This window comes from Eurosta solidaginis, chromosome 5 (genome assembly GCF_040869045.1).
Source record: "Eurosta solidaginis isolate ZX-2024a chromosome 5, ASM4086904v1, whole genome shotgun sequence".
Classification (NCBI taxonomy): Eukaryota; Metazoa; Arthropoda; class Insecta; order Diptera; family Tephritidae; genus Eurosta; species Eurosta solidaginis.
This window is the reverse complement of record NC_090323.1, coordinates 175,488,945-175,633,123: the sequence shown is the minus strand read 5'-3', so window position 1 is coordinate 175,633,123 and position 144,179 is coordinate 175,488,945. Positions and strand designations below refer to the sequence as shown.

The 144,179-nt window shown below is 37.0% G+C and overlaps 3 protein-coding genes and 1 long non-coding RNA gene across 7 annotated transcripts in view; 3 read left to right on the top strand and 1 right to left on the bottom strand.

The window, feature by feature from the left end:
• Notum (palmitoleoyl-protein carboxylesterase notum) overlaps positions 1 to 33,204 on the top strand; it is a 48,091-nt gene extending 14,887 nt beyond the window's left edge. Inside the window, exons 2-4 of the mRNA XM_067791224.1 lie at positions 30,504 to 31,140; positions 31,210 to 31,713; positions 31,783 to 33,204. Of these exons, the coding sequence (XP_067647325.1) occupies positions 30,504 to 31,140; positions 31,210 to 31,713; positions 31,783 to 32,894 (2,253 nt within the window). The 3' untranslated portion in view covers positions 32,895 to 33,204. The remainder of the gene's footprint in view (positions 1 to 30,503; positions 31,141 to 31,209; positions 31,714 to 31,782) is intronic.
• Positions 33,205 to 43,367: 10,163 nt separating this feature from the next.
• LOC137253776 (PI-PLC X domain-containing protein 1) lies at positions 43,368 to 49,519 on the top strand. The gene is made up of 7 exons (XM_067791220.1): positions 43,368 to 43,528; positions 43,614 to 44,027; positions 44,089 to 44,227; positions 46,380 to 46,546; positions 46,617 to 46,817; positions 47,361 to 47,524; positions 49,167 to 49,519. The coding sequence occupies exons 1-7, from the start codon at positions 43,474 to 43,476 to the stop codon at positions 49,383 to 49,385; spliced, it is 1,359 nt and encodes a 452-aa protein (XP_067647321.1). The 5' UTR covers positions 43,368 to 43,473; the 3' UTR covers positions 49,386 to 49,519.
• Positions 49,520 to 61,478: 11,959 nt separating this feature from the next.
• Positions 61,479 to 114,188, bottom strand: Diap1 (Death-associated inhibitor of apoptosis 1). Of its 4 annotated transcripts, none has more exons than XM_067757497.1 (2): positions 113,948 to 114,188; positions 61,479 to 63,241 (listed from the first exon to the last, which is right to left on the bottom strand). In XM_067757497.1, exon 2 carries the CDS (start codon positions 63,124 to 63,126, stop codon positions 61,762 to 61,764), a length of 1,365 nt encoding a protein of 454 aa, XP_067613598.1. In that variant the 5' UTR covers positions 63,127 to 63,241; positions 113,948 to 114,188; the 3' UTR covers positions 61,479 to 61,761. The 4 variants fall into 4 exon arrangements, with proteins under 4 accessions (XP_067613598.1, XP_067613599.1, XP_067613601.1 ...); XM_067757498.1 differs by lacking the exon at positions 113,948 to 114,188 and adding an exon at positions 79,231 to 80,466; XM_067757500.1 differs by lacking the exon at positions 113,948 to 114,188 and adding an exon at positions 67,001 to 67,606.
• On the top strand, positions 76,588 to 79,783 carry LOC137233946 (uncharacterized). The gene is made up of 2 exons (XR_010947617.1): positions 76,588 to 76,955; positions 79,603 to 79,783. It is a non-coding gene; the product is annotated as an uncharacterized lncRNA (long non-coding RNA).
• Positions 114,189 to 144,179: the final 29,991 nt, after the last annotated feature.

Sequence of the window (144,179 nt, the reverse complement as noted above, 5' to 3'; positions counted from 1 at the left end):
AAACTTCAGATAAGCTACAAACTTCAAACTTGGAATATAGTTCGGAACCCGATGATAATGTAATAAAAAACAAGTAAGGAAGGCTAAGTTCGGGTGTAACCGAACATTACATACTCAGTTGAGAGCTATGGAGACAAAATAAGGGAAAATAACCATGTAGGAAAATGAACCGAGGGAAACCGTGGAATGTGTTTGTATGACATGTGTATCAAATGGAAGGTATTAAAGAGTATTTTAAGAGAGAGTAGGCCATAGTTCTATGGATGGACGCCATTTAGGGATATCGCCATAAAGGTGGACCAGGGGTGACTCTAGAATATGTTTGTACGATATCAAATGAAAGCTGTTAATGAGTATTTTGAAAAGGAGTGATCCTTAGTTCCATAGGTGGACGACGTTTCGAGATATCGCCATAAAGGTGGACCAGGGGTGTCTCTAGAATGTGTTTGTACGATATGGGAATCAAATAAAATATAAAAATAAATAAAAGGTGTTTTCGAGATATCGCCATAAAGGTGGACCAAGGGTGACTCTAGAATGTTTGTACGATATGGGTATCAAACGAAAGGTGTTACTGAGCATTTTAAGAGGGAGTGGGCATTAGGTCTATAGGTGGACGCCTTTTCGAGATATCGCCATTAGGGTGGGCCAGGGTGACTCTAGAATGTGTTTGTACGATATGGGTATCAAACGAAAAGTGTTACTGAGCATTTTAAGAGGGAGTGGGCATTAGGTCTATAGGTGGACGCCTTTTCGAGATATCGCCATTAGGGTGGGCCAGGGGTGACTCTAGAATGTTTGTACGATATGGGTATCAAACAAAAGGTGTTACTGATCATTTTAAGAGGGAGTGGGCATTAGCTCTATAGGTGGACGCCTTTTCGAGATATCGCCATTAGGGGGGGCCAGGGGTGACTCTAGAATGTGTTTGTACGATATGGATATCAAATTAAAGGTATTAATGAGGGTTACATCGTTCTCGCGATATCGACCAAAATATGGACCAGGTGATCCAGAAAATCATCTGTCGGGTACTGCTAATTTATTTATAGATGCAATACCACTAACAGTATTCCTGCCAAGATTCCAAGGGCTGTTGATTTGGCCTTGTAGAACTTTTTCATTTTCTTCTACTTAATATGGTAGGTGTCACACCCATTTTACAAAGTTTTTTCCAAAGTTTGTGTTGGTATAGAATTATGGCATTTTTTTCATTTTTCGTAATTTTCGATATCGATAAAGTGGGCGTGGTTATGGTCGAATTTCGGTCATTTTTTATACCAGGATAAAGTGGGTTCAGATAAGTACGTAAACTGAGTTTAGTAAAGATATATCGATTTTTGCTCAAGTTATCGTGTTAACGGCCATGCGGAAGGACAGACGGACGACTGTGTATAAAAACTGGGCGTGGCATCAACCGATTTCGCCCATTTTCACAGAAAACAGTTACCGTCATAGAATCTATGTCCCTACCAAATTTGAGAAGGATTGGTAAGTTTTTGTTCTACTTATGGCATTAAAAGTATTCTAGACAAACTTAATTAAAATGGGCGGAGCCACGCCCATTTTGAAATTTTCTTTTATTTTTGTATTTTGTTGCATCATATCATTACTGGAGTTGAATTTTGACTTAATTTACTTATATACAGTAAAGATATTAAATTTTTTGTTAAAATTTTATGAAAAAAAACATTTTTCTTTTAAGTGGGCGTGTTCGCCATCCGATTTTGCTAATTTTTATTTAGCACACTAATTGTAGCATGGGTAACGTTTCTGCCAAATTTCATCATGATATCTTCAACGACTGGCAAATTACAGCTTGCAAAACCTTTAAATTACCTTCTTGTAAAAGTGGGCGGTGCCCAAAATCTTACTAATTTTCTATTCTGCGTCATAACGTCAACCCATCTACCAAGTTTCATCGCATTTTTTCGGTTGGTTTTTCGAAATTTTCGATATCGAAAAAGTGAGCGTGGTTATAGTCCGATATCGTTCATTTTAAATAGCGATCTGAGATGAGTGCCCAGGAATCTACATACCAAATTTCATCAAGATACCTCAAAATTTGCTCAAGTTATCGTGTTAACGGACAGACGGACGGACGGACGGACATGGCTCAATCAAATTTTTTTTCGATACTGATTATTTTGATATATGGAAGTCTATATCTATATCGATTCCTTTATACCTGTACAACCAACCGTTATCCAATCAAAGTTAATATACTCTGTGAGCTCTGCTCAACTGAGTATAATAAAAAACCGCTAGGTGGCGCATGGATCGATATTTTTAAAAAAATCGTATTTGTGGTACGATTTGGTTCATATTTGGTACAAATATTGCATACAGTCCGGTAGAAGTGACATCAAAATGCTTTAGAGTTCGAAGAGAGACAAGCATACGTGGCGCTGAGTCGAGTAAAGTCTTTGGAAGGATTATGTATTAAGGAGTTAGATTGTAACAAATAGTCAGGAAAGAGTCCTTGTAATAATGACGCACTAAATGAAATAAATAGAATGATAAATAATAGGCAACTAAATAAAAACTAAAAACTTGAAAAAAAATAATAAAAAAAAAAAATAGTTAAACGGTTTTATTGAAAATAATCCTTACATAAGGTAACAATAATACTCAAAACTAGAAAATAATTAGGTAGGTCCTAAATACTAGTAATTAAACTAGTGAGTGAGGTTCTGGAAACTTCTACTTGAAAAGGGATGTGCGACCTCAGCCTTCGACAAAACCCACCTCATAACATTTTCTTGAAACTCAGGCAAGCCTTAGACTGGTAGCCATTAAATAAAAATTAATTCTTACGATGAGAATTTTCTTCCTCTGACTTCTTAAGAAAGTCTTCTGTTTTCTGAAAATTAACTATGCTTTTGTACTAGAGCTTACGATTTCTTCGAGACCCGTTAAATGGAGACCTCGTCTTCTCGCGAGATTCTCGTGTCTCGAAGTTCTCGTAAATCTCGCGAGCTTCTCGACATTCTTACTTAATCGCTGTATGGACAGTATTTATACACTTGGTTTTTTTTTTTTACTTGTGACTTTTTTGTTGATTATATTGCTTCAATGACATTTAACTCAAAACATATTTATTATACATATAATTTTGTTCGCAATATTTTATTTTTCAACGAGACATCAAGAACACGGCTTCTCGCAAGATTCTCGAATTACTCGTAAGGCTCGCGAGATTCTCGAATCTCGAATTACTCGTAATACTCGCGAGATTCTCGAATCTCGAATTACTCGTAATACTCGCGATCTTCTCGACTTTCAATTCAGTCGCTGCATTGGAAATATTCTATACATTTCGGGGGTTTTTACTTGTGGTTTTGCGGACATTTTGGCTTGTGCTCCAGAAGAAATCGTAAGCTCTATATATTCGAGAATCTCACGAGCCTTACGAGTAATTCGAGATTCGAGAATCTCGTGAGAAGGCGAGACTCGCGAAAAATCTCTTCTCGATCATGTTCGAGAAATCGTAAGCTCTATTTTGTACCGCAGTTGACAAAGCCGCCTTCACTTATTATTTTTGCATTAATATTTGTTGTTGCGTTATCAAAATTTACGGTCTGCTCTCAAAACATACGATCGGTATCTATGTACATGCACTCATAGACGATTTTACACAACTTACGACTCCGGTCAGCTCATTTTATTTAACATTCAACACTCCCATCTGCTTTCATACATTTTTAATAATTTGTATTATTGTTTTCCAACTCCTTTTTCTTTACTTTTTGCTTCACATACTTTAGTGCCAGCTTGTCTTATAGTCTGTCGATTGAGCATTAAATTGTCACCTCGGTTATTAATTGCCATTTTACACCTGTCCATCGGCATTAATGCCTTTATGACTCCATTTTTGGTATTAAACACCTTTTTTGTTGTGTGATAGTTTCATATGTTTGAATGATCGCCAAGTCGTTCAACAGCAACATCAACTGATACGCTTTCAATGCGGTGAAAATGTATTTTTAAGACTGTCATAAAACAGTTGCTTTAGGTTGAGCATAGCCAACTAAACATGCGGAGCGGGTGCGAGATGTGCGCGGAAATGATAGACGCGGCGGCATTGCTCTTTTAAGTGTTAATATTGAATTAATTGAGTTGGTTTTCACACACAAGCTGTATTAATATGCATGCACTATTTATTGACAGATTATAAAGTAGTACGATTGTTTAGAATTAAGTTGTTGATAGTAAGTATACTTCGAAGCAGCTTAGAAAAGATATATGCAGTAAGTAGGCTAAACTCAAAACATTATATTGTTTGTTTGTCAATTGTAGGTTACTGACTCTACCAGCCTTGCGACAGTTTTAAAAAGTAATACAAAATCTTTTTTGAGTGTTGCCAATAACACGACTCTACAAAAAAAATTTTGTTCTTTGTCTTAAAGTTTATTTTATGATTTTCTGTTTTATTATAAACAAAAATTAAAAGAAAATACATTATTTCGGTATAGATTTTGCTTTCGTAATAGTTATAGTAACAATGCTCATGGCGCTAGAGTGATAACTAAACAACGATCAGGTGTTTTGTACAAATCTAGAATAACCTAAAATGTCGTCGCGAAAGTGTAAATATGAAGCTGATGCTTTTTTTGTATATATGTGGGCAATTTATTAAAGTTCGGGATATAAAATATGAATTAAATATATCTCTCATCCTCTGTGAAGCCTTCGAACCATATTTTGACTGTCCTGTTTGGAATCAAGACAAGACATGGGCTCCATGTAACATGCTTGTAATTATTGTAAAAGATGTTTGGAAGGTAATCATATTTTATTTAAATATTTAATTAAATAAAGTAGACATATTGATTTCTTTCGATATTTTAGGTTGGTATCGTGGTGAGAAAGGTTTTTGAAATTTGCAACACCAAGAATCTGGCGAGAACCAAAACACCACGTTAAAGACTGCTACTTTTGCATTGTGAATCCGAGTAAAAGACGCAGAGGTAAAAATACGAAACCTCTCGAATATGCTGATCTTGAATCTTCTTCTGCCCCTGTCGCACACGATCGAACACGATCAGTACCAGAGCCACTGAAAAAATTATCGCAGAGAAGTGGCTCATTTTATAAAAGCAAAGCCGATTAGGAGGTTTTGCCGACACCAGAACAACCATAACATCATTTCATCACTACTGAATATTTTAATAATTTGATTAGAGATTTATATTTACCGAAAAGTAAAGCAGAGCTTTTAGGCTCTTCTTCAAACAATGTTATCAAGCCCAATATAATGAAAACATGATGGGTGGACTATATTTCCAGTTTATTCAGCGACAGTACCTATGAACATAAAAGAAAAAGTAAAAGTGTACACTTTAAAATCATTTTCCACTTTTTTGTAAGTTATTTTAATATTAAAACTTAATAAAAATATTTATTTGATTTGTTTCATTTTCAAGTAAAAATTAAAACCGCAGATTTTGAACAATTTCGTTCAAGCGGTTTTCTAAATAGGAAAGCAAACTTTTTCATGCCATATATTTTTTTTCGTCAAAGTATGACCTAAATAATTGAAATTTAATGCTTTGAAGTCAAAGTAAAATTTTGTGTTGACCCGTGTAATGCGTGTATATGTCTCATCTCGTTGCTCGTTAGCCAACAACCAGTGCCACTGCGATGATTTTACTCTTACCAACACAGCCACAGTTTCAATTTTGCTGACCACTGATATGGGCAAACGTCATTGTGATACCCCCACACTTCCTTCTCTCGCCTATCTATTGAGGTTATAGTGTAATGTCTCCCTCGCACCCGAATTTGATAGCGCAATATGGTGAACGCTGAAGAAATAATTTTATTATTTACGTAGTCAACTTGCGAATTTCTTAAATCAACAAAAATCTCATCGTTCATTAATCAAAGGTAGAAAAATAACCCAAAAAGCGTCTGCTAAAAATTTTCTTACTAATAGACAATAGAAGAGTAATAACTTCGGCGCATCGAACGCTAATTGGTTTAATATTGGCAGTAACTGACGTGGATGTCGGTGACGCCAACAAACACAACACCAACAATCAAAGATTTATTGACATTTGAGTTCAAGTGTTTGTGCATGTGAAGCAATTAACACGCATTAGCTACACTAAACGAATCAGAAAATTATGTAAATACGATTGGAAAAAATTACCAACTTTTTAGCTTTTTTTTTTGCCGACAGAAGCGCAAACTACCAAGGAACGTGAGGCATTATAGGAATTGAGCGAGCGTCATACGCCGTGTAGACTTACAAAGAGTATTTTTAGTATGAATTAAGACTTTAAGAGAGTGAAAGTGATGCGCACGAATACGAACTACATTTTGCACGTGAGAAAGAGAACGAGAGAGTAAATGAAAGAGTGCGCGCGCGTGAGAAAATGTCGCTCATCCGCATGCCGTCTTTGTGTATTAATTTGTAAACTTCTTTACACTTGTTTGATGAAACAGCAGCAGCAACAACAATACCAACAAACAGCTAACAACAATTAATAAAACAACAACAACAATAATCAACAAGTTACTTACGATCAGTTGTTGGTATGTATTTTTTTTTTTCAGTTTTGATTATCGAAAACATGTAAGTGGAATTTCGCTTGCGCTTCTAAAAACATGCCGCTACGCCATTATGATTACGGCGCGCCGTATCGTATGGCGGCAAACATCAAAGTGTTGTGAACGAGCAATGTTGAGTGGTGTCATGGCACCCCTCGACAATGACAACAACAACAGCGAAAACACTACGTGCACGTATACACTTAAATGATGTTAATGAATGGCGTATAAATCTTGTAAAGCAAAAAAAGGTTTGCACTGTTAGCTAATTGTTGTTACTGTGGCGCTTGAAGTTTATTTTTTTTTCTGTATTCATAACTTTTTAGATTTAAGCGACTCATAATTGCATTTATTTAGATGTATTTATTTAGAGTTTTCTCTGTGAGTTGAGAGAAAGCGTTCAAATTAAGTTCTTAGATCTTAGTTTTTTGATGAAGTATTTGGCATTTCCACTTGAATTCTTTTCAGCAGGGACAGGGATTATTTTTATATGAAACTCCAATTCCTTGAAGCAATGTGAAATGTAATTTTTTTCCATTCTAATAACGACACGCTATCCAATGCTGACAGAAATGACAATATTGTCTTTTATTATTTCTCAGATTTTATCTCAGTAAACAAATTTTTAATCAAATTTTTTAAAGTTGAATTTTATTTTTGCATAATATTATGTAAGCATAAAACTCTTAAAACATTACCAAATTATTTTGAAAAAAAATTTTTTAAATTTTACCTTAAATTTTTGAGTAAAAAAAAATATATAAAATATTGAAGATTTCGTTTTATTTTTTAGTCGAAAATATGAAAATATATGTAAAAACCAGAAAAAAATTACAACAAATGTCGAAAAAATTTAATAACATTTTTTTAATTTTATTTTATTTTTCGAAGTAAAAATATTCGAAATAAAATTCTTATATTTTTAAGTTTAAAAAAATATAAAAATTCAAATCAATGCTTAATTGAAATGAGAAATGACTTCAATTTTTTCAGCAGAACAAATTTGAATAAAAGCTTTCAAATTTAACTTTTCTTTGTAAATAAAGGAGTCAGAATAAAGTTCTTAAAACTTCACTTAAATTGTATGAAAAAATTAAATTTTTTGAACGAAAAACAATTTAAATAAAAATCTTTGAAATTGACTTCTGTTTTTAAGTAAAAAATAATAATAAATAACAAAAAATCAACAAATTAAACGGGGTTATACTGAAATGACAGCCCTTGGTCGGGAAGAAAAATCCCGAGTTGCTCCGGTACGAAGAACCGGCTGCCGTGGGAAGCGATTAATACAACAACAAAAAATCAAAACTAAAGTAGAAAAAATAAAATAGATTTCTTAAAATTCAATTAAAATTCTTCTAATTTCACTTTTTATAAATAAAATACTCAAAATATAATTCTTAAAACTTTACTTAAATTTTTTCAATGAAAGCATTAAAATTAAATTCTGTATAAATAATTATTTTTTGTTTTCAGTAAAAAATATTTAAGTTAAATTTCAAAACAAATTCAAATTAATTAAACTCTTATGTGACTTAAAAAATGTCAACTTAATATATTGAAAATTTGATTTCAATATTTTAAATCAAAAAACTCTATATAAAATATCTTAAAATTTGAATTTTATTTTTAAGTCGCGAAAATTCAAATAGAAATCAAAAAATATAATAGAATTCTTAAAACTTGATTTTGTTGAAATTTTACGTTTTTACTTCCTTTATATTAGGTCGGTTGAATGTTTGTCCGCTTTTCATACAAATCTTGTAATCGATTTTTAAGTAACTTCTCATTGAGTTACAAACGTGAAACTTTACACATAAGTTAGAACACCGTGACAATGCAACAAAAGGAAAAAAATCCGTTAGGTGACGCATGGATCGAAATAATTGGATTAGAATTTGAAAATTTTCAAACCAGCTTTTAAGTAACTTCTCGATGAGCTAGACACTTGAAATTTCAAACTTAATTCAAAGATCGATGATAGCCGATGACACGATACAAAAATATTCGCTAGGGGCGCACGGGATGATATATTTAGAAAAATCATACGAAACCGTGGGAATTTCGGGATTGATTTTTATGTAAGTTCTCATTGAGTTCAACTGTAAAATTTCACAGATAGGATAAGACGCCGAGGGAGTTTAAGAAAATGAGAAAAAATCCGCTAGGTGGCGCACGGATTGAAATATTTAGATAAGAATTTGGAAATTTGGTGTTTTGAGATCGATTTTAAAGTAACTTCTCTATGTGGCGCAGGGATCGAAAAAATTTGATAAATGGAAATTTGAAACCGGGTTTTAAGTGACTTCTCGATGAGCTAGAGTATTGAAATTTCAAACTTAATTCAGAGGTCAATGACAGCCGATGACACAATATAAAATGTTTCTCTAGGGGGGCGCACGGACTGAGATATTTAGAAAAATCAAACGGAACGGAAGGAATTTGGGATTGATTTTTCTGTAAGTTCTCATTGAGCTACAAGCGTAAAACTTAACAGATAGCTTAAGACACCGAGAAAATGTTAGAAAAGGAGAAAATGAAAATAAAATAAAAACATTTTAAGCACTTCCTTTATATAAATGGACAAAAATCGGCGAAAAATATCTCCTTATATAAAGACAGATTCTTGCTAAAATTCGATTTTTTTAATTTTGACATAGAAATTGCAAAAATATTTATGAGAATTAAAAATATAAAGGTGGAGCGCAATTGATTGACTAACAATATCTCCTTTCCTACCACCTTTCCAATCCAAGTAATGTGCGCTCCACTCTTATATTTTTACTTCTCATAAATATTTTTGCAATTTCTATGTCAAAATTTAAAAATCAAAGTTTAGCAAGAATCTGTATTTATATAAGGAGACATTTTTCGCTGATTTTTGCCCATTTATACAAATAAAGAAAATGCTTAAAATTTTTTTTTTTTTATTTTTTTTTTATTCAAATAGATTAAGTAAATTTTTCAAAGCTAAAATTTGATTCTTGTAATATAAGCCTTAGAATTTTTTTCTGTCTTTTAATTTGGTTTCTTTCTACTTAAGAAAATATGGAAATAAATAGGAAGGAAAAAAATGTTTTCTGAAGTAAAATAAAAAAGCAATCAGAAAAAGCAAAAAAAATCTGGAATTTTGTACTGAATTCAGTGACATAATAACGACAGCCAAGAATTTCCAGTGAAATAAATTTTTTTTTACAAAAAAAGGCTAAATGTGAGAAACAGACCTGAATTTAAGTCATTCTCATTGTTGTTGTTGTAGCAGTGCTTCGCCCCATCCAATAGGTGCGACCGATCGCAAATTGTCATCAATATCCTCTAACGAGAGTCCAAAGAAACTTGCTGTTTCAACAGGGGTGGACCATAATGAAAGGGGTGTTAGAGGCGTTGGTTCCACACTACAATTCAAGAGATGGTTGGTGTCATGTGCGTACACATTGCAAGTGGGGCATACATTTTGTATGTCGGGGTTGATTCTGGATAGGTAAGAGTTTAGCCTGTTACAGTATCCAGAACTAAGTTGAGCTAGAGTGACTCGCGTTTTCCTGGGGAGTATGCGTTCCTCTTCCGCAAGTTTTGGGTACTGTTCTTTGAGTACTGGATTCACCGGACAATTGCTGGCATAAAGGTCCGACGCCTGTTTGTGCAGTTCACTGGGGACCTGCTTGTGTTTTTTTTTGCGTCATACGGCTAAGTTCTCATGTGCCGTATTTCCTCATAATGCTTACGGAGATAACTTCTTAAGCCCCTAGGCGGTGTTGGCTCATCAATCAGATGTCTGTTGGGATGCCCAGGTTTCTGGGTATTCAACAGGAATTGTTTTGTTAGCATCTCATTTCTCTCCCTGATGGGGAGTATTCTCGCCTCATTATGTAGACTGTGTTCTGGGAACATAAGAAGACAGCCCGTGGCGGTTCTGAGGGCAGTATTTTGGCAGGCCTGTAGCTTATTCCATTCTCGTCACGATCCCTGTTGTTGCGCGACGCATTGCTTGCACGCATATACTTAGCCATCAAGTCTGCCTTAATTTTCTGTTTTTTTATTTTTTTTTTTTTTTTTTTTTGTAGGCAAATTTGTCTTCAATTATTCCTTTGATTTCGTAAATGGCCAAAGTGGAAACCTCTTTCAATTTTATGAAGAATTTGAAGTGCTCACAAATTCTACAAACAAACAATAGATTGCAAAACTATACAAATATTGTCCGAATATAAAATTTCGTACCCGCCCTGTAGGAAAATTATTTGGGGTAATGACAATTTCGTGTTATTTAGTCTTTTAACTTTGCCTTCGGCTAAGAAATTTTACGCACTATTTACTTGCTTTGTAGTTATCTCACGAACCAACGAGAGATAGCACGAGGGTCCAGACATAACGCGCTCAATTCTAGGTACTTCTTTTGTGTTAAGCTGGTATCTCGAATCATCTGATTAACTTTGTGTAGGAATTTTAAAGGAGACAAAATTTCAAAAGAAGAAATAAGAAATTTTAAATGATATGAACAAATTTTATGACTTTGAAAGACAAAAATTAAATATAGGTAGATGAATGTAAAAAAAATGCTGCCACCAAATTGAGATTACCCTTATTGTAAAGAAGTTGCTGCTATTCCAAGAGATCTTATTCTTTTAACAAATCCACTTGAGCCATGACAGCCCAAATCGAAATTTTTCGAAATGGCGCTAAAGATGGCACAACACCAAAAAAAGTTTGCCTTCAAACCAAATTTGTCGAGTTTTTGCTGATTCTTTTCGCTTTGGTAAATATCGCATTTTTATTTTTTACTGATCTCTCATCAGTAGTATTCACGTCACAACGCTACCACTCAGCTCGTTGTTATTGTTATTCTCCAACATTGACTAGTTCATTTAGTGGCACGGCGCATAAATAACCAAAGAAATCGTTTCAAATCTTCAATCGATTCCATACAAGCTTTGATCTTTTGCCGCCACTTGGCCAGTTGCTTAGCCTGCAATCAGACAGACAAGCGACAAGAGCCGGCAGTTTATAGGCCGCATGCGCCAAATTAATCTCATAAGCAAACACAAAAAATCAAATAATCAAAGCCGACGAGGAAAAAGGCCTAAATAAACCAGCAAAAGAAAAACAAAATCTACAACAAAGAAACAACAGCACTTTTAATATATATACTTACGATTATGTATCAAAAAATAAATTATAAATAAATAAAAAATCAAAACAACAGTAATAAAAAATTTAAATTAAATTAAGCGATTAAATTTAATGTGCGAGGAATCGAGGCGGCGGCAAAAAAGCAAAACAACAAACAGCCTACATTTATTTAAATATCTAATTAAACTCAAATCAAGTCCGACATATGTACATACATACATACATACATATTTCAATTATCAGCGCTTTCTGATTAAGTGATTATCGTAGACGACGACGACGACGGCAATACAAACAATTTACATAAATAAGATTTAGTCTTTACGGCGCCATAGTTGTGCATTCGATTTGAATATTAAAATTGCTACCGAGCTTGATTTGAATTGAGTTGGGTTTAATGAAGCTGTGGAGCTGTACTTGTCTTGCAGCTGCTGGGTAGCGGGGGGTAACTTCTTTGTAGAGCTTAGTGGTAGCAAGCTGTAAAACGTCATATGCAATGCTTTTGAAAGCTCCATGTTTCTCAGCCGGCTCCTGAGTGCTCCAAGATTGTAGGAAGCTGGAGAATAAGCACCGGCGTCGAATGGCTCTCCGAGCTGGCTGTGAGTATACGGGTATTTAACAAAGCGAAGCAGAAAGCAAAATAACACGAAACAGATCAGTAGCAAACAAACAGACAAGCGCCGCTCTATTGTGTGCATATGTGTAAATAGCTACTTAATAAAAAATCAATACGCATAAGTGAACTACGACCATGCTCTCTTCGTAATGCGTCTGATACTGATCTCACTACGAAATTAATTTTTTGCATGCGTGAAACCGCCAAACACTACTGTAGGGCTGTAGGGTTTACTTTGCACGTTATGGCATCTTTTGAAGGATGTGGCTATTCCTTTAACTTTTTCTTGTTGGTCTGATTTCACACTTGACGAAAACATAACTTTAGTTTCAACCTTGTATGACAATATAATTAGGACCAACTTACTAGACTAGCCGATAAACTGGCACGACCATAGGCCGTGGTAATAAGAGCAAGTTTCGGTACAATGAGGGAGGTATCAAGACGGATAGTAGGCGGTTACCGAATATTGGGGCGTGTTATGGTCATTAAGACATATGGAAGTATCGACACGTCCACAGCTGGGCGGCAGTAGTTGAATGCCAGTAGTGGTACTGGAGAAATGGAAGTATTGGAGATGGGACCGGAGCTTTGAAAATCTACCTTTAGCTGTGGATTCTTTCTTCAGTTGTATATGCTTCCTTGTTGATACGTTTCTCCAGTTGCTTTTGTACGTACAAACGTTTCATACATCCTCAAAAGTATTTTGATATGAGCACCGTTGAAGGCATGACGGAGAGTGGTATTAAGTCATGATAATGTGAGGATGAGCAGTGGCTGACTGAATCGCTGGTGGCTCCGGAGAATCGGAGACGGTGGTGAATACTAGACGGCTGATAACAAGGACGAAACTTGAATCGGTTTACAGATACCCAAGAAAGACCGATGAAACTGCGAATCGGAAGAGAGCTAGCTAGTCACCAATCGGTAGGATTTATGACGGTGGAGCAGGTGGATGATGACAGATTCACCGGGAGGCGAGTAGCGACGCCAGAGAGGATCGGTGGATCGAGTACAAATATCCGGCGGGTCGCCGTCAAATGAACAGATGAAGCGAAATTTCTTCTTCTCCTGACACACCAAAAATAGTTGGTAACTGAAGTTTCCGACCAAATGAAAAGTACAAACTTTTGAAAGATATTTCTTAAATAATGCTGGGTATTGGCGAAAATTTTATTACGCTGAAACAATGAAGCTAACGCCACTGCTGATACAAAGTGTTCCAGCACCATGAGCCAAAGCAAATTTCAAATTCTTCTTCTTATGCTTTGCTTGCAACAAAAGTTGCAGGTTGGCTACTTTTTCATGTCAGATGGCGCCAGTGTCTACCATTCTCCTTTAAAATACGTTCAATCTACTCGTAATGCATAAGATTGATTTAAACGCATCTATATGAAAAACTGCTTACGTGACGAGGCTTGAAATTATGGATGCATTTGGGTAACAAGTTAAGATTGACCGAATAGCTTATTTGTCGCCCGCATGCAATCTATTCGTCTCTCAACGCACAATGCTGCATCGAAAATCTTACGTGTTTGGGCCTTAATTTGGTGCCGGTAGCCGGTGTAAGCTCGCGTGGATATTTTCCAACTGAGCGTTGCAGTTTGAACTGGAGTTCTTGGTAATAATGATACCTTGTTTAAATCCGACTTAAAGCAAGTGTGCTTTTTTTACCCACTACCTACAAACATATAATGCAGAGGAGCAGCTCATAGTACGCTTGACACAAAACACGCTTGCGTTTCGATGAAAAAACGAAAGAGAAAAACAAAATAGGGACATATTTTTATATTTATTTTCAATGCACGCATTCAAGTAATCTACATGATGACCGCGCTGACAATAAAAGTCGAGCGCGCGCTTTATGTTAAATGAAAGAAAAAGAAACGAAACATAGAGTGGTCCATACAAAATACTCGCCTCCAAAAATATATCTGCGCGCATGCGTGCGCACAAATTAAACAGACAATGATAATGATAACAAGAATACGCCACAAGAGTGCAATCGCGTAAGAAAAAAATCGGCATGAAAATTTGTTTCCAAGGAAGCTCATACGTACAAATAGCGCGCCTGCCTGACATGTCAAATCAACTGAATATATTTGTGCACCCATGTGCATGTCGATCGATAAAAAAATTTACGTAGCGTTGAACGTGCACATATCGCGTGCATCATCGAACATGTAACAAGCAAAATCTGTGCGTGTGCGTTGGTGCATTCTCTGAGAAGACCAGCTTACTTACAAAAAAAAAACGTAAAATCACTGTGTTTGCCCTATCAATCAAACCGCGCGTGTGTGACGTGCGCTACAAATTACCTATAACAAGCGCTTTCGTAGCTTTAATCGTAAGCAAAAAAAAAAACATTAAAACAATGCTATCGACACTAACGCAACAACAGCATCACCAGCGCGCCAGCAACGAACACGTGCGTGTAAAAAAAATCTCAGCTGCAGCATCCAGCAGTTTACTGTCAGTCAATCAGTCAGTCCAACTGTCAGCTACTGGCAAAAATCATACATATTATCGCTCTATGAACCAATAACTGTCATTGCGCGCCTTCGCCAGTACCGTGTCATTGTGCGTTTGCTTAAAGTCGCGCTCTGGCATGCGTTTCGCACGCGCATCTCTTTTTTGTTTCGCGGAAGCAGCTGGCAATGTTCGGCTGCAGTACCCAACCTGTGTACGTGATAGAGCGTCTTCATTGGCGGCGTACAACCAGAATCAAAGTTAAATCTTTGCTTATTTTTCAAGCTACATTATCATGAGGCCATGATCAGGCGGGGCACCAACTATTTATCATGCAACAATGTAATGCATTCGATTATGCTCTCTACCTTTAGTTATGCTCCTTACAACTGCGCAGCTTGAACACATGCGAATGATTATGACAGCGCGCGCATGCCTTTGATCATAGCGATCATCAATAAATTACCGGATTCCTCAAAGTGTTTCGCCGGAATGACAGTTGAGTTGCCTTGCTGCCAGTCAGTTATATTTAAGTGGTAATAACAAAAAATAGAACGCTGCTCGGACAACCAGATAATCAGCGCATGCATACATGCGCATAACTTTACTGATATTGCATAAGTTGATGAGCGGTGCGCATGCGACGTATGTACGTTGGTCCAGTGTAAGCACGGTAGCGTATTCAACGGTACGCACGCAGTCATGATGTAATAATTGTCAGTCAGTCATTCACTGTCACTCCATCAAAATAATAGTTGGAATAGCCTGTGACTTTACAGCTGCTTGTAGTAATCGTCGTACAACTCATTCACGTTGAAAGCGCAGCGTATCCTGTAGGCGCTTGATGTTGCAATAGTGCTAGAGTTTGTCACTCTACAAGCAGCTGGTGGTCACTACAAACTGGCGCGCGTTTCAAAATGTAAGTCACTTTTTTTGTTTCACTGCACTCTACTTAGCGTCAGTTTTTAGCATAGTTTCGTTACACATTGCGCTGTATTTATTTCGATTTGTAAGTGGAGCAAAAATTCCATTTTATGCCTTTTTTTCGCTTGCACGCGGCATCGGCAAATTAAATGCACTATACATCATCGCTAAAAGCATTAAATGTTGACGGCTATTGACATTAGAATGCGGATGTTATTATTATTTTTCTTTATGTGGCGTTGGCGACATTTCTTTACAACTTTGTTATGCTGAGTCACGCCTTTGATACAACTCATACTGTTAAGGTCTGCGTGTATTAATTATTTATTGGTTATAGTTTTTGTGGATCTAATAAGAGGTAATTGTATTATTGTTTTGTAAGATCTAACATCGGCGAAGTTTTTAACAATACTCTTGTCATATTTTTCAGTGGCTTTTAGAATGACTTAGTATGTGAAGTTTGTGTGCTGTTTATCGAAATTTTAGAACAGACTATGAACAGCAAGCGCCGCGGCTACCTGCCGTGTCGCCGATCACCTGCTTATTCATAAAGGTTCGTGATCGTAAACGTGAGCATAGTAGTATATAACCTTAATAGCAAGTGTGTTACCGTGTCAGCGTCTTAGCGTACCAGCTTATTATCGTAAAACTGATTAAGCGTAAAAGCGCGATAGCTGTGGAAGCGTTGCAAATCCAATTCAATGAATATTGTTTATATAACTTTTTCTTAAAACATAACTATTTTATTTAAGAAAAGGCTGTCTCTATTAGCCCGAAATGTTCAGTACAAAAATGGCTCGAAGTTTTTTCTTTGTATTTTTTGGCTTTTATTTTTTATTTATAAATTTTTCAGCTGAATTCTTCATTATATTTCATTCTGATCGATAAAAAAATTGTCGGACGAAGAGTTACTATCTTAAAGAAAAAAATGGTGTGTACTTATGTGCGCGCGTTAAAAGTTATACTTCTTTAGCATCATTAAACTTAGTTGATCCGGAAGTAAACAGATCCTACAAGCCGCCAAATTACTCTAACCTTTTTCAGGAGAAAGTTGTAGCCATAACCAGTAGAAACACTGGAAAAAAATAACTTAAACTGCAGCCATGTCAACTTTAATATTGACAGCCAAGCAGCAATTAAGGCAATAAACTGGCATAGCACGGCATCTAAAAGCGTTTTAAGGTGTAAGGTATCCTTGGAAAGAGTCTGGACAGGAAGAAGCATACATATATACTGGGTCACAGGGCTCCTTATATGCATATTAGAGCTTACGGTTTCGTGAATTCGTTCAAGAAGAAATGAATCGCTGCGTTGGCAGTATTATATAGAGAATGCGATTCCTTCTTACACACAAGCAAAAATTTCGAGAAGTTGTAAGCTCTACATATAATTTAGGCAGCGACCAAATTAAATGGCGAGAAGCTCACGAGTATTTCGAGACTCGAGAATCTCGTGAAAAGCCGTGCTCTCGATTTCTCGACTTGCGAACCTCTCGCTTGTGTTCGAGAAGAAGTCGTACACTCTTATGCATATACTTTTGGGGTAAGTGAGTTTAGAGGGAAGCACCAAATAGACCGCTTATTTTTTATGTTAATAAAAAAAATGTTAATACTCAATAGTAGTTGCTAAAAATAAGTAGCTCCTGTCGTAGGACGGGTTATTAGCCTTGTATGGATTGTATTTCGGTTTATGTTTTTGACTGACGTAATTTTCAGATATGGAATATTCAAGACGGAAGACCTTCTGACGTAAAAATAAAATAAAAACCATTTAAACTTTCAAATTCTTAAGGAAAACATTCATATTTATTTAACTAAAAAGTAGAAAAGTGCTCAAACTCTCTTGAATATTGCAAAAGAGGGAACACAAATGTAAAAATTTTATTTGTTAAAAAATCCAAACTGCTGTATGATTAAACTAAAAGACAGCACCGAATGAATAAGGATATATTTGAGTATAGCTTTAAATATGTTATAGCATTATTTCAAATGGTATTTTTACCGGGGGAGTACTGTAATTACATTTCGATTGTTGTGATTGCTTTTACTGTGATAGTTATTGTTATGACAATGGTTGTTGTTGTTTTAGTTTTTGTTGGACTTCTTTCTGTTGATATTATTATTATTATTGTTACTGCTATTATTGTTATTGTTGTCTTTGTACGGAGTATCTCTCTTTGAGGAAGGGCGGTAAGTCCTCTTTGATCTTATCGCAGAGCTTCTTGTCCGCATTTTTGATCAAAGCCAGTTTTTCCGCCACCAGCGAAAGGGAAAAACATAGTACAACAAGAAACAATCAAATAAAAACGTGAAAAAAATCTGAAATAAAACGCACAAAAATATACCAAGCGCTTAAAGACAATACAATAACAAAAATACTGAAAAGACAATACATGCATATTTTGCTTAAGTAGTGAACCGAGGATGATAAAGATGGAAATGGGTTAAAAGTGCAAGTTCATTAACCCGAAAAGCAAATATCAAAGTAATAGGGAAAAAGCGACACCATTGTGTACAAAACCAGTGTATCCGTCAACTGCCTGACAGGATGTTCAAGATGGCTACTTTTTAGCGTTTTTGGCATCATTTTGACAGGATATTCAATATGGCGGATCATACAGCCGGCTATCGTCAGCGGGTGATAGAAATAGACACAGAATGAGACCTCAATAGTCACTAAAAAATCAGGTGCTCGGTTCTATTTGTAATTTTGAGGTCTATGCTAGAGGTTTACGCCGATTACTTTATCGGCGGCGGCGGCGTGGGCGGCGCGCCGTCGCACGTTGGTATTCTTACTTTAAAAAGCTTGATTTTTCTATTTAAAAAAAATAATATTTAGCAATGTATGTATTTAAGAAAATCAACGTTTTGACCATTTCGGAAATATCCGGGGGTTTGCCTCAAAATCTAGCAGATCGTTCAAAAATTTTCAGGAGCAGCTCCTTAAGGAGGGATTGTCCCTCGTTCACTTACTCCATAGAGGCTTGGAACCTAACCCCGGTCTTTGGAATTGGCACTGCTGCGTCTGCGGAAAAGAAATAAAGATACATATAATATTCACACTTTTGTCTGTATATCTCGTGCAAAGCTTAGTTTCACCTGGGGTTAATTCCTAATAATCCTCGCGAACACAATTTCTTTAAATCATTTGTGGCTCCTTGGCGGTCACGCACACAAGCGACTTACGGTTGCTATTAATGGTCTATTAATTCTCATGGCTCTCGTGGCACAGGGCGCATCCAGTTTTTTCGAGCTACAATCTCCTATGATTAAGAGCTACAATTCCCGAAGTGCGAACATAGCAATGCCGACGATCAGTCGCTACCACGCCTCCTGACCCTTCTTACACCATATGCCAGCACAGAAGCTATAGGACTGCGACTTCGAAATCATATTTACCTTCATCGACGTCAGTTTCCTAGAAGCTCTAGGTGTAGCTCCGAAAACTTTCTAACGGATGTTTTTGCCGCGCTATGCTGCCGAGCTACACCAGAGAAACACCTTGAAACGTTAGGGAGTGACTATTCGGCCAAGGATGCCGCCCTCGAAATCATAAGCAGTCTAAGTGGATGTAATTGCGTAACTCATGGGTGAAAATCGTACAATACTCGACGCATCTACATAATTAAAATTTTACATGGACCCTGGATAAAATTTTTAAAATGTAGACCAAAATTTGCAGACGTTTGTGTTCACAACATTGATTTCAATAGTCTTCCTTAAATGAAAACGATATTTTAGAATGAAGTCGACCGATTTTAAGTTGAAAGATGTTAACTGCTGTTTTCCGGCTTTATGATATAAGAGCTCATTATGGATGACCGCGTACCTTCAGTTTTCAGACTAGTTCGACTGTCCACTACGTTAGGGTAGTAGCACACACGGTCATTAGGTCGACTGTCTTGGGAAAGCTTTTGAGTGTTCTTGCGAAGGACAAAGCCTCACGTGGTAAATATATGTGCGTACGTATTCACATTTGTAAAAGGAGCCGTAACGTGTAGGTGATATTTAAACTTGGTTCATAGGCTATACTAAATGTGATTCACTCCAAGGGACTAGTTTTGGATAGGGCCGCCAACTTTATGTCCAACCGGGAGACTTGGGTGTTGAAGGATGAAGTGTGAAAATCAAAATAGCCATTTCAGACGCTTTGTATAGTTTCGCAAATAAACAACAGATTTTTGAATGTAAGCCGAAGTGATTTTTCAAACCCTTCTCATACGTACATATATCCTCAACTTAAGTATGAAGTAAGAATCATTTCAAAGGGGTGTTTATGCCCCTAGAACCTACTAAAGGATTTTGCATCACTGATTTCGATTATTCTTTCAGCCAATCGCAATATAAATTTTTTTTAAAATCGGCACCTTTTTTGGGTATTTTGCTTTTTTAACAACTTGAGGACAATTTGAAAACAAGTTCGCCGTGGGTCATTTTATTTGAATTCATTGTGTTGGATACATTAATTGAAAAAAGAACTCACTAGATTGACTTTAGTGCATTAACAATAAATAAAAACTCAACACGATTGAATTTTGCTGCTAATATCTTTTGTTTTGTTGAAAGTAGTGATGGTTAATAAGTAGTAGTGATGAATAATTGATATTAAGATTAATCGATAAATTTTAGGAGTAGGGTTAGTAAAGTACAAGGTGAGATAAGTACAATGTGGATAAAACGAAGTAAGTAAGTTGATGAAAACCAAACATTCTCCCCCACTAAGAACGACTGTTCTTGAATTGCTTAGGTGTTATCTTGTGGTTCAGGTTGTTCCTGGTCCTTGTTGGTAGACTTCATTATTGGTAGCAGACACACCTTGGATATCGGACGTTTCAGCAGTTTACCGTTGAGTAAAAGTGTAACCACCCTTACCAGTCCATCTGTCCCAGGATGGGTTTGATGTACTCTCGCTAAGGGCCAGTACCCTGGTGCACTTCGTTCGTGCTGCAGTAAAACAATGTCGCCAACTTCTAGGTTTCGATTAGTATGAGGCCATTTGGAACGTGTTTGTAGGGTGTGAATATAGTCACTGCTCCATCTCTTCCAAAAATGCTGTTTAAGTCGTTCAACTAAGCGGCTTCAAGAATTTTCCTCGTAAGCTAGTAGATCATATTCAGATACACAGATTGTTGGTTCACCAACAAGAAAATGTGCGGGAGTTAGCGCGTGGTTGTCGGCAAGTTGGCCGGATAAAGGACACAGTGGTCGTGAGTTCAAGCAGCTCTCAATTTGGGCTAAAAGCGTGGTTAATTCTTCAAATGTAAGTCTTTGATCACGCATACCACGTCGCAGATGATGCTTTACGATTTTACACCCGCTTCCCATAAACTACCGAAGTTAGGTGAGCTGGGCGGAATAAAATGCCAGGTGGTTCCTTCGTTAGCCAGTCCAGCTGCCAAATACTCGGGTAACTCTAATTTTTGAATTTCGAAGCAAATTTTAAGTTCTGTTTCGGCTCCAATGAACGTTGAGCCGCAATCAGAATACAAATCTGTGCAACGTCCTCTTCTTGAAATAAATCTTCGGTAAGCTGCCATGAAGGCCTCCGTAGTTAAGCTGGATACTACTTCAAGGTGAATAGCTTTCGTGCATATGCAGACGAAAATGCAGATATAAGCCTTAACAGCTGGCGCTTTACGTGATGTAGAATTTCTTATTAAAACGGGCACAGCATAGTCTAGTCCGCTGTGTTTGAATGGTCTGGTAGGTTGAAGTCTCACTGTTGGTAGATCACCCATCTTTTGTTCATGCATTTTGGCAACATATTTGAAACACACAAGGCAGTGTCGAAGTACTGATCTAGCCTGGCTTCGGGCAGATAAGATCCAAAATCGACGCATAACGTATGCCATCATTTGTTGCACTCCACGTGAAGTGTTTGATTGTGAGAATCTCTAAATATGAGTAACGATATTGGATTTTGCTTAGTTAGCACTATTGGATGTTTACTGTCGTAGGCAATGTTGGCCTTAGACAGTCGGCATCCGACTCGAAGTATATTGTTGTCGTCGAGAAATGGAGCAAGTTGTAGGAGGCGATTGTTTTTGCCTAACGTGTTCTTCTTTGATAAACAGTCGATTTCAATTGCAAAGTCGACACGTTGGACTACTTTAACGATTGTAATAAGTGCTCGCTTTAACTCGTACGATTTTAAAAAACCTGTTTCGTGGCTTACATTCTCTTGCATTGGCTGTTTGCGTTTGTTCGCAGCTGATTTAAGCGTATTATAAAACCGAAGAATGTACCCTGTAATGCGAAGAAGCTTCGAAAGAGTAGAGTATTTGGTAATTAAAGAAAAATCTTCATGCTTATCTGAGGTTACAGCAGTGTTGTGAAAGTTGGCCTTAGTCTTTCGTTCTTCAAGCTCAGTATGTAAATTCAAATTTTGTGTCGGCCAGCGAGATGGAGTTGCTATCCATGGTGGTCCATTTCACCACAGCACATGTGTGCGAAGTTTTGAAGGTGTTAGACCTCGTGTTAAACAGTCGGCGGGATTTTCGCTAGTTGAAACGTATTTCCATTGAGATGTGCTGGATTGCCGTTGAATCTCAGCAACCCTATTCGCGACATATACTGCTCACCAATTCGAATGACTTCGAATCCAACTTAGAACAGTGGTGCTGTCGGTCCAGTAATAAGTAGTTCTAAGATTTGACGTGAAGTAAGTTTTTACTGAGGCCATTAATTTTACCAGAAGTGTTGCTGCACATAATTCAAGTCGAGGAATGGATACGGCTTTAAGCGGCGCTACCTTTGTTTTCGATTGTATTAATGTTGATGAGAGAACGCAATCTGTACATACTACTGCATACACTACAGCCCCGTAAGCGGCTTGAGAGGCGTCGCAAAACCCGTGTAAATCAACTGTACTTGTTTGTTTGCAGCCAATCCATCTTGAAATCTTGATTTGCTCTAGCTCTCTCAAAGAGTGACAATATCGAACCCATTCTGAATGAAGTTGAGGTGGAAGCGGATCTTGCCAATCCAGTCCTTCTAACCATAATTTTTGAAATATAATTTTTGCAATGATAATGGTAGGTGCTAGCCAACCAAGTGGATCAAAGAGCTTGGTCGCTTCAGAAAGAAGGCTGCTCTTAGTTACGGTGGCAGAAAATTCAAAGTTAATTTTGAAGTAGAAATTGTCATCTTTTGTTTCCCAATGAAGTCCAAGCGCTTTAACAAAATTTTCGGATGTTACCTCGAATGAGTGATGCTTATCAATGTGGTCTAGTGGAATAGAGTCCAGCAACTCTGCCGAGTTAGAGTTCCACTTCCTTAAATTGAAACCACCACTTTTGGTAAGCATCGTCAGCTGTTGGTATAATTCGGTTACCTCTTGAATAGAGTCTCCACCTGAAAGTATATCATCGACGTAGCTGTCAGTTAAGAGGATCTTACTTGCAAGAGGATATGAGCTCCGCTCATCATTTGCTAGCTGATGTAGCACACGTATGGCCAAGAAAGGCGCTGAAGTAGTACCGTAAGTAACTGTGCAGAGTTTGTATATTTTTATTGGTTTTGTAGGAGCGTCTCTCCAGAGTATACATTGGAACAGCTGGTGTTCTTCACAGATATTGATCTGTCGAAACATTTTTTTTACGTCGGCGGTAAAAGCTATGCGATGTATTCTCCATCGAGACAATATAAGCGGCAAACTATTTTGTAAAGCAGTTCCTGCAGCGAGTTCCAGGTTAAGGGAGTTTTGGTTTTGATGATGATTTCCGCCATCGAATACTACTCTTAACTGAGTAGTACTGCTGCTGTCTCTCAAGACACCGTGATGACATAGGAAATATGAGTTAGCTGGAAGATCTTGCGGATAGTTTCCGATTTCCTTCATTGACCTAAACGAACGTACTCCTCCATAAAGTCTCTATAAAGCCTCGAAAAGGCTGATCTGAATCGTTTTTCGAGCTGATTCAGTCTTCGAAGGGCGTTAAAATTGGTGTGACTGAACGTTGGTAACTCATTTTGCAAAACAAGACGTTTGAATGGCAAGTGGACTTGATATCGACCAGTGTCGTCACGAGAGTGAGTTTCCAAAAATGTTTCTCTACTGCAGCTTCCTCAGTAGAAATTAACGGAAGATCCACCATATCTTCTTGTTCCCAAAACAGACGCAGTTGGTTATCGATTGGCGATAAATTTGCAGAGAGATTGCACTCATTAAAATTGGTTTTTACAGGACCTGAAATCATCCACCCAAATTAGGTTTCTTGCAGTAGTAAACCATTTTCACATTTTATCATTCCCGAGAGCAAAATGTTACAATAAAGCTCAGCACCCAAAATAAAATCGATTTTGGATGGAGAATTGAATTCTGGATCTGCAAGGAATACGTTTGGTAAATCCTTCAAGTAATTGGGATCGATTGCAGTAGGAGAGTATGTTGTAACCCTTGGCAGTAAAAAAAATTGGCATCCTAGATTAAAGTGCTTGTTGTAAGCTGACCGCAAACTTATGTGGGCAGCCCTTCTTGTTGTAAAAAATTGAGAACCTCCAATACCCAAAATATTTGCAGTAACATTACGTGTATTTAATCTTAACAATTGAGCTGCATCCTCAGATATAAAAGACGCTTGAGCTCCTTGATCTACAAGAGCCTTGAAACAAAATTTCCTACTGGGCGTTTCGACTATTACGCGAACGGTAGCTAGGAGTACTTGTGTACTAATATTAGTGGACAAAGTGTGAACGTAGGTTGACTGCACGGTCGCAGCTTTAGAGGTGTTAGATACGCTAGATTGGTGAGAGTTGTAAGTTGAGTTTCCAATTGAGGAATCGCTGTGAAGTAATGTATGATGCATGCTTCCACAGACTTTGCATCGTGATGTTGTTGTACAGTTACTGTAGGTGTGACCCTTACCTAAACAGTTCATGCACAGTTTGTTTTGTTTAACGAACTCCTTTTTATCCACTGCTGGCAATGCAGCGAATTTAAAACATTTATAAAGAAAATTGTTTTGTTGACAGCAGGAACAGCTGTTATTGGCAGTGGCAGTTGTTGCTGTAAGTACTGATTTTGCGTAAGCACCACGCCGTAAATCTTTATGGGAATTGACAGAAGGTTTTGCCAGTTTCGCAATAGGAAGCCCTTCTTCAACAAACACTAATGCCTTGTAAGTGGAATCTAAAAATTCCAGAAATTCTTTCACTTGTGGGATGTCTGTGCTACCGTGAAGTGATTGCTCCCATTCCTTTCGAGTTTTCTTGTCAATTTTTTGGGTTAACAAAAACATAAGAATTGGATTCCAGTTCGAGGTGTCCACCTCTAATGTTCTTAAAAGCGCCAAGCAATTGCGTGTTATGTCTAGCAATTGTTGTATAGTACGAAGACGTGTCCGTCTGTGTTTTCAGCATTAACCAATTTTCTTAGAATTTGGTCAACGAGTTTGCGTTTGTTGTGATACCGATTCACGAGCGCAGCCCAAGCTGGTTCATAACTGGTATTTGTAGCTGGATACTCCTCTACCATTTTTTTGGGAGTTCCAGTACACGAACACTTTAAATAAAAATATGTTTGCACCTGCGTTAGGTTGGTATTGTTGTGTACGAGCGACAGAAACATGTCGCGGAACGGAATCCACTCCAAGTAGTCCCCTGAGAACGTAGGAATATCGATTTTAGGCAAGCGAGCGGCAGCTGAAATGGTATCTTTGCGTGAAGTAGTGGCGGCGAATGTACTGTTTGTACCAGGTGTCGTAGGAAAGCAAGTTCCAATTGTAAGTCTAACAGTTTTGATTTGAAATTGATAAAAAGATCATAGCAGTCGTAAAAGGTCTCATCTTTTAGGTAAGAAACGTCGGCATCAGCAATAGAGTTTGCTCGTACTTCCGCGCAGATGTAGTCGTGGCCTTGCTTAAAAGTACGGAACATCAATTCAATTTCTGTAAGAAGGCCTTGTATAAGACCCGCAGTTTTTGATGCAGCGGGTTTTTCGTCAAAGTTTTTTTGGAACCTTTGTAGTTGCTTGTATGTCTTTCGCTGGTCCTCGATCATCGAATCGACGGTGGCCATTTTAGAAATTTTTATAAAGTGTATAGATATAAAGAGGTTAGGTAATCCACGTGATTACTTTTCTTTACTTAGCTGGTAAGTTTGGCAATTGATGTGAGATGATTGTAGAATCAGTTATTCCCGGGTTTCGGCACCATTTAATGTTGGATACATTAATAGAAATAAAATTAAAGAAAAAAAAACTTTTTTAAAAATAAGCTTTTATTATTGGTTAATAAAATTAACTAAAAAGTAAACAATAAATTGACTCTAAAGAAATATAACACTTTATAAGTTCATTGTAAGCTTTAACGATAATTAGGCTTTTTCGTCTGCGACAAAAGGATTCTATATTGTACATAATTATATATTTTTAACATTAAAACTTTACACCTAAATTATTAAACCTTACAGTTTATATCACAGTTCTAATTGTTCTAATAAAAAACGTGTTGAATTTTGATGGTATAATTAAGAACATTTAGGATCTCCTTTTCTTGCTATCGCAATGTAACACGCTTTTATTAGAACAATTAGGACTGTGATATAAACTGTAAGGTTTAAAAATTTAGGTGTAAAGTTTTAATGTTAAAAATATATAATTATGTACAATATAGAATTCTTTTGTCGCAGACGAAAAAGCCTAAGTATCGTTAAAGCTTACAATGAACTTATAAAGTGTTATATTTCTTTAGAGTCAATTTATTGTTTACTTTTTAGTTAATTTTATTAGCCAATAATAAAAGCTTATTTTCTTATTCTTATATTCTTTCTTTAATTTTATTTTTTTCTTTAATTTTATTATATCATAATCCGAATATATTGGGGAATATTCATAATCGAAATAAAATGTGACTAAGTTAGTTGAAGCATTTTTGACAGAGAGCACATATAAAATTATGTCAAACAGTGTTAAATAACTTAACTTTGCCTATGCCGCGTTCAGTTTACAACTACTTATTGCAGATCTGTCATCTGTGGGTTAAATCTGTTTTAAAATAAAATTCTACTTTCGCTTAGCTAAAATTCCATCGCCAGAAATCTGTAAAACAAAATCAAGTGCGCAGAAAAGTATGCAACACTTACCGATAACAGCCTAACGGCGTTAGCGTACGTTGTATCACAGAATTTTTACACTTTGAAAATGGCGGCTGTTGTTTGCAAGGTTGCATTCCTTTGAGTCTTCGTTTTCACCATCTGGATTAACAAAGTCATGAGCCTGGACATTCGTGCAATTTTAGTGATGTAAATTGCATGGCGCCAGCGCCAATGCGGTGCCAGCTCAATCGTAGCTCATTGACGAAATGACTCCAATCGAATATTTGACGTTACTTAGTAGTGAGTGCGTAGTACATTTCACTTGCGCTATTGAGTGAAACGACTTTTGTGTGTCAGGCACGAGTTTGGTGTTATTGGCGCTACTGGCAATGATGACACTGAGCTGATGGCGGTAGCGCTGGTAGTTCAGCTTTTGAATCAGAGAAAGAATTGATGACCCGTGCAAATTATTATGGCTTTGGCCGTGTAAATTATTATGTTGTATTTGCACCAAATAAATGCTGCGGACATAACAACCGGAGTCATTTTTGAGTTGTATATTTTAAATTTAATGCACAATTAATATGGGTGTGTTTGAGCGGCCAAATAATAACAGTAGTATTGCTAAAGTGCTGCTAAGTTGATGTAATGTCGCTAATTTCTTAGCGATTATCAATAGATTGTCAATATTTCGTTCAACGGGCACACGTAATTGCCACATCTGCTCAAATTTTCCAAGTTTTTCCATTCTTGATTTAACTTAAGCTGTTATGCCAATATTTTTCTGCCAGTTTTTTTCAAATAGGTAATTTTTCCAAAAGCAAAATAAATTACAGAAAAGATTACAGAGTTAAACAGTCTTAAAAATTCAGCTATGTTGGTTATACACAGAAATACAACAGAGGGTTGTGTCTCCGCTTTTCGCAAGCGTTGAGATTCACCACGCGTGACACGCGTGATTCACCACGTCCAAATATCACAATCCACGGATAGGTACCGGCGGGTTTGTATGGGACTTAGGCTGTTATGCCAAAGTAAATACAAATCTTTACCGATAACTGTGTTATCGATTAATTTATCGAATTCTAACAAAGTGATATTGCATTGTCATCGGAGTTATACATGTGTGCAAAATTTCAGCTCAATCGGACACCGGGAAGTGTATCAAATTTAACTTGCAAGATTCCATTACAGACAACAAAAGTGAAACTAAAGAAAAGCTTATAAAAAGAACTCACTACATTGACTTTAGTGCATTAACAATAAATAAAAACTCAACACGATTGAATTTTGCTGCTAATATCTTTTGTTTTGTTCAAAGTAGTGATGGTTAACAAGTAGTAGTGATGAATAATTGATATTAAGATTAATCGATAAATTTTAGGAGTAGGGTTAGTAAAGTACAAGGTGAGATAAGTATAATGTGGATAAAACGAAGTAAGTAAGTTGATGAAAACCAAACACATTGTTCATTATAAATTTTTTGAAAAAAAAAACAAATATGCAAAGTGAGCATATAAATTTATTATATAACTTTTCTTTTAGTGTTTTGTTTTAATAAGTTGGTGAATTGGGCGATGCAAAGTCCGTGTTAAGCTGACATCGAAAACGCCGTTTTTTTAAATAACTTATTAACAGTTAGAAAGAGTTAATTTTCGCAATTAGTTTCTTATAACTGGCAGTGATGCGCATCCGTTGATACCACTTTCGACCATATCCGACCAATTTTCGACATGAACAATAAATGGCATAAACTTAAGACTGTATTTTTGACATTCGGCGGCGGCGCGCGAAAAACGACCAAAATCGGCGGCGGCGTTTATCGGCGGCGTATATCTCTAGTCTATGCACAGGTTATCAAATTTGTCTTATCCACAATGTACGAGACCTTTTTCAGTTTAAATTAAGGAAATTGCAAACCATGTTCAGAAAATTATAATCCAAACACAGAAATTTGCAATTATGTTCAGACAATGGCAATTAAAACTTGGAAAGTTGTAATTCATTTTCAGAAAGGGGTAATACAAATTCAGAAAGAAATATGATCAGCAAATATTTAGTAAATCACAATTGAAATTTCGATTTAAATTGAGTGGTGTTCATGCAACTCAATTTAGCTTACACAATAGTAATTTGATAGCTGGTTGGCTTATCTCTACAGTAACAACATACCTTTGTGCAGACTGTCGAAATGTATAGGTATTAGACGAATGGAATGGAATGAAGACATAAAACTTGAAACTTTTATGTGTTGTAAGAAAATGTGTTCAATGTTTTGGTTTCATTTGGAGTTTGCCATCTGCTTTTCACAATTCCTACTCCAGTGAAATGAAAAAAATAAAATCAGTAGATGAGATGAGCAAACCATATAGTTGAGCCATGCGTAACTGACGTTTAAATCTACTCAATAAACACACTTTACCAGATTGCATTTCCAGTTTGAAACAATTTATTACTATTATTATTATTTTTTTATTATTATTATTTACTATTATTTTTTTTTTAAATTGGCAATTTATTATATGATAAGTTGCAAAATAAACTGCCGAAATGGTATAAATTGCCAATTTTGTGTGTTTGTATATAGTATTAGAGAATCATGTTCAGAAAGTTGCAATTTACATTCGGATAACTTTGCGATTTTTTTCTGAAAATTGCAATTTATTTACAAAGAGTAACAATTCAGATTCAGAAAGATGCAATTCAAATTCGGAAACTTACACATTAAGCCCGCTGATCCCTGGACCTTCAGGGAATCACACGCCCCAAGTATACCGAACACTCAGCCTGGCCACTTACCAAGTCGATCGTCATCCCCACAACTTTCTTAAATCACCCATTGCATTCACGCGACTGTTTGATTCACCTGAGGAGGCTGTTTGACTTAATACCCGCTGATATTTCATCGATCCTGATTAAGTTTTCTACTGACAGAGTAAATAATAAGAATATGATAAACTCACTAAAGGAACCCTGCACTTGTTTTTGAAAATTAGCTTCAAATTTACTCAAGTTCACAGTAAGTGTACTTTAGACTGTCAGAAAATCACACACCCTGAGGGTCACACACAATCAGCATGACAACTTATTAAGTCAGTCGCTATATCTACAATTACCTTATTTTCCTAGTGCTTCGACGACGCTCCCACTTCTTGGCTTACCTACTATAATTTAACTAGTACCAAAGATACTTATCTCACTGGTACTGGCATACCTAGTTTTAAACGGAATGAGAATAGTATACTGCAGAACAGAAGAAGTTTTTTTCAAGCGGTTCCTTTATTAAGGCATTACAGATTAGCTTCCAAGCCAGAGCAATCAAGTCTGCACAGCACTATGAGTACTTCATGCGCTCCTTCTAAAGAAGCGAATTGGCAAGATGTTAAGCAAACAGGATGGATGTGCTTGAAGTGAACTCGTTCCATAAACTATGCCTCCTGAAGCGAAAAAGCAAGATCGCAGGCGAAATTGCAAGGCCCTGCAATTTGGCTCAATTGATAAAAAATATTAACTTTACGAAAGAATCGAGATAGTGAGGCGCTTTAGCCACTTGAGAGAAGCTTCTATTTATACTTTTGCACTTACCTTATTTCTACTAGGAGGATATGAAGCATGCATGTGTGTGTTTTACCTTCAAATAATTTCATCCACAACAACATTTTAAATAATCACCTGTTATTTCTTTTATTTTTTACTATAAGCGAATTTTTTATCTAAAGTCTTTACTTTCAACCATAAACAGCACAAACAATAATAATTTAACTTCTAATCTATTGCAGCACAACAAAACACTCGGCATATTAGGTTCCAACTGTAAGCTTAGCAATGATATTCCACGTTCCACAACAAATCACAATTGTTTTTGTCAACAGCGTAGCATTGCATACTTTTTGGCGCATAGCAAACGCAGTCTAACACTGGCGGTGCATATTTCGTTAATATTAGTTTGTTTGGCCGCCATTACACCATGTACGCTCGCACGTTCACGTTCTCATGCTAGATCGGCGCAGCGATCAGCAGCTGCTGTCGCGCCAGCGGCAGTAGCATCTCCTGTTGCAGAATCATTACTAGGCAATGCCGCCTACTCATCTCTCTCATTAAATAATACAGCGTCGGCGTTATTAATGGCAGCGCATGAAAAGAATTCACTTGAATTGAGTGCCGCAGTCGCCGCAAAACCAGTACCTGCTGTGGAGAATCGGCGCGCGCTCAAACTTGCCTTTCTCAACAATGCTACAGTTGTTTGTAATGATGGTTCGCGCGCTGGTTTTTATCTACGTAAGAATCCCAACTCAAAGAAATGGATTGTATTTTTAGAGGGCGGTTGGCATTGTTATGATAGGCGCTCGTGTCGCGCGCGTTGGTTGCGTTTGCGCCATCTGATGACGTCAGCGCAGTGGCCTGATACCAGAGATGGTAAGTTATAAATTAAATATAGTTTTGAAAAATTAGCTATATAATACTCCTCTCCCTTACTCTTTGCAGTTGGTGGCATACTATCGCCGGTACCTGAAGAAAATCCCTACTGGCATAATGCAAATCATGTGCTCATACCTTATTGTAGCAGTGATTCGTGGTCAGGCACACGCTCTACTATTGACGAGAACGCTGAATGGCGCTTTATGGGCGCTATAATTATACGACAAGTTATTGCTGAACTAATACCACTAGGTTTGGGGCGTGTATCAGGCGCTGAACTCTTATTGGTTGGCTCATCTGCTGGTGGTCTGGGTGTTATGCTCAATTTGGATCGTATTACTAGGTATCTGCAAAACGAACGTAACTTATTCGTTACTGTGCGCGGTATTAGCGATTCGGGTTGGTTTTTAGATCGTCAACCGTACACGCCAGCAGCAGTGGGATCAGTTGAGTCGGTGCGTCAAGGTTGGAAATTGTGGCAAGGCTCGCTGCCTGAAGCTTGTATCAAGCAATATCAGGCCGAGCCATGGCGTTGCTATTTCGGTTATCGCTTGTATCCAACGTTAAAAGGTAAGTTAACGCTTCGGCGCGCTTGAGCTCTACAAATATTGATAAATATTTTTTTTTCACCCAATTCAGCTCCTCTCTTCGTCTTTCAATGGCTGTTCGATGAAGCACAAATGCGCGCAGATAATGTAGGCGCACCTGTCACACCCCAACAATGGAATTATATACACGAAATGGGTGGCGCTTTACGTAGCTCTTTGGATAATGTAACCGGGGTATTTGCACCGTCTTGTATAGGTCATGCTGTGCTTTCCAAGCGCGATTGGATTAATGTGAAGATTGATGATATTTCTTTACCTGCAGCGCTACGCTGTTGGGAACATTCGACAAGACCACGTCGTCGTAGACATAACGATAAGCAACAGCATCATGAGGCGGAGCATGAGCATCGGCGCCGCCATCGTCTGAATTATCAAAAGTCTCCAAAACAACGTAGACCTATGGAAAATAAGAAGAAGGAAAACAAGAAGAGCAATAATCTCGAACCGCAAAGTGTTGGTGTAAAACAGCGTTTGAGCAAAGGCGAACGTGAGGACCGACGTCGTATACGACATGAACGTCAACAAAGGCGTCGCCTACATAGACAACACCAACATAAAGCTAACAGTAATAAACATCAAAATCAGCACGAACGTAAGCGCAATGATTCTGAAAAGCGTAATAATAACTTGCCGCCAAGTGAAATAAGTGAGGCACCTCAACATAAAGTGCGACGTCCCAATAAACACAATGGCAATGCAAGTGCTGGCGAACGTAAGCATAAACCGTCTAATCAAAAAACACGTAAGGTACGTAAGGAACATGGGCGTCAACAACAACGGAATGCGCCTTACTTCCACAACAAAGATAATCAATTACAACAAGCAGAAACGTTGAACTCGTCTGCGCAATCAGAACTTCCAAAGCAGCACTTCAATGCACCTAACGCTCGAAATCGTGTACCGCGCGTGCCTGAGAAATGCGCGCTACGTCTACTCGAACGTTGTAGTTGGCCGCAGTGCAATCATTCCTGCCCGATGGTCACAAATCCGCAGACCGGTGAGGAAATGCGATTTCTTGAATTGCTCACCTCTTTTGGTCTGGATATTAAAGCAGTCGCTTCAGCTTTGGGTTTGGATATGCAAACTCTTAGTAATATGGATCGTACTGAGCTGGTTAATTTGCTGACGCAGCAAGCGAGCTGATCGATAGTGTAAATAAGTTTTGTTTCTTTCTTTTGATAAAAAGAGTTTCTTGTGATCAAAAATCATATAAATACGAGTATGTAAATAATATATTTGTAAATATTAGTTTTTTAAGCAGGAAAATAATACAAGTTCAAATTAGTACGTAAGCGTGTGTGTCTGTGGGTGTGTAGTAGGGATGTCATTCATACTCTTATACCCACATTTCACTTCCGAATTTAATTCCGATACCGATAAAGCAAATTTCTGATTTCGGTTAACTCACTGCCGTTACTTCCCTAGAGCTGATGTGTGTTCTGAGTTCTGTTTGTAAATAAAAAATAAATAAATAAATGAAAGGCGCAATAACCTCCGAAGAGATCTAAGGCCGAGCTTCTCTTCCAATTTGCGTCGTGCTCCTCTTGATTTTCCCTACAAATTGGCCGGACGGGACCTACATGTTTTATGCCGACTCCGAACGGCATCTGCAAGGCAGATGAGTTTTCACTGAGAGCTTTTCATGGCAGAAATACACCCGGAGCGCTTGCCAAACACTGCCGAGGGGCGATCCCGCTTAGAAAAATTTTCTTATAATTGAAAAACATTATTTCTAAAATTTTGATGTTGCTTTGCCCGGGAGTTGAACCCAGGGCATACGGTGTGATAGGCGGAGCACGCTACCATCACACCACGGTGGCCGACTTTTCACAAAGTAATTTGTAATTTTTTTAAGGCCTGTTTATGTTATTCCCAGATGTTAGACAAAACGAAATTATATTTTGTTGTTGTAAGTAATTTAATTTTAATTTAGCTAATCATATAAGTTTTAAGCCAAAATGTAATATGAACCAATTATCTGAGTTCGAGAGAGAGACTTTGTTAAAATCGTTCACTCCGAATGAGTGCCCATCAACCTAAAATTAAGCAAAGTGAGCGAACTTTAGAACAAGTTATCTCCGTGAAGAATTTGATCATTCATTTCGAAGCCTTTAAAACTTAGAAAAGGGCTCGGGAAAATCTTAATTCTTCTCAGAGTTTATTTCAAAATTCTCCAGGCAAATTAAATTTTTTTTTTTTCAAAATCAGGCTCATTCTGTAGCGCCCTCTGAAACTCCGAGATCGACTATAACTTAAAATGTTCAAGAAAATTTCACGTGTTTCTTAAGCGTTTAGCATAATGCATAACCACATTCCACACAGAGTAATATCCGAGTGGAGTCTCTGAAAGCACAAGTTCGACATAGGATGGCGGAGAATCCTTTTTGAAACAGGGGCCAATAATAATAGTTATTTTTTGTTGATCGAACTAAAAAAAAGGTTAATTAAAAAAGGGTACTGGGTATAAGCTTTGAGATCTCGAGATTTTTGACAAAGTTACCATTTTCGAAAACGAAAACCTAACTTTCACTTTCCCCTTTCGTGTTAGGATTGCTGGACAAATCACTTGACTGTTACGTCTGAAGTGCTTATTCTTGAGCACATTTGACTGATGCAATCTCTCTCTCACGTAAGCACTCACAATGCTGTCATACTAGTGTTGCCAACTTAATAACTTTTTCAAAATGCCAGTGAGCCCCTAATAACAGTAATAAAAAGAATTGTACCAGTGACTTCATCAAAAATTTTCCGATTTCAAATTAAATATGGTAATACTACAACTTGAGGATTTTGATGTTCACACTATTTTCATGCACATTCACTGAAAAAACTAAAAACAAAAAATAAAAAAAATATGCAAATAGGAGAATGAAATAGTTTATAAAAAAACATATAAGAAATATATATAACGAGCACATAACACAAAATGCAACAAGAAGACTGTTAAGTAATTAATACGAAAATATAATTTTGTTATATGTAGATAAAACATAAAAAAAACAAAAATAATTTGGGTACTCACGTCAACTCTTTATCAACCTTATCTGCTTAAAAATTATTTGTTTTCACTGTATTTTGTTTTTAGAAAATGTTTTAAAAATGTAAAATATAAGCAGATAAGCTGATAACCAAGGTCACGAGAATACCCTAAAAACTTAAAAAAAATCAAAATAATATCCGTCAATGTATATCAACAAATTAACAACTGTTATTATAAATATTTTTGTCGCCACCCCGAAAATATCTTCTAACTACATTTTACACTCAAAAAAACTTTCTTAGAACAAAGAAAATGGAAATGCTTCCTTGCTTTCGTAAAAATTTAATTTTTTTGCAGAAAAAAATAAATAAAATTGTTTAAATTAAATTATCAGACGCCCTGAAGAAGACGTGAAATCATCGAAACGCGTAGGCGGGAATAGAAAATTATCGGCCGAAAAGCTCAATTAAAGCAAAGTATAGATCAAAATCTTTCGCCCAATAATAAAATATCAAAAAAAAAAAATAATTTCAAAAAATTTCATAAACTTTAAGAATGAACATAAATTTAAAAATTTTAATAATTTTTTAAAAATATTATTTTTTCTTAAGATTTTTAAGAATTAATGAGCTTAACACCGGTAAACAATAATTGTTGCTCAACTATTATTTGGTTTTATTTTTGGGAAAAACTGAAAAGAATTATTATTTACAGGTGTTAAGTTCATTAATTCTTAAAAATCTTAAGTAAAAATTTAACACACCATTAAACACACAAACATATTATTTTTCTTTTTAATTTAAAATCAAAAACCTTTTGAGTTTTAAAAATGTTTAGAACGTGGATTTGTAAGGCTTCGAAATCGGATTTTTATTAGAAAAATACTAATATTATTCAATTCAATATATGAATCGTTAAACACGTTTATTCTGCGTGGGTAATATGTATATAAGAATTCAGTTAAAGTTGTTTAAATCTATAGCATATACGTAAAAAAAAAAAACAAAAAAAAAAAAAACAAACTACCTCAATGGCACTTTTAAACTAAGTAAAAATAGTAAAAATATTATAAATATGCTACTAAAAAACGAACAATTAAAAAACCGAAAATATTGTACTTCAAAATTATATTAAAGAAATAACCTACAAAAAAGCTTATTGTTAATATACTATACGTTACATGAAAATTCTCAAAAAAATTTTAAATCTTAACACTTCTAAAACTCTGTAAAAAAGTAGTAGAAAAGCGAATTAAAACGCAGCGGCTGCGCTGGCTATGCCATGTTATGCGAATGAATGATGATGCTCCGGCCAAGAAAGTGTTTCTATCAGAACCCGCTTATGGAAGCAGAGGTAGAGGGCGGCCCCCACATCGTTGGAAGGACCAGGTGGAAAACGATTTAAACTCCCTTGGTTTGACCAATTGGCGCCGGTTGGCGGAGCGAAGGAGCGACTGGCGCGCCTTGTTGGACGGCCATAACCGTTTAGACGGTTAAGCGCCAATTAAGTAAGTAAAAAAAAAAAATGTAAGGCGCGATAACCTCCGAAGAGATCTAAGGCCGAGCTTCTCTTCCAATTTGCGTCGTGCTCCTCTTGATTTTCCCTACAAATTGGCCGGACGGGACCTACATGTTTTATCCCGACTCCGAACGGCTTCTGCAAGGCAGATTAGTTTTCACTGAAAGCTTTTCATGGCAGAAATACACCCGGAGCGCTTGCCAAACACTGCCGAGGGGCGACCTCGCTTAGAAAAATTTTCTTCTAAATGAAAAACCTTTTTTCTAAAATTTTGATGTTGCTTTGCCCAGGGTGCGAACCCAGGGCATACGGTGTGATAGGCGGAGCACGCTACCATCACACCACGGTTTGGCAGCTACGTGAACTATTTCTTAAGTGCTTTCTGTGTGGAACTTTAGGTTTTTGTACAGATGCATCTAAGCTTTAGATAATATGCCGTCCATACAATAGAGTTGGCAAATATTTTTCTTTTGTCACATCGAACGAAAGTTCACAGTAAAGCGCAGCGACCACTTCGGAGAAATCGCGGTGATTGAATGGCTGTGATTCCACTTGCATTTCATTCGCAATCATGCTGACGAAAAATAACAAACACAAACCCAATCACAGCTTTGCTGCAATAATATAAACCAATAAATTAGTGATTTTTGCTGCGACTAAGTTTCAGTATAAAAAGCTGCATACGTGGAAACAACGTGATCAGTGACTGTGTCTGCTCATTGGTAGCGAATACGTGATTGTGACTGAACAGTCTCCTAGAAGAGCGATATGATCTAAATCGCAATTTACAATCGCGCTTTTGAAAAATCGCATTCAAAAATAAAATCACAACTCTCATCACAAGAATGATAAGCGACAACAGTATGAATCAATTTTGCATGATTTGTGTTGCTATTTGTTGCAGTAAACAACTTTATGAGCGGCTATAAAAATGTCCATGGGCGGAGGTAACAAGGATATCTGAAAATTGTGTTCGCTAGCCCGGCTGCATTGTATTTTATTACGATATCTAGTGCTACTTTGTTCATTTTAATACAGTTGAGATTATTGGTCAATTTGATTGCGAACAAGACACAGTCATCACAGTCATTCAGTCACAGTAAATTCTTCAAAGCTGTCGCTGCCATTTACTGTTATCTCACTGGTGACAAAATCACTGAATGTTACAATATTGATTCGCGATTGCCTGCCACTTGTTACACAATTTATTATAGTCGCAGAGCACAGAGGCGTATCACTGCGACTACTTTATAGTAGCTGAATAAAGGGCTGAATTTGCTGAATGCCTTTAAAACTAGATTTTTATGAAGTTTCATTGTACTTAAGCAGGTACATAAACATTTACATCCTTAGATCAAGATTCCATATAAACATTTAACTTAACTCATTGTCATAGATAGCATTTATAGTTAAATATATATAATTTACATTAGCATATTTATTTTGTACCTGTAATTCATCGGACAATTCTAACTTCGAAGCTCATTTAAACAAAATAAAAAAAAATATACATGTAAAAACTAAAGCATTCCCTCAAATATTTAACTCAAGTTCAGTTTTTAAAAATTTAATTTATTTAAACAGTTATATGTACCATTTTGCATTTATTTATTTATTTTTTTTTTTAATATTTATAGTTGTAAAAATTATACAAAATCTACTCGAATACATTTGTAAATATTTACTTTTTGTACATTAATATTTAACTGCATAATTTTTGTATATAAATCTTTGAGTTTTATTTACATTTTTTTACTAAATTTAGTATAAGCTGGTTAGTTTTTTTATGATCTAAGTTAAAATTTAGAGAATGGTTTGTTGACTTGAGTGAAAATAATTTATATATTAAAAATAAATGAATAATAAAAAAAAATATTTTTGTTTTAAATATAGAGATAAACAGTGCTCCCGTTATTTCTGCTTGTTGTTGTTGTTGTAGGAATAAAGACATTCCCATGAAATGCTGAACAAACAGTTTCTGCTGAGTTCCCAGAAATCTGGATATCCTTACAGGCATCCGATTTAAGAGGTCCTATCCCCCAGAATCTTAAGAAGTTACCTCCGCAAGCGTAATGAGGAAACACGACATCTGAGAACTCAACCGTATAAGGAAAAAGAGCACAAGAAGGTCTTCAGAGAAATCCACCAAAACGCGTTGGACCTCTATGACTGGAATCGCTCGGCCACCCCGTTGTAAAAGGCAAATAGCCCAAGTTCGCAGTAGAGGAAAGCAGCCTCCCCAAAGAGACGCGCATCAGCTGGTTACTGTAAAAGGATAAACGCTTACCTATGCAGGTTCAACTCCGACATACATAATGTGTGTATGTCCTGCTTGTAACGTGACACCAACCATCTTTTCAATTGCTACAACATCAACAACGGTCCTAATTGCATGATCAGTGACCCAACTACCGCCTCCATGTGTCCTGCCCAAACACTTCGATCGTTTGTACCGAATTAGCTTGTAATCGGGTGTACAATGACATGTTCTTACGGATAATGGCATCTGGTTGCGAGGCAACTCCATGTTCAGTTCCAGTACCATTCTATTCTAAGTATAAATAATTCGTGGCTTGGGACACCGACAGATACATTAAACAGTTCCACAATTTTAATATAAGTATAAAGGGATTGGCGGCCGCCGTGGTGTGATAGTAGCGTGATCCGCCTACCACACCGAAGATCCTGGGTTCACGCCCTGGGCAAAGCCACATCAAAATTTTAGAAACAAGTTTTTTCAATTAGAAGAAAATTTTTCTAAGCGGGGTCGCCCCTCGGTAGTGTTTGCCAAGCACTCCGAGTGTATTTCAGCCATGAAGAGCTGTCAGTGAAAACTCATCTGCCTTGCAGATACCGTTCGGAATCGGCATACAACAAATAGGTCCCGTCCGCTAATTTGTAGGAAAAATTAAAAGGAGCACGACGCAAATTGGAAGAGAAGTTCGGCCTAATATCTCTTCGGAGGTTATCGCACCTTACATTTATTTTGTTTTTTTTTATTAAGGGAACAATCTTTTCTGAGCACCAGGATTAAGGGATGTGATTACAACCTTCACTGTAGGATTAGCTCCTATCAAACCAATCCCAAAGCTACAGATCACATTTACTATATGTACGTTGCCAATCGTTCAGCATAGCCTAAAACAGTTTGAAAACGTTTCAAAGAAGTGAGCAAAAACACAATCTTTCAATTATCAATTGCTATCCACAAACGATAGGCAGCTGCTTAATCCATTTATCCAGCAAAGTTTCATCCAAATGACACACATCACTATTTAGGGTTTTAGAATATGTAAAAAGGCTTCTTGTGGGCGAACCAAGGTACAACTTTATTGCCAACTTTCCAACTACTCCGAAGAGAATGCTTTATTGTCTACTTTCAAAGCTGAAGAGACTGCATTACTCCGAAAACAGTGCTTTATTGTCAATTTTAAACGGAGAAGAGAATACATAGATTCGTTAAGTATTCGTTTTTGTCAGGTTCCCCAAAAGTGAACTCCCTCTCATGTAAGAAAAAATTCAACATGCGAGATGAAATCACAGTCCCTGCAAATATTCCACTAGGGGGCCGATTCCAAGGACAGGAGATGAGACCTGTATACATGTACCAAGCGATACATTATGTACAGGTCACAAATGGATTTTCCTGCTCCCCGTGTTATAGCTCTTATTGATCGTGATAGGGTCACGCAAGGGATGCATGTGGGCGCACTGCCCCCTTTCGAGTTAGCACTCCTCAGGATTGGATAGCCTATTGGTATTTTGCTCGCCTTTTACGAACGGTATACCTACCGTGGGTATATTCTAACCCCATACCGGCAGGGGAGGTACTTTGCCGGATAGAGATCGGGTATGTTCCGGTGGCAAGCACCATGAAGGTGTTAGCCCGACCAACTCGGGAACGATTTAATGTGGCCACATTCAATATCCTCTAACGGAAGTCCAAGAAAGCATGAAGTTTGAACAGGATTGGACCAAAAAGATATTGATGTTAGAGGCATTGAAAAGATGTAGGTGTTATGTGGGGACACATTACAAGCCAATTTGAATCGATAGGAAAACTTTCTAAAACAGATAGACTTTATCCATTTTGATACAGGGCCTGGCCAACGAAGCCATTGGACTATTATTAGTTGCGTGAAGCTCATAAACATCCTTAAACATATCGTTGTCCACAAAGTATCGCAGTTGTAGCGTGCCAGCAGTAATACCACAACCCCAACTAACCCTTTCGAGCATGACTTTTTATATCATATATGGCTAGCATATTCTAAAAGATCTTGGATCAACAGTTATATAACAAACATCACCGAAAATTCTGATTGAAAATATTCCATATTTATTTGACGTGTTGTAGAAATCTTATCAATGGCCGCTTCCCTGTCTACTAACTACGTTTCATTAGAATGAGTAACTTAAGCTTAATGCAGACATATGTCAAATTTTAAATTAGACTTGCGCAATATCTTGTAGTTAATTTTATTAATGGCGAAATGCATACTCAGGGTTTAATTGAGAATACAGGGTTATCGGTAAGATACAGTTTTTTTTTTGCGAAGGTTTATAAGGATCAATTTTCTAAGGCTGGACGTTAGGACGTCATATAGACTGAATGTGTCCACAGTGTTGACTAATGAGTTTTTGTTAAATTTTTTGATTACATATTTTTATATTTTATGAGTTCAAGACTAGAATTTTACTGTTTAGGAAGCAGTAGTACTTCATCAGAGAATTCCATACTCCCCTTTAACATAAGTCTCTTTGGGAGGTGTGGACATCTGTTATCAAGTTATAAAGCGGTCACCATTGTAGAGTGTATATAATGCTTTCTCAGTTCACCGTAGGATCCAGATACAAATCGGGAGGCAGATAACATCAAACTACTTTAGAAGCAATTCTGGAAATTTAGGTGTTGTTTTAGCGTTAAAGAAGTTCTCCGAAAGTTTTGGGGAGAATTGCCGATGATAATGAGTCTTTGTGGGATACTGATGCGATAAGTTTCGAAAATAAGCTCTATTAAGGTACTGGGTCTGGGTTCGGACCCCTGGTTCCACACCCCGGGCAAAGCAAATTCAACATTTTAGAAATTAGAAGACAATTTTTCTAGGCGGGTCGCCCATCGGCAATGTTTGGCAAGCACGCCGAGTGTATTTCTGCCATGAAAAGCTCTCAGTGAAAACTCATCTGCCTCGCAGATGCCGTTCGGAGTCGGCATTAAACAAGTAGGTCCCAACCCGCCAATTTGTAGGAAAAATTAAAAAAGGAGCACGACGCAAATTGGAATAGAAGCTCGGCCTAAAATATCTTCGGAGGTTATCGCGCCTTACATTTATTTATTTTTTTATTTAAGGTACTGGGTCTGTGGATTTCAGTAGCTACTTACATACATGTCCACTGCGCGAGTATTGTAAGCCCCCTAAAAGCTTGCGTAGTTCTTGCTAGTGGTTTTCAAGCCCTGTGTATGCATTTTTGCCTTGCAAAGCTTCTTTTCAGGGTTTCGGCAAAAAGGCGTGGTTTAAGCCTGGCTGAATGTGTTTGTCAACAGTTAAATCATCGCAGGAATGCGGGTTTGAATCCTTTGAGGAGATTTACAAAGTAAAGTAAACGATAAATGGCGGCCGCCGTGGTATGGTGGTAGTGTGCTCCGCATACCAAACCGAAGATTCTGGGTTTGAGCCCCGGGCAAAACAACATCACAAAAATTCCTATTAGAAAAAAGTTTTTCTAGGCGGTGTCGCCCGTGGGAGTGATTTGGCAAACACTCCGAGTGTATTTCTGCTGTGAAAAGCTTTTCAGTGCAAACCCATCTGCCTTGCAGATGCGGTACGTAATCTACGTAAAACATGTAGGTCTCGTCCCACCCATTTCTAGGAAAACATTTGAAGGAACAGGACATAAATTTGAAGAGAAGCTCGGCCTAAAATATCTTCGGAGGTTATCGCGCCTTGTGCTTAGGTAGAAACGGTTGGCCAGGGTTTAAGGCCACAGGGGAGTGGAAGGTAATGAGCGGGCACACGGCCTGAAGAGAGAGTCAGCGATAATACGGCTCATTGTGCCTGAGCCGCTGCTGCCAGTTGGCCCACAAGAAATTATGGTGAATATATTGCTGACGGGTAGAGTGAGAACACTCGTGCACTGCGCCAGGCTTGACACAATGTAAGCTACTGTTGGAAGGATTAAGTACAAATCGTTATAGGGCAATCATAGGCCTTTCAAAGGGTAAACTAAAAATTCCAACAGCTATTGCTGCAGCATATTGCAAACTCAAAAGTCACATGCATTCATTCGAGTGGCTCCAACCGGTTCTGTAATCAATCAGCCGAGATGGCGGAAAATTCCGACATTCAAACTCTCAAACTACGGGAACTACTAGGGTTTATTAGGGAAGTCGGCTTGGATGATATGATCTGCCCTTCCCTGTCCCTGTATTCCAAATATTCATTTGGACAAAGATAACGGTCGATCCCTTCGGACTAGTTCGTAAGATGCCACACTTCTCGATATACCTGCCTCTAAAGGTAACTATTATAAAAGATGTACACTTTACTGCCGTAGAATTTTCTGAATGATATCAAACTAGAATAAGCAGCTGCCGTTCTACTAAGTGATTATTGCGATCCGGAGTCGAGGCGGTAACACCCTTCAGAGTCTGACTCGTTCTCTTATCAACTCAATTTATTTGTGCGGGCTCGAAGACTACTTCCTAACCAAACTTACTGACTAAATGAACTAGTTTTAGACTGGTGCATTTATGTTCGAAATTTTAAAATTGGAATCCCGTGGGACGTCTCCATATTAAAAATACCAGCGGCTTGTATGGAAAAAAGACGGTTGGATTACAATTCGTACTAGTTGTGCGGTAGTTACCAATCAATGGGGTAACTCCACCTTCGAATGGAACTATTTAGAGGGTGAATGTATTAAATAAACTAGTCTAAGCTATTAGCTTTTAAGTCCTTAAGTCAAAGCTTACGAAACTAGCAGTACATACCTCGTTATTCAGCTAAACTCAATTCAATCCTGAACATAAAAACAATTCATGAGGATCCAGATCAAAGTTCCTGCAGCACCCTGTATGTACGTGTTTGGAAGAGCATCATTTGTCTAAATTCAGCTCGCTTAGTTGCAGCATAAGAGTTTCATAGTTTAGTCGCCCGCATTGAGCAACATTAAAATCAACTTGACATTAAGTTCAAGTTTAGCGTTACGAACCAAACACACGCCATGTTTTTATGCTGTCTGGTTTTTTTCTGCTGCAATCTGCCGTTACTAATATATGGTAAGTTATAATGAAGTAGAAATAATGCGTGCATTTTCCAAAAATCTCTTTTTCCTTTGATTAATGTTTGGCCCATCATCCTTAGCATGTCCCATATATTTGACCATTTCATTGGATGGCAAAACCCTACAAGATGCAAATCTCGAGGTTAATTGGGGTCCCGAATGTCATGAGCATCCTGAATGGATTGGTATTTTCAGTGAGGATCCAACTACCTCATATGTACAACCGGAGGCACGTATAACTGATATACGCAATTCCTCTGGCAAAGTAGTGAGCGATGTCAAAATTGGAAAATTACGTTTCCCACGTGGTTGGAATATTAATGATGTGAATGTGGTGCCCATTGAATATCCTAAAGGGAAATGTTTATCTTATTATGTAGCCAGTTTTAATGGTAGTGAACTGTTAACAGTGGAATGTTTAAAAATACAACCGAATTGGATGTCAAAGTTGGAGCATATAGCACAAATGCCCTTGAAGGATCTCTTTATACCAGGTAAGATAAGATGCTCGTGAGCTAAGTCGACTTGTTTTGAGATTGTTCATTACTCTATTAGGTACTCATGCCTCGGCAGCTTATGTAACCAATTTAACAAAAACCAAATCAGTGCTGGTTAAAGATTATGTGATTGCACAACGTATGGATGTTTGGTCACAGTTGGTCTTTGGTGTACGCTATTTGGATTTAAGTATTGGGTAAGTATCGCGGGAAAAATGGCCGCAACCCGGGTTGAAAAATGGCTTCTTGACGCGGAAATAAGCTTTTGAATTACAGTAACACCAGCATTCTGACCGATTTCGGTTTCAACCCTGATAGGATAGACTAATGCACGCCGGCTTCCGCTCCTGTTGTCACATTCGCCACATATGTTCCCTCAAGGGATGAATGTAGCGCGGAATTAATATGTAGTGGGAGTCTGGTCGACCTGATCACGAATGGATTCAGGCTGGATGAGAAGATTGAGGGTGTAGCATTTTGTCATAAGTTCGGTGTTAGCTGAAAATTGAGGCTGTCCGACCAACTATAACTGTTAGGGATTTAAACATTTAGATAAATAATCAGCAGCTATCAAAGAAGTTAGCTATGCCACCAAGGTCGAGAGTTGTGAGGGATTTCTTTGCCTCACTTGCGGTGGCATCTAACTACTTTTTGTTAAAAATTACATGGCTGTCAGGACATACAGATATCCCTGGCAAATGCCAGGCTGATCTCTTCGCCCAGGCAGGCATGCATGAATTGAACGTGTCTGTCAGTAGAGGATCTGAAATTCCTCTGCCCCTTGCTCTCTGCTTCTGAACAGGCGAGCCTCGAGTCAACTTAGCAAACTCTGGGCTGACACCTCTTGCCGTGTTTCGAGGTCTGTTGTTGACTCCAAACGCTCGGCGGAGCTATTAGGGTTTACAAAACTCATATATCCGTGGTTAACAGGGCGCTGCCCAATGGTAGGTCCATGCGGTGCGCCTTAATATACTTGTCCAGTGTGTATGGAGGAGTTAGCTGTATGGAGGACAATGAGAGAGAATCTGTCTGTTATGCTCAGCTGTCCAGTCTTTGCGAGAACGAGTCGTAAATAACTCGGACGGGGCGGGACGTATTCGTCTCTCCATAGGATCCTTCCAAGATTAATGTGCCTTAATCGTAGTTTTTGCCGTTGCCACGGACCAAAATAAAGAGCTATTCTTTAACCGGGCAAACCAGCAAACCTAATATAACCTAATATGGAACTTTCCCATCCCGTTAAGCTTATATATTTGAGAAACTTCCACTAATATGAGTTCTGAGATGCTCCTTAAAAAGGAGTTTCTAAGAAACATAATGTTTTGGGATACTGCGCTGGATAGTTGCACAGTAGGTGCTCATCCATGTCGCATGAGCCTAATTTTCCAGAGGCCAGTGAGTACCAGAACTAATCTGAATATAGCCCTTCAATTCACGTTAATAATGGCTGCAGATCGTTTTCCGTTGAATGATGTCCGCATGCCCTTGCGAACTCTACAGAACTGCAGTAGCTTCCACTTATTGGTAACCTCGCTAAATCAGTGCTGCGAGATGCAACGATTTCCAGGGCTTCAACTTTCTGTTGCTATTCTAATAGTGTTTCACCTTATCCGCCATCGAAATCCTCTAGCGGAAGTCATTCGCTCTTGCCCTGGTAATATTTGTATGCTGTAGTGCTTTAAATGCCCATGAGTAGCAAAAACTTCGGCTGAAACACATTCGCTGAGTCCGGGATATTATATATAAGGTGTAGGTAGCCGTCGGTATTCCAAAGACTCGCGCTGAAACTGCACGAGTTCTTTTGAATCCGTCCATAAAACTTGAGAATTCTATTATTTGGGTGAGAGTGGTAGTCAGTCGGAACTCAATGGATTAAGCCCCTCGTCATGATGACACTGTAGAGTTCATGCATCAGAAAGAGCGTATCTAATCGGTCGTGTGCACCTACGCTAACTTGAATCTTCGCCTGAATCTCCTCGGGGGTATAACGTGCCATAGAAGTATAACCGGGACGTAGAGCCGTCCAAGAATGTTTTAGATGGAAGTTACGATCGATTTTCAATCAAAGAGGATCTCAGTCGACCCATGGCCATTTTCGATAGAATTTTACGTCGAGCGATATAACTACGACGAATCTTCTAGGTAATCACACCCCCCAGCTTACTAAAATTAGGAACAGACGTATTCGTATATATTTTATATTGCACTTCACAAGCCATTACTAAAGAATAGAAGTCCCATGGACTAAAAAGACTTAGAATCGAAAGTTCGAGGGGTCAAAAACATATCATTCCATAATAAGGGAAGACGTTCGTGTTATAAAAGCCAGCTAACTTCTTTCTTTCACAGCTTCGACAGAGTTGCCAATACCTACGATACAAGTAATACCGATAATTTCTTTATCGTCAATGAGAATAAGTTTGTACAACCTTTGAGAGGAGTTCTACGAGAGGTTAAGCATTTCGTAAAAGTCTCTCATGAGATCGTTATACTGGACTTCAGCTCGTTTCCGATAGGTGATTACTTACCCGAGTCATGTTTTTAACTGTCTACTAATTTAAAGCTTTCCACGCTCTACTTCCACAGGTTTCTACAAGCATCCCGAACGTCATAGCAGTTTATGGCATCTTTTGCACGAAGAATTCGGCGATATTGTTTACATAAGGAACACAAGCACCAACGTCGAAGTTAAACAATGCTATGAACTGACCATTGATGAGATAAAGAAAAATAATAAATATATAATTATCTTATACCCGGTGCAGGAGTTACCGTATCCTGAAAGTGGTATGTATACACGATGACGGCCAACTAAAGGATTACTCCATAAAGGGAGATTGGTCGAAAACTATCTCGAATTTTCGTTGAAGATTATGCTAACTTAGAAATAGTAAACGCCTCTATCTCAGAATTCCTAGAACGGTCCATCCATGGCGGGACGATAGAAGGTGGCAGCACAGTACATACAAACATAAATAAAAATTCCATGTATTTGGTTTTTGTAAAAAGATGGACAAATGTCAAAATCGTACTACGCCGGAAGTTGAAGAGTGAAATCATAATAAAAAAGTACCAATCAGCTGACTACCGGCAATTACCTGTTCCTAGTTCCGTCATGGATCCATTTCAATAAGAACTCAAAACACTGGCGGCTGAAATAGATAACCTTTAAACCAAATTTTGACATAGGTCTGCTAATATGGATGGCCTTCAAAAGAGTGCTTAGATAGAACATTGTCGAACTATTTATTGAGATATAAGTTTTCGAATTTCCCCACTCGGTCGTCGATGTAATTAAGTTTCTACTACTTTTACCATTAACATTTTTAGAATCGAAGATCTTGTGCCCCAACTGGAAACGTTTCTCAACCGCCTTCATGAATACCTCCGAAGCCTTGGATTATATGCGTTTACTATTTAGCAAAAAGAATTCTTCGCCAGTGCAAAATGAAGGATGGGTATTCGAAGCTGTACGCAGTATGGAACAGTCATTGGTGAGTAATACAAAATTTACCAGTTCTTTTTAGATAAAACTGGCAAACCCACGCTTGCTGCACTTGGGGTTAGTTTGATAAAAATGCGGGGAAGTCTAGGTTCAAGTCATTCGGATTTTATTGAAATCATTTCAAGAGTTTTTGAATATACCAGGTTAGGTTGAAGTGGAATCCGCGGGGGCACACATAGTCTTGTGTCGGCATACTCATTGTGATACCACACAAACACACCTTTACCTCTCCTCTTTTAGCCATTTCGACGACGTGACTAATGCTACCAGGACCTTGATGTCGTACTCCACGACTTGGCGTAGATTACCCAGAAAGAGAGTTGCACAAGAAGTGATGCACCGTATTCTCTTCTTCGACATCTTAACAACCCCTACAGCATCGACGATAGGGCACTCCACGTCTTTCTGCATGCGTACCAACAGGGCGCAAACGTGACGGTATCTCTGGAGATCCCATTTTGGCTGGATTTGCTGGGATGTCCGACAGCGTGGGGGTTGTAGCCATATATCTTTGGCTTGACGGTAGATGTACTCTTTTAGCACTATCTTGTATGTGGCGGAGGGTATACCGAGGCCAGGAAGGGTCTAATTTGTCGTGCCCTGCCTGCAAGTTCGTTTGCAATACAGCATACCTCAATGCAATACAGTTTGCATCAACCCCCCTGTGGCCCGGGACCATTGTGAGATGTATACGGTTCTGTTGGACCATCTTCTGAAGAGATCGCCGATAGTTCAAAATTGATTGAGTAAGAGCCAATAGATTTAATAGCCACTTGGCTGTCGCTAAATATAAACATTTCTTTGCCGATAGTGTGTTTTCCTATCCAAGCCGCAGCTTCCATTATGGCTGATACTTCTGCCTGGAAGACACTGCAATGATCATTTCGTCTGAAAGAAAATTGGAGATCTCAGTTGAGTTATTTTTGGCATAATTCCAGTAGTATTTGGGATTAAAAATAAATAAATATAAGGCGTGATAACCTCCGAAGAGATTTAAGGCCGAGCTTCTCTTCCAATTTGCGTCGTGCTCCTATTTTTTTCTACAAATTGGCGGGATGGGACCTACTTGTTTTTAATGCCGACTCCGAACGGCATCTGTAAGGCAGATGAGTTTTCACTGAGAGCTTTTCATGGCAGAAATACCCTCGGAGTGCTTGCCAAACAATGCCGAGGGGCGACCCCGCTTAGAAAATTTTTCTTGTAATTGTAAAAACCCAGGATCTTCGGTGTGGTAGGCGGAGTACGCTACCATCACACCACGGCGACCGCCAAGCATTTGGGATTATGGATTTAAAATATGTTTGACTATTTTTGGCTCACTGTATCCTCTTACCAACTCATGCGCCCTTTGATAGATTAATTCACTCTGTGCCTTTTGATATTCGTTGAGAGTTCATTGTGTTCACCATAAACTCAAGCAATCCAGAACATGCCAATTTTAATGCAAGTGAATCCTTGATTAATGACTTCGCGATGTTCAACTGGCAAATATTATCTTCTTCCACTTGTTATCTTGAATTTGCGATCCAAGACCACCTAGCTTTTAGTTGGGTTACTGAAAAGAATATATTGGATTTTGTTTTTGTGATCAATTGCTTTTTTTCTCTGCTTAACAATTTTTCTAATTTCAGAATAATGATAAATTGGAAACAGCCAAAGAACGCGCTACCGTTTTAAATCCAAAAGTTACCAGCTGGCTTAAAGGTCCTTGGAGTCTAACTGCGAACGTGGTGGCGCTCGATTATTTTGGTAATACAAATCTTATTGATGTCTCCATTTATGCTAATATGCATAAAGCTTTCAATATGGCTAATAAAAATTTTATAAATTTCGAAATTGTTAGTACCTAACATTAACTACTGTTCCATGTATCGATACCAAGTTGATTATCAAATTAATAAAGCTTAGTATTGACGTCAAATAAAAGGTCGGGCCCGTAACGTGTTATACGATGCCTGATCGAAATCAATATTTTAGATCGCAATAGCTCTGAAATGATCATTAGATCCATTATTTGTTATATTTTCGAATAGTTTGACAGATTCATATTTAAAGTTTGAGTGAAATGGTTTTTCGATTGGTTAACGTAGAACATGAATCCGGCGGGTTAGGGGGTTAGAATATACCCGCGGTAGGTATGCCTGGCGGCGGAGGCGACTAAAATACCAAATAGATTCATGGGATTGTGTAGCCCAACCCTTTAAGGTTGCCAGCGCAATACTTATATAGCTTCTCCAAACCCAATTGTCGACCTCGCCTATCTATGGCGAATCCTGTTTCATTAACAGGCGAGGCTCTGGCGACCCCGACCTCCTCATGATTGTAGGGGATGGGAGGGCGAGATGGTCTAGAAGGTCCATGTGGTCATAACAAATCGTCCCCAGACTTGGTACCGGAACGTACCGGATCTGCATCCGGCAAGGGCCATCAACATCGATAACACTCCCCAAGACCTTCGCGGAGCGACCCTATCACTACAACAACAACGACAGCAAATCCAAACAAAGAAACACTTCAAAAATACTCAAGAAAACTTCCTTTATCAGGTTTTTTCTTGCAGTATGCAACTTTCAAAAGAATTAATGCGTATCCCACTATTTTTTTAGAGCAGCTCTTTCAGGGGCCTTCCTCTATATTACATTTTTTTTTTCAAAATGCCTTTCCTCAAAAGTCGCTTTGCATAAATGGTTTTAAAAATGCCTTATCTGTTGTTGTTGTTGCGATAAGGTTCCTCCCCGAAGGCTTTGGGGAGTGTTATCGATGTGATGGTCTTTGCCGGATACAGATCCGGTACGCTCCGGTAACACAGTACCATTAAGTTGCTAGCCCGACCTTCTCGGGAACGATTTATGTGGCCACAATAAACCTTACCTCCCTCCCTTATATGGCCACATTAAACCTTTCCTCCTCACCCACAATAGATGCGGTAAGGACATTTTTTAAATAAAATCTGAGCCGTTTCGAAAAAAAAATTCAGAAGTGGGACATTCCTCAAACAAATTCTAAGGCGTTTTCTAACCGTCAGCAGAGCTAGGGTGATGCTTCGATCCATTATAACGAGAATCTAATCAATTTACAGCAAAGATCCGTGGGCTGCTTTTCTTTATTCTTAAACCAATTGAAGCAATCATCGCCTCAGCTGCCAACTCCACTGGCAGAAGCGTATTCCGCTACATCAAAAAGGCAATAAACTCCTATAACAATGCCCTAAACGGAGAAAGATTCCAGTTGTAGCACACTTCTCTAGTTGAGATGAGGGATGGTATTACCATTTCTATAAGGTCATATTTGTGAACTACAAGAACTAACCAGAAAGTCACCCAGGATATTACTGAATTGTTGGACAATTAATTACATCTAACGCTTTGTCGTTTACAAATGACGCTTTCGTACATTCAATTAACGCTCTCGTTTCCATTTGACTGTTCTCATATCGAAGTAACGCTTTCACATTTAGAATTGACTATTCTCATTTACATATGACGCTTTCGCTTTCACAATTAACTAGTATTCTTTGCAAATGGCAATTGACAAATTTTGTTTCCAACAACACGTTTTCATTTACAAGTAGGTTAGGTTAGGTGGTAGCTGTCCTGATAAGGATAGCTCACTTGGACAACACAAAGGTCAGTTGTGATACCACATACACCAAAAATAACGGTGACTTAGATCTATCTACTTAGAGAATCGTTGGGTAGCAACGAAAAAGCTCCGAATGATACCGATCTCAACTTTGGATAAATCCTCGGGAGATCCAAGTGAGTCGCGACCCATGTTCTTTCGCCTAGTTCTGGCAAAAGCTGGACAATCAAGCATAAAGTGATTTGGTGATTCCACCTCATCATCCTCCATACAGCTGCATTTACAAGTAACTTTTTCTCATTTACAAATAACTGTTTCTATTAACTATTGATTTTTTTTACTTTAAAGTGAGGTTTTCTCAATTATTTTCTACAATTAAATAAAATTTTATTTCCAACTTTTCTCATTTGATCTTATTTACAATTGACAAATCTTAATTCCAACTGCCATTGCCTCATTTCGAAGGAATCAGTTTTATTAACAAATAATAATTTCTTATTTATTTTTGTGTTTAAGTGAGGCTTTTCTCCTTTAGAAATGACTTATTGTATTTGCAACTGTCAAATCTTATATCCAGCTGACACTTTCTCTTTTACAAATAGCTATGCTTATTGGCAAATTACCACTTCTCATTTTCGATTAACCATTTAATTTATAAGTGAGGCTTTCTCATTTAGAATTGACCGATCTTATTTACAGTTGACAAACCTTTTCGCCAACTGGCATTGCGAAGCAACCAGTTTCATTAATAAATATTAATTTCTTATTTACAATTGACTATATTCAAGTGAGGATTTTCTCATTTAGCATCGGCTTATCTCATTTTCAATTGACTAATTTTATTTTTATTTACAACTATAAACTATGTCATATTGCGTACTACGATTTAAGAATGCGATTGAACCTAATTTTTATATCAGAAAGCATTATGAGTTCAATACATTATATGAGTCGTTTATTTTGAAAGTGGTTAAGTCCATTTACAAAAAATGGATTTAATCATAACAATAATCACAATGCCATATAATATTTTTTTTATAAACAATTTAAATCTAGTATCATTAAAATCGCTATGATTTTGGGTGATTGAGAATTACTTAGTTAACAAAATCCAAATAAAAATTATTTTGAAACTGGTTTAAGTCCACCGAAATAAAACTTATTATTTAATATTTATTTAAAATTTATTATTATTAATTATCTGGAAGAAGCAATTCATAAAAGATTAAAAAACTCTAATGGCGAACCTGTAAATTGGCTAAGGATACGTTGGATGCGATTTATAAAAAATGCACCCTATAAAATGCTTTATAAAGAATTTATGGAAGTGGATAAAGAGTTCAAAATACTTGAATTATTACCTTGTCGGGGAAGACAAAGGAACTTCAAAAAATTAAAATTATACAAAAATGTACGTCCTATTTATTTTAAAGCTATTACATTTATCTACATCAAAGATAAAATATTTACAATTTCTATTATTTAATTTCTTAAAAATAAGTGGACTTATTCCTTTTCACAAACAAAAAAGTAATTTTATTAATTTTCGAAGTGGTTTAAGCCCATTTGAGGTTCTGAAACACAGCTTATTTTTATAGTACAGTTTACAAAACATATTACGTTATATATTCAAACATGTTTAAGGCCACAAAGCCATAAAAAAAATTAATGCTACTTAACAATATTTTTGAAACAAATCAAGCACAAACCATTAAATATCTTCATATAAAAAAAATCAACGACTCATATTATGAGTTACAATGTGACATAATCCCAATTAAAGCCAGTGGCCAAAATGCCATATCCATAGCCATATAAAACAGCGGATCCAACTAATATCATGGAAATCTTGTAACTGTTCAATGGTGCCATACCATATCGCCCTGGCCATAACCATACCATAGCCATCAAATTGGCATTTGGTTTTTCGCCATAATTATAACTTATAAATATTTCAGTTGGTGAAATTGCTAACTATTCGGATATTTAATTTTTTTGTTTTCGATAGTTTTTAACTAATAGACTTATTAATTTTGCAATTTGTTATTAATTTTTTGAATTTTCTTCTTTTTTATTAAATTCTCACATTTTTTAAGTTAAGGCACTAACAACCGATGCCAATATATTTCAGTAAAATATGGTTATGGCGAAGGCATTATGACTATGTCAACTCTACCGGGGTCTTAAGTTATGCGATACGTATGACGTGCATTTCTTTCGACTCGCCGACGATCTGTTATCGAATGTGACTATTCGGCCACTGTTCAAGTACTACTCTCCTATCAGCTCTGTTCCCAGATCATTAATTTCCCTGTAGGAGTAAGCACGAGGATGAGGTTTCGATTATTTCACTTGTTTCCTTTGAGTTGTTAAAAACTTCTTTGACGCTGGCAGTCGTGAGCCCAAAATATACATATATCATTCAAGTCACTTTTATTCCAGATATGTAATTCATGAATCACGGACCTTCTTATGTGATATAGAAGATACCTTCTCATATATCCGAATGCATTCGAAATGCTCGTAATTGATGGCCCTTCTTTATGTCTCACTCAAGCTGCTTGATTCTATTAATTTAATTACTTCATTAAGGCATTTTTGTAATAAATTTATTTCTGTATGCGACTCATATCATATGGAGTGGTTCTGGCTGGGTAAATTTATTCCATTCAAAATGTGAATTACGCTTCACTTGCTTTTTTGATGCGAATAAAGCTCAATCCATATGCAAATTCGCGTATGTGATTCATCACAATAATCAATGGTGATTCTAAATACGGGTTTGCAAGTATCTGCCATAAATGTTCACATTCCTGAAGTACATAAATATACATATAGTATGAATTTGTGATAAACAAATAAATAATAATTATTATACCTTTATTTCCATTAACCGAAACCGCTCCTTATACCACCTAAGAAAGATCGTATATGTTTTATGTGTGAAATTTTTAGGCTGTGAAATGTAAATAAAAACAGTACATTCTATTATATCTCAAATATAACTACGAGGTCGATTCCATAGGTCTAGAGTGCGATTTACATCATCTACTTTCAGCCCGTTCAAGTGACCAGAACCAGATAGGGTCTATTCTTGTCCGTTACAGCCGGGAATAAACCCACAGCCCCAGCGTTCTCTAGCATATATGTATAACGCATCTCTACTGCTCGGCTATATTTCAAACGTGTGGACAGAGGTTAAAGTAGTATCCATACCAAAGCCAGGGGGAGTCCCGTGCAACTGCCCCCGTTGTATGGGCCAGTTCCGTTCTCCTTAAGGATATATACAAAGTTTTGTTTGTTTTTTACATGGAGATCAGCCTAAACATACTCCCTCTGAGTGGGAATCTGTTTGCCTATCGGCCAGAAAAATACATAGAGACGGCTGATCACAGCCTCACGAAAAAAATTGAAAGACTTTAAACATAGTTCTTGGCGTTTTTTTTTTTTTTAAATCTCAGGCACTTTCGATATCGCCATATATCAAGTTATCGAGCAAGCTTTGATTGGCCAGGACATAAGCAAAATGATTATTCCATGAGTGCTATCCATGCTAAAATGAAGAAAATTTAGTCTGAAACTGGGGAGGGGCAACTGATTAAATCGCCACTAGGGGATGCCCTCAAAGGTGGGTGTACTATCTCGTGGACCCTTTACATAGATGACCTCCTTCATTAACTGAAAACCAATGGATTTGACACACAAGGGACTTTGTAGTCTGCATCTCCAATACGAACAAGGTGGTGTGATACCAAAGGATTGTCTATTAATCCTAAAAAAAGTAAGCAAGAAAAGCTTTCTTCGTCTGCACTCGACTTTATGGCAAAACATGGAGGTTATCTCCCAAAAGTTTAAGCCGTAATCATCACCATTAATTGGCGCTAAGTCGCCTAAGCACAGCAGTGGCGCGTTTGTTAAGACTGGTATACTGACCATTTAATACCGCTGTGAAGCCAATAGATACATCTATGCTTCCTGAGTATGAGGGCCGAAGACCACACAAAGAATAGATATAACAAAAACTAAACAAATTGCATCGACTCGTTTGTATTGGCATAACGGATGCGCTAAAAGCGTCCCTCCTGATGCACTTATTGTTCCAGAGAGAACACCTCCTTTCCCTATTTTAAAAAGGAAAGAGCAACACTTGCTGCACTAAGACTTCAAAATATTTCTGAGCTCAAGATCGGAAGCATGATAGGGGTTATGAAGCTTACAAGAAAATCTCATATTGCAACTACGTGAGGCAATAGTCCCTACGCTGAGAGCTTCACGGAACTTTGAGGTGTATATTGGACACATAATTCTTTGGTAAATAGGGTGCGGTTCACTGACGGATAGACATTTGACTACGGAAAAGCGGGTGCTGGTATCTACGGGCCGAACTTTAAGAAATCGATTACAATGGGATGTCACTCCAACTATTTTTCACGCAGAAATCCATGGAATAGATTTTGCAATAGAGGATGGCTATGGAGAGGCTTATCCTCGAGGAGTATCCTCATTATGTCAGCCTTGCATACTTTGCATGATTTTCTAAGAATGGGTTCAAACAAACGAAGGTAATGATCAGGCAGACTGCGTAACCAAAAACGGTGCTTAGCAGCAATCTGTGGTTCAGTGGCCTGCTGTGGACTCACAAAGGCAAACACTAGGGAAACCATAAGTAACTGGGAAAGAAAACAGTTCAGACAACTCTGGATTGAGTACCCAGGGCAAAGGCAGGCCATATTGCTTATGCTCCCACCAACGAGAGTATCAGCCAAACTCATTAATTCAAGCAAGGATGAACTTTCACTTTATGGGACACTATAGTTTATGTTTCTCCTAAATTGAATCTATCCGATACACAAATCTGTTCCGTTTGTGAGGTGGAGGATGAGAAGTCGGTTCACTTTCTCTGCAAATAATAACGTAATTAGTTGAAAGGTCAAGCACAATAGATCTAAATAAAGGTCGCAGTGCATCGATGCCTAGTAATAACAATAATTTGTATTTTGTTGTGAAGTCATCGCAAATAGCTGCATTATACTTCGAACAATTTATTGATTCTGAATAGTGTTTCAATTAGAGCTTACGACTTCTTCTCGAACACAAGCGAGATTTTCGAGACCCGAGAAATCGAGAACTCGACTTCTCGCGAGATTCTCGTGTCTCGAAGTACTCGTAAATCTCGCGAGCTTCTCGACTTTCAATTCTCGCGAGATTCTCGTATCTCGACATACTCGCTTGTGAATTTTTTGTTGATTATATTGCTTTCCAATGACATTTAACTCAAAACATATTTATTATACATATTATTTTGTTCACAATATTTTATTTTTTTAACGAGACATTGAGAACAAAGCTTCTCGGGAGATTCTCGAATCTCGAAATACTCCTAATACTCCCGAGCTTCTCGACTTTCAATTCTCGCGAGATTCTCGTATCTCGACATACTCGTAATACTCGCAAGCTTCTCGACTTTCAATTCAGTCGCTGCATTGGCAGTATTCTATACATTTCGGTGTTTTTAGTTGTAGCTTTGTGGAAATTTTCGCTTGTGCTCCAGAAATATCATAAGCTCTATGTAAAACAGCCGATGAATCGATTAAATTGAATGTCGAGAAGCTCGCGAGCCTTACGAGTCATTCGAGAGTCGAGAATCTGGCTAGAAGGCGAGACTCGCGAGAAATCTCTTCTCGAACAAGTTCGAGAAATCGTAAGCTCTAGTTTCAATAGTCAAATCAACAAAAAAAGAACATACATAATTAGAAAAACTTTTCTTTTTTGATTTTCTTTTTCCAGGCATTGAACCCAGGATTATAGGTGTGGTAAGCGTAGTACGCTAACATCACATCGAGCTGGCCGCCTAGCCCTGCTATGTTAAAATAACAGATCTACGTCAACACTGGAATAACAGTGGTTGTTGACATGACAGATTTATGGTGCACGATAGTCATAAGAACAAAAAATATTAAAATTAGCTGATGCTTTTGCATAATATTGACAGTTGTTTGCTGTTGAAATGACCAGTGAAATCAGTTCTTTTAACAGAAATATCAGATAGATTGATTAGGGATCTGTCATTTTTACAGAAAATTGTTAACTTGGCAGTTTTTCTTCTGTTGAAATAACTAAACAAATTTCTTTTGTGGACAAAAAACGGTTGAATTAACCATAATACATTTTAACATAACAATACATTTTAGTGAATGTCGATAAATTCAAGAACAACAAACCTGATTTGTGGATTTTATTAGCATCATTTCTTTTCGGTGTGATGCCTTGTCATGTTATACAAGTTGTGTTGGGTTATGTCATTTTGTTTAATAGCTGGTTGTTTTATGTTGTCTTACTTTATTGTATATTATTGTGGCGAATGTTAGCAATTTCGATGTGTCACTGTGTTGCTAGTAAATAAATGCACAACAGCAAAGTAAGCAACCACACATACATGCATGCAAACATTAAAGCAAGCAGCCACATAGGCATGCAAGCAGCGAAGTGATTATTTCACCTACACACATGTAGTCATCACCTAAGAGCAGAAGTTATCACTCACACATACACACCAGACATATAAATGAGAAATAAGCAGCTGTTCTAGAACGTTGTTCGTGAAAAGTCTAGACCGTAGGAGAAGAAATCAAACGAGACAACAGAGAGTATAAAAGGAGCGCAAGCTGAGGAAGAGTCCATCAGTTTGATTTTAACACGCTTTAGTGAAGTACGCGATAATTGTAATTGTGAAGTACTACCCCCAAAGTAGTCAAAATAAAGAACTTTTTGTTATACTGAATATTTGAGTTATATATTCGACAGTTCAGAGATTCTAACGTTAAGAGAAGCTGCGAAATAACCAGGAATTTCCCCAAAATTCGTTACATTATGTACGTCAACTGTTGTTAAAGTATGTCATGTTATACTGCCATGTTATTTTATGTTTTTATGTCATGTTTTTATATCATGTTGTGCTGCGTCAGTTATATTATTTGATCTAAGAAGTCATATAAGATTTTCTTATTATAAATCCATGTATGGTATGCCGTCGGTGTGTTGGGTAATTTCAATATTATTTCATGTTATTTGTTATGTGATATTGTGCCATTTCATGTTATATGTTATGTGATATTGCGCCATGTCAAGTTATGTTATGTGATGTTGGGGCATGCTATGTAATATTAAGCGTGTACATACCTGTTATGTTATGTTTTCAAGCTCTGTTGCTTGATGTTATTTACATTTTTAAATTTTTTCCATGCTTTATTTTATTTATATTTTTTTTCTTTACTACCCCATAGTACGTCTATGTGTCCCTCATATAGGGCGTTGGGTATCTGTAATAGAAATCTGCATATGGCAAAATAAATATATTCATAACTCATTTTTCTATGCTACCTTCTATGTAACCAGATACATTAAAATCTTAGCCGAATGTAAGCGCATTTAATTATTATTTACTGAAAACCACAAAATGACCCACACGCAAATTCATAATTGCACTTTTTTACGTATTGCGACCCGCTGCCTGCCAACCTGTCCTCGTACCTACCCCTCCAGTTGTAACTAGTAACTTTAATTATTATTTAATTTCATTTTTAAGCTGACACAGCCTTCATTGAGCTGTTTCCGTATATGGCGCAACAACAAAAACCAAAGTAACAAATATCAAACAAAGCTTTACTTAAATTTGTTTCTTAGTTCTTACATACTTTTATCGTAGTCTTTTTTTAGTTCTCTTCTGTTTTGTTTGCAGCAAGTCAATTATATATTTATTTATGAGACAATTTTTATCTGCTTCACCAGCATCCAAATAACAACAACACAGTCGAGTCAGAGTTTAAGCGTTGCTGACGCATCGCCTTCTTCAAAGGAAAACCCACACACACGCTGCGCTATCAAGTTTGCGCATAAACCTCGCTAGAGAATGGCTTTGGCTTTGACTTGGGTTGGCTTGGCTTGACTGGCAATCTGAGAATGCGATTGAATAGATTGAAAAACGTCAGCCGCGCTATGCAATTGCGATGCAATAGAGATTTTGGTTTTGTTTGAGTGTGGGCGGTCCATCCGTGCCAGCCACCGAGTACTTATGTACGTACTAGATGAATACACGAATGCCTTTTCTAAGTTAGCGGCTAAGTTGTATATTAAAACCTCGCGTTAGTGGATTGTCAAGAGTTTAACAAATTTTATTTTTAATTTGAGCAGTCTAGACGATTTTGACTGAGTCCAACTGGAAGTATGCCCTTGGTTTGTTTCAATCTGAAGCCATTATTGGTTGAAGCCATATTTCTGGCTGTCAAATTCTTCTGTATTTCTGGTATGGACCTTCGAATTGTCCATTATCTCTTTTTGTTGTGCTTTTAATTGCGGACAGATGAGTAAAATACCACGAAAGGGATATTAAAACTCCTCTCGTGCCAGGTAATCATTACGTAACACATCATCTTCTTCATGTTCTGAGATCCATCTGAGAAATACTTAATTTTTCGTACTCTGGAATTGAAAGACGTATTAGTAAGGGTGGTTTCTTTCTACCTAAAGGCGCTTTTAAGTTTTAGCCTCAATGCTAGCATAGATGCTCAATAAAGCTGTAAGTGGAACTGCGACTGTTTAAAGGTGTTTATGTTTAAAACTCGATTCTAACATACATACGTGTTTCTCACGGTAATCGAGTCTGGCATAACAGCTTTAACATATAAACTTTTTGTGGTTTCTCTTAAAAATTTTGGCAGCTTTACTCATTGCTAGCATCGTGGGTGCAACAAGGACGCACTCTAAGTGATCTAGGAAGCTTACCTCGACTAGCTCCTCGGTGTGATAGCAGTGGTGAGAGCTCACGATTTTCTCCTTTCTATAAGGTAAAATAACAAAGTGTTCGACAGCTTCTATGCAACTATGGAGGAAATCATTTGTGATAATTGTTCATGTTTTTTCGTCAGATAATGTGCCGTTATTGTTCCAACCAGCTGCCCAAGCGAAATGAAGTCCTAAGTATCTACCCCCTTTCACCCTACTGGCGACTAAAATTCACAAATCCTATCGTTCCCCTGACAGAGCTTAATATAATAAATTACGCCAGTCATACCTGTTTCTGATGATGTCAATTTGGAGCACCAAGTAGAAGTCTCGTCCGCTGCCAAATAAGGGTGCTGGAAGTAATACTTTCGACCAACTTCGTCTTCTTTTGTGGAACTTTTCTCTCGAATACTCCAAGAGACATTCCAGCGAAGTCAATCAAAATTAACTGGTTAGAAGATTTTTTTAGGCGGAAATTAATGTTAAAATCAAAAAGAAGTGTCTTACGCAATTCAAAAACCACACCTTGGCTTCTAATTGCGCTTCTGCCAAAATGGCAACTGTGGTATACCTCGCAAGATCTCTATTGTCCATTAATGTTCGCCTCTGCCTTTACGAAGACATCAACCTGCCGAAAAAACCGGACATCTATACCTTCGTCTGAAACTTCAGACTTCCAACAAGGCGTGACAGACGCTTCCTTGTTTTACTAACTAGCGTCAGTTGATAGCACCAAGGGAATTTAAATCTATTACGATATGGTCCTTCCAGCAGAGTGGGGGCCGCCCTTTTCCTCTGCTTCCATAGGCGGGTTCCGATAATACTTTGTTGACCGGAACATCATCTTTCATTCGCATAACAAGACCTAGGCAGCGTAGCTCGCTGGACTTTGTCTGCATAGAGCTAGTACAGTTCATCATTAAATCTTCTTCGGTACTCGCAACGCGTATAAGTCCACAAATTGTTCGAAAAACTTTTCTTTCGAACACTACCGGAGCCGCCTCATCTGATGTTGTCATGGTCCATACTTCTGCACCATCTAGTACTACTTCTAGACCATGATTTTCGTTTCCCAGAGCACAAAGTAGGATTTGGTTTTGCAAGAGTGATTCTTTGCTGCCTTTCTAGACTAACGTTGTTGTTTGTGTTAATGCTAGTTCCTGGTTCCCAATCTCAACCATTTTTTCATTGGTAGGGTGTTTTAGAAGACGGATCCCAAGCCCAGTGCCCAACCCAGGTATGGGCATGATCTTAGATCGTGGTCTTTTAATGCGAGTTCGTTAAACGTTTTGTGGTTGTCTCATCCGAGGCTTGTTAAATTTATTCAGGACGGGAACTAAGCAGAGCGCACAACCCATGTACGGAATTTTAATTTTATTCACCTCTTATGACAGACAAACCCACTGCAGGTATATTCCAAGCCCCTCGCAATTATTTCTCCCTGCTTATTGGGTACGCACATTCATAGATGGTACATGGGGGATACATTCAAGGGTTTTTTCATTTTGCGATGGTTCCTTATATCAAGTTACCACTGTATATGCGCTGAACGTACATTGCGGAAATAAAAACACCACGGCTTTTTGTTTTTCTTTTTTGTTTGGTTTTTTTTTTTTGTATTTGTTATTATTTTTAAATGTTAAGAATAAGTAATATTAATTACATAAATATATATATATTTCAATTTTGTATTTTTAGTCGGCCAGTTGTAGCTACATACACACATACATATATATGCACATTTTTTTCCTTTTGTTTACCACAACTGGCCGAATTGCCGCATATCAACATTTTTATTATTTACAACGACGCGGGTTGTTAGTCTACGTTTATTCAATAATAATAAATAGTATTTATAGCTGATTAAGGAAAAAATACACGCATCACATTTGTAAAGGGTTTCCGACAAACCGGACATTTTGACACCGACGACGCACATTTGGCGCATGCCACCACATGACCGCAGGGTAAAAACGCGGTATTATACTCATCGGCATAGCATATTTTGCACAGTTTCTCCTCAGCAATTGCTGGTGGCTGCTGTTGTTGTACATTGGATTTTTCTGCTGCTTGGGACGCTTTCGCTGACCCCGTTATTGTTGTACACGTCGCTGGTGTTGGCGGCTGATTTGATGTATCTATTGTTGGTGGCGTACATGCGGGTGTTGGTGGTTGCTGTTCATCTTCAGTTTCAGTTGTAGTAGCTTCGCTGCTACACTTCTCATTTTGCGTTTTAAATTTAGCGGCAACAGCATCAATAAAGTTTTGTCCTTTTAACAAATTCAAATAACGACATTTAGGTAACCAAAGCGCATGCTGTTCCCATGGTTCATCATCATCATCCCAATCTTTTAGACCACAACCACAACTAAAACACTTTACGCGATCACCAATGCCTGTATAGAAGAAACCAGCATCCGCTAATTGTTTTGGACGTTGTTTCATATTACGTGGCCATTCAGCAAATGAACGTATACGTGCTGCCTCTATAGCATATTCAGGATATTCAGGCCGATACAATTGTAAATCATTATTACTATTACCACATCTGTGTGTATGATTGAGACTGTGGTTATTGTATTGCGCCGCTGCTGTTGTTGTCGCACCGCTACTAGCTATGCTATCATATTGATACGTAGCAACGCCTAAACCAGCTGTTGCAGCAGACGTCGTCAAATCTTCACCAACGTTGTTGCTCTGCTGCAAATTTGATTCAACACTACCCGTCGTTTCAAATTCGAGTCCTTCATTACCACAAACATCATAGCTAATAGGCGGTAAAATACGATTCAATGTATCACTATTGAGTGGCACATTATTGGTAGTGCGCCTTCTCAACAACGGACAATTGGGTGAGAAACGTAAATGTTCATTTACGGGTTGATCTTCACGTTCCCAGCGTCCAATTTCAACTTCACAAAAATAACATTTCACCTTATCATCCTCACCCGTATAAAAGAGACCAGTTTGGGCTAGCTCCTTCTTATTCAACCATTCGAGTGGCCAATTTTCGAATGTTTTTAAACGTTCATCTTCACGTTGATATTTTTCATCCATAGTAAATTGTTCGGGTTTCCATTGATGATGATATAGTTCATTCGTTTTATTATCCGTTACGTCGCAGCTGGGTGTTGCATAGAAAAATGGTCGAAAATATGTACCCAAAAAATGGGTCGCATTCGTGGTGGCTTTGTATGTTGAGGGTTTCTCAGTTATAGTTTCAGACATTTTGATGTTGTTGTTGCTTGATAATATCACCAAGTTGTTTACTATTAAATGTTGTTGTTATTGATAAAAATAATATTGTTTTAAGCGCTTTATTGCTATTGTTGCGAGCGTAAGTCTGTAAGTAGAATGAAGAATGAAACAAATTTGTTAGTCAATATATAGGTAAAAGGTAACAACAAGAATAAACTACGAACAATAACAGTTATCAAAGTTGGTACTAGATAAGCAGGGATGATATTGCTGATATAATTTTGCAAAACTCATTGTTGGCAGTCTGTTTGCACGTAGCGTAGAGGTAATAATGTAGAATCTTGAAATTGGAAAATTTTGCACGCATACCTATAAAATTTTTAAAAGATACGCTCAGCAAATAAACATATTTATATATAGGACATAGACCTCGCGTTTGTAAGCAAATTTCAACAAAAAAAAGAGGGTACTGTGTTGTTTTTTTACTGCAGCGTTTCTTTTGAGTATTCTAAATACTCTCCTTCTCTCTCTAGAGAGCGCGCTGAAACAATAGTTTTGAAATATTTGTTTACGCTATGACATAGAATACCTATTGTGGCGCCATAAGTCGGCAGCATTACTCAGTTAATTTTCGTCATAATTATTGCATACACACATTCATTGTTGTTATTATTGTTTTTTTCTATTATTTTGTATTACTAAAAATTCTTAGAATTCCAAAGCTTTCTAAACGCTTCTACTTATAAATGCATTAAGTATTGCAATAGTTTTTGAAATCAAGCCCAAAGTACAATGGTCGTGTGAATTAAAAATAAGCAAAAGCTTAATCTTCAAAATTTTATTAAAACCAATGCTTATTTTTTTATTTATTCGGTCCATTGGATTTTTCACAATAAGTTGTTAGTTTTTTATCCTTCAATAATTGAAACTTATCATTTAATCTTTTATGTCTTCTATTTTATTTTTTGAAAAGTATTTTGTTGTAAAATTATTTAATTTTGAAAATATATCAACTTTATTTATTTTTAATTTTGAACTTAGAAAACAAGTCTCTAAATTTTAACTAATTAAAAATTTTTTTAATATTTCTCCTTTTACTATTTTTTAACATTATTTTTATGTCTATTTTGTTTATCTTTACCCTTTTCCACACCCTCTCTTTCTCTAAATATTTTTATTTTCACACATTTTTATTTCTTTTTTTTTCTAATTATTTTTTTTTATTTTCGTATCTGGAATTATTTTTTATTTTCCCAACTTAATTCCCGCCCCCCCCCCCCCCCCCCCATCTTTAATTTTTTTACCCATTTTTTCGTTTTATTATTTTCCCATTTTTTATATTTTCCCATTTTTTATATTTTCCTAATTTTTATATTTTCCCATTTTTTATATTTTCCCAATTTTTATATTTTCCCATTCTTTTTATAATTTCCCATTTTGTTTTATTTCCCCATTTTTTTATTTCCCAATTTTTTTATTTTCCCTTTTTTATTTTCCAATTTTTTTATTTTTATTATATTCCCATTTTCAATTTTTTTTGTATTTTTTATTTATTTTTTTCATATTCCCATTTTTTTTTTTTTTTTATATTCCCATTTTTTATTTTTTTTTTATATTCCCATTTTTTGCTTTTTTTTTTATATTCCCATTTTTTATTTTTTTTTTATATTCCCGTTTTTAATTTTTTTTATTCCCATTTTTTTATATTACTATTCTTTAATATTTTTTTTACCGTCTAACTATATACATAGTTTTTTTAAATTTTTTTATTTATTTTTTTTTTTAATTTTGGAATTTTTTCTTTTTTTTAGTTAGCTTATTTTATTTTTATCTTCATTTTTTTATAATTTTTTTATTTTTTGCAATTTTTGTTTTTGTTTTTATCGACCTATTGATAAATGATTCAAGGTTCGATTCGAGCTCAAGGCCATAAACGATAATTTTTATGGTTAACGGCTAATGGTTAGCGCAGCATGCCTAAAGCGTACTGATGAAGGCTTATAGCACCCTTCGAAATGGATCTATCTGCGCAACTACAATAATTATCATTAGAAAAAAATATTGTTTCTGGCCTTGAGGTCGAATCGAACATTGAATCATTTGCAATTTTCCTTTATTTTTTTTTTATCTTTTTATTTTTTTCAATTGTTGTGCATTTTGCAGAAATAGTTTTTTGTTTTAATTCAAACATTGCTTTCTTTGTATTGTTATAATTTCTGTTTTCAATTTATATTCTGTTATCGAGTTTATTTTTCATTGCGTTTTCACTTTGTTATCGGTATTATTCTCATCGTATTTTTATTGTAATCGATTTTCTGTTTATTTTGTCATCGATTTCATTGTTCGCGGTGTTTTAATTTTGTTACTATTTTTTTATCATATTTTTATTTTGTTTTCGATTTTATTGTTCATGCTGTTTATATTTTACATAGAATTTATTTTTATCGTATTTTTTCTTGTTATAATTTTATTTTTCTTGGTGTTTACCAAATTTGTTATGTTGCTGTTTTCATCTAAGCTTTTGTAGATATATTTTCTTCGCTGATAATAAATCAAAATGCACTATAGAAAAATTATTCTTAGTCAGCTAACTTGATAACCATTCTGATATGAGTGCTTAACTCCCTCTGGTTCATTTTCATTTGTTTTCCTACTTTGCATATTTTTTTTTTTCCTATTTCATATTTTTTATTCAACTTTCATTTTCACCTTATTTTTCCTTCTCTATACTTTCTATTATAGAAATAAAATAAATAAATACACAGTCTAAACGCTCTATCGACATCGAAGACTCGTTAATAACTGCCAATCACTTATGAATATGAATGCATTTTCACAAAGCGATTGTTGTTTAAGTTGCCTATTGCGCATACAATTACAACAACAATACAAAACTTGATAAATTTCTATAGCTAATGAAACACTTGAAAAAATCACCTAGTATGTAACAAATAAATATTCAATTGTAGACATTAGATACGTAGACATATCTAGAATATTTTTATAATACCAACTACAGGGTGCATGTGAGGTAATCGAGGGCATATTGCGATTGAGACACCTCGCCCGATATGATTTTACAGTGTAGTATAGATTTTTTGCGAACGAAATGTAATTTTTCGTTTTTTAAACTAGAAAAGACTATGCGAAAAAATATCAGCTAAATTTAGAAAACTTATATCATCGATTATCGAAATCAAATTTATCGTTTAGACATGTTTCAATAATTTCAAACTTTTTTTTTAGAAAACTTAGCGGCCAGTGGCGGATGTTACATAGTATAGTTTATAAACTGATATTCTTAAATTTTGAAAAACTGAAAATATATTAACAGTACAATAACTTTTCCAAACCAGGGGGTCGTATGAACGAAACCCAGAATATCAACGACCTTAAACGAATACTATTTTCTTCAATATTCAATGTGGGGGCTTTGGACTTTGGTATACATAGAAAAAAATGGACATATGTTTGTGGTGTGTATGTATACAAGTTTTCGTAGCAAACATATGTCAATGAGGAATACACACACAGATTCATATGAACGAAAAAAAATGGCGCTGGAAAATGTTGCAACAAAATTATCTTGAGTGCAGTTTATAAGCAATGTTAATGCAATAATGAAAATACAAAGCTTTTATCGTTTTAAAAGCTTTTTAAAAGCAGGCACGATCGTTTTGTTTATAGTTTTTCTATAATAACTTGGCTCAATTTCTTTAAGTCCTTGTACTATTCCTAGTAAAGAAAAACTACCGAGTTTACACTTTTATCACTCACTTCCGGTTTCTTGCAAATACTTTGTATTATTATGAGTCTTTTGCATACTTCAATATTAACACAATAATATTTTAAAATTTATATTCAATTTATAATCGCAAGTAAAAATATTTTTTTTTGTGCATACCTTTTAGCAAAACACTTTATGGCCGTCGTATGTAAGTAGTATACACAACAAATTTACGAAGTTTACCATTCAGCCTGCAAATGCTTTCCATAAACGAAGTCAATGACTGGCTAACACAGCAACGCCGCCATTTTTATTTTTCAACTTTTTTCTCTTCTTTTTTTCTACACACACTTGGAGAAAAAAATTAATGAGTGCAAATTTTTTTGCAAGACTTGTGAAAATGTCCGTTAACTTGCAACTGATGTCTGTTGTATCCTGGCGTTGACAATCTAATGACTGAATCCTGGAAATGATGAGCAAAGCTAGCGTCGAGGACGAAACGAGCGAGTAAAAGTGCTGCGCAGGACACTACGCATACTACTAACAGCAGCAATAGTAAATATTGCTTAGGGGTGGAAGTGGTGGTAACATATGGAATGAAAGACAGCACCCCTTAGCGCCAAGAAGCCAGCTGCCAGCTTGATTACATACAGTCGGTGACAGTGTAAATGAAACTGTGCATTTTTATTGTTTTATTTTACTAATTGTTTGTTTATTTCATTTATTTATTAATTTTTCTAGAATAATTTTTTTGTGCTAATTGATTGTTAGTTTTTATTAAATTATTGTATAAACTCTCTTTTTCATCTTTACTTATTAACAATTATTTTAATTTTTTTATCATCGTTGTATTATGTTTTTCTTTCTATTTTTTTCTTCAATATATTTTTAATTATTTTTCAAAATTTTTTTATAATAAATTTTATAATTTTACTTACGTTGTTTCATACTTCAGTTTTATTTGATTTTAAATTCTTAATTTTTTTACTATTTTTATACTCAGTTGAGCAGAGCTCACAGAGTATATTAAGTTTGATTGGATAACGGTTGGTTGTACATATATAAAGGAATCGAGATAGATATAGACTTCCATATATCAAAATAATCAGGATCGAAAAAAAATTTGATTGAGCCATGTCCGTCCGTCCGTCCGTCCGTCCGTTAACACGATAACTTGAGTAAATTTTGAGGTATCTTGATGAAATTTGGTATGTAGATTCCTGAGCACTCATCTCAGATCGCTATTTAAAATGAACGATATCGGACTATAACCACGCCCACTTTTTCGATATCGAAATTTTCGAAAAACCGAAAAAGTGCGATAATTCATTACAAAAGACCGATAAAGCGACGAAACTTGGTAGATGAGTTGAACTTATGACGCAAAATAGAAAACTAGTAAAATTTTGGACAATGGGCGTGGCACCGCCCACTTTTAAAAGAAAGTAATTTAAAACTTTTGCAAGCTGTAATTTGGCAGTCGTTGAAGATATCATGATGAAATTTGGCATGAACGTTACTCTTATTACTATATGTACGCTTAATAAAAATTAGCAAAATCGGAGAAGGACCACGCCCACATTTAAAAAAAATTTTTTTTTAAGTAAAATTTTAACAAAAAATTTAATATCTTTACAGTGTATAAGTAAATTATGTCAAGATTCAACTCCAGTAATGATATGGTGCAACAAAATACAAAAATAAAAGAAAATTTAAAAATGGGCGTGGCTCCGCCCTTTTTCATTTAATTTGTCTAGGATACTTTTAACGCCATAAGTCGAACAAAAATTAACCAATCCTTTTGAAATTTGGTAGGGTCATAGACTTTATGGCGTTAACTGTTTTCTGTGAAAATGGGCGAAATCGGTTGATGTCACGCCCAGTTTTTATACACAGTCGTCCGTCTGTCCTTCCGCATGGCCGTTAACACGATAACTTGAGCAAAAATCGATATATCTTTACTAAACTCAGTTCACGTCCTTATCTGAACTCACTTTATCTTGGTATGAAAAATGAACGAAATCCGACTATGACCACGCCCACTTTTTCGATATCGAAAATTACGAAAAATGAAAAAAATGCCATAATTCTATACCAAATACGAAAAAAGGGATGAAATATGGTAAGGTAATTGGATTGTTTCATTGACGCGAAATATAATTTTAGAAAAAACATTATAAAATGGTTGTGACACCTACCATATTAAGTAGAAGAAAATGAAAAAGTTCTGCAGGGCGAAATAAAAAACCCTTAAAATCTTGGCAGGTATTACATATATAAATAAATTAGCGGTATCCAACAGATGATGTTCTGGGTCACCCTGGTCCACATTTTGGTCGATATCTGGAAAACGCCTTCACATATACAACTACCACCACTCCCTTTTAAAACTCTCATTAATACCTTTAATTTGATACCCATATCGTACAAACAAAGTCTAGAGTCACCCCTGGTCCAGAAAGGCCCACTCCCTCTTAAAATACTCATTAACTCCTTTCGTTTGATACCCATATTGCACAAACGAATTCTAGAGTCACCCCTGGCCCACCTTTATGGCGATATCTCGAAACGGCGTCCACCTAATGAACTAAGGATTACTCCCTTTTAAAATACTCATTAACACCTTTCATTTGATACCCATATCATACAAACAAATTCTAAAGCCACCCCTGGTCCACCTTTATGGCGATATCTCGAAAACACCTATCTCGAACACCTTTAAAACGAAGGCGCACTCCCTTTTAAAAATACTCATTAACACCTTTCATTTGATACCCATATCGTACAAACAAAGTCTAGAGTCACCCCTGGTCCACATTTATTGCGATACCTCGAAAATGCGTCCACCTATAGAACTAAGGCCCACTCCCTCTTAAAATACTCATTAATACCTTTCGTTTGATACCCATATTGCACAAACGAATTCTAGAGTCACCCCTGGCCCACCTTTATGGCTATATCTCGAAACGGCGTCCACCTATAGAACTAAGGCCCACTCCCTTTTAAAATACTCATTAACACCTTTCGTTTGATGCCCATATTGTGCAAACAAATTCTAGGATCACCCCTGGTCCACCTTTATGGCGATATCTCGAAACCGCGTCCACCTATGGAACTAAGGATTACTCCCTTTTAAAATGCTCATTAACACCTTTCATTTGATACTCATATCGTACAAACGCATTCTAGAGTCACCCCTGGTCCATCTTTAAGGCGATATCTCGAAAAGGCGTCCATCTATAGAACTTAGATACACGCCCTTTTAAAATACTCATTAATACCTTTCATTTGATACCCATATCGTACAAACGCATTCTAGAGTCAACCCTGATCCACCTTTATGGCTATATCCCTAAGGCCCACTCCCTCATAAAATACTCTTTAATGCCTTTCATTTGATACACATGTCATACAAACACAGTCCAGGGTTTCCCTCGGTTCATTTTCCTACATGGTTATTTTCCCTTATGTTGTCACCATAGCTCTCAACTGAGTATGTAATGTTCGGTTACACCCGAACTTAACCTTCCTTACTTGTTTTATTTAATCTCTTTTGTTCTGTCATATTTATTTATTTTACTTTTGTTTTAGTTTTTCATTTTGCTTTTTTTGTTGAAGTTGTTTTTTTTTTCTATTTTATTTTTTTATATAAATTTTTTTATTTATTATATTATTTATTCTATTTAATTTATTTTTTTCTTGGTTTCTTGTTTTTAATTTTTATTTTTTCTTATTTTTTATTTTTTGTTCGTTTGATTTTTAACATTTTTTTCTTTATTTTGTTGAAGTTGTTTGTTTATTTTCTATTTTTTTTTTTTATTTACTTCTTTTATTTTATTTTTTGTACATTTTTTAAAATTTTTCTTATTTGTTTTAATTAATATTTTCAATTTGTTCTAATTATTTATTTCCTTTTTTATTTTTTATTTTATTTATTTTGTTTTTATCAAATTCTAGTTTAAATTTTAATTTAAATTTTCTTTTATATTATTTGTATTACTTTGTTTTTCAAATTTTTCTTTAGCAGCACATAAAATACATATGTATATGTACATATGTACATATGTATGTATTTCTGTCGCATTTCGACGCCGAGTGACTGTATGTACGCTATATCAGACTTCATTGAGGTCTTCTCCCTTAAGGTAACAACATCAAGCAGCAGCAGCAGCAGCTGCAGCTGCAACAACATACGTCGCTGCCGCTACATATTTGGGGGTAAAGCAAATGGATGATGGATGACATGCGATGATGGCAGCGACCACCGCGAAGTTTCACGAAATTTCGTTAAGCTGCATCACCATCAAAGACGACCAAGTCATCGCCTTGCTGATACGTTTTTGAGTCGAGTGAGTACTACGTCGTCAACGAGTCGAGTAGCCGAAAAGCAAGTTGTGGAGTACGCAACCAGAAGGCGTTTCGTTTAAACGTAAGCATTGAAATACTCATAAGCGAGCGAACGATGAGCTATGTATGTATCAAAAAATTGTTTACCATGAGTTACGACAAAATCTAGAGACGAATAGCAAATTTTTGCAATGACAGAGAGTTTGCAAATGCGCAAATACCCATCTGAAGTACTAGGGGTTGTTAGCGCTGGAAGGCAAGTGTGAAATATGTATAATTTTCCAGCAAACTCGTATATCATGCTGGGTGTCGCACTGGAAGGTATGAATATTGAATATTATGAGATGCTCAAGACTTTTCCAACGCACTATAATAGCGGATAAACGGCATACGACAAACAACACCCAACCAAACGAATGTAATAACAATGAAACATAACTGTGTAGGACAAACAGCGAGAACGATGCCGCCGCCTCTGTGAGGACGATGATACCAACGAAGGACGACGACGTTAACGATGATAGCTAAAGATAATAGTTCAACAAGGACGACGACCGAACCTGTGTGGACTAGCTGTAATATCTGAACAACATTGGGTGTGAATGCAAGTACACACAAATAAAACTCAGCATAATAACCCTCGTGTTAGTAGTAGTATATTTTTCTTTTCTTTCATTTTTCTAGTGCATACATAATAATCAATGAACCCTACAATGAACGACCTCGACTAGCTAGGGGCTCCGACCGAACACCAGTTATAAATACAAGTATAGAAAGTAGTAGTTGTAGACGAGAATATTGCACGACGCAAATGCATCTACGTTTTAAGTTTTGAAAATTGTTCGCGAGGTCGTTAGTTGCACAACTTTGCAACATTTCACTAAGCATTGCCCGTTGTAGGAGGAGGCCAAAACTGAGTGTGAAAGAGTAGATGATTGGCAAACATTGGCAGACGCGCAACACTTTACTTGAAGGTTTCTTCGTCGTAAAATTACGACTTTTTTTAAATTAAATAGCATTTGGTGCAAGGAAAAAAATTACACTATGGCGGCGCTGTGAAGTTTGGCAACGTCGCTTTGCCAATGCAATAGCGGTACTGTGTATTTGTTCTGAGAGTTGTAAAGATAAGGTTCACATCAATGTATGTATATGTATATGATTTACAATGTTATTGATGAAAATTTTAATAGCAATGAAATTATCGAATTATTTTATAATTTACCAATTGTAAAAAAATGCTCGTTCTATAATAGCTCAAGAGAACATATTAGCCAAATTCTAGGCACCCTTTAAACTTTGTTCTTTTACCATTGAGCCTGACATTTCAGCTTTAGCGTTTTTTGCTTTGAATTTTTAGCTTCAAGTTTTCATTATTCATTATTGAATTGTGAGCTTTTCAATCTGAGCTTCTAGCTTTGACATTTGACCCTTGTTCTTTATCCTTCGAGCTTTTAGTCTCGACTATAGAGTTTTGACTTTTTCTTTGACCTACGACCTCTGAGCTTTGAGATTGGTATTGTTTTTATATTTGTTTTTCATTTATTTTTGCGATTTTCTTTTTTTAGTTTTGTTTTATTATTTAGGTAAATTTTTCTTTTTCTTTTACTTCTTTTACTATTTTTTAATTAATTTTTCAAGTTAGCATTTTTTTATTTTCATGTCTTGTTATATATATCTTTGTTTGTTTGTTTATTTATTTGGTTGGAAAAAAATAGTGTAGCCCTTGAAGATGCTGAAATATTCAGCGAAACGTCGGGCGTAAGGTGAAATAAGTTTGTATTTGCCTAATAATTTCCCTTAAGAAACATAATTGAACTGATCGCAAAAACAACATTTTATTTTAGTTTTATTTTTTCGTTTTTTTTTTTTTGTTTAATTTTTTTTTTTAGTGAGTTTTTGTCTATAATTTTTTTATGGTTTTCAGTTTCATTTCTTTTTTTTTATTACTATTTTCTTTTTTTCGGTTTATAGTGATATTATTTTCTTTTTTTTATCGTAGTGATATTATTTTGTTTTTTTTTAGTTTTTTTTTGTTTCATTTGTTTACTTTTATTTGCTTTTAGTTTTTTATTTAGTTTTTAATATTTTGTTTTTTTTTTTATTTTGTTTTTTTTTTTATTTTGTTTTTTTTTTATTTTGTTTTTTATTTTGTTTTTTTTTTTTATTTTTTTTTTTTTTTGTTTTTTGTTTTATCTTTTGTTAGGTATATTTTTTCTGTGATTTTGTACCTGCTTTTACTATTCTATATGATTCTATTTCTCTATCTATTTATCTGTAGTTTGTTTTTTTTTGCAACTTAACTTTTCATTTTTATTTTGCTATTTCTTCGTAGCGCCCAGACCTGTGCCCGTATTACGTGTTACGATCCGTGATCAAAACTTATTTTTTAAATCACAATAGCACTGAAACGATGGATCGGATTAATGGCATATGCGAACTAACGACAAATAGTACTCGTTGGATCCATAACTTATTATAATTTTTAGAAATAGTTTGACAGTTGCATAGTTATCGCTTGATTAAAAATGGTTTTCAGTCACTGATCGTAACACGTAATACGGGCCCTGGCTAAAATGGACATTTTCTCAAATCCGGGAACTGAACTAGATAACCATGCATACTCACAAATGTAACATTCCAAAAAACCTTCTGCAATAATGTGTTTATTTGGCTTTACTTTTAATTAGCAATCAGTTTGCCGACAAAGGCAACAAATTTCGAAAGCTATAAAATTCAAATAAAGTAAAAACAAATTATAGCAGCATACCACAAAAGCTGTCCAACAAACAAACAATCGAGCATAGCAGGGCAACATAACAAGTCACCAAAACTGTAACTACATACAAAAAATTTTCTCGAAGAAACAGGCTATTGTAAGCGAATTTGATTGAGTTTCATGAAGGTACCATAATGGTATCCAACATTGCATTTGCAACTACGAGAAATTGCTGCATGCAAGCAGAGACCGTAAAAAAATTTTAATAAAAAAAAACACGGAAAGCAAGCACAAATGCAGCAACATCAAATGTAACCAAAGCACAACCAAGTCACGCCAAGCCATACGCTTGAGCACCATTCACCAAAAAAACAACAACAATCAACCAAATAAACAGGCAAGTAAACGAATCAACAACGTAGATATCAATAACAATACAAGCAACAACACAACTTGGGGGCATTTGCAGCAGACTGTGAGAAAGTTTCAATGGAATGCAGTCAAACAGCAACTTGAGTGCAACATAAAAAAACAAAACGCAAACAAACAGCATACAACAACAAAACAATTAAAGAAGCAACATAAAAAAAACCAACGACAAATACAACATATAAAGCAAAGCCAGTAAATACAGCAATGCACTTAAGAGGCAAACAACACGTTGTTCATGCACGAGCTAAGGCATTAAAAGTTGCTTATGCTAGAAAGTGATGGCAACACTGTGTCATACAAAGCCAGAACCATCAATGGAAATATGAAAAAGTGGAGTTGCATATGTTGTTGTTGTTCATTGTGGTTGAGGTGTTGTTGTCAGCGGCGATAGCAATGGTGCCAGCAACATAGCACATGCATTCACGAATACATGCAAATATGCATCCATATGTATGTAGTATATACGGCTGTCTACCAAAAACAAGAAGCGCTAGTATTCAGATCTTTTGGCAATTAAGGTTACTTGCTATAAATACATATGTATGTATTTCATTTGTTACGATAATAAGACTAAAGAACAAAAAATGTATGGTCTATAAGAGCCCGGGACTGCCCGACCTTTGTCATTTTATAAAAGTTGAAATTTCGTCAGTGCATACTTCCAACTGAAGCAGGATGTTGGTCCATTATAAAACTTGAGTCATGGTGGCTTTAACAGATATCGTGCAAAAATTTTGCAGATAAATAGACCTTTCTTTCGTCATTTTATAAAGACTGATTTTCATATATGGTCTTACTCACGATATAAGCAGCCACTAGCCTCATTGCCAGACACTTTCCATAGTGGTTTTGATTAGCCAGACAGGCCATTCCCCCCTCCCCACACCCAAGTTCCATGAGGAGCTTGTGGTCGCCAGAGCCTCGTCTGTTAGTGAAACAGGATTCGCCGCGGATAGGTGAGGTTGACAATTGGGTTCGGAGAAGCTATATATATATTGCGCTGGCAACCTGAAGGGTTGCGTTACACAACCCCTTGAATCCGGTATTTTAGTCGCCTCTTACGACAGGCATACCTACCGCGGGTATATTCTGATCCCCTTACCCGCTGGGGCCGGAGCCTGGTCCTCCTTTCTGTCTTTGTTTCAACAGAAACTCTGTCTTCTTCAAAGAGATCATCCAAATTTAGGGTAAACTCTTTTACAGCATTTCTTGCCCTTTCCGTGTTCTTGTACTTTTGCATTTTTCTCCTATCATTCTACAGTTTTTCCAGCTTTTCTATGGGATTTTTCTTTTGTTTTGTAGCTTTTCGAGCTTTAGTCAAAAAAACCAAAACCTCGTCAACAGCAGTTGTGGCAGAGTCTCTCACATTTAACTTCACAGGTCGCAAATTGTAGAACATAGTAGCTAGAACTTGTCGATTGAAGGGCGCTTACATCCAGTTATCTGATGAGCAGGATAGTCAATTAGAAAAATTTTGTCTCTACCTGAACTTCTCATGCCAGATGTAGAAGCCATCACGTTTACGAGAAATAAAAATGTTCACTAGAAGAAAGAATGACACTAACTAAAACAAAGAGTACGTGTTAGCAGTCAATGTCTTTTGTAGTTAATATTTAGTAGGTTTTTTAAACTCGATCACACGAACGTAGAACAAAGTAACTCTTTCACTGTTCAGCGAATACTTTTCAACTGGCCAAGCAACCAAATTCATAAAAGCAAGAACCACCTAGCTATCCTTTTCATTTTTTAATAACAGACTCTGATTCCCTGGACTTCCAAAAAAGTTCTGACCTTTTTTTATACCCTATACGATAAAACCACCCTAATGGTACCTATTGAAATTATTAAAGTTTGAGTAACTAATCACACTTTTTTCAAATTCTTCGAAATTTTTGAAATAAAATTTTAATGTAATGAAAATTAAGATTAAAAAATTTTAAACGTAAAAAATGTAGATATTTAAAACCATTTTATTTAAAAAAAGACTATTAAAACGCCTGCAGTAACATTCGATTTTCGTTTTTGAAATTAAAAATTAAATTGCTTAGCTTTTCAAATATCTCGCGCTCCTATTTATTTGTTCGACAGCTGTACAAATGTGCATTCACAAAAACCACCCAACAAAAACACAACACTAGGAAGAAGAGTCGTCAGAGAGGGCGGAAAAAAATTCTCCGTAGAAATAATAATTCAACTCATCATAAGCAGACGGAGAAAGGCAAAACAATGCATTGGTCTGCAACACTGATTTGCAGTAAGCATAGAGGAGGTGAGGTGATTACAAGCTAAAAATCAAAGCGACGAGTAATCACACAAACGAATTCAGTCAATGCTTTACGAGTAAAATTATTGCAAAAAATATGTAGAGGAGCTTACAAAAAATATAAAAGTATAGAGTATACTCATACGAGATGTATGGCGGTGAAGGGTATGTGAGCCGAAACGAAACCAATTGAAGAACTCAGCCTCTTAACTATTGAAGACTGAAGCTGAGAAAAGTCGATTTAACGAAATAAAAATTTACGGTGTGATGTTGTAACGAATACGAGGATGTACTACGTTGTCTTGGTGCAATGATGCTGTGCGCGACCTTTTGTGAGCTCTATTGTGACGATGTCGGCGGCGGCGGGTCCAAAGGTACGAAAATAGTTGACTAAGCTTTTACAGCTGCTGCTGCTCGGCTGGAGCAGCGATAGAAAATGATTAAAGCGCCGCCATCAATATATTGTTGTTGCATGCTGTTGTTGTTACCGTAAAATTTTTAATGATGTTGATGTTGTAATGTGATAATTTTTGGTGTTTTTCTGTCTTTGTGCAATAAATCTAATATTATTAAACTTACATATGGGGTATTCCATCCCATTTCGACCAATTTTGAACCCGACCCCTTTAGAATTGGCTGAAAGTTTTTCTTCTTTTTCTAGCTTATGAAAGACGTTTTTCAGAAGTTTTTCAAATTTTTTCATCCAACTCAAAAAAAGTTATGAATTTTTAAAAAACACCGTTTTTGTTTTCAAAATGCTATAACTTTTTCAAAAATTGACGGTTTGGGATCTTTTTTTTTAATTTGTTTTTAAATGTACTTTTCGGAAAAAATTCAAAAAAATGTTTAAAGTTTTTTTTTTGATCTATGTATTTAATTAGCGAGCTTTGCTCATATTGCCAACTCAAAATAAGTTTTAAATATTTTTAAAAAACTTTAAAAATTTTTTTAAATCTTTTCCGAAAAGTACATTTAAAAACATTTAAAAAAAAAAAAAAAAAGATCCCAAACGGTCAATTTTTGAAAAAGTTATAGCATTTTGAAAACAAAAACGGTGTTTTTTTAAAAATTCATAACTTTTTTTGAAAAACTTCTGAAAAACGTCTTTCGTAAGCTAGAAAAAGAAGAAAAACTTTCAGTAAATTCTAAAGGGGTCGGGTTCAAAATTGGTCGAAATGGGATGGAATACCCCATATACATAAATAATACAGGTAAAAATGTCTCTATATCTCTCATATTTTTATATATTGTTTATGTAGATGTATTACTCATCTGTATGTGTTAAAAAAAACACCAGTTGAAATATCTAATTACAAAAATTTTGAAAAGAAAAAGTAAAAACAAAAACAATATTTATATTCCAACAACTGCGAAATAAACTGCAAGCAAATAGCTTTTTTATAAAATAACAAAGAAAAAAATAGGGTGTTACATTTTAGTAAAATGTTTGCTTAAAAGTGGTTACAGCTTCATATTTTGCGACACTTTTCAACACAGAATACTTTCGCAGGCTTAATTTTTTTTTTTTAATTCGTAAAAGCGTCCTCGAATCTTGTATTCAAATACTTCGCAAGATTAAAGTTGGTTGAGTCAAGCAAAGTCTCTCCAGCTCACAGATTCAAAGAGCGCTACGCAATGAGAGCTTGCACAATTCAACATTCGTCAGTCGATGCGATGGGTGCGGTACCAGTACTCATCATTCGACACTCAGACAAATCGTTAGTGCTTCACCAGACAGCCGAACTACAGTTTGTATTTTTTTTTTTCAAACTCAGAGCAGAAACTTGTATTCGCTTATCTTCCACCATGGTTTTTACAATCATAATTGGATAGTTTTTTCGTTTCCCAGCTTAACTTAATTTTTAAATTTTTTTCTAATATAAAAGTTTTGAAAATTTGATTAATAATTTTCTTTGCATTATTTTTTGCAATTTTTTCTAATTTTTATTTTGTTATCTATTTTATAATTTATATCTTTATTTTATAATTTTTAATATTTTCTATTCCATTTTATAGATTGGTTTTTTATTTCATATTTTTAAATTTTATTATATTTTTTCTATATTTTCTTTTAGTTTTATATTTTTTCACTATGCCTTTTATTTTATACATGCTAAGCATTCGTCCCGAGTTTGAGATGTGAAAGCTCGCCGCTGAGCAAACGATAATTTTGTGGTATATGAATATAAAAAAACTAAAAAGAAAAAGTATTTCTTCAAAAAAAAATTAATTTAAATTAAAAATAAGTTTATTAAAAACAAAATTCATTTAAAGAAGAAACAGTTATTAAAAAATAAAATTTATTTAAAGAAATTAAAATTAAAAAAATGTTTTCCAAAAAAAAAACTGTTTGCCTCCTTCAAGCGATTGTTGGTATTAATACAGAAAAAAAACTTGTGTTTTCTATGGGCTGCCGTCCAACGAGCTTTTAAGAAATATTTTTCAAATATAATAAGGCAACTGACACAAACTCTAAATGCCAAATTCCTTGGAAAACCTCGTGAATTTATAAGCATTTTGTTTTTTTTTTTTTCTTTGCCATCTATTATAGTTATGGGGTATTTGATAGTTTAAGTGAGTTGCGTCAATAATTTTTTCTTCTTAAATAAAAAAAATCAAATACAAATATTTTTTTTTTTTCAAACTTACTAACAGCTGCTGATCCAAACGATCCCAAAAGAATTTCTATTGAGTAAAGATATTTTCCTTGCACACAAATTGTCTCACCACGACAAATGCAGTTCATTCGATAATTTTTTTCGTTTTGGAATTTATTTTGAATTTTTTTTATATATAGCCTTTTTATGTTTTTTTTTTCAGTCTTAATACGTTCTCAATGTGTGTGTTTAATATAAACAATTAGATATTATAAAATTACTAAACAAATTATATAACACAAAGATTTTCAACAATAAATTATTGCAAAGCTTTTTTCAAAAGAAAGAAAATATAATTTTCCACGTTTTTACTTTTGTACTATTTTATTTTGTATGTGTTTTACGTGCGTGTTGGCACCAACAGACTTAATGCACTAATGATTTGACGAGCGTTCAGATACCGGAGACGAAGTTAAAAACCAACCATGGAGCATTGTGCAGAAACCGTATTGAAGGGACCAAAAATAAAAATGTCTGCATTGGGAAACAAATAATACACATAAAAATATGTAGTAGTAGGAGCAGAACTTGTAGCAACAGCGCGTTATAATGCATTGCATACAGTACATAATAGGGGTTGCAGTGTTGCCAGATGAGTGTGAGGAAAAACTGAAATGCAGCAGAGAAATGGCACAGTCCAATCGAATGTTCTGTGCAAACATTTTTTGAAAGGAAAAGCTAACTGCTTGCAAAAACAACAGAAAGATAATTCTCAAAGGTTTGAGAATATCTTAATTCCCAATGTAATTTCTGGCATTTCAAACCGGAGGTCGTCAATTAGTGAAAGAAATATTCGCGCTCAACTAGTTCTCTTTCGTTTACTAGTCGCTTAACATGCCGAGAAGCATCATCGAAACAACATACTTACGCATTATTTTCTGAGCGTTAACAACTATGCATGCATACATTTTGCCTCGTCGCCCGTTAAACAACGACTAGACCATTAACACTACAATGATTTCACTCCTACTAGCACAGTCACAGCTACAATTTTAGTGTCCATTATTTTTAACCTATCCATAAGTTGAGAAACACTTGGAAAGAAAATTTCGATTTTGTTTTATTTTGGTGATTGAAACGGATTTAAGAATATTAAATTTCTCAACTTGAAAACGAATCAAAGTGCCATATGAAAAATGTACCCTTTTGTTTGAGCACGCTATCATCGGTTATTTGAAATGTATTTAAGAACTTACATTTGAGACTTCAAAAAAAATAAAATAAAAATTTCCTTAAATCTTTTCAAATTGAGACTGAAAGTTTCTTAGGAGATAACTCCCAGTACAACAAGAGACAGGACACGGACACTTTTTATAACAGCAAAAGCCAAACGTTTCCGCAAACTGTTTATTGTAAACTTCAGAGTCAATTGAATAGCATTTGAGAATTGTTTTTCGTTTCCATTTCGTTTCGGTTGTGTGTGGAATGTCTTTGGGTATGTGAGAAGTCTCAATTTGATAACTAGCAAAAATACCCATGTGTATAGCTTTTTAATTTGAAAAATCTATCAGGCATGGTATAACCGTTGGGCTTCTGTCCCGAGCGGTACTAATTTTAATCGTAGTGGTTCTCGCAAGATGACACATGTCGAATTTTACAATATCTGAAGAGTCGCGTTTTGCGACCGACGTGTAACACTTCGGATATATTTTGACCCATAGGAGAACCTATGACTAAACAGTTATAGAAGAGCATTATGATCTTAATTGCAAATCACGATCACACTTATGTACCAGTAATCTCACAGATCCAAGTACAGCTCTCGCTGCAGCAGGACTTTAATGAATCAATTAAATGAAAATACAGTTCAGAAGTGGTTAGGTATATGCCCGTTGTGGTCAATTTTACATGAGGAAGCTAAAATTGTATACGTGATGCTTTCCGATCTCTGTTTCAACGGTTGTTTCTAAATTCAATAAATGTTTATAATATAGACAAATAAATTGGGTGAGTTAGGCTAGTCAAATATTTAAACGATGACTTAGTTTAGATTGCCAACCGAGTAAGTTTACAATATCCTCGAGTTTAACAAGGATGGGATATAAAAGCAGACGGGACATAAAAGAGAAACTTTTGGTTTTCCCATCATTCATCCACGAAATTAAATACTGCTTAGTCAAAACGTTTACAGTACCGATTTTTTCTTCTTGTTTCTGACTTTTTAACAAAGAATAGGTAGTGTCCTTCCTTCGTATACCGTCGTTTTCAATTGGATCAGCGAGTAATTTACAGTCGTGATATACATTCGGATCAAAGAAACAAGAGCGGGATGAGGATAAAGATATATAATAATTAGCTCGTCCTACATCATAGACCAATGTATTTACTATCTGCAACGTTATATATATAGGTTTAAGTCCGCCCTGTGCGAATTCTCAGTTTCTTGAACACTGAGGTTGTAAGTTGGTTTCACTGAAGGAAAACAACAGAAATGTACAACTTTGAACAAAACTTTTCCAAGAAAAAACTTCTCAAAAACATATCCAAAACGCCACCATGTTTTAATGCTAATCTGGCAACGTCACACCTAAGTCGTTTGGCCAACCCAGCATATTGCATACATATATAGATGTAATGAAAAACATTGGAATGCAGTCAAACAACTTTTTTTCAGACTTCAATTTTTTTCCTATTTTTATGTTTGAGTTTACCTGGCGACTTTTAGCTGCAGCCCAGTTGATTGCATTTATATGTGTGTATGTATGTATGTATGTAACGAACAACATTGGTAAACTGTTTCGTTGTTGTTTTTGCTTAACTCATACACCAAGCAACATGAAGTTAGATATTCTTATTGGAAAAGTGCAATGGGTACAAAGAACGGATCAACAAGGCATACCAGCAGCCAACGCACTGGGCGGCCTCTGAATGCCAACGAGTCAGAGCTCAGAAACCGGAGAATACCCATAGCGGAGCATTATCGCTGTGTGTGTGTGTCTGGTATATGTGCCTGTTGATAGGACAGGGGGGACAAGAAGTATAAACGTTACTAAGAGTTTCAGTCATCTAACCTTAACAAACAACCGGTCAACAACAAAAACAATACCATATAATATGTATCTACTCTAGAAATACCAAAGAAGCATAATGTGACATACATAAATACGTACGTACGTGCTAGAGATGTTCGTGAGAATTAACCCGCAGCAGCTATACAGTCCATCTAACGCCTTGTCTTTCGACTGCCTTACAGCAGTCTATTTGAACGCGGCAAAACGTGTGGGTTTTACCCTATGCGTCACATCCGTACATCAGCTCGATCGACTTACACATCCATACAATGAGTGCACTATAGTGTCCACCGAGAGAACTACGCAGGGTACTTTGCGTGACCCGTCAAACCCCCCCCCATAATTTTGGCAAATCGACTGATATCACTTCTGGTCAGAGGATTACCCTGCAAGATGTAGTCTCTGACCAGAGGTTGCTTAGCTGACCCGAGGTTCGTTTGTATAGGAGTAGACCACAGAAGACCAGCGGAATTGCGAACTACATATAACCCTCTAAGTCCGATTCACTTTTACTTATGCGACTACGACCCTGAACCCTGATAATCCCAATCTTAAATTGGTTCGATTCAATCGCAAGCGTGGTCAGGCACAACGAGACCACTCTCGATCAAGCCACAGCTGAGATCAGAACTTTATTTACCGCTTGGCTATGAAAGTGGACGTTTACGAATGTATCGTACCCAAATTTAATCGTTCCCGAGATTGTCGCTTGTTGTCGGAACGTACCGGATCTATATCCGGCAAGGGCCATTACATCGATAATCAAAATTTATCAAGAGAATCATTATGTTGAAGCTTGCACTGGGGTGGTTGTCGGCACACAATAATCTATCCTCCTTACGTTGAATACTGTGGTGAGGTAAAAATTGCTGGAACGCCCGAAGTCAAAGAGCCCAAGCGGTAAGCCTCCATCATTCCTGACAGCAGAGATCACACTTCTCCTCGTAAAAAGTACCAGTCCCAAGTACGTGGTCAATCTCTGGCTTCTAGGTGCACCAGAAGCTCGTTTACTAGCACAACCCAGATTAGAGGCGACAGAACACCCCTCTGGTAGACACTGAACACATTTCTCTCAACTGTAGGCTCAATCTGCTGCGACAGTTCTGTTGCACAGAAGTTTTTTTTTAATAAAAAATAGCCAAATACCACCGGCGCCCTTTTGATGGCTACAGGCCATTATTAAATGCCTCTCCGGTGTCTAGAAAGACACGAAGGGCAAATTAATTGGGATCTAGGGGTCCCACCATTTGTTTTACATGAAAATTGAAGAACTGTTTCATTGACCTGCACCAGCAATAGGCATGCTGCGAAGCCCGAAAAGCCCCCAGAAAACTTGTATCGAATGAACACAAAAATCAGGCGCCACAACTATTTAAGGAGAAACGAATCCTTAGAAAATAAATGAGCTTTAGTGATTGCACGCCCCTTATCGCCCAGCCACCGTCCACATCGCTCAAAAAAACAAAGTGGGAAATAATTCTTACGGAAATTACGGAGCATTGCACAGTTACTCCTCCTTGCCCTAATATAGAGCAGTCGACTTGAAGCGCTCAGGTTGTCAAAGGATTAGGACCACCAGAAAGACGCTATTGCCCGAAGAGCTGAAGTTTTAGACAATTTCGTATATATGTAGCTCATCCAACTTCCTACAATACAGGTCCCAGTTAGTGCTTCTATGATTTCTAAAAGCTATTCTACTAGGATACACTTAATTACCCGAGAATTGAATATATCTCTTTACACTGCGAACCAATTTTTTAGTTCCTTATTTACCAGGACGAGATCCAAAATTTCCCTTCTAACCGCTGTATCAAATGTCGGCTTCTTTCCCCTATTAGATCTCATCTACAATATAATTTAATAAAAACTCACTTCCCGCATTTGTATCCGAGATATCCCAGAATGCTATGGTATACATTCGCATCTGCGCCAATAATCAGGCCCGCTTTGCTCCGCCTTGATTCGACTGTGATATCGCAGATGATACTCTTAAATGGTGCTCAAGGTATCCTTCTTTTTGTTTTACAATCGAGTAAAGGGTCGTACTGGGCCAAACTTACCTCGCGACCTGAATTATTGATATTTGTACAGTGATCCCGTGAATCCCGATATATTCGTGCTATATCTAGCACGTACCAATATAAAGCACATACATATACAGTGCACTCGCGATAATATTAACACCCTATTATATGAACACCCCAAAATATGAACACTTTTTCACTTCCATTGAGTACTCTAAAATATGAACTTTTGGCAAAGGCCAAATTTCAAGAGCCTCATAAATTGGGGACTCCCCTAGTTATTTAAATTTAAAATGTACATAACCGTCGCTGAGAAATGCTCGCGTTCACTCGTATACACATGCCAAAGATTATCGAAAAGAAAAGATGTTGCAGGCGCAAACTTCGGTGGAAAGCAGCGGAGCGTAACAAAATTCTAGTAGGTCACTTCCATCACGCCAAAAACTTTAACACAATTTTTAACATAATTTAAGCACAGAAATACACTGATTGGAGTTTTAGAGAGTAAAAGTTAAAATTCTGAACACATTACCTGAAAAAAAAGTGTGCAAATAATTATTAAATAACAAATATAGACAGTGGTAGTTAACAAATTCTGCTGTGGTAAGTGGTGAATGTGACCTACTAGAAGTTTTGTGAAGCTTGCTTCACACGATTTTTCGTCACTGCAACATCTTTACTTTTCGATAACCTTTGTACATGCTTACAGGCTATGCTTTCTCTAACGTTCAGTAGTCAGTACAAATTTTCAAAGTCGTTAGTTGGTCATTTCATGCGCGCATGATTGGTACTTCATTTTCTTGCAAAAAATTCTAATATCGATCAGTTTAAAAAGTGCACACAAAAAAGCACAAGTTTTTGACCTTAAGAGAAAAATCAGATATTCTGGAATATTTACGAAAGGGTGAAAGTGTTACTAATTTAGCTCGGAAATATGGAGTGACAAAGTCTACAATATGCGGAATTAATAAAAATAAAAATGCTATCTCTAAATGTGTCAACAATACCTTTATCGGTCCTGGAGAGAGGAAAACTTTGCGTCATTCAGAGTACCCAAAGATGGAAAAATCTCTGTATGGATGGTTTTTGAATATGAGAGACAAAAAGCTCCCGGTTAGCGGGCTTATGTTAAAAGAAAAAGCAAAGGATCTTCATTTTAAAATTAAGGAAAATTGCTTTGAATTCAATGCCAGTGATGGATGGCTTCAAAATTTTAAAAAGAGATATGGCGTTCGTTGCTCCAAGTTTCTGGAGAAAAACTATCTTCACAGCCCAAGTTAGTTGACCCATTCAAAAAAGCGTTAAAGGCGAAAATGGAGGAACTTGGATTAAGTCGTATGCAACTATACAACGCCGATGAGTCCGATTTATACTGGAAACTTTTCCAACAAAAGACGTATGTGTCATCCTTAGAAAAAACTGCTCCAGGTGTAAAGATGGAAAAGCAAAGAGTAACTTCCTTGTGCTGTTCAAATGCGTCAGGATCTCATCAACTCAAGCTTCTTGTAGTCGGAAAGGCTAAAAGCCCCCGTTATTTTAAAGGTTTCGACTGCTCAGTGTATTATCGACATTCTAAATCCGCTTGGATGACTACGGCTATTTTTAAAGATTGGTTTCACCGTTCATTCATACCTGAGGTAAGCTTTCATATGTAATTCTATCTCAGTAGCTTAAAGCTCATAAAATTTGTTTAGGTTACAAAGTTTTTGATGGAAAAGGGATTACCAGTAAAAGCTATCCTTCTAATTGATAACGCTCCATCGCATCCACCCGAGGATGAACTAAAAAGTGAAGACGGCTGCATATTAGCAATGTTTATGCCACCAAATGTCACCCCTCTTATACAATCTATGGATAAAAACGCAATCAGGATTACGAAACTTTACTATAGAAACAGTCTTTTGGCTTCTGTTGCTGCAAAGGGGTTTAATTTGCTTGAGGCTCTAAAGCAAATTACACTTAAGGACGCGATTGTTACTTTAGAATCTGCATGGAGTAAGGTAGATGCTGTTGTGCTATCCAAATGTTGGAGCAATGTTTTAAGTATGGTAGAAAATCAAGAGGATCCTGAAGATTACATTCCTTTGAGTGTTCTTCGAAGCAACTTAATTATGAATGTAAGAGATTTGGAGGAAGGTGCAGTCAATCTTTTGTCATACTTGAGACCTGAGGTTTGTGTTTTAGAACCGTTAGTCAAAGAAGTTTTATTTTTTTATTAAATTTCACTTAAGGTTGAGTTCACTGCTTTCAATATTAGAGAATGGAACGATGATGCTATTGAATGTAATGACAATGAAATAGAGGAAATTTCCATCATCGTCGGAACTGTTCTTTGGAGCCAGAAAAGACGATTACATCAAAGGAAGATATTGACATGTTTAATAAAACTTTGGAATGGGCTGAAATTGAAATGGTTGATAAATCGGATTTAAATGTGTTGAAGAAGCTCAGGGAGAAGGCAGTTTTTAAGATGCTTGAACAAAAGAAACAACAAAAGAGGATTACTGATTTTTTTTCGACATGAATTTTTCCAAAAATTTAACTGAATATGAATTTATGCATAACTAACTTTTTGACTGTAACTGATCTTTTATTTACGTAATGTGAAAAAATTAATAAGTAACGTTTCTTTTGCGGTTTTAAATAAAAAATATATGTCTTAAAACTAATTAAATATAATATTTTTCAATTTAGTTGCCTTTCGTAAATATGAACAATCTCGCAAAACTGAACAGGCCTAGTTTTAATTAGTTCATATTAACGCGAGTGCACTGTACATACAAAAATATCTACACACTTACAACATTATGTTTGGTTTGTCTATGTTTCTCAACTTCTTTGCTTGTTCATTTCTGTGGGAATAATTTAATTCTTGGTTGTCTTATTTCTGGTTTCAAGTTTACTTCATTCTGAGATTGGAATGCGGTGTTACCAGATAGCCACGATACACAAACGCCCATACAAACACACACAACTCCAATTTACATGATCAACGACGAGAACAAGAGCAAGAACAATAACAATACGGAAATTACGAGATAAAAGCAACAACAAACATGAGTATCTAGTAAATGCAAAACAAAAAAGACAAAACGCAAAATAAAAAGCAAACAAAAAATATTAGAATTAAAGTAAACACAAAAAAAATTTACAAAAACGTTTTTTTATATTTATGCTCTTGAGAACCACCGCCGTCGAATGGAAGCTTCAAGCAACACTTAGCACATGCATTCACATAATCAGTAAAAAAATTTAGACCTTAAAAAAAACATATAAAGTAGAGGCATTAAAAGAAAACTGAAAAAGAAATATCACACAAGAAGAATAATATTAAAGTGAAACGAGAAGAAAATAAACATTTTTAGGAAAAAATCTCAAACAAAAAAAAAAATACACAAAAGCATTCTTGAGTCGTCCTTCCAAGAAATGCAATCACGCAGCGATCACCAACGATGTTTGTCGCCAACAACAACAACAACCACATTCTATATTGTCCTATTCACATACAGCAACATAAGACAATGTTGCATTGAAGAAACAGGCATGATTAAACAAATAAAAACAAGGAAAACAACGTGAAGAAGTAGAAAAAAACATTAAGCTGCCAAGATACCAAAGGCACAGATAAGACGGAGGCGCAGGCGCAAACACAAACGCAGCATATAACATAAAATGGAACCACCAAGACGCCGAATAGCACGAAAAATTATCGAATCCTGAAGCAAGCAAACGAAGGTATGTAGGAACGGGGGTATACCGAAAAGTAAGCGATCCAATGATGAGTGATAAACAAGCTTTCAAATCCCTTATACGCCCAGAGTATTCCATATTATTGGGTAGCACGAAGACGTTGAATGATATTTAAAATTACCGAACACCGAAGCAGTCAAGCGAAGGTATGTAGTACGCTGGTATCCTGAAAAGATTGCGTGCTAACGCAAACAAAAATTTGTGATAGGAACTGTTTATTCTTTGCGACACCACAGTTGAGAAAGCCAAGAAATGTTTAGACCTTGTTATAGAAACATTAATCATTTTTTAGTTCTGTCGAAGGCTGAGGTATCACTCAGTCAATGCAGAGTCAAGTAGAGGTCTTACAAACCCCCAATGCATAAAAATAAAATATTTGTATGCTATGATCGGATAAACAAACCCATACACTGCTTGCGATTCGGTTTCTAATGTCGTGTTATCGTGAACCGGCGCACAGTGGAACGAAATTGAAAATTTGGGACTTAGGACTTTAAATGTACATTTTCGTATTCTGTGATCTTTTTTCATAATTTATTCTTATATAACATTTTTTCGTAAAACCTAATTTAAAAAAGTTATGACACTTTTAGTAACCGGGTTTCATATCGACATACCCTAACGAGCATATGTGTACATCTAGGTATTTTTTCCAATTTCCAGCAATTTTGGCTTCACTAAAATCATTTTTACTATTCAGACTGGTTTATTGGTAGACGTGGTAAAGCAAGGGCACGGTACAACGAATGATGGAAATACCAGTAGACGATTTTTCGTAGACATTAAAACTACCGCCTCTATAACTGGTGTTAGTGAAAATCTCATTCAAAGATTCTCTATAATATTAGGGGCACTTTCATGTGGGTGTCCAATAAATGTACAAAAGTTCAACATGTACGCCGGAGAAACCATTCGAGTTTACGTCGAACTATATGAATTTACTTCATTACATGCCTTCAAGTGTACAAGTTGTCCGAAGAAGCCGCTGAATCCAGAAATAAAGATTTTAGAGCATATCGTCGAGACCATGCAAGAAAATTAGACGCAAAGCCACAAATGAGGACGTTTTAAATAATTTGTTAGTTACTTCTGACCCATTTATTTCATCGAGGAATATCCGAAGAAGTGAAATCTCTACTACTCCTACCGCAAAACCTGGACTATGATACAGAAAACTAAATATTTTAGTTTCTCAATTTTAATTGGGTACGAATATACATACTACATATGAAACGCAACATTTACTTAATATAATAAAAAAAAAATTTTTTAGTTTTTTTTGGTCATATACCTATATGTCCATATATTTGGAGATTTCTTTAATTATTCTTTTCGTACTAACGAACAAGCTGGAATAGTAAGCATCATATAAAAAAAATAATAATAATTAACGAATAAGCTGGAATAGCTAAATTTTTGATTTGAACCTTTTTCGGATTGTTAAATACAAATTCAATATAAAAAAATTAAATGCATAATATGAAGTATCAAATATTTTTGTTTCTAAATATTACCCAGAATTAAAGCGATTCGCAATACTAAGATTAAAAAAAAAAAAAAACAAAAAAAAACCAAAAAATATATTTGTTTTTAAATTCTACCCAAAATTAAAAAGTGATTCGCAATACTAAAAAAAAACAAACCATGAAACCGAGTACATTGCATATTATATAACCCTAACTATATAAATAAATTAATGAAGTTTTGAGGAAATGTGAGGAAAATGAGTTAACGGTAAAAATGTGTTTTCCCATACATAAAATGTTTTTATTTGCTATAACTTTTTTGTTTAAGGCTTTATGAAAAAATACTCATATATAAAAACGTCATGTAATGAGACTTAAAATCGATCCCCATCAAAGTTTTTGTGTTATTAACTAATAATTTTTTCATTTCCCTAAGTCCACTGAGAGCCAAATCATGTGCGGCGTGTTAGATGTTACGGGCTGTGTTCGTTGGACACCGCCTTCTTCTAGCAGTGATTCGCCCTGAACAATGTTGGTGCTCGGTTTTGGTTGTTTTTTCGTACAGTTATCTACGGGAGAGCGTCCCTGCTCGGAAACCATACCTTTCAATAAAAATATCAACCAAACGTACGCTCCTTGGTAGCGCGCGATTTAATCCTATCACGTCAGCCAGTCAGCGAGTTACAAATTCACGCTGCTAGAGGACGTTTAATGAGTTTACCACAATACCTACTCGGGCGCATGTGAATGCCCTCTGTCGTAGGGTAAAAAAAACAGTGCCCAGAAATCTTAGTCGCCTTATCCGTAGCTCGGGACATCGGCAAAGAAAGAGATGAATCGACTCCTCTTTCCCCGATCCGTTTATATCCAATTTCGCTGTACCAAAGCAGAAATGTGAAAATATTAACAACGACCCCCTTACATTGTCCCAGCTTTCAGAAATCTAGTACTCTTGCATCTACCCTCGTGCGAGCAGCAATATATACAAGTAAATTCCCAAACGATACGCTCTCAATTTGAATATAAGCAGTACTATGTAGTAGTCATCGAGTTGGCGCAGGCTTTATAACGTACATAGCATATATGAACGTGACAGCAATGCTGTAAGCCGACCAACCAACCAAGCAGCAACAGATCGTGAGCCATCGATCAGTTTTCCGCTGTATTGCCCTGCAGGGTTTCCCGCTTTGCGGTAAAGATCAATGAAAAACCAAAAAATGCCACAACAGCATGGCTTGAGGAAAACAAAATTCCTAAATTGGATGTTGTAGTTGAGTTGAGCGTGCGTACCAACAAGCAAGGAACGACCAACAGTCAGTCAGACAAACCGCTTAAACAACTCTCCGCTCATCCAACTTACATCTTACACTCTCTGACGTTGATCCGTTCATTTCGCTGTGGGACTGTCAATATGTCAGTGCGTCTGTCTGTCAGTCAATCTCTCCTATGTTAATCTTCATTAATTCAAATTTCTAATTCGATATTGTTGTTCCATTAAGTATCTCAATGGCTCGTTTTGTACTGTGGGAACAAAAAAAAGAGAGCGCCTACACATTACGTTGTACATAAGCCTCAAAAAATCTAATTTTTCATGTCCAGCATCCCCAGTTCATACATATGAATGTACATTGTACATACAAATGATCACCGCTTCCTGATCACCGATCAATGATTGTTCTGGCTGTTGGAGTATTTGAAAAAATCTGAGAAAACGCCAAACAATAGCAGAGCATGAAATGAGAAATTATACTCGAAATTTGAACTGTGAAGCTTGATGAAAGAGAAAGACCGCCGTCGCCAATGCGTTGTTGTAACTCTCGAGAAAAGTTTAGTAAAATATGAAGTTGAACTCAAATTATGTATGAATGTTTGCTTAGTGACGAGTGTATCTCTTTTGTCTATCTATTTGGTTGTCTGCCTATCTACTTTCTGTCCGTCTGTCCATTTTTAATGTGCGTGTGAAAGTGCACGAAAAAAAGGAATTTGAATGAATTTTTCATTCTAGTCATAGAGTACTGAAAATTCTGGGTATTTCCTTCACATAAAACTAAACACAAACGCATGACCAAAACGGCTTTAGAATTTTCTCAATTTAATAGTCACGACAGGCGACAACGTTTTATCGTATTACTTGTCGGTATGTACGAGGGACAATAAATAAAATGATGATATATAAAGAACGAGTTTAATATTTGTAGTAGTTGTAAATATAGCGTTGCGGAAATTCAAAAATAGTCTGAACTGAAATATCAAGCCAATGGAGGAAAGTTGAAGAACCCTCGTAGAATCAGGTAAACTACCAACTATAGAGGGGTCTGATGACTAAAGGCTGTTCTGAATCGTATTTACCAATGAATCATGTAATCGATTCACTTAGTATCCCTCATCACATGTTCTGGAAAAATAATGAATGCTTTCTATGGATGTGCAGGAAGATGGTAACGTAACTCTATATTGATATGGCTAAACTGGACTGCGGCGTGGAAGCTGTTGTTTTCACTAAACGGCTTAAAGTCTCGCCTTGTGTCTTTTTAGTGACTCGGCTGGCATCTTTCAATCTGATGTATGAGTTTACTGAGAAGTTAACCAGTTCATGGCCGTCAGTAGTTCTGTAGGTTCGATGAACAAGTTCAACTGAACGAAACAATTGACTGAGCGTACGAACTACTCCGGTCAATGCTGACCTACATTGTGTGTATGTATGTGCTGTTCATTGTACATATATCAGAGATAATCAGCTAGTCACTGATCAAGCGTCGTAGCCAGATCGGAGGAGGTTATCGTTTATTTGCGTATTTTAAAAAACATATTCTGCAAACAAATGCTCATGCGCAGAATGTTTCAATTTTTCGATGTTTGCAATATATTATATTTTAATTCTTTGGTAGACCCATCCATATTTTTAAATATTATCTGAGTGTTAAAAAATATGCGTGCGTATGTCCTGCCTCGTTGTTCGTTAATCAACGACTAAACCACCACCACTACGATGATGCACGGTTAAAAGTTTGAGCTAAACTCTGAAGCTTTTATTTACTACGTATGTACATATATGACAAAGCACAAACTTTTGGTTTAAAGCAGGAATCTGAATTTCATAGCTGAATTGTGCTTTCATTGCTTTTGCGAAAGGGCAATAGTTTTAAATTTTTGGAGGCCCATGACTTAAAACGTATATTATACCAGGGTTCGTATTACGTATTACAATCAGTGACTGAAAACCATTTTCAGTTAAGCGATAACTATGCAACTGTCCCTATTCTATTTCTAAAAATTATAATAAGTTATGGATCTAACGAGTACTATTTGTAACTAGTTTGCATATGCCATTAGTCCGACCCACGACTTCATAGCTTTTGTGATTTAAAAAGTGAGTTTCGATCACGGATCGTAACACGTGATACGGTCCCAGTCCTACTGAAAATGAGTGCACAAATCTGGGTTTCACTTTTAAACTACAGTAGTCTACATTTTCAGTTATAAAATATGAAAAATCGAGTGGGCATGGCTAGTTTTCGAACCTACGTACCTAATAAGCTATCACATCTGTGTAACAAACATACAACAATATGTTTCGAAAAAAATCTGTGACCTGAAGCACTTTTCACAAATGAAATTTAGAATTTTTAGATTTTCAGCACTAAATTTAAACTCTTGGTTAGTAAACCAGAAATGTATACAAGTTTCTATTTTTAGATGTTTCTTCCTTTTTTTAGTAGTGGAGAGATCGGGAAGCTAGCTGTTTATTTTATTACAATGCTCATCGTAGTATGGGCCTGGACCCTGTCGTATCCCTTGTTTAATTCTCCTGGGTTTAGATGTTACGTTCCTTAATTGCACCGATGCTTGCCCAGCAGAGAGATAATTTGCGGTCCACCTTTGGAGACTTGCATCAAAAGCTTTTGACACGTCTAGCGCTACGAGTACTGTTTTTTGGTGGGGTTTTTGATTCAGTCCGCAATTTATCTGTATATTAATGGCGTTTAGCGCAGTGGTAGTGCTATGTAGTTTTCGCAAGCTATGCAGAATGGCTCAATCGTCAACAGCAAGAGTAAAAGAGCAGCAAATTTTAATTAGTTTAATGTAAGCAGTAAACGATATACATATGTACGTGGTATTTAAAAAAAGATTTTCACTTTGCAAAAGTGCTTATCAAACAACCCTCGTATCAAGATATGTGTGCGTCATATCTTGCACCGCACTTATTTTATCACCAACTGGGCGGTTGGAGTTCGTGAGAAACATTTTCTAACTTTTTATATGAACTATGTGTGTAGAAAGAATCATTTATGCGGTAAAAATATGTATGGCACGATAAGGATCGCTGTTTTCGTTTGTTGGGTTTTACTTGTTTATTTAAGAGTTTATGTTTGTGCCTTGGCCTAGGAAGATAACAGAATAGGGCTAGTAGATGTGTAAGCCTACAAAGCCTGATATATTTTTAACAAATACATAATGTTAAATTATTAAATATGACCACCAAGGAGGCACAAATGTTCGCAGAATGAAAATACCCGAGCGGATCAGAAAATACCCTGCAGCAAAAAAATAGTCACAAAAAGCAACAAATTCGCACTACACTGCGAAGTAATGTTATTGTTAAGACCACATTGAACCTTCTACGTCATCCCTTCCCTACCAAAACTTGGGGCCTCCAGAGCCTCGGCTGCTAAAGAAACATGATTCGCCACGTTTAGGTGAGGTTGACAATTGGGTTGGAGAAGCTATAATTTGCGCTGGCAACCCCTTGAATCATTTGGATATTTTAGTCTCCTCTTACGACGGGCATACCTGCCGCGGGTATATTCTAAGCCCCCAATCCGCTGTGGTAGTTTGCAAATACTAGAAGTTTTCTAGCTTAATTTCTGCCTCGAGATCTGGCAATTATACCGCCCTTAGTAGCTTGAGCCTTCACGTCGCAAGCGCCGGACACGAACACAGAACGTGCTTAACCGTTTGTTCCTGCAACTTGCACTTCCTACATCTCTTGTTACTGGCTAGGCCTAACTCATAAGCTTTTGGCGTCAGCATCTGCCAGCCTGTGGGATCTACCTATTTCCGGATGGACTTAGAAAACAGCAGACCCTACCCCTTCCGTTAATTTGGAACCATCGAGAAAAGGAGTTCTTTCATAAAATTCTGAGTTAATGCAAAACTTAGATTTGAATTTAAAACATAAGAAATAATCCTACATTTAAAAAATTAAAAAAACCTACAAAACACATTTAAAATTTTTTTAGAGGCATGAGAAATTTACAATATCACATGAAATTTGTCTCACCCTATCATTACGTTTTGTGAATATTATTTCATTCAATTGACAGCGGAATTTGCAAACAATTTATATAATTAATTATAATTGATATGCGCCGAGTTATGCGATATGAATTAACTTATCTTTAAAGTATAAAAATATAAGTTTATTCAACAACAAAGTGATAAATTATATCTATGTACATATGTATATCAAAGAAATTCTAATTTAGAGCTTTCAATTTCAAAGGAAAATCGATTCGTTTGAAGATCACAATATCAATGTCAGAAGTGAAAAAATAGCCAAAGTATAATGGCCTCTACAGAAGCCACGACAAAACAAAAATCTAGTACAATTTGAAATCCTGAGTATCTTTCCTTCAAAATAAAAAATTGCTCAAGTATTTTTAAAGACCTCTGTTTAATAATAATAAAAAATTGGTCTATGAAGTTATTTGCGATTTGTTTCGAACTTGGTACTGGTTAGCCAAGAAAGGCCCCATGCTCCCATAAAGTTACCAGAATTTATTTGAAAAGGTTTATTGTATAAGCATGCAGCAGCGGAAGGCGATGGTGTCCTCTAAATATGCCGCTGGTCATTTGGCGTCAAAGTTTTTTTTAATAAAACATATATGTACATGACTCGAAGTCGATAAGGCAGTATGTGATGAAAACATAATACTATTTTCACACAGACGGCTTATTGAATAATAAAGGCAGTTTTCTACATTAAGACGCTTATTGAGCTCAATCTTCCCTACAAAATTCGAATCTATAATTATTTCATTAGTAGCTAATCGAATGCCTAATGAAGTCAAAAGCACAATGCAACTCTGTTGGCCGCGTTCCGCTTCTTAGTTTTTGGTGTGTTCAGTGCGTAAAAATGTCATTTGTCAAAGTAAATGTCATTGTCTGCATGGCGGAACGATACAAGGTGACCGCATGGAACAGCTGATTATAACCTTTTTTATTTGATTTGATACATCAACTTCCGGCGCAGTATGATTTTGACATTTGTCCATCGAATTTACAAGTATATGGAATTTTTTTTGTTTGTAGGTATGTCACCATGCTGCCACCTTGTATCGTTCCGCCATGATTGTCTGTCATATAGCATTGTCATTTTATTCGTTTGACATTTCATCCTTCATACTAATCGAGCAGATACTTCTGTGTGAAAGCAAAAAATTTACGATTTCATTAGAAGGTGAAATGAGATCATTAAGTTTCTGTGTGAAAACAGTATAACCCCAAATTTAATGTTCAATTATTAAGTTTTCGGTCAAATTTGACCTTGTGAAAGTCATGCATTAGCCTTTTGAGTGATACGACCTCCTCTGCCAACGCATCGGTCTTTTCATTACTTACTATACCCTCAAGACCGGTAAGCACGTATAAAGCTATACTCGCCCACCAAAATGCGCACCCAGCTTTTACAGGTAAAAAACCCGAGCATCAAGGGAAAGAGTAGAAGAGCAGCAAATTTTATTCACTTTCATGTAAGTGTTATGAGTAGTTTTTTCTCTAGGTCAAAATGACGTGACAACAAAAATTGCTTCAAGCTGCCCCGCTAGTCATTTGGGGTCAAAATCGTTTCCATTTTGTCACATTACTGACTTAAAGTTGGTAAAGCAGTGCGTGGTTAGAGCACACGTTAAAATATATATTTCACAGCCCGTTCTATTATTTCCCATTGTTTCACTGTGGCATTATTTATTAATAGCCGTTTTCATTGATATGGCCAAGTTTATTGTTACTTGACCTATTGAAAATTAAGGAAAAGCATTAAAACGAGGCAGGCTGATGCCGCATTGTTGACTACTTGTATTCAATTTTTATTAGCTTTGTTTAAATGACTTAAGTTATGAAGATTTTTCTTTCATTTTAACTTGGATTGGTTGGATTTCTCAACCGGCTTATGAAATATTGTAAAGATATTCAGTCATGTGCTGAAATTCACTTTCGAGTGAAGTTGCGTGTTGATCCTGTCTAAATTTGCCGAATACAACAAGCGAATTCGAGTGAAAGTAAAGTGCAGCACATGCCAGATAGCTTAAATGTATTATCCCCAATAAACGTGGATGTCAATTAACACCCTGCCTCCTGTTGCTTTCGTCACTGCTACTTCTTCTCACTGGAAGTTACTTCTGAACTGGCAATTTGTAGAATCTTCTTACCACTTTGAAATCAAAGACCCGCACACTCGTGACAACCCTTCGTCTTTATTCTAACTTAAGGTTTGGTACGTAGCATTGGTACGGGGCTATGAGGTGTCTCCGTAAGGCCTAGGGGACTTCATTAAACCTTTACATTTATTATACTATGTTCTTGGCAACGAGGCCACAGTTGGGATCTGTTATAGGGGTAATTTTCGCGGCTCCTGTTATGCCTCATGAGACTGATGGTGCTAGACCAGCATTATTTTACAAGCAAAAAGTGACGTGGAGGCTTTCTTCTAGATGGTTTGTACCACTGCCTGCCCCTGTTTACTGATTCATTGGCCTTATAGACCTCATTGATAGCTGAATTTTTTGTGAATCATTTGGTAGATCGGTACGCAAAATAGCACCCTTGGTCTTGGGTACGTAAGTCTTACGTTTCATTTACTAGTAACAAGCTGAATCCTTGTCAATGGCTTTACCCCGAGATACACCCTACTTTTCTATTTTCGAAAATTTTCGAAAGTGATGACTTTAAGAATTGGGACTGTGGCACATGTTATGGCTGATCGCATTGTTATTTCGCTCTGGGGCACGCAAAGCAGCAGGGTAGTATCAACTCTGCCGTGGTGGCCGTGGTCATCAACCAACTTATAAGGCGACTCGACCCGGTGCCAGTTAAACTAACGGCGTACGCATATAATGCTCACGTACACAACATTGAAAAAATTTGAGACAAATATGAAAGCTTGCAGCGTATCAATCCTATTATATGGGGTATAGCTTCTGCACCAGCATGTCTAAGGGCACTCAGGGTCCCGGTACCCGAAAAGTTAGCTGATGCGGAATTTCAAATTTAGAAACATGTCCTAGCAACGTCGCTGCGTTTCGTAATTTTTCAATCTCGACATGTACATTTTCAAAAACAATCCAATCTCTTAAAATTGAAGATAAAAAGCTCTTGTTGTTGTTTTAGCGACAACGACTCTCCCTGAAGGTTTTCGGGAGTGTTATCGATGTTGATGGTCCTTTAACGGATGCAGATCCGGTACGTTCCGGTATCAAGCACCATTAAGGTACTAGGCCGACCATCTCGGAATCGACTCCATGGAAGGAAACTAATAATTAAAATAGTTAGAAATAATAAATTAACCACAAAAGCTTGCTCTACGCAAAAAAACCGTAAGAACAAGTATTTAATATAATATAATAACAGTAACTAGTAACTGTCCGTTCATATCGAGGAAATAAGATAAAAAAGCTAGCAATGTGTATTATTATTTGTATGTAACTGGACTTTCTCTAGGTGAAAGATTGCCAATTGCAAGCAAAAGCTGTGATGTGGCCAACAAACGAGCGCAAAAGTTCAGTTATTCGGGACACAAAGTATACCAGTTTTTGCCTGTTATGTAGTTTTAATACCAAATCAAAACTAACCACACAAATATAGATGCTTTTTACTATATTTGCATGTAGGTAGATAAACGTTTGAACATTCAAGTCATGCTGATTAATTTTTAATTTTAGTAGGAAAAAGTGATGTTAAAGGAAGTGGCTGATTTTTGCTTTTTTCCCCCTCTTTGGATTTCCAAAGTTCCAAAGAACTCTATATTTAGCTTTATAATTATGGAAATTCCAAATAAAAAGGGAAAGAAAAAATTTAACAAACGGATATGAATAAAGTGTAAAAAATATAGTCTGAAAACTTCCGCTTTAGCTGCGCGATTTGTTTCTTATGGTTTCTTACATACATATATAAAACATAAACATAAACATAAAACACAGAAAAAAAACAAGCTGTACACTTTTGGGCAAAATAGTCCGAGCATTTCATGGAAAATGGTATTTAGGTTGATTTACGATTTGTTTTCTCGATTAGTTTTGAGTAGCATAATACGCAAAAAAAAAACACAGGATACACTCTAGTTTTTTCGACAACCAATTTGGTACAAAAAAAGTTTTAAAATAAAACATGGGTATAGTAAAATGTATATCAAAAACAAATGGTATAAAGACAATAGTTAAAAATAATTGGCATATAAAACAGCATCTATATTATAAAAAAGAATTTGTAAAAAAATGGTAAAAAGAAAATAGTATTAAAAATTGGTATAAAAAATAGAAAACACAGCATCCACCTTAGTTTCTTCAACAGACAATTTTGAATAAATTAAATGTTTAGTAGTAAATATGTATAGTAAAATTTATATCAAAAACAAAATGGTATAAAAATAATTGGCATAAAAACACAGCATCCATCTCATAAAAAAGAATTGGCCTACAAATTTATAAAAAAATTGGTATAAAGGAAATAGTAATAAAAATTGGTATAAAAAATAAAAAACACAGCATCCACCTTAGTTCCTTCAACAATTATTAATTTGGCATAAAAAATAATTGACATGAAAAACAAGATGGATACACCTTATAAAAAAGAATTGGCATAAAAATGTGTAAAAAATGGTATAAAGAAAACAGTAATAAAAATTGGTATAAAAACCAAAAAAACACAGCATCCACCTTAGTTTCTTCAACAACTACTAATTTGGCTTAAAAAAAATTTATAAAAAATTGGTATATAAAAAATATATAAGCAAAAATCTTATAAAGAAAACAGTTTAAAAAAATTGGTGTAAAAAAAAAGAAAAGACATCCACTTGTACCAAAACCACCAATTGCGTATAAAAATGGCATACAAATATTGGTATTAAAAACTGCTGTTAAAAAAGTTGGTATAAAAATTTTCCACAAAAAATTTCTATAAAAAACAAAGGTATAATAAAAAAATAACCACGGCATCCACCCTAGCTGATGACACAACACTTGGAGAGGGAAGTTTTACATAAGATTTATGGTGGTTGTTGTTGTTGTAGAAGTGCTTCGCCACATCCAATAGGTGCGACCGATCACAAATTGTCATTAATATCCTCTAACGCGGGTCCAAGGAAACTTGCTGTTTCAACATTGGTGGACCATAATGTGAGGGGTGCTAGAGGCGTTGGTTCCACATTACAATTAAAGAGATGGTTTGTATCATGTGGGGGCACATTGCATTCAGGGCATACATTTTGTATGTCGGGGTTGATTCTGGATAGGTAATAGTTTAACCTGTTACAGTATTCAGATCGAAGTTGAGCTAGAGTGACTCGCGTTTCCCTGGGGAGTGTGCGTTCCTCTTCCGCAAGTTTTGGGTACTGTTGGTACAGATTTATGGTCCTGTCCGTCAGTATGCAGAAACACATAAGTAAAGGCAAGGAGTCTTTAGAGAGTTATGTATGTCCTTCATTTTTGACGGTTTCTATTCGTTCTATTATAAGATAACTTAAGAAAGTTGGATTCTCGAAACGAGAATGTAGTATAAGAAGTGGCGCTAGCAGTGGGTACTATATAGATACATATATCTTTCACGTGTTATGTTGTGAGCTGTACTTGCATTTATGGGTTTTATAAAATTCTAGAAAATACATTTTACGATACCATTTATTGTTTTTGTTGTTGCAGCAGTGCTTCATTTCATCCAAGGGGTGCGATCACTCACAAATTTTCATCGATATACTCTAGTGGGAGCCATAGGGATGCTGCTGTTAGGGACGTATGCTCCAAATTACAATTGAAAATATGGTTAGTGTAAGAACACATCGCATGCAGGTCATACATTACGCATGCCGGGGTTGATTCTTGGCAAGTAACAGATTAACTTATTACAGTCGATTGGTATGGTCGAAGTTGAGCCAGGCAACCGCGCGTCTCCCTGTAAAACTGCTTTCCTCAACTGCGAGTTTACGATATTCAGAATTGAGAGCGGGGTTTACCGGCCAGTTATTGGCATAGTAATTTGACGACTTTTAGTGGATGTATCTGAGTGCCTTTTTATGCTTCTTTGTTATGTTTCTAAAGCGTGTCATTAGGAAGTTTTACGCAAATTTTTACGACTGCTATGCGGAAAAATAATTTACAGCTTCATTCTAATTTCGAAATAAATAAAAGAGAATGAATTATTTATTATAATATACACATAAAAATACTATTTTAAGTGCAACAAAATCCGAATGCAATTTTTAATTTTTTCAAAAATGAATTGACTCGAATTTTTCCTCAATTTTGCCGCCCTAGGCTCTAGCCTATGTTGCCTATACGGTAAATCCGCCAATGAGGTTACTACTATTCCTCTTACGTCATCTTGCTTTCCCAATCTCCGACGAACTCATTTTTAAGTTCATTTAGAGAGGAAGTCAAACATACGGCTTGTTTTCAAACATCCGAATTTCCCCTTGTATAGTAATGGCCGTCCCCTCATTAGTTTGCTTGTCTTGTTGATTGAACTGCTATTTCGCTTTCCCCCTTTCCTTCATGTGTTGCCCTTGCTTAATCAGTGGCTTGAATTTCATTTTTCGCTCTGTTGTTCCACTATGTTCGAGTTTCCTCTTCTTTTTTTAAATCCATTCTGTTTTTTAGTGTATAAGTACGCTTCATTGCTGAAGCGTAAAATAGTAAAAAAAAATGGTTTCCGTTTGCAACGGAAGTAAATATATACTTAAATGGTTATGTATTCTATATACAACAACGGTGGATGAGCATAGCAAGTTTTATACTTATAGCTTTAAACAAAGAAGCATTTTTTGCTATTAAGCGTGGATCCAATGGTACTGCCACCAGAGCTATTATAGGCATAGCTGATTCGGTATACTATATTCCAAATTTACATACATATATATGTATGTACATTCTTATATGTATGTAAATGTAAACATGCATAAGTGATTTTGAAAACGGTTTTTAAATCATATTTGAAATCGATTTCTATACATATATACATATTTGGTTTAATCATAAGTGTTTTGTTCCGAAAACCTTGTTTCAGGTTCGCAACCAGAGGGCCTACTCCGTATTTCGAAGGGTTAGTAAATTTCTTTGGACTCGAATTACTACTTCTTCTAATTTTTTAAGAATTCATATATGTAGGAAGACTTTCTATACTCAGCGTGCTTTGCACACAGGGTATATTAACTTTGATTGCATAACGGTTGGTTGTACAGGTATAAAGGAATCGAGATAGATATAGACTTCCATATATCCAAATCATCAGTATCGAAAAAAATTTGATTGCTTCATGTCCGTCCGTCCGCCCGCCTCTCCGTATGTCAGTTAACACGATAACTTGAGTAAATATTGAGATATCTTCACCAAATTTGGTACACGAGTTTATCTGGACCCAGAAAAGATTGGTATTAAAAATGAGCGAAATCGGATGATAACCACCCACGTCCACTTTTTATATATACATATAACATTTTGAAAAACACAAAAAACCTGATTATTTAGTAAATAATACACCTAGAATGTTAAACTTTGACGTGTGGGCTGATATTGAGACTCTTGATAAAAATTTAAAAAAAAAATTGTAAAATGGGGGTGGCACCGCCCACTTGTGATAAAATCAATTTTACAAATATTATTAATCATAAATCATAAATTGTTAAACCTATCGTAACAAAATTCGGCAGAGAGGTTGCCTTTACTATAAGGAATACTTTGAAGAAAAATCTACGAAATCGGTTAAGGACCACGCCCACTTTTATATAAAAGATTTTTAAAAGGGTTGTGGACGAATAAGATAAGATATATCTTTGCAAAAAAGAGCTTAATGTCAATGGTATTTCATTTCCCAAGTGGATTTATAACTAGAGTTGTCACGAATATTCGGCAACTATTCGGTATTCGGCCTATTCGGCCACTTTTTTGCTATTCGGTATTCGGCCGAATAATTCGTACTATTCGGCCGAATACCGAATATCAAATCGTGTAAAAAAGACACGTTATATTACTCAAAATTATGTATTTATTTCCAAATTACAACACTTTAGTATTTAAAATTCATCAGTGGTAAGTTATGATGGATAAAAACAAGCTTTTCAGCATTTTTGGGTAGCAAACGATTACGCTGTTCATCGCAAATGTTACCAGCCTCAGAAAATAACCTCTCACTATACACGCTACTTCCAGGAGAAGAAGGATAAACTTTAGCAAATTTCGAAGTTTTGGGTATAGTTTTTCGTTTACTAAGGTTCGGCCTTCCGATCTAGGCAAATAAAAATCTAACTCGTTTGCGACAGCATTCTTCTCCACGTCCTCCTCATCATTAGCATTTCGCATATTATCTGTAGCGACTTCCTCAAAGCAGTTCCAGAAACTGTCGTGTATTTCAGTAGTCCTACCATTTTCATTCAAGTTTCTTTCTTTATGAACTGGAGAAGAATCGTCATCGGTACTACTAGATTCATCACGACTAAGATTCGTACTATTCGTAACTAACTCGCCCCGACAAGCATGTATTTCGTGCCGAATATTCGGCGGCCTAATATTCGGCGCTTCGGCCGACAGCGTTGCCGAATATTCGGTATTCGGCCAATTCACTATTCGTGGCATCTCTCTTTATAACAATAAATAGGAAAAACTTCAAGCAATTTTCAATGTTTCGGGAGCCATAACTCCAACAAAAATTATCGGATCGTAATAAAATTTGGTACATATATTTTCCTTATAGCAGAAAATATTTCTAGTAAAAATGGACGGGATCGGTTGAAGACCACGGCAACTTAAATATAAAACAAGTTTAAAAAAAGGGTCGTAGACTAGAATAATAAGCAATATCTTAGCAAAAAATAGTTCTGAATGAATGATATTTCACTTATCAAGTTTTATTGTTAAAGGAAATGGGGAGACATTTTTCTTTTAAACGGGCGGTGCCACGTGTTATGTAGAAAAGTAATTTATGTGAAATGAAATATAGAATTGAAGATCACGCTGATCCCTGCAGATCCCTGATCTCTCCAGTTTTTTCGCCTCGCGAAACCTGGCATTATCACCGACTAAATCTTCCGCGACCTTGTTTACAACATGGACGTCCCAAATGTCGACCATTTTGAATATCCACGTCGATGGCACTACGCTACCGACTGTCCTACACCCCAAAATCTTGGGTGTGACGTTTGATCAGGATCTACATTTTGGTGAGCACGCAGCCGCAATTGTTCCGAAAATTCAGAGCCGTAATAAAATCCTCAAATCCTTTGCTGGCAGTACCTGGGGAAAGGATATAGAAACGCTCATTACTACATACAAAGCAATTGGCCAGCCGTTTACGTGCTACGCGTCACCCATATGGTCGCCAAGCCTAAAAATTACCCACTGGAAGAAGCTACAGGCCTGCCAAAATACTGCTCTCAGAATCGCCACGGGCTGCCTTCTTGTGTCCCCAGAACACCATCTACATAATGAGGCGAGAATACTCCCCATCAGGGAGAGACATGAGATGCTAACCAAACAGTTTCTGTTGAATACCCAGAAACCTGGGCATCCAAACAGACATCTGATTGATGAGCCAACACCGCCTAGGGGCTTAAGGAGTCATCTCCGTAAGTATTTTGAGGAAATACGGCACCTGAGAACCCAGCCGTATGAAGCAAAAAAACACAAGCAGGTCCTTGGTGAACTCCACAAACAGGCGTCGGACCTTTTATGTCAGGAATTGCCCGGTGAATCCAGTACTCAAAGAAAAGTACCCAAAACTTGTGGAAGAGGAACGCATACTCCCCACGGAAACGCGTGTCACTCTTGCTCAACTTCGTTTTGGATACTGTAACAGGTTAAACTCTTACCTATCCAGAATCAACCCCGACATATAAAATGTATACCCCGCTTGCAATGTGTCCCCACATGACACCAACCATCTCTTAATTTTAATGTGGAATCAAGGCCTCTAACACCCCTTTCATTACGGTCCACCCCTGTTGAAACAGCAAGTTTCCTTGGACTCCCGTTAGAGGATATTGATGACAATTTGTGATCGGTCGCGGCTGTTAGGTGGGGCGAAGCACTGACACCTACTTGTTAATTCCAACTTCGTAGTAAGGATTCTGATCAGTTAACCATCGAAAAATTACAAATTCACAGGAAATTTCAACTTAATCACTGTAAACTGGTTTGGATCGTTAACATTACTATGGTTTTCTTAGAAATTAGTGATTTACTATTAGTCAGACCCATATATGTAAATATATAAAGAAATCTATATACATACGCATATGTATTGTATATAAACTTCTATGTAGTAAATACTTGGAAACCTATACCATACATACATATATACATAATATGCGCATCCACTCCATGTACTGGAATATTTACATTAGTTCGTATAAATATTCATATATGTATGTATGTATATTTATGTATTTTAAATGAGGTAAACATCAAATTGTAGTAAACAACAATCAAAGGCGTAGGCAATTGAGCTAATCTAGAAAACTGAGATCACTATTCACAGAATCACAGAATAAAGGAATATATGTGAGTATATAATGAAAGTACTGAAATAAAGACTTATGGAAAAAATGTACCTGAAGAATAGCGCCTAAATCCAGATAGCCAAAAAATATAAGAATTTCAAATTTAATCCAAAAACATATGTACCTACCATGGGAGTTTGGGTTTGGTTTATGAAAACCGAATGTCTTTAAACCCGAAAACAAGCCATGCAGTGCTTTATTTTATGACATAATTAAAAACAAAACTTTCATCAAAAATGTGGTAAACAAACTCGGTTAGATAACGATTGTAGATTGGGAAACCCATGGTTCTACGTATACCAAACCGGTTCTTCCGGAACTTTACATCAATAAATTTTGTTATAATAAAAATACAAATTATGAATCTCTCAATATTCGCATTAGTTTTTGACAATATCTTTCGTAAGGTGTTTTAGTAGGGCTTCTATTTTTAATTTTTGTATGGTAACTGCCCCGGAATGCACAGATGCAGACAAAAATGAAAGATGCCAGGTTAGTGACAGTAGAACGGCCAACATGCAAACCATGATCATAGTTGTTCGTAATTACATAAGATTGTACCCTGCAAAAATCGTTGGATCATGTGGTCCACTGGAGTACTTACCATTATACTCCATTGAAATGCAGCAATGGACCAACTCATGTTTCTACACGAACATATTGTAAGCCGATCATTGCTCGTTTTTAACCATTGTAATCAGTACACGATGTTTTTTGGACTGTGGGTACTCCATAGATTACTCTGATGTAACGCGGAGCTGGAGTATATGGTCCAGTCCTAGGACATCGCAATGTTAATTGGACCATATTTTTTGTATGAATTGTGGTTAATTTTGGAGCACTCGCTTGGTCCATGGCGTCGGAATATACCCGCGGTAGGTATATCTGTCGTAAGAGGCGACTAAAATACCAGATTCAAGAGGTTGTGTAACGCAACCCTTCCAGGTTGCCAGCGCAATATATAGCTTCTCCACACCCAATTATCAATCTCACCTATCCGTGGCGAATCCTGTTTTATTAACATAAAAACGGCTAAAAGCAGAATGAGCTAAATATTTGGTATAGAGGAACCAATAAAGATAAACTGCAATTGTTCAGGACACAGAGGCCATTACTGTCGCAATTAGGGAAGGCTTAAGAGTAAACATAACATTTTTAACGTCTTTTTGTTGTTGTTGTAGCGGTAAGGACACTCCCCGAAGGCCTTGGGGAGTGTTATCGATGTTGATGGTCCTTTGCCGGATGCAGATCCAGTACGTTCCAGTAACAAGCACCATTAAGGCACCAGCCCGACCATCGCAGGAACAATTTAGGATGACCTCACGAAACTTTCAAGGCCATCCCGCCCTCCATTCATCCATGACGAACTTGGGGCCGCCAGAGCTTCGGTTAAAGTAACAGGATTCGCCACGGGTAGGTGAGGTTGACAATTGGGTTGGAGAATTTATTTTGCGCTGACCACACCATTAAAGGGTTGCGTTACGCAACCCATTGAATCAATTTGGTATTTTGGTCGCCTCTTATGACAGGCATACCTTCCGCGGGTAGATTCTAAGCCCCTAACCCATTGTTGTTCTTGTAGCAGTGGTTACACTGACATTACAGCCCTTGGTCGGGAAAAATTCCGAGTCGCTCCGATACATAGAACCGGCTGCCTTGGGAAGCGTCTAACCCTCTGGGGGAGAGCAATGTCTTATTAACTCAAGAGTTATATTCCGATGATAGTTTAACGTCAGATAACTTTCCGTTCTGCAAGTGGACCTAAGATGTATTCCCTATTCACTAAAATCATCTTTTATTGCATGAAACTGTAATTGTTGATGTATATGTCTCTTTTATGAAAAGGCCCTCCAGCCATATTACGTTTTAAGCAGCTACGTTTAGACTTCTTGTTGTTGTTGTTGTAGCAATGCTCGCCCCACCTAATAGCCGCGACCGATCACAAATTGTCATCAATATCCTCTAACGGGAGTCCAAGGAAACTTGCCGTTTCAACAGGGGTGGACCATAAGGAAAGGGGTGTTAGAGGCGTTGGTTCCACATTACAATTAAAGAGATGGTTGGTGTCATGTGGGGACACATTGCAAGCAGGGCATACATTTTGTATGTCGGGGTTGATTCTGGATAGGTAAGAGTTTAACCTGTTACAGTATCCAGAACGAAGTTGAGCAAGAGTGACACGCGTTTCCCTGGGGAGTATGCGTTCCTCTTCTGCGAGTTCTGGATATTTTTCTTCAAGTACTGGATTCACCGGGCAATTCCCGACATAAAGGTCCGACGCCTGTCTATGGAGTTCACCAAGGACCTGCTTGTGTTTTTCCGCTTCATACGGCTGGGTTCTCAGGTGCCGTATTTCCTCAAAATGCTTACGGAGATGACTCCTTAGGCCCCTAGGCGGTGCTGGTTCGTCAATCAGATGTCTGTTGGGATGCCCAGGTTTCTGGGTATTCAACAGAAACTGTTTGGTCAGCATCTCATTTCTCTCCCTGATGGGGAGTATTCTCGCCTCATTATGCAGATGGTGTTCTGGGGACATAAGAAGACAGCCCGTGGCGATTCTGAGAGCAGTATTTTAGCAGGCCTGTAGTTTCTTCCAGTGGGTGGTTTTTAGGCTTGGCGACCATATGGGTGACGCGTAGCACGTAATCGGCTGGCTAATTGCTTTGTATGTGGTCAAGAGCGTTTCTTTATCTTTTCCCCAGGTACTGCCAGCAAGGGATTTGAGGATTTTATTACGGCTCTGAATTCTTGGAACAATTGCGGTTGCGTGCGCACCAAAATGTAGATCCTGATCAAACGTCACACCCAAGATTTTGGGGTGTAGGACAGTCGGTAGCGTAGTGCCATCGACGTGGATGTTCAATATGGTCGACATTTGGGGCGTCCATGTTGTAAATAAGGTCGCGGAAGATTTAGTCGGTGACAATGCCAGGTTTCGCGAGGCGAAAAAACTGGAGAGATCAGGGAGATAGCCGTTTATTTTATTGCACAGCTCATCGATCTTTGGGCCTGGGCCTGTGGCCATTATTGTGCAGTCATCGGCGTAGGAAACGATTGTGACTCCTTCCGGTGGTGAAGGTAGCTTAGATATGTAGAAATTAAACAAAAGCGGGGATAGGACACCACCCTGTGGCACCCCTTGTTTAATTCTCCTTTGTTTTGATGCTTCGTTTCTGAATTGCACCGATGCCTGCCGACCACCCAGATAATTTGCGGTCCACCTTTTAAGACATGGGGGAAGGGTGGACCCTTCCAGGTCTTGCAGTAACGAGCCATGGTTGACCGTATCAAAAGCTTTTGATAGGTCTAACGCTACGAGTACTGTTCTATGGTGGGGATATTGATTCAAACCGCAATTTATCTGGGTGCTAATGACATTTAGCGCGGAGGTAGTGCTATGGAGTTTTCTGAAGCCATGCTGATGAGGGGCTAGCTGCAAATGTGCTTGGAAATAAGGGAGCAAAATGGCTTCAAGCGTCTTTGCCACTGGCGATAGGAGAGATATCGGACGATATGACTCACCTACGTTAGCTGGTTTCCCAGGCTTTAGTAGCGGGACCACCTTGGTCATTTTCCATTTCTCGGGTATGACAAAGGTGGAAAGAGACAGGTTGAAGACATGCGCTAAATATTTGAAATCCTCTTTCCCTAGGTTTTTAAGCATCGGCATGGCTATGCCGTCTGGGCCCACTGCTTTGGATGGCTTAGCGCGACCAATGGCGTCCTCAACCTCTCTAGCGGTGATGGTAATTGGTGACGCACTGAGTTTGTGTTTATGTGCGTGTCTATTGGCTCTCCGTCTATTTTTGTCGACCGTAGGATGCATTATATATTGTCGGCAGAAAGCGCTCGCGCATTTTTTCGAATCCGACAGCACCTTATCGCCAAAGGCGATGGAAACTTTGTCTTTGTGGTGCTTAGTCGGATTCGATAGGGACTTTACGGTGGACCAAAGTTTACCTACACCGGTAGAGAGGTTACAACCTCTTAGGTGCTCTTCCCATTTCGCCCGCTTGTGTTCGTCCACAAGCAATCTGATGCGTTGGTTTATATCCCTTATTTGGGGGTCGCCTGGATCAAGCTGTCTTATAAGGTCGCGTTCCCTCGCTAAGCTCGCGGCCTCCGCCGGGAAGTGGGGCCGGATTTCGGGAATTCTCCCGGCGGGAATGAAATGTGCCGAGGCGGATTCAATGACCTTACGGAAAGCACGCTCCCCTTGGCGGGCATCAGTCGGGATAGGGAGGGCAGCAAAGCTGCTGTCTGTTGCAGATTTATATTCTTCCCATTTTCCTTTTTTGAAGTTTATGAAAGTGCGTTTTTCGGTGACAATGAAGTCGGCGGTACGCTTGAACGAAATGAGTATGGGCAGGTGGTCGGATGCCAATGTTACCATCGGCTGCCAGTTGACGCAGTTTACGAGTTCTGCGCTCACGATTGAGATATCTGGCGAGCTATGACAACTTCCTACCATACGTGTGGGGGCGTCCCCGTTTATTGTGCAGAACGTCGTTTCGTCTATTTGATCCGCCAACATCTCACCCCTACTGTCCGCCCGCAAGTTTGAATGCCATAGGTCGTGATGGGCATTGAAATCGCCTAAGATAATGCGATTGTTGCCAGTGAGTAAGGCCTCGATATTAGGGCGGTATCCACTGGGGCAACAGGTGGCAGGAGGGATGTAGATGTTGATGATTTCTAGATTTGCATCGCCTGACCGGACAGATAGGCCTTGACGTTCTAAGACATTGTCACTGCGGTCGATGCCAGGATCAAATATATGATATTGCACAGAGAGGTGTATAATAAACGCGAGGCCGCCTCCATTTCCGCTCTCGCGGTCTTTCCTGTGGACATTATAACCAGAGCAGGTCTGCAATGCAGATCTTGCTGTGAGTTTAGTCTCTTGAATCGCAGCAATGCGGATGTTGTGCCGCTTCATGAAATCGACTATCTCCGTAATCTTCCCAGTTAGTCCATTACAGTTGAACTGCAGAATTCTGAAGTGCATGAGGGGTGACGCCGCCACTCTAGGGGTAAGTGAGGGGTGACTACGCCTAGGTTGTGGAAGGCCAGGACGCAATTGCTGTTGTGGCCTTGGGACTGGGCGCCCTTGGGCAAGCATTGGGGTACCCGGATGATTTGGGTTTGCGACCTGGCAACATGGCGCGATGAAACCCGTCGAGGGGTTGCCGTCGCGGAGACCAGAACATCTAGGAAAGTGGCACCACCCAATGCAGGAGCTGCATTGAGCGGATGTCGCAAACCTATATATTCTGTGCTGGCAGACGGTGCAAACGGAGGCAGGGACTAAGAGTCTGTTTCCCTGACCTGCACGATTGCTGCCAGAAAAGAGGGTGGGAGAAAAAGACGGGGGCAGGGGCTGATGCTCAGCATTGTTACCAGCTCTACTCCGAAGGTAGTAGTTATGAGTGGTATCAGCTGTTTGAGTTGTTGGCGCCGTGGGGCGCGAGCAGCAGCGGGTACTTGTTGTGGCTTGCTGAGCAGCGAAGCTGCTGGAAGGTAGTGGGGATACGCTTAGGCGTAGACTACGGGACGCCCTTGGGCGTGAGCAGCAAGGAGCCACAAAAGATTTATAAAAGTTACGTGGACGTCGGGTTTTGGGATCAAGCCCAGAACAACCTGTCCGATGCAACCATCCCTTGCACGAGACACACTGAACAGAGTATGACCGTCCTAAAAAGATTCTTTTCTGGCAAATGCAGCAAAACCATTTCTCAGGACCGGGGTCAGGAGGCGGACCCGGATTGGGTTCGATACCTTCCCGGAGTAAGAGAATATGTAGCAGTCCTGCTGCAAGGAGCTGCTGGGAGGATGACAATTTGTGGGAGGGACGAAACAAATTAAATGGGGTCACACTGAAATGACAGTCCTTGGTCGGGAAAAATCCCGAGTCGCTCCGGAACATAGAACCGACTGCCTTGGGAAGCGACTTCTTCTTTTCTTGTAGCCTCCTTCGTGTTTCCACTTATTTGTATCGCCGAACTCAAAACGCCAGGATAATGCTGCTAAGCTGAAAAGAATTTAATATAAACTAAGAATATCGCTTTAAATTCGATCTCACTGACTGATAGTAATACTCTTATTTGAGAACAAGTAGCAGGGCAACGGCAAGTTACTAGAATCATGATCATAGGACTGTCCACATTTTAAAAAATCCCAGGCCTTCCAGTGGTAAAGGCACTTTTTATATATGTATGTATGTGTACCGTATGGGTGTACGGCTACGATGGAAACTGTTTACTCTGGAGAAAACTTAAAAGGACTTTCTTCACAAACTCTATTTGAAGTCTCTTAGAGTGAATGAGAGAAGCGTTGCTATAAGTATCGAAAGCTAAGCAATATCTCAAAAGCTCCAAGAGAGTGTTACCGATTGTCGTAGGAATTGGATTCAAGGCGTGATTAAGCGCGTTATAAATCTAATAGTTTTACTGCTTCTCTAGCCCATTTGTGAACCTCACCTACCCGGGGCGAATCCTGTACCAAAGAGGAATGAATCATACAAAGTTATGACAGTCTTTATCGACACAAGAAAAATAATAAGTGTTGCCGATGTAGGTTTCTTTGATTCCGTCTAAACCTCGGATCGGATAACTTTCAGTACATGTTTTAATACAAGAAGGTAAGTACAAGACTAAGAGCGAGTGTTGAAAGTCGCTTCATATCCATCCAACATCCATCGAGTGACATGTAACTACTAGGGCTGGGACTCTCCGCATATTCGAATATTCGTATATCCATACGGATATGCGTTGACACGGATAAAATTCCGTCTAAACCTCGGATCGGATAACTTTCAGTACATGTTTTAATACAAGAAGGTAAGTAGAAGACTAAGAGCGAGTGTTGAAAGTCGCTTCATATCCATCCAACATCCATCGAGTGACATGTAACTACTAGGGCTGGGACTATCCGCATATTCGAATATCCGTATATCCATACGGATATGCGTTGACACGGATAAAATTCGGGCGGAATGGATATCCGGTTAATATTCGTTTGTGAAACTATCCGGATATCCGGATTTATGAAGATCCGGTTAATAACCGTATTTTTGGATATCCAGTTCAAGCAACAAATTGATGTACCATATATGGTTATTTAACAGCATTTTTTCACAATATATACAAATGGCACTGTTCTTATTTTCACTTGTTTGTAAAATTGTAGCTTTTTAATTTTTGACGTTAATTAAATAATCTACAAACATATTTTGTGAAAAAATTTTTCGATGTTTGCTTCGTTCAATTCTGATATGCAGATATTCAACTTTTATATTCCAGTATCCGGACATACGGATGTCCGGATTTTCCGTTTACGTATCCGGATATCCGAACATCGGATATCCGTATGTCCCATTTATGTATCCGGATAGTTGTATTTTTTGCTTAGCTATCCGGGTATTCGAATATCCGGTTTATCCGGATAGATGAAAAATACGGATGCAGTTCACAGCCCTAGTAACTACCCTTGAGTTTTATTTTAACGTGAAATATATGAATTCTATTAGAAAATAATTTCTCTGTTAAGGCTTACGCCGATCTGGATTTTGGAAGTAAATAATAATTTAAGAAAAAAAAATTGTATCTCTGTCCGGAGATATTTGCAGTTGAAGTTGGCGATTTTCATGTGGTTTTTGTTGTGGTTGTGCCCACAAAAAAAATTGTGCATCAATTGTGGTGGTAGCCAACGCAGAAAGGTGTTCTGCGCAAAAATACTATGGATCCCACCCCCGGTTCTTTTTTCGGTTTTTCGTTAATATCTTTTGAACGGGTAAAAAAAGTTAACTTCCGCTTTCGGATTCTTGATCTAGAGGTGAATACACGTCTTTGATACCTCACTCAAAAAAAGGCCCAATTTTAGGGTGGGGCCCCTAAACTGCACAATTACCAACTTTTTTTTTACTGCACAACAACATTACAACAACCACATGAAAATAGCTGATTTCAACGGATAAAAATGTTTCTTTCCTCGATATTTTTTTAACGCGTATTTGCAGTCGACCCCTGTTCTAGACTTTTACCATATCTTTTGAACGGCTCAAAATTCTTGTTTTCCGTTTTTGGATTCACGATCCTCCGTCCGTCGAGAGTCCGTTGACTCCCCTCCCGATATTTTTGGAAGTGTATTAAGCGTGTCATTCTAGAATTTACAGCGGGGAATTCTGATCGGAAATTTAACCCCTGATTTTTTATGGTGTAGTACTCTACCATTACTACGTTTTTCGTTTTATTAAACCCTCTATTATAAAACACATTGGACAACGCTATGCAACCCTGCAGCGCCATCTTTATGCGCCCATATATACATACATATGTACGTAGATATGTTTATCAATGGAAATTTCAACTTTAAAAATACGCTTGTTTGTTTGCTGCCAACTCACTTATCGTTATATATACACACATCTATATATATATATATATAAATACATCTATATATATATATATATAAATATATATTATACAGCCGCGAATAAATATATTTCAAATATGTTCAAACAACTTGTGAGGTCATACATATGTATGTACATATATACGCACATTTAATTAGTTCACATTTCCCTACAATCAATTCCTCTAAATGAGATCAGCCAACTGCTGGCAAATTCCAAATATTATCCGCAAATTCATACAATTTTAAACTTATTTATATATTTATTTTAATATCACTAGCTCACCTTGACAATTTTTCTCTTTTCACGAAAAACTCAAGTCTCTAACCAATTACGCTGGAATTAGAAATTTCTACACAAATCGGCAATAAAATTAGAATACACAAAAGAACACAAACTTATTTAACGTTGGTACTACTTTTTCCAAATTTAATATAGTTTTAGATGAATAGATTTCGCAGAATCTCTGATTTTTATGCGCGAAGGAAAATAATTTTAACTTTGTCACACAACGAACGATCAACGAATAAAAAGACACGACGTTGTATGCCAGCGAGTTAATCAGTGTAGGAATTTTTGATACAATCGTAAAATTTTGTTTATAACGGCTGCTAAAAAGTACTTTAGTACGTACTATTTTTCCACTGATGGCTGCCTTTTAAGAATGCACAGTTTCGGCAATATATAATTTTTTTTTCTAATTCTATGAAGATAGTAAGTACTATTTGATGGACGGTTTCTTTTATTAAAATATGACTCGAACCAACAAGCTTTGAGGTACAATACATAGGTGAAAAATTATTAACATACATACATTTAAATTGCATTCGAAGGGGGAGAAGAAAAAATTTAACTGCCAGGAAATATTTGCAGTTAAAATAGAAAATTTTCTTATGGTTCTCACAGTAAAAAGATCTTACAGGCTGCCGGATTACTGTAGCGTTTTCGAAGCGGAAATATTAGCCGTAACCAAAGCAGTAGAAACTCTGAAAGAGAATAGCTTGAGCTGCAACCGTGTTAACTTTTATATTGACAGTCAAGCAGCAATTAAGGCAATAATCTCGCATAGCACAGCGTCTAAATGCATGTTAGAGTGTAGGCAGTCTCTGGAGAGAATCGGGGCAGGGAGAAGCATACATCTATATTGGGTCCCAGGGTATATGGGAATAGATGGGAATGAAAGAGGATGAACTAGCTAAAAAGGGCACATCCCTTGAAGCTCGTTCCGTAGACGTCCCACGAGAATAAGCGAAGGCGAGAGGTGCACATGATCGACCAAGCGGGAAAGGCGGGGGTTCAAGCGCGGGGCTGTAAAGGGTCGAAGATTATGTGTAGGTTTTGCAACCTTAGACTAACAAAGTTGCTTCTATTATTAAAGAGAGAGGACTGTAGACTCATGACGGGTATTCTGACTGGACACTGCCTTTTGGCGTCACATGCCTTTAAATTAAGTTTGGTCAGTGATAGCAGATGTAGGAAGTGCGGGTTGGAGGAGGAAACGATCGACCACGTTCTGTATTCGTGCCCTGCGCTTGCCAAGCTAAAACTCCAGCTATTAGGAGTGATACAGCTGTCAGCTCAAGAAGCAGCAAATGGCTTAAGTCCTAGGAAGCTTCTAGTATTTGCCAGGAGGACAGTTATTTTATAAAATAGGTCCTGGTTTTCGATAAGGTTTTCAGTTTGGCAGTTAAAACAAACTTCTGGTAACACTACGGACTTATTCAGTCTATGTGAGGTCCTCGTGGACCGGCCAGTTGAACCTAACCTAACCTCATAGTTTTATTGTACCAGGGGAAACAATTTTATAAAAAGAGGTTTCGCACGGATATAATTTTGATGTTGTTGTTGTAGCTATAAGGACACTCCCCGAAGGCCTTGGGGATTGTTATCGATGTTGATGGTCCTTTGTCGGATGCAGATCCGGTACGTTTCGGCACCAAGCCCGACCATCTCGGAAACGATTTGATAAGACCACATGCGACCTTCTAGGTCATACCGCCCTCCCACACCCTAGATCCATTATATAATTTTGATCCCAAACCGTTATAGGGACGGCCTGGGTAATGTTTTATAAGGGCTGCCGAAGGCCACCATTTTATACAAAGCTTTTTCCTTTTTATACCATTTTCAAACTTGTTACACTTTACTACTTGTACAAAATCAAAAATTTTGAATAAATTTCACTCTCATTTTTGTGAATGCAACTTAAAGTCAATGGCCCGCGGTAGGTATGCCTGTCGTAAGAGGCGACTAAAATACCAGATTCAAAGGGTTGTGTAGCGCAACCTTTTCAGGTTGCCAGCGCAATATATAGCTTCTCCAAACCCAATTGTCAACCTCACATATCCGTGGCGAATCCTATTTCATTAACAGCCGAGGCTCTGACGACCCCGAACTCCTCATGGATCTAGGGGTCACATGTGGTCATAACAAATCGGTCCCGAGATGGTCGCGCTTGGAACTGCATCCGGCAGAGGACCATCAACTCGATAACACTTCCCATGGTCTTCGGGGAGTGTCCTTATCGCTACAACAACAACATAATCAAAATAAAATAGGTTTCAAATTTAGTTTCAGATTTTTTGACAGATAGCTCATAGAAAATTAAGCCAAACAGCTGCAACTAAATTTAAACCTATTTTATTTCGACTATGACTATGGGCCTAGATATATCCCCATACGATACACGCAATTTTTTTAACTCCTTTTTTCAACGTACCATTTCGACGATTTTCACAAAATTGGGGGTATATTGGAAAGAGGGGTGTGGCACCTTTTGTACATCTTCAAATTTCCATATCCTAAATCTGCATCGATGGTATTCTCTGGTTGTTGTTAATATGGGAAGTCTTGTATAAGGAATTATATTTTCAAATATTTATACGTGATCGCAAAGATATTCCCACTTAATATTGGTTATGTTAACAAGTAAGTCCCCCATTCTAAAAAGTATGGCATCACCCGTTCAAATGTTTAAGTTTCGTACAAAGAACTGAAATATCAAAAACAATACATCGTTACAATCAGCTGCACCTGGGAAGTGAAATTGGGATTGGAGCTACACAATACAAATGGTGTGGTGGAGACTAATAGGATTTATGGGAAAGATGTCGTGGCCCATCTGAAATAAAAAGAAGTTTGTATGCCCCCAGCGAACATATTGGATTTATCGAATTTTCGACCCCGGGCGATACTAGTTTTCAGTAAAAGCAGTAGCTTTATATTCAATTTACACAGCCTCATATAATAATATTCAGTACTATTTTTGGCTTAATTCGGTACGTCACTCTGAGGAGAAAATTCCATCACTAGCGAGTGATTTGTCTAGTATTCGCTTGATTATAATGAATGGTTTGCTGGCGTTAGGGTGGCCTTATTACAATTTATTAACTTTTTAAGCGGTTTTATTTAGTTTGACACCGTGTAGCGAACAGAATTTTGTAATTGAAATTTAAGTAACTTCCCGTTAAGCTGCGAGCTTGAAACTTGGAATATAGATCAGAACCCGATGAAAATGCAATAATAAGAAAAAAAACTTCGATAGGTGGCGCAAGGATCGAGATATTAAAAAAAAATCATATTTATGGTCTGATTTGGCTCATATTTGGAACACCTATTATACACATGAATAGAAAGTGACATATGAAAAAAAATAAAATAAAAAAAAAGTTTTAAGTTAAACAGTTTTATTGAAAACAATACTTACATTAAGTAATAATAATACTAAAAGATAGAACATAATTATGTAAGCCCTAGGTACTAGTCATCACACTCCACATCAATCTAGAGCGTTGATCACAAATAAATAAGAGCGTGGGTCGCGTCAAATTTCTATTGATATTCAACCGCTCATATCTTTACAAATCATATTTTCATATATGTATAAGTAAGAACAACTGAACCTTCATGAGGTTACGCTACGCCTTACGTTTTTAGAAATTTCACGCGCCCAACGCTTTTATTTATTTGTCTGATAAACGCCGTAGCTTGATGAGGAGTGGGATGACTAGTACCTAGGACATACATAATTATGTTCTATCTTTTAGTATTATTATTACTTAATGTAAGTATTGTTTTCAATAAAACCGTTTAACTTAAAAAGTTTTTATACCCGCTGTACTTGTACACAGGCTATTATAACTTTGATTGGGTAACGGTTGGTTGTACAGGTAAAAAGGAATCGAGATAGATATAGACTTCCATATATCAAAATCATCAGTATCGAAAAAAATGTTGATTGATCCATGTCCGTCCGTCCGTCCGTCTGTCCGTTAACACGATAACTTGAGTAAATATTGAGATATCTTCACCAAATTTGGTACACGAGCTTATCTGGACCCAGAATAGATTGGTATTGAAAATGGAAATCGGATGATAACCACGCCCACTTTTTATATATATAACATCGCAGTTTTTCGATTTTTCGAAATTTTCGATATCGAAAAAGTGGGCGTGGTTATAGTCCGATTTCGTTCTTTTTAAATAGCGATCTGAGATGAGTGCCCAGGAACGTACGTACCAAATTGCATCAACATACCTCAAAATTTACTCAAGTTATCGTGTTTACGGACGGACGGACGGACATGGCTAAAAGAATTTCTTTTTTCGCCCAGATCATTTTGATATATAGAAGTCTATATCTATCTCGATTAGTATATGACGTTACATACAGGGTACCGTGATGCGAACAAAATGAATATGCTCTGTGAGCTCTGCTCAGCTGAGTATAAAAACTTGACAAGGTTCAGCATCGCCCTAATAAGATCCAGCCAGTTCGTTAAATTTGCTTTTCAAATTTTCGCACAATAGTAGATAGAATTTTATACGCGGAATTAAGCAGGCTGATTCCGGGGTAATCTGGAGGCATTCGCTTCTTACCAGATCTTCGTCTACGTCTTTGAATAGCTCGGCTAACCCGAATATTGCCATTCATACTTCGCAACAGTGGGATGGCGGAACGTTTAATCTGTATAGGGATATAGGGTATCGTCCTCTCTTTCACTTTCTAGCAATGAGGAGAAATTCTGCCTTCAAATCTTAAGCCCATTTCGTACGTTGGTTACCAGGTCGCCACTATGCCCGGCCGCTTTGCAGCTCCTACAGGCTCCACGAAGCTTCCAATGCGTCTATCCTAATGAGCAGGTTGAACCAAGCTCTGTGGCTTTTAAGCTATCGCGTTTTAATCCTCTGATCGCGGCTAAGTTCCACTCACTTCCTTTAAGGCAGTTAGTGATTGTCATAGACAAGGCAGCGCACGCCAAAATGCGAGGAATAGTTTTGTCAATACAACAACAACAGTGACAGGGCCCTTTAAAAGAAACACTATATAAAGTTTATTTCGATTTATTCGAAGCGAATATACGCCGCAATGTTGAGCTCTTTCGCTTCCATGACAAGTGCAAATTATAGCGCATGCCAAAAAAAAAATGTAGCAACTGTGTTAAACGACAATAACATCAACAACAAATACTAAAGAATTTCAATTTTGGGCAGTGCGTGTCAATGCACTTAACCGCAAATTAAGAAAAAGAACGAAGCCAAAATGTGGCCGCGTGCTAAGTTGTACGGATTGAGGAGCTACCTACTTCTTATTTCTTATTGACCATTAAATAAATGCAATGCCACATAGGAATGTGTGTAGGTTTGTTGAAAGTTGCTATATATCAGTGATGTTCTTACGGACCTACTATACAAATATCAATCTGTTTGGCCGGTTCGAAATTTGTTCAGTTTGTTCAATTGCATTTGGATGGACGATGGGATGATCCTGGTATTGCAGTATCATCATACAGACATCGTCATCGTTTCATATTCGTTGTTGAAAAAAATACGCATTGTGGGTCTCAAACACTCATCACCTAAGTGTAAATAGTTATCTATGTATACAATCCCAAAAAAACAGCTGCCACAGATGTTTCCATTTTTATCTTTTCTTTCAATTCCTATATTGCATCATTCCATGCTGTCTGATGTATTATTTAATAGCACATATGAATACATATCGAGGTATGTATGGATTGGTAGAAATCAATACACCGAATCGACTGTTTTAGCAAGAGGTGCCTGGGCTTTTACTAATAGTGGCAGATGTGGAGGCTTAACACAAAGCACAGAGTCAAACGAGCCTACGGGGCTACTTATGTATGCCTGCAAAGGAATGCTTTGTAAGGCCAGACCTCATGGCATGGATGTATATGGCAGTTATTCGACCAATTCTGACATATGGGGCACTCGTATGGTGGAAGGCGGTAGAGGTGAAATACATAATTAACATGCTAGGGAAAGTTCAACGATCTGCCTGCGGAGCGATCACGGGGGCAATTAGGTCGTGCCCCTCGGAAGCTTTAAACGTGATATGCAATGTTCCACCGGTAGATCTCTTTATCAAAGAAACGGCATCTCAAGGGGCCCAAGGCCTCCGGAGATGGGCCTTTGGAGGGACCGTACATACGGACACGGCCGTATCCTGCTCAATATTAACGACTCCCGCATCTTGTCAAAAACGGACTACATATGTCCAAGGACAGTTCTCGACACAAACTACACAATTCTCTTCCCCACAAGGAAAGATGGGGGGATCACTCAGAGATTTGCCATCTCAGTTTTCACGGACGGATTTAGGATGGCTTGCGGAGTGGGATTATTTGCGACTGTCCCGCCCACGTCCTTATGTATACGGCTTCCCGACTCGGCAAGCGTGTTTCAAGCTGAGATTTTCGCTATCCAAGAGGCGTGTAAAGCGTTAGTGGATATCAATGGTAACAGTAACAGGGTAGCTATCTTCTCCGATAGCCAGGCGGCTCTTGGGCCCTTGGGTCAGAGACGATATCATCAAACCAGGTTGGGCAGTGTAGGGAGAGCGCCATGAACGAGATGGCGGATGAGCTGGCACGGCGTGGAGCGGCTCTTGATGTCTCAGGAGCGAAGGAGGTCCTTACACTCCTGTGGCTTATCAAGGATCGCATCTCCCAGCACTTGTTGAGTGAGGCCAACAATAGGTGGAATCGGTTGCGGATATGTAGTGTTTCGAAGAGCATGTGGCCATTATATAACGAAAAACGTCCTTAAGATGAACAGAAGGGATCTATTCAGAGTAGGTGATCACGGGGCATTGGACAATTGGGGTACATGCGGCACGGATGGGACTGGAACACAACACCTCCTGCCGCAGTTGCAAGCGTTCGGAGGCGGAGGAAATGATTCAGCATCTGCTGTGCGAATGCCCAGCACACTGTCGAAGCAGAATAAAGTTTCTTGTAAAGCCCTTTTTCGAAAGCCTCCCAGAACTCAAGGATGTTAGGCCGGGAGAGCTTCTCAAATTTATAAACTCCACAGGATGGATATAGGACGGGTTTCCCTGAGGCGCTTGAAAATGTTTATTAGTCTTCTTACAACACCCTTTCATTGGTTAACTCACGAGTTTGTGGTATCAAAACGGCGCATGAGCGCCAATTGGAGTCAATTTGGACTCGCTACTCCAACCAACCAACCAACCAACTGTCGGTTGGGATGAAACTCAATCGAAATGGCGTGTAAGCCAACATTATAGCTCCCAACGTTTTTTAAAATCCTGAAAGAACCCAGGACACTTTCCGGGCCCGTGGCTATTAGATGGACGATGTATATGCGTTCAAACCATTTTTAAGTCCGGTTTGGCACTTAACACAAGTCTGTGGAAGACATGCTTCCACGGTGCCTTACTGCTCTCCAAAAATAACCTGTATGCACTTATATTATGGCGACTACACAAACCAGTGCGGATATAGGCTCTTTATAGGGCCGATTTTCATTATGGAGGAAGGAACTAGAAACAGGGATGTAACGAAATAAAAGGCATTAGTTCCGGGAAAACTGAGGACGCCAGGAAACAGGAGGGGACTTAATGGAACGGATGGGCGATGTCGTGAGAGAAGCGACCGCAGGATCTCGATTGCGTGGCTCTTAGCCATGCCAAATGGTTGTGAATACAACGAGAAATACCGCTTGTCGTTTGCAGCCTGCTTATGGATGATATATATCAGAGTTGTCTGTCAGTAAACAAGTTCTCTCTCTAAGCAAAGTCAATTTATACAAAGAGTTTTTAGGCCTATAAACAATGTGGGATCGTAACTCGACCATGGCGCCTTCCATGGAAATCTAACAAGTGTATGAAATTAAACTCAAAGTCCAAAGCTACGTGCATATTCCTATAGTAGCCCAGTATATATTTGAGCATTAGGGCGGGCACATACTTTCAAACAAACGCGTATGGACAGTAAAACTATAACTAGTAAATACTTGGTATCTGACGACCCGAGTAAACCGCTTCTATCCTTTCATTCAGTGGGGTGGTTAAGTTGATGGGATGAAAGAATATCGCGACCTTGGGATAGCTAGAGGGAGTTGTTTCAAGAAAAATCACTCTTGCCAATAAATGCTACATTGGAATAGGTACGAAATTGTAAAGTCCTCTCTCGGCAAACGAAAATCATTCTCTGCAACTAGAGGTTTACACCGATCACTCTATCGGCCGTTCAAAAATTTTCAGGAGTAGCTCCTTGCGGAGGGATTGCCCCTCCTTCACTTACTCCAGAGAGGCTTCGAACCTAACCCCGGTCTTTCGAAATGGTAGTGCTGCGTCTGCTGAAAAGAAATAGAAATACATAAAATAGCCACACTTTTGTTTGCATATCTCTTAATCTCTTAATCTTCGCGAACACTATTTCTTTAAATCATTTGTGACTCCTTTGAGGTCACGCACAAAGGCGACTTACGGTTGCTATTAATGGTCTATTAATACTCATGACTCTCGTGGCACAGGGCGGCTCCAGTTTTTCGGCTGTTTTTAAGAGCTACAATTCCCGATGTGCGAACAATAGCAATCCCGACCACCAGTCGCTACCACGCCTCCTGACTCTCACAACATATGCCAGCTATAGGACTGCGACTTCGAACTCATACCTTCGTCCGTCACTTTCCTAGAAGCTCTAGGTGTAGCTCCGAAGACTTTCCAACGGATGCTTTTGTCGCGCTATGCTGCCGAGCTACACCAGAGAAACACCTTGAAACATTAGGGAGTGACTATTCGGCCAAGGACGCCGCCTTCGAAATTATAAGCAATCTAAGTGGAAGTCATTGCGTAATCGGTGAAAATTGTAAAATACTCGGCGCATCTACATAATTAAAATTTTACAAGGACTCTGGATAAAATTTTTAAAATGTAGACCAAAGTTTGCAGACGTTTGTGTTCACATCATTTATTTCAATAGTCTTCGTTAAATCAAAACGATATTTTAGAATGAAAGTCGACCGATTTTAAGTTGAAAGATGTTTACTGCTGTTTTCCGGCCTTATGATATAAGAGCTCATTATGGATGACCGCGTAGCTTCAGTTTTCAGACTAGTTCGACTGTCCACTACGTTAGGGTAATAGCACACACAGTCATTAGTTCGGCTGTTTTGGGGAAAGGTTTTTGCTTCACCACTATGAGTGTTCTTGCGAAGGACAAAGCCTGACCTGGTAAATATATTTGTCTACGTATTCACATTTGTAAAAGGAGCCGTAACGTGTAGGTGATATTTAAACTTGGTTGATAGGCTATAATCAATGTGATTCACTCCAAGGGACTAGTTTTGGATAGGGCCGCCAACTTTATGTCAAACCGGGAGACTTGGGTGTTGAAGGATGAAGTGTGAAAATCAAAATAGCCATTTCAGACGCTTTGTATAGTTTCGCAAATAAACAATAGATTTTTGAATGTAAGCCCAAATGATTTTTTAAAACCTTCTCATTCGTACATATATCCTCAACTTAAGTATGAGGTAAGAATCTGTTCAAAAGAGTGTTTATGCCCCTAGAACCTACTAAAGGATTTTGCATCACTGATTTGGCTTATTCTTTCAGCCAATCGCAATATAAAATTTTTTTTAAAAATCGGCACCTTTTTTTTTGCTTTTTTAACAACTTGAGGGCAATTTGAAACGCCTTGGGTCATTTTATTTGTGAGCATATAAATATCTACTATATATTTGTGAAAGTATGTCTGTATGTATGTTTGGACTTGCAGCCTAAACCGCAGAATGGAATCGAACAAAATTTTGCCATGACATACCCTGAGTGCGTCAATGTATGGTAGGCTATATAAAACAAGTTTTCGACAAGGGGGCGTGGCACCTCCCATACAACTGGAATTTTTCGTTGTCAATATATCTGAAAGTATTAAAGCTAGACGACTGAAATTAGGTGAGGAGGTATATAAGACTAGTTCCTACCCCCTCGGGAAAAATTGGGATAGCGAAAAAGGGGCGTGGCATCTCCCATACAAATGGGGGTTGGGATTAGTCTAATGTATTAGTCTATATAGTACTGCTTTTACGACGTCGGGTACTCTGCTAGTTTATTATATAACTTTTCTTTTAGTATTTTGTTTTAATAACTTGGTGAAATGGGTGATCAAAGTCCGTGTTAAGCTGACATCGAAAACACTTGTTTTTTTAAATAACTTTTGAACAGTTAGAAAGAGTTAAATTTCGCAATTAGTTTCTTATAACTGGCAGTGATGCGCATCCGTTGATACCACTTTCGACCATATCCGACATGGTGACTTATAACCATAAACCATGGCCTAAACAGTATTAAACGAGTAGAAAATACAGTAGCGCGCCGGACGCCGCCGCCGCCGCCGCGCCGATATTTTTGACATTCGGCGGCGGCGTGCGAAAAACGACCCTAATCGGCGGCGGCGGAGGCGTTCATCGGCGGCGTATATCTCTATCTGCAACCCACTTATATGCGCGTGCTGCTATATGGTGCAGAAGCATCGACCATGACAACATCAGATGAAACGGCTCTGGAAGTGTTCGAGAGAAAAGTTTTTCGAAAGATTTTCGAACATCTACGCGTTGGCGATTAACGAAAAAGATTTAATGATGAGCTCTACGAGCTTTATGCAGACATCAACATAGCCCGGCGAATTAAAACGCAGCGAATACGCTGCTTTTAAGTTTCAGAAAGTATCCACTTCAGAGATAGTTGATATAGTAAGTAAGTTTAAAAATAAAATTGGAGGGAAGAAACTTGTGTCGGAAGGAGTCGTTAAATACTCCATAACGTATACAGGTTTCTTCTATTCTCAACTTGTTAATGAGAGCTTAGATAAAGGTCTCGTTCCTAGTTTATGGAAATCTTCTATAGTTGTGCCATTAGAAAAAGTTAAAAATACCATCAAAGCTGAGGAGATAAGACCTATTAACACGTTACAATGTGATGAAAAAATTTTGGAAACAGTGGTAAAAAATCAGCTGGTAAAAGATTTAGAAGATAATGTAATTATTATACCTCAACAATCTGGTTTTCGAAAGAAACATTCATGTGAAAGTGCTTTGAATTTGGTTGTAGCTAACTGGAAAGAAGACTTAAGCAGGAAAAAACACATATTAGCTGTGTTTTTGGATTTAAAGCGTGCATTCGAGACGATCGACCAAAACTTAATGCTGAAAAAGCTTTCTTGCATTGGCGTTTCTGGTATAGAACTAAAATGGTTTCAAGACTTCCTAATTAACAGATACCAAAGAACAGTGATTGGAACGTCCGTATCGGATAAAAGGGAGGTACCTGTTGGTCTACCTCAAGGGTCTGTGCTGGCACCCATACTGTTCAATATATATATTAATGATATAACTAGCTCCATTAAGCACTGTGAAATAAAATTGTTTGCTGATGATACATTGCTGATGATAAGTGGGAACAATATTACTGAAATATATGCTAAGCTGCAAGAAGATCTTAACAGCGTATATGGTTGGTTATGCGTAAACAGACTAAAAGTGAATGTCAATAAAACGAAATTTATGGTTATATCTAGACGCAATTTTCAAAACAGTGAGCTACAAAACTTAAATATAAATAACGAACTAATTGAAAAAGTCAGCACCTTAAAATACTTGGGAATAAAAATAGATGATAAGCTGAATTTCAACGAGCACGTGGATTATACGGTAGGGAAAATAGCGAAAAAGTTATATTTTACACAACGAACCTGCAAATATTTAAATAGAAGGTATAAAATCATCGTCTACAGATCTATAATCGAACCTCATTTTATTTATTGCCCAACTATATTTTTCATCTTGCGAGATAGTCAGATATACAAGCTACAAAAGCAACAGAACCGCGCTATGAGATTCATTCTCAAAAAACGGTATGACACACCTATCAGAGACATGCTATGCTCTCTTAATTGGCTTAGCATTAGACAGCAACTTTTTTATTATACCATAAAATTTATTAAAAACATAATAGAAGGAACTTTGCCTGCGTATTTGAGGACGAATATAAAATATGTAAAAGATATACACTCTGTAAATACTCGTAATAAAAATGATTTTAATCTGCCGGCTTATAAAACTGAAGCAGACAAATGTAATCTGTATTATAAAGGTCTTAAATCCTATAATGAACTACCGAATGATATTAAATCATGTCATTCCAATAAATTTAAACAAAAATTGTACAATTATTGCAGAACACTACCAATTTAGTGCTGGACAGGCGGACTTCCATAGCATCGATAGAAGTGCAGCGAAACTATACTCTATATTGCTATGTAGCGCCAAGACTTCCAAGCTCTTGTACGCATACAAAAAAGGTTGCCGAAGCACATACTGAAGCGCATCACTCGATTAACTCAGTGCATCGCCGTGCAGATGTTGCCTTCGCGCTTTACTAACATGCGTAAAATGCCTACATACTACACAAGCACAACGCTTTGTTCGCATGATCTGGAAGTCTCCCATCCATAGTACTCCAAGGTAGGACATAGATGTAACTATTCTAGATTGCATAGTCCAGAAGACAATTATAAACATGTAAAATAGTTTTAAGTTAGGCTTAGGAAAGCCGTAATAAATAAATACATTTACATTTACGATTCGGAAAGCAGACGAAGAGGGCGGCCCCCATTCCGCTGAAAGGACCAGGTGGAAAGCGATTTGAGCTCCCTTGGTCTGAGCAATTGACTATAACCGTTTAAACGGTTAAGGACCAATTAAATAAGTTGTTTCAAGCAAGTGTGGATTAGGGGGGTGGTGGTCTCCGCGATAATAAAAGCAAAAGTATGCATTCCATGTAATAATATCAGAGGACGCGCTGCTCCTTCTGCAGCATCAGGACCTGATTATAAGATACTCCGAGTATCTTGGTCTACCAAGGAATGTCAGAACTACATCCTCCAAATAAACAAGCATCCTAGGACACGGGTAGCATGTGGAGGCCGCACCAGAAGAGTTCAAAGGCTGGCGAGTGAATAAAGGCTTAAATGGCGATCCGTCATAGGGGTGGCTTATCAGCAAATAGCATGGGTCCTAGAAAGATTGTAGTATTTGACAAGAGGACGGAGTGATTTTACAACAAACGTCCTGGTTTTTAATATTTGTCATGGAGCAAACTTCTGGTTACACTATGCACTCATACGGATTCAATTATGCCATTCGGAGCAATCTTGTGACACTTTAAGCACCTCCTCCTGTTCAACTGTTTTTTTTTTCTTGTTGATTGCACTAAAATTGCTGTTAGAACGGTATGACGGAATCATACAAAGTGGCAGCAGGGCGACGTACTAATACTGCTAGCTGTTTTTGTAATTCGTTGGACTAATGTTAAATTCATACTGCATCGGCATTTGAAATGTTAAATCAAATTAAAAAAGTAAGAATCAGCTGATTTCCGGCGGTCACCTGTTTGGGAATGATTTTTTAAGGGCCAATTAATGGTGACTTATAACCATAAAACCATAACCAGATAAAACAGCTGATCGAACCTACCTTATGGAAATCAATGTAATCGATTAATGGTGCCATACCATAACGCTATCGCCATAACAATACCATAGCCAACCAATTGGTTTTTGGTTTCTCGCCATATCCATAACCTAAAAATATTTGAGTTGGTGAATTTAATAACTTTTCGTAGATTTTATTCATTGTTTTAGATACGTTACGACTAAGAGACTTATTTTTTGTGGAATATGTTGTAATTTTCTTCAGTTTTATGAAATTTTCACGATTTTTAGGTTAAGGCACCATTAATCGATCACATTGAAGATGGTTATGGATATGGGTATGGCTACGACCATGGCGTTATGGTTAAGGAAGTTTAATTGGCCATTTTAACAGCTGTTGGCCTTAGTGATGCCACCTTGGACGAAATTTTTATTTTCAACTTCATTTCAACTCGATATTCAATGTTGAATTTGAACTGAAAAAATAAGTTACATATATATTTGAGATCTATAAATTTCCTCAAAGGTTAAGTAGTACTTAGAGAATGATATTAGATACAAATTTGAGAACTGCAAATTTTCCACGGCTGCGGAAATATTTGTTTGATATTTTTTGAAATCGTTCGTTAGCTTCTTTCAAAATCGCATAGGCTCGAAATAATTTTTAGAGTCGTGGTCCCATTTGCTAGGAACGATTTCCGAAAAAAATCTTTTCGTACTTGTCGACTCGCCCTTATGTCTGTAGACGTATACTGAAGGTGTTTATAAAAATATATATATATATTTAATTAGGTTCCATTCTCTTGTTTATTTCTCATATTTATTTTTAATATTACTCATTTTACAATAATTTTTTATTTTTACGACGTGTAACACTTTCAATCCAAAGCAAACATATGCGCGCATATGCACATTTATGCATTCCTCTACACTTGGCTTGACTTTTTATGTCATCGCCTTTGCTAATTTCATTGCTGACAATATATTTTGTGTTTCACCAAAAATTCCAACACGTATCGCTGAACTCATCATTTTGAACGATCGCAAGAATCTAACTTTACAGTATATGTTTATAATAAATGCATATGGTGATGACCGATTAGTTCAGCTTTGTATTGATAATATTGATTACTCAGCTCAGTATTGTATGCACCCTGAGCTGCGCTTTATTTTTATGCATATGGATACACAATTTAGCCAGTAAAAATTTATCTTACTTAAGCAATAGTCGGAATTACTGTACGAAGTAGTATGTGAAATTTAAATTAAGCTCAGAGGAGATTAATAGGATGTTTTGGGCTAGTAGAACAGACAACGATTTCAAGAATAGTTGCAGATAGGAGTCATAATACGCGCTTATGTTCGATTCGCTTCCTAGATTTCTGGAAAGTCACAGGTCCAAGCGAACTGCACATATTTTACGAGGCGAATGACATTTTTGGGAAGATTTTTTTAGGATCCATATCAACAAATGACACGGCTTCACGTTGACGTTCCGGATTTGAGCTGGGTTATACAAACATTTTCGGGCTTCAGTTCTGGTTGCGTTCCTCAAAACCTGTTTCATCTCTGTTTCACGTTTTTTGGGGTCTGCAAGTAAAACCTATGACTACGAATCACGTATTTCAACAATATTATATGACGTGAGCATAAGTATTTGATGAAATTTGATGAAATTTAAAGCTTCTAGCCATAAAAAAGGGACAAAAATTACAGTTTATATGGGGTTATAATATATATACCACCGATCTTTATGATTTTTTTAGACAACAATATATGCTATATACGTAAGCATTCGTTGAAATTTGAAGCCTCTAGCTCTTAAAATAGGGCAGTAATTATGAAGTTTCTTATCTGAACAATCGGTTGTGGGGGATATATACTATATATACGACCGGTCTCATCCTTTTTTTCAGACAACAATATGTGCAATATACGAAGGTATATGGTGAAGTTTGAAGCTTCAATCTGATAAATTGAGGAAAATATGACAAAAATCCTCTTTTCCTGAAAAATCGGTTGCATGGAGGATATATGATATAGTGGTCCGAACCGGCCGGTTCCGACAAATGTCTAATCGGACACCTAAATAGATAAGATATCTCAAAAATTGAGGGACTAGTTTGCATACAAAGAGACAGACGGACAGACGGACATGGCTAAACCAACTCAGCTCTTCATCCTGATTATTTCGGTATACTTAATGGTGGGTCTATCTATTTTCCTTTAAGGACTTACAATTTTGAGATTCGTGCCAAAGTTAATATACCATTTCATTTTCATGAAAGGTATAATAATGAGGAGGATTTCAGTGTATGCAAACTATCATAGTCTTGATTGCGCTCTTCGAATTTTGCTTCGGCTTCGTTCCCATTTCAGCTATGTAAACTGTTGCGATTCTGATAACATGCTTCAAAATATGTGACGGCTCCCCCTTCTTCTTTTGATTTCCCCTATGCAAACTGGTTTAGTGTTAATTTCGTTCGTGAAATTTTTTTCCAGTTTCATTTTGGTTTTGGTTATGATGTAACAGCATGTACATATGTATGCCTTGGTTTCGTTTTTCAAACTTTAGTTGTTTCTTTTCGGTTTTGGTTTCGTAGGGGTTTCGGCTTTTGTTTCGTGCTTCAGATCACGGGAGAAAAGAAACTATATACATACAAATGTAAAAAATATCTGAGATAATGAGTTTTATAGCAGAGTTTCGAGAGAGCTCGTTTCGGAAACAAATTCTGATCTTCGAAGTGGATTCTTGCTGTTTATGCTTCAAGGGGAAAATTTTTCAAGAGGTCAAAGCCACTATCTCAACTTTCAAAAAAAAAGGAGCCCCTACTTTTTTGTTTATATATTGTTTTACCCTGCTTACTCGACACATCCATTCATTTTCAGCAGGAACTAGAAATTTCCAGTCCAATGTCGGCTTCCCTCAAACTCAGTAAGGATGACATATGCAAATTTTTGTGAGGTTAGTTTTTTGGATTTAAGATTCACTTCCAAAATACTGAATTTCAAAATTCAAACTTATGGCCAAGAAGTTACTAATAAAAAATGCCTGCATTCAGTCGCCATAACTTAGCCGGGTGAAGATTTTATGCGCGTTGTTGAAAATATGCCAAAATGACATATCGAATGAAATAAAGTGTCTGGAGTCTAGACAGAAGATCTGGGCAAATAGCCAAAGATGTATTTTTAGTATGGAGTCATTGAGGAAATCGCATATTTAAAGCATAATAATCATTTCAACAATATTACAGATCGGATGGATGCCAGAGTGTGCAAAAAAGATTATAGAGTGGATGCTGTGCATATCTTACGTACTACATATATGTATGAATCTATGTAGCTACTACTGGTTAGATGCTGCAGCATGTAGATAAATTTGTGTAAAAAATGTAAATTTGTTTACCGGCTGTTCTATATAGGTACATATACAGATTTAATTGATTGACCTGTAGGAAAAAGAAATTCTGTGTTGTTGTATTAACGACAAAGACCCCGAAGGTTTTGGGGAGTGTTACCTATGTTGATGGTCCTTTGCCGGATATAGATCCGGTAAGTTCCGGTAACAAAGCACCCTTATGGTACTAGCCCAACCATCTCGGGAACGATTAATATGACCACATTACACCTTCTAGGCCATCGAAATAGAAGTCTGGCTAAATTAGTGAGCCAGATAATTTGATAATTTATTGTCTTTAGTTTGGCAACGCTGCCTTTAATAAACCTACTTTTTCAAAAATAGATGTCGCTGCTTAGCTTTTCGCATCAAGCATTAATCAATAATCCAGAGAATTCCCGTGAGAATTGAAAAAACTCACTGGACTATGCATTACAGTAAAAGCCCTATCACATAAGCAGGGCCGGAATCGTAACATACGATCACGGATCGGCAACTATACGAAGGAAAATTACGTGATACGTCAAACGTATAAACAAAATGGGATGATAACATACGATAGCAAACGGAACGTAATTTATTTTCAATTCACAATAAATTCTACGATCCACATTAAATAGGATTGTATTTTTAGGTCACAATAGATTTTGAACCGTCAAATTGGTTGCCAAAATATAAAAAATAAAGTAAATAACTGTGATGGATCCAATTTTCTTGTTTTGTTTGAGCTCCAGTAATAGCGAAGGTGATGAAAAGATAGTCCAAAGGCGGTTAAGAGAGTGCAGTAACCCTTTGGACTTATCGAACAAGGCGTAAGCATATCATTTATGTACTATTTCTTTGTAACAAAAAATTGCTGCAGTTTCTTGGAGAGATTTCGCTTAACTTAAGAAGCTTTTTGTTACTTTCTGAAGAAGTTAAATTTGAAACAAGCCCATACCAAAGCGGTGTCTCGCCATGAATTCCGCCAAAATTTCCTTTTGGCTGGCTTAAGCTTGTTTGATTTCGACCTTTGTTAATAATAACAGTTTGAAATGTGTTATTATATTTTACTTATTCATCTATTTTAACAATTTTTTTACATTTTCAGTGAAATTTGTGTGTATACGATCGCCAGTTTTTGTTCGAGTGAAAGTGGAACGGAACGTGTACGTTCAGTCACTCGTCACGTATGTTGCGATCCAAAATTACGATCGAAGTAGTACGTTCCCGTATGTCATAATCCGAAAATCATATTTTTATGGCCACACCTGACATGAAAAAGTCGCCAACTTTCAACTTTTGTTACAAGCAAAGCATAAAAAAAGAATTTGACATTTGCTTTGACTAAGGGTGCTTTCACAAGCGCAAGTAAAATTATGTTTCCCACTCTTTGGTACCTTTCCACTGTTTGCAATAAAAACTGTATGTTAACAAATGAATAGGAGACAAAATATGTTAGCAAGTATGTTGTATGTGAATGAGCAAGGCGAAATAAGTTTCAGTTGCTAAGTCCGAAATTCTTTTCCGAAAGAATCGGGACAGGGAGAAGCATACATCTATATTGGGTCCCAGGGCATATGGGAATAGATGGGAATGAAAATGCGGATGAACTAGCTAAAAAGGGAGAATCCTTGAGGTTTGCTCCGTAGACGTCCCAATTAGACTGGGCAAGATTAAGCGAAGGCGAAGGCGAGAGGTGCACATGATCGACCAAGCAGGAAAGGCGTGGGTTCAAGCGCGGGGCTGTAAAGTGTCGAAGATTATGTGTAGGTCTTACAACCTTAGACTAACAAAGTTTCTTCTATCATTAAAAAGAGAGCACTGTGGACTCATGACGGGTATTCTAACTGGACACTGCCTTCTGGCGGCACATGTCTTTACATTAGGCTTGGTTAGTGATAGCAGATGTAGGAAGTACGGGCTGGAGGAGGAAACGAGCGAACACGTGCTGTGCTCTTGCCCTGCGCTTGCCAGGCTAAGACTTCAGCTATTAGGAGTGATACAGCTGTTAGATCTAGAAGCAGCTAGTGGCTTAAATCCAGGAAGGTTCTAGTATTTGCCAAGAGGACGGAGCTATTTTATAACATGGGTCCTGGTTTTTGATAGGGTTTTTCAGTCTGGTCGTTAAAACAAACTTCTGGTAACACTACGGACTTATTCAGTCTATGTGAGGTCCTCATGGACCGCCCAGTTCAACCTAACCTAAGCGTGCTTTCACAAGTGCAAGTAAAATCATTTTTCCCACTCTTTGGTACTATTCCACCATCTGCAATAAAAACGGCATGTTAACAAATGAATAGGAGACTGCATGTTAACAAATGAATAGGAGACAAAATATGTTAGCAAGTATTTTTCATGTATAGTGAGAATGTTTATAACAGTGCTTCGCGTAATGTTGTATGTGAATGAGCAAGGCGAAATAAGTTTCAGTTGCTAAGTCCGAAATTCCTTTATATTGTGACGAATATTAGCATCACTAAGCTGTTAGTAAATAATCACACAACAAAAACATGAATCAGCCACTCTTATGTACATGTACACATTAAAGCTAGCAACACTTATCTAGAAGGCGACGAAGAGCTATCTCACACACACAGATGTGGTCATCAGCCGAAGTAGTTACTCACACATACACACGCATATGGCTATGAACTACACATATACATGTACTCATATAACTAATTAGCAAGCAGGAGATACAATAGTTCTAATAGGTGAAACGTCTAGACCTTTGGAGAAATTTGCGAACGAAACAACGGGGAGTATGAAAGCAGCGCAAGTTGAACAATCAGTAATTACATTGATTTAAACACGCTATCAGTTGAGAAGTGAAGTATAAGGGATTCAAGGGGTTGTGCAGCGCAGCGCTCTCAAGGGGTTGCCAGCGCAATATATAGCTTCTCCAACCCAATTGTCAACCTCACCTACCCGCGACGAATCCTTTTTCATTAACAGACGAGGCTCTGGCGACCCCAAGCTTCTCGTGGAACTAGGGGGTGGGGAGGGAGAGATGGCCTGAAGGATGAATGTGGTCATATAAATCGTTCCCGAGATGGTCGGGCTAGTAAGTCAACGGTCCGGTAACAACCGGAGCTTACCTGATCTATATCCGGCAAAGGACCATCAACATCGATAACACTCCCCAAAGCCTTCGGGGAGTGTCTTTATCGTTAATACAACAACAACAACGACAAGTAAAGTATAATTGTACTACCCCAAAGTAGTCTAATGAAGGCCATTTTGCAATACAGCATATTGGAGTGATTTATTCAACAGTTTAGCGATTCGAACGTTAGAATAAGGTTTCAATATTTACAAACGTTACATAGTGGCTCGCGCTAAAACACTTGTCCGTCATTATGTAGCTTTGTTTACATTTCGTTGCCATTGCTGAAAGGTTAACTAGAGTTTAACCCTGCCAAAACGGCCACTCAAGCTCAATTTAAACTTTGATTAAAGTTGGCTGAAAACTGCATTATAAGTTTAAGTGTAGTTTAACTGATAAACTGGAAGTGAAGTTTTTGCTTGGATCATTTTATCATAGATGAATATGTTGGGGTAATCAGATTGTTTCAAACGGTACACGATATTGGCAGGGACAGAAGAAAGCGTTCCCTTCGTTTTGCAGATAAACAAAAAAAAAACACTACTTGCAATTTTTCATTGACGTAACCTACTGGGCGTGGGATATAGCTTGACTCATACAGAATTTGCATATTGTTTTGATTTCTGTTATAAGAATGATGTTCTTGTACAGACCGATATACACATACATGCAGTATAGTTTGTATATGAATGTTAATGTGTAAATACCTTTAAGTATATGTACTTTGTTTATACTCGCGAGCTGATAAGACCAAATTAGCATCAACAAGCTAAATTAAATATTGTATTTCAGTACAAAGTCCAAAATTTACAATACATCATGCATTGCTCTTTGTTATTAAAACGTTTTATTAAAGATAAGAAAAGCATTAAGGATGGCACAACGGAAAAGCAAAGTTGCTTTCGCACTCTGCGCAGCAATATTTAATACTCGAATTTTTCTCAAGACTGTTAAGTTTAAGATTTTTATACTCAGCGTGCTTTGCATACAGAGTATATTAACTATGATTGGATAATGGTTGGTTGTACAGGTATAAAGGAATCGAGATAAATATAGACTCCCATATATAAAAATTATCAGTATCGAAAAAAAATTTGATTTAGCCATGTCCGTCCGTCCGTCCGTTAACAAGATAACTTGAGTAAATATTGGGTTATCTTCACCAAACATGCTACACGAGCTTATCTGGACCCAGAATAGATTGGTATTGAAAATGAGCGAAAGCGGATGATAACCACGCCCACTTTTTATATATATAACATTTTGGAAAACACAAAAAACCTGATTATTTAGTAAATAATACACTTAGAATGTTGAAATTTGACATGTGGACTGATATTGAGACTCTTGATAAACATTTGAAAAAAAAAATTTTAAATGGGCGTGGCACCGCCCACTTGTGATGAAACCAATTTTGCAAATGTTGTTAATCATAAATCAAAAGCCGTTAAACCTATGGTAACAAAATTCGGCAGAGAGGTTGCCTTTACTATAAGGAATGCTTTGAAGAAAAATTTACGAAATCGGTTAAGGACAATGCCCACTTTTATATAAAAGATTTTTAAAAGGGTCGTGGATGAATAAAATAAGCTATATCTTTGCAAAAAAGGGCTTTATATCAATAGCATTTCATTTCCCAAGTGGATTTATAACAATAAATAGGAAAAAATTTAAATTTAAAAAAATGGGGGTGGCGCCGCCCCTTTTATGACTAAGCAATTTTCTAAGTTTCGGGAGCCATAACTCGAAGAAAAATTAACATATCGTAATGAAATTGTGTACACATATTTTCCTTATAACAGAAAATATTTCTAGTAAAAATGGACGGGATTGGTTAAAGACCACGGCAACTTAGATATAAAACAAGTTTAAAAGGCTCGTAGACTAGAATAATAAGCTATAACTTACTATAACTTAGCAAAAAATAGTTTTGAATCAATGATATTTCACTTATCAAGTTTTATTGTAAGAGGAAATGGGGAGCCATTTTTTTTTAAACGGGCGGTTCCACGTGTTATGTAGAAAAGTAATTTATCTGAAATTGAAATGAAATGTACAATTCCAGCTCACGCTGAGTATATAATGTTCGGTTACACCTGAACTTAGACACCTTTACTTGTTTAAATATAAATTTATCAACATGTTTTTTTATTCAGCTAACTTTTTATATTTTTTTAACAGACCCGGCAGCGCCACCTTCTTATTTCCCGTCGTTTATCGTTTTCTGTATCCTTTCGCTTTAATAAATCACTTTTCGGTCACATCCTCCTCCCTGCTTTTGTCCCCATCGACCAAGGACCTTCGTTGGCATATCTTTTTTAAAACGACAATTTCAAAAGTAATTTTGTAAATTTTTTGAATCTAATACCGCTTTCACATAGAAACTTAATCGAATCACAATTCTATTTAATGAAATAATTTAGTTTCCCTTTTCATACAGGGCCTTTTGCTTCATTAAGCGATTTCGTTTTTACAAAAAATAGTTAAAATGAAAAGCTGCCTTCTTCTTCTTAACTGTAAATACAATCAAAGTAAAATGCATGCGAACTGGCCATAAATGTTGCACCTAACCAAATATGTGCCTATATTCGAAAAAGCCATATTCAGCCCAATTCTAAATATTCCCTCGGAATTTTGTTCTCGCGGATTTTTTTATTCCCGCGGAAAAATTCCTCCAATTCTTTTCTCCTAGGGAGAACAATAATTGGGGAATAGGAATTTCGAATTTTCGAAGTCAGCTGTTTTTCAATGGCAATTAAAAAGTTTAATTATTTTGCAAATTTGTTTGAAATTAAGAAAACAATGCACAGTATTGCATTTCACGTGGTATTCACTGAAATGAGTAATGAATTGGTGCCACAGCAACATCAACAGAGGAGCACAAGAAGAAGAAGACGGCGGGATAACACAAATCCGCCGGAGTTGGCTGCTTCCATTCAGCAAAGCAATTTTCTGGCGGCCAAGTGGAGTTGAATTCGTCTTTCGTCATATGCCTAAATCTATTTAAGCCTTCTTAAAAACTCCTTGCGCAATTTCTGGATGGCTGCATCAAATATACCAAGGGTTCTTCCGTTGCTTATGATATACCTTTCGACTTAAAATAAAGAATATTGTGGTAGAATGTACATATTTTAGCACAAATTTGTACAAATAAGTGTCCTTTCTTAAAAGAACCAATTTCCTTGAACTATTTCGATGAATTCCCTTTAATTTAACAAGTGAAAAAACTCCTAAGTAATGGCAGAGAAATCTCCATCTCACTCACATTCATAATACCTACTTTTCTCCCATACCGGTTTCCGCTTTTTCGAACATTGTTCAGAATAGGAGGAAGGGGAGAAGTGAAAAAACTCACAAGGAATTTTTATTTAGAATACGAGGAATGGGAGAAGGGAAAAAACTCGCACGGATTTTTTGTTTAGAATTGGGTTGATTATCTTTTGCAGCAAATGCAGCGAAAATTAATTTTTGAATTTTTTCGTGTTTTTCTATTTTTGGGGAATTATTGAAAATAATTTATTTTTGATTGTCATTTGTTACATTGACAATAAAATTCGAAGCACCAAACAAAGCCGACCACATTTTTCACTCGATTGATTAGGCATTCAAAAAAGCAATAATGAGATAATTAATAATTTGTATTTTGTATGGAAGATTGAGTTCAATTAGGGCTTTAATGTAGAAAACTTGACTAATTATTTTATTAAGTCTATGTGTGAAATTGGCATAAAGTTTAAAATCTAAACACATGTCCATGTTGCTAAGCTAGTTACCTAGACGGCCTTGCAAGGCCTTTCAAACGAAGTGAATGACCAGTGCGGTCAAGTTATATGCTTGGGATTAGTTGCAACTGCATTTTATTAAAAACTGCAGATCGTGATTATTTAAGTATGTACATATATACATAGATACATACATATGTACATAAATAAAAGTATGAAAATTAAAGTTCATATGTATTGATAGCCGTTATCTTTTGTAATCGAGTTACATAAGAAAACTATGTTGAACAGCGAAATACGAGGTGTGTTCGGAAAATAACAGGAATTTTCGTTTTTTGAAAAAGATATTTATTTATTCATCTACATCAATGTTGTCGCCTTAAAAATAGTCCCCCTTATATACTATGCACTTGTGCCAGCGCTTCTTCCAATCTTCGAAACGCTTCTCAAACTTCATCTTTGGGATAGCCGCCTTCAGCTCTTTCAGCGATGCGCTTTTAATTTCATCTATGCTTATAAAACGACGACCCTTTAAGTTTCTCTTTATTTTTGGAAATAGAAAAAAGTCACATGGAGCCATGTCTGGCGAATATGGAGGCTGGGAAATCGTTACAGTGTTGTTTTTGGCCAAAAAGTCACGAACAAGCAATGAAGTGTGGGGTTACCCCCTTTATCCCCAAAATCTAAATCCCCAGATAAAAATCCCGAAATCAAAATCCCATAATCAAAATCCCCAACACGAAATCCCCATTTTCCGTGTGAAAAACATTTAAATTAGGTTTAAAATCGCGGCGAAGAAGGATAGTTATGTTTATTCTATTTCCAAATTAACACTTCAATATTGATGATTTCACAAATATTTAATGGGCACATTAAAGAAAATACAGTGATTAATACAGCATTTACATAACAAAAAAATTCAAAATTCATTGCATTGCAGATAAACACCGGAATATTTTTTTTTGTTTTTACAAATTATAAATACATATGTACATACATATATTTTTATGTATAAATTACATTACAAAACCATGCCAGCAGTTTTCTGATAATTTTATCGTCTATCGCCAAGAAGTAACTAATTCGATACATTTTGCAGTTAATAAGGCGATAGAAATTCATTTGACAAACAAAACTTATACTTTAACGGAATTTTTTCTCCAAGAAGATATTTAGGCGATGGAGATCTGTAACGTTTTGAATTTTCCTTTTTAACACGCTTTTATTAGCTTGGCCTGTATGTAGCGGAATCTTTGAGCTTAATTTTCACCGGTTTCTAGAAGTCAGATTAATTTGAAACTTTGCATACGTATCAAGGACTGATGACAATCCATTAATGTGATGGTGTGGTGACACAAGGTCAACGGCCACAAGGTCAATTGGCCTTATTACCATTTTGAATGGCCATAAGTTTGATTGAAATTTTGCACACATATCAAGGCTCGATGGCAATGCTTTAATATGATGGTGTGTTGACATAAGGTCAACGGCCATAAGGTCAATTGGCCTTATTACCACTTTGTATGGCCATAAGTTTGATTGAAACTTTGCACACATATCAAGGCTCGATGACAATGCATTAATATGATGGTGTGTTGACATAAGATCAACGGTCATAAAGTCAATTGGGCTTATTACCACTTTGAATGGCCATAGGTTTGATCTGCCGACCCTTGGCAATTTCGGCGAAAGACCGCGTCCAGCCTCCCTGCGTCTTGGCCTGCGGTGCTGTGGGGTTGGATTCATCCATGGACCGTGACGTTTCGAGGCTTCATCACTCTCGACTAAAACTTTTAAAATTATTTGAACTAAAAAATTAAAGATAAATAATAGTTAAAAAAAAAAACTAAAAAAAACACGCTTTTATAGCAAACCGAACTAAAAAATAGAAAATAAAATTCAATTAAAAAGAGTTTATATAACAATAGTAGAAGGTTAAACAATCGTTTATAGTTAATCACCTCAAAATAAAATTATAATAAAATTTAAGTTATTAACAGAATAATTTAATTCAGAGTAAAAAGCGTGGGGTGCATTTGACTACATTTCATATCTTTCCTCTGAGATAGTTGCCAATAGAATGATTGTAACATTCAATATCAAGCACCCCACGCTTTTTACTGGGAATTAAATTATTCTGTTAATAACTTAAATTTTATTATAATTTTATTTTGAGGTGATTAACTATAAACTATTGTTTAACCTTCTGCTACTGTTATATAAACTCTTTTTAATTGAAATTTATTTTCTACTTTTTACTTCGGTTTGCTATAAAAGCGTGTTTTTTTAGTTGTTTTAAACTTTTATTTATTTCAATTATTTTGAGAACTTTTGCAGTTTGCTTTCGTAGTTTCCTTCTATTCAATAGCTATATTAATGATATTATGCTAATTTTGCGATATTTTCTCATCGTCGGTTCACAACCAGATCTAGGTTTTTCATTTAAATTTTTTAATATTTTTTTACAGTATTTTTAATAATAAATTTATAAACCCAAATTAAATAAATATAATATGAAATTTAAATCCGCGGTCTGGCATTGAACCGACGACTTTTTCACGGTAGTTGAAGACGAAAGCCTTTGTGCCACTGATGTACATAAGAAGTTGTTGTCAAATTCGCAAACAGAAAGAAGATATGAAAACACAATGCAAATAGAACGTGTACCGTTAGGCTATTCCCCCTCATTTTACTTTATGGTTATAGTCATACTTACATATATATAAATGCGTAATTATGTTTATACGCGTCAGAACTTTACTTTATGATTTAATTAAAATTTTTGTGCTTCTGCGTTCGAGGTTTTTTGATATTTCCTCAAAAAAGGTTTGGGGATTTAGCCCCAAAAAAAGTGCAGGGATTTTGTGTTGGGGATTTTGGTTATGGGATTTTTAATTTGGGGATTATGTATTTGGGATTTTTTTTTTACCTGAGTATTCTGTTAGGGGATTTTTTTTTGGGATTTAGGGGCACTCCCGAAGTGTGAGCAGGTGCATTATCGTGGTGCAAAAGCCACGAAAATTTGCACTTGTCGAGCCTTTTTCGGTCCAGGCGATCAATAATGCCGCCACTGTTTTACTCATTGCAGACTGACAATTGGACACTCCAAACCCGCGAAATTAAAAAATGCCCGTTATTTTCTGAACACACCTCGTACATTCACCCAAAAAAGAACCTGTGTTCAGTCAGAATACCCGTCATTAGTCTACAGTTCTCTCTTTCTAATGATAGCAATAACTTTGTTAGTCTAAGGTTGTAAAACCTACACATTATATACGAAACTTTACAGACCCGCTTGGTCGATCATGTGCAACTCTTGCTCTCTCTTAATCTCGCCCAATCTAATTGGGACGTCTACGGAGCAATCTTCAAGGAATGCGCCCTTTATAATTAGCTCATCCGCTTTTTCATACCCATCTATTCTCATATGCCCTTGGACCCAATATAGATATACGTATACGTTCTCCCTATCCAGATTCTTTCCAGAGATTGCTTACATTCGAACACACTTTTAGAAGATGTGTTATGCAAGATTACTTCCTCTAATTGCTGCTTGGCTGTAAATGTACAAGTGGAAGCTATGTTCTTCCAGTGTTTCTACTGCTTTGGTTACGGCTACTATCTGCATGAAAAGCCCTACAGTGATCTGACAGCTTGTTGGATCTATTTATTTCCGGAACCATCGGTATATACGTGTATCGCCTCGTCCGATATTTGGACACCCTTGCGCCAACCATCCACCTCTATTGTGGCTCTAAATGGCATTGAGCCTCGTTTCATTTGTTAACAACTATCTTCTGTCCACCTAACAAAGACTCCAAAGCAGAGTATTGGCTTAACAATCACTGTAAATATTTTTACAAGCATAAAGTGCTTTCTACACTCTTTCCTGCACGGTGAGCTTCCAAAACAACTTGTTGTCTATAATGATTCAAAGATATTTTATGCAGGGTCACCCCTCCTAGCTTATTCCTGGTCCAATTTGAGACATTGTACCTCTTAGTAAACAAGACCATATCAGTCTACCTTCGCGTTGGCGATCAAACCGACATTAGATACCCAGGTATGTAAATCCCGAAGCGCCCGAACCACCAAAGAACTAATTGTTGGAAGACACTTTCCAATTGTGACAATTGCGTACGCTGTAAGTTTGACGGGTCCCTCATCGAATGCCTGAGTAGTTGGTTGATGACCAGCGTCCACAGCAGAGGCGTGCCCCTGTCCAATGATTTCGTGCCCTCATGCAACCCCCATTGTGAAGTAATCTCTCTGCAATTTAACATGCATCTACTTTCATGTAGTTAAGACCATCCATGATCGCTCGTTTAAGGTATTGTTGAAAGACCCTGCAATGTCCAAGAAGACTCGTCACTACGCTGTGCAGTGCCGTGTATACCGACTTGCCTTTGGTGAACGCATGTTGTGTTGTGGAGAGCAGTTTTTCATCCAGGTTGGACTTAATATATAGAAGTATCAGCCTCTAAATATAATAACAATACAATAAACAAATTCATTTCATAATGAAACAAATTTCTTATAACCGGAAAAAATTAAAAAGATCAAGTAAGGAAGCCTTAGTTAGGATTTAACCGGATTTAACCGAATATTGTCTCAATAAACATTTGAACTTGAGCTACATTAGAGCTCAAGTTGATAAGTAGCATACTTCCCAAGTCTCAATGTGGGATAATAAACTGGAAGAATATACTGATTATAGTGAACACAGGCCAAAAAAATTTGAAAGAAGTCCAAACCCAGATATGACTTTTCGAAAAGCCTTCGGTTCGCTTTCCTTCAATGCCGAACCAGATTTTTCCTTTTGCTTCTTGTTGACCGATTTTGACAATTTTGGCTGACTGTTAAGTGAGGAAGAAATTACGAATACCCTCTTAATCGGTTGTATGAGAGATATGTGATGATGATTAATCGGAATATAAAAAAAAACCCACCTAATTTCATCCAGAAATCTCAAAAATTGAGGGACTAGTTGAATTTCAAACAGAAGGACGGGCAAATCTAAATCAACTCAGTTCTTCATGCTTATATTAGTGGCTCTATCTCTTCTTCCTTGAGTACTAGCAATTTGCAAAAATCGAAACTGGCTTAATATACTATTTCATATTCTTGAAAGGTATTAAAATTATTCGTTTTTGTTTTTTCTTTATTTAGAATTTCTTTTGTGAAAGACTTTTGCATTTTCATTGTTTTTATAAAATTCTGTTTTCCCTGCTTGTTTGCATTTGTCTGGAAAATATGTTCTGATAGGCACCTTCAAGCTCCTGCCGAGCTTTTTTGTCGATGATCTATCGCCATTCCCAAAAAAGATGAAACAATATTTAATTCATATTTGCTCAGAAATTTTTCATATCTTGTTGAAGTGAGACTCTTGTGCTTTTTTCAACTCAATTACAAAAAGTTGAAACTCATGCATGCTAATTTTTTTTGCATTGCAAAGTGTTTACTGTGAAGTTGATCATGACTTCATCACATGCCGAATCAAAACTGAGAAAATATTCTTTGCAAATCCATATGTATATTAGGGTTGTTCTTATAAATCAAATTTTCGATTTTTCTCTGCCTCACCCATTTAAACGGCTATACATACCAAAGCCAAAAATATCACACACACATATGACCGCGATTAGAGACAACTAAGGTATGTCGCTCAGGGATCAAAGTTTAGATTTCTCTAAGGAGACTCAAAAAATTTAAAGAACTTTTAGTTTTCTAATACCCAACACTATACATAGTTGGCGATATCGCATACATATAAATGTTGGTACTGATTGAAAAAAAATGTATTTTCATTCTTGAGTCTCCATAGAGGAATTTCAACCTGTGCTACACCTCTTAATTGTCCGTGTGTGGGATATTTTTATACCCAGCTGTACTTATGCAAAGGGTATTATAACTTTGATTGGATAACGGTTGGCTGTACAGGTATAAAGGAATCGAGATAGATATAGACTTCCATATATCAAAATCATCAGTATCGAAAAAAAGTTTGATTGAGCCATGTCCGCCGTCTGTCCGTTAACACGATAACTTGAGTAAATATTGAGATATCTTCACCAAATTTGGTACACGAGCTCACCTGGACCCAGAATAGATTGGTATTGAGAATGAGCGAAATCGGATGATAACCACGCTCACTTTTTATATATATAACATTTTGGAAAATACAAAAACCCTGATTATTTAGTAAATAATACACCTATAATGTTGAAATTTACGTGTGGACTGATGAGACGCTTGATAAAAATTTGGAAAAAAAAATTTAAATGGGCGTGGCACCGCCCACTTATGATAAAATCAATTTTACAAATATTATTAATCATAAATCAAAAGTTGTTAAACCTATCGTAACCGTATTCGGCAGAGAGGTTGCCTTTACTATAAGGAATGTTTTGAAGAAAAATTAACAAAATCGGTTAAGGACCACGCACACTTTTATATAAAAGATTTTTAAAAGGGTCGTAGACGAAAATAATAAGCTATATCTTAGCGAAAAAGAGCTTTGTATAAATAGAATTTTACTTTCTAAATGGAACTA

What these genes read in the sequence shown, in the direction of transcription:
- LOC137253776 (XM_067791220.1), top strand. Translation starts at nt 43,474, where the DNA reads ATGTTTTTATGCTGTCTGGTTTTTTTCTGCTGCAATCTGCCGTTACTA. An exon ending in TCTGCCGTTACTAATATATG is followed by an intron (nt 43,529 to 43,613) that starts GTAAGTTATAAT and finishes CATCATCCTTAG; the next exon opens with CATGTCCCATATATTTGACC. An exon ending in GCAGTATGGAACAGTCATTG is followed by an intron (nt 47,525 to 49,166) that starts GTGAGTAATACA and finishes TTCTAATTTCAG; the next exon opens with AATAATGATAAATTGGAAAC.
- Diap1 (XM_067757497.1), bottom strand. Translation starts at nt 63,126, where the DNA reads ATGTCTGAAACTATAACTGAGAAACCCTCAACATACAAAGCCACCACG.